Source organism: Meles meles, chromosome 4 (assembly GCF_922984935.1).
Source record: "Meles meles chromosome 4, mMelMel3.1 paternal haplotype, whole genome shotgun sequence".
Lineage (NCBI taxonomy): Eukaryota > Metazoa > Chordata > Mammalia > Carnivora > Mustelidae > Meles > Meles meles.
The window spans coordinates 37739818-37883996 of NC_060069.1; the positions used below are offsets into that span (position 1 = coordinate 37739818).

General features: G+C 41.7%; 1 pseudogene; it reads left to right on the forward strand.

Moving 5' to 3' along the window:
- Positions 1 to 23538: 23538 nt before the first annotated feature.
- LOC123940669 lies at positions 23539 to 84380 on the forward strand (annotated as a pseudogene).
- Positions 84381 to 144179: the final 59799 nt, after the last annotated feature.

Sequence of the window (144179 nt, forward strand, 5' to 3'; positions counted from 1 at the left end):
ATTAACTATAAAGCTAGCCCCTAGCAAATTTTTATAAGGATTAATAGGCTGCTCCCCAGAACAGTTTGCTTTAAGACCCACTGCCTCAGTTTACCCCATCTACAAAATGGGGACAACACTGATCCTTTTTGGCACCTCTTGAGGACAAGGGGAATGAAAGTCAGGTGTATTCTCAAATGAGAAGAGAGGGTCTTCTCTTTCCAGCCCTTTCTTCTCAGGTTCCTTTGAAAGCCCCCTGGCTTCCCACACTTCTCCTGAGCCCCCAGGTCTGTAGCTGTTGCATCTGAGAGTGAGAGGACACAGGAATAACATCAGCAAAGTTGTGGGCTTGGTGCTTTGTCTAAAGAGTATTGTATTGCCATCCTACCTGGGCAATTTTATTTTCTTTCTAAGAATGAGGAATGGGGTGAGGGGAGGTTGGAAGGAACAGAGCACCTGGACCCTGAAACAGGAAACTCTTCATCCTCTTGCCATGGTGTTTAAAAGACCCATGAAAGCATATGTCTAGAAGCATTGCATGAAGCAAGAGTTAAGAGGCACTTAAAGGTTCTGTGATAATGTTAGCTGTGCCCGTCAGTACATCTTAAAAAATACACAAGTGCAGGAGAGACTTCCCCACTGATCATGCCCACCACCCTTCCCAAATCTTTTCAGCCCAGACTTAAAACAGCAGGTTAGTGATGAGGTAGGCCTTCTTTGGTGTAAAGAAAGCAAGCCCCCCATGAAATTCAGCTGAGTCCTAATACTGCTTTTGCTGAGTCTGATGTTGAGTGGCTATGAGGGTGACCAGTTTCTGGAATTTTTTGTAGAATGAAGGAGGCTGGACATCCTATGTTGTGTCCAGAACAAGGATGGAGATGCTCAGCGGTATCTACAGGTGGGTAGGGTTTTGTTTTGTGCCTTGGGACAAGGTGTTTGTGCCTTATGACAAGTTGGCTGCAACCTGGCCATGGGCAAGACACATGATGTCTGATTTTGAGTCTCAAGAGCATTGTTATTCCCATGTTAGCAGGAAGGAAACTGAGGCACGTGGTGACCCGAAGCATGTGGACATATTATAAGGCTACTGAATGCAGCAAAGGCAGATGGGGCCACAGCTATGAGGATGTGGCTTCCCAGCCATGCTGATGTCCACTTTCCACTGTGTCAACATCCAGAGGGAAGGGGTCCTCAATCTTTCCATGTCCTGGATGGACCTCTTCTCATGGTGCTGTCTTTAAATCCTTATATTAAGATACCTAGGGTTTTAAAGGAGCTTAATTTGAAGTCTCATGGATATTCTATTTCATCCATAAATAATTACATAAAGAATTTTTTTAAAATAGTGTTACTGGGGCGCCTGGGTGGCTCAGTGGGTTAAAGCCTCTGCCTTTGGCTCAGGTCATGATCCCAGGGTCCTGGGATTGAGCCCCGCATCGGGGTCTCTGCTCCATGGGGAGCCTGCTTCCTCCTCTCTCTCTGCCTAGTTGTGATTTCTCTCTGTCAAATAAATAAAATATTAAAATAAAATAGTGTTACTAAGATAGTAATCAGGACCCCCCTGATTTCTATCCTCTGCCTTGGTCCATCCCACCTTCCTGTTCCACTGTAAAACCCCTACCCCCAGCAGGTGAGCCCATTCATTTGCCACCGAGACTCATAGGCATTTTTGAGGTGTAGTGCAAAGGGCCAGGGTCCCAGAGGAATTCACTAGCTCCAGCTGATCTCGGGCTCCTTTAGGAGCTAACAGAAGTGGGTCCTTGAGCTACTCCAATAATGATATTCTGCAAAAGTCATGTCAGTGATGGGCTCGGTCTAGAGTCTAGGGAGTGGACCTTCCAGGAGGCAACTGCTCCCAGCCCCCAGAAACTGTCAGAAAGATTCAGACTTGTAATGTGTCCTTCTGTTTTGCTAGTGATCTCTAAATAATGGCCGGAGATCTCCTAACAGACTGTGAATGTGACATTGCAGCAAGCCATCACAGGTGGGCGAGCCCAGGTGTGAGTGTGTGCACCAATATTTCCCCCAGCTCAGGGCTGCGAGTGCAGAGGAGTGGTGACTCATCATTCTCAGAAGCCTATTCTTGTTATCTTTTCTAGAGTGTTTTCTGTTGTTGTGGAGGAAGCTCATTCTGTTCTACAGAACCTCCCCTCGCTCCTGTGTTAAACTACATTTCATTGAAACATTTTCTTCCTGCAAGACTACATTAGTTGCTGCATTTTCTAAGAGATCATTTTGGGAGAAGTCCTGGAAAGAAGAGAATGCAAACCTGATGTGATAGAGGCCAGCTACTGTGGGAAGGAGCAGGACTTCCAAAAAAAAAAAAAAAGAAAAGAAAAGAAAATCAGGTCTGTGCTGAGAACCAGAACTGGCCAGCAAGACCTTTGAAGTCTCAATGCCAGTCAAGATTTTCAAACAACAACTTCTCTTCTTCCCTGAGAAAAGCTGCTCGGTCAAGCTTCTCCAATATATATTTTATCTGACAAGAGAAATTTTGTCCTCTGCAGTGGACATGACAGGAGTCAAGACGGGAGGGGCACACAAAGCAGAGAACAGACCGCCTGACCTGGGCGGCGGGGCTGGCCCTCAGCCACTGCTGTCTGGGCGGCAGATGTGCAGGCCTGGTGGGAGGGCTTCTCCCCAGTCCTGGGCTGGCAGCAGGGGGCAGAGGAGAGGTCAGCAACCCTGTAGATGCCTCAGCTCCGGTCATTGGGCGATGGGGCTTTGTGTTCGAGAAAAAATGGAGACAGGACTAGCTTGTTCATTTATTAATAGGCGTTTGTCACTCCCGCATTGTCATTATGTCTTAATCCTCCTCTTGTCAATATGTCTTTGGAGGCTTGCAGGGGAGGGAGGCGCTTTTCAGAGAGAAATGCAGATGGGCTTCTCTTTATACAATGGGGCATGGCCCTAAAACAGAATGTGTTTCAAACATGGTATTTAAGGTATGGAGGAAACTTCCCTTTTTAGTGGAGTTCTAGATCAATTCATGTGGGACTTCACCCCCCTGGACCATTCCCTCCCACACCCCTCTGAGACAAGACTAGTCACTAAGATGACCCCAGTTTTTAAAAAATGCAGCAGCCTTCAAGCATGGTCAAACTCAATGAAGAATTACAAAAGCAGAGTCCCGAGAGCAAAGTCAGAAACAGGCCTCTTTCAGTTGTCTGACTGTCAGTTAAATCTTCTAGAGTAGAAAAACCTAAGCACTTTCTATCCCTCTGCCGAGACCTGAATGCTGAGTACTTTTCTAGAACTACTGAAGGACTGGAGGTAGTCAACTTTAATTTAGCTAAAAAGAAACCGGGGCGGGGGGGGGGGGGGACCAAACCCACAACTAAGACACCAAGGTCGGCATAGAAAAGAAGAAATCCATGATGCTAGCTAGGTAGCATGAATGAATCTTCTGGTAGTGAATCAACCACTAAAAAGAGCTTCCTGCAACACAGGGCACAGAGCAGCCTTCTCAAAGGCAGTCGTGTGCTTATTATTCTGCTCCCAGCTTTTATTCCCCCTTCCCCCCACCCCATCCCAAGGCTGCACTCCAATACAGCAATTGAGTGCAAGGAGGAGCTTTGCCTCTATGAGATTAACCACCAACAGGGGCCACACGTGTCTGGCTGGGATGTGTGATTGATCCTGCTGGAGGAAATGCAATGGGAAGCTAATGTTGCCTGGTACTCAGTAAGCAAAGTTCAGAGATGTTTGCATTCTGCTAGGTAAGCATGACTCTCTCAAGACCCAAGCAACATGGACTGCCCACTCAGCAGGAATTCTTGCCAAGGCAACACACAGTTGTGCCTCGGTGGACTTGCCTTAGCCATGGAAGCCAGAGAGCCAGAGCTGCTCGTTTTGCAAATAGCATGATTCCATCATGTGTTAATTACACGAAGTATCACAACCCCTTCTATTCAAGAGATTGGCAAATGAAAACTGGATTAAGATCTGTGCAGTAGACTTGAGGTGTATCGGATTTTTCTACTCACTGGAGGGTGCCAGATGCTAGAATTCCCTAGTTTTTGCAGAAAAAGAATCTTCGGGTTTTATAGGGATTTTTGTCACATTCTCCCTTCCCCACCCCACTCCCCTTCTACCTCAAGTATAGGATTTACAAATGACTAAAATGAAAAGGAAAATATTGCGTTTGGCATAGCTGTAACTTGGAAAGATACATGCTAAAGAGAGTTGGTAATTCAAGAGGTCTACCTTGACTCTGATGCCAGCAGAACGAAACATATCATGCCTACATATCATGCCAGTGTATATTGTAGCTAGGGACCTGGAGAGCCAGGAACTCTGGGCTCAAACCATGGCTATGTGGCCACTTCCCAGCTACAGCTTTGGGTAAGTTAGTTGCCATTTCCAAGCCTCCATCTTATTTATTTTTTTAAATAATTTAGTACTTTTATTTCTCCACTTTCTTAAAGTGGGACATTGGGAAAATGGTACATCTCACGTCAATCAGAATTCAACCAGAGAATGAACGAGAACCATCAAGCCTGGCAATGAGTACATGGTTAAGTCCTCCACTAATGATTGGACTTAATTTATTAGAAGACCCAGCGGGATCTAGGAGAAATGAAGTGGTGGTTGGTGCCTGGGATGCCAAGGGAGGCATATGGCTCTTCCCAGTAGCAAAATACTCTTCTTGCATCAAGAGCAAAATCCTATCTTGAGACTTTCAGTACCAAACATATCTAATCCTCTGACCTCAAGGTTATCATCAAAGGGTCCTAAGTGCTCACCTCAGAATCACACTCAGCTCTGTCCAAACACAGGGGCAGTTTGAAAGCTGCACCATTGCTCAAAAACCATTCATTCCCATACATGGGATGGTCCGCACACATAACTGCACATTCCCCACTCACTACAACATATACATCCTTCCATCACTTTAAATTGCAGCGTAGTTATCTAACCAGTAACTTCTGGATGTTAAGACTATTTCTCCTTTTTTTTTCTTCTATCAGTATCTCTGCAGTTAACATTCTTTTTTTTTAAAGATTTTATTTATTTATTTGACAGAGAGAGACCACAAGTAGGCAAAGAGGCAGGCAGAGAGAGAGAGAGAGAGGGAAGCAGGCTCCCCGCTGAGCAGAGAGCCCGATGCGGGACTCGATCCCAGGACCCTGAGATCATGACCTGAGCTGAAGGCAGCGGCTTAACCCACTGAGCCACCCAGGTGCCCCTGCAGTTAACATTCTTAAACAAACATCTTTGCATACTTTTTCTTAGAATAAAGTCCTACAAGGGGTATTGTCAAGTCAATTATACTTGTTTTAAGGACTTTTGGTTCATTTTGCTAAATTATTTTCAAGAAAGGGCAATTAACACTCTACAAACAATAAGTGAAAATGCCAGTCTCCTCATATGCGTGTCAACTGGACTTAATAAATTTTTAATCTTTCAGTAGCATTTTGAACACCCTAGAGCAGTTGAATTTGGATCATTAGATAAAGCAAAACACCTGAGGCATTTCTGTATTTTTCTATAATGGCCTTGAACTATTTAGGGGAATTCTTTTTTTGCTTTCTCTCCCCTCCTCCCTTCTTGCTTTCCTGCCTGTCTGCCTGCCTTTCCTTTTGAATCATAGCTGCACTGACATATTTTTCATAAAGTTGAGTAAGAAATTCAAACAAGACTACTGAGAATAACCAGTGCTGTCTTCGAAAGTCAAACATTCGTGAATCTCTGAACCAGGCATCCACACTGGAAATGCCTGCACAAGAGCAGGAGACTAACCAAGAGTGCACACAGCAGCCTTAGTCGCCAAGCTATGGAACTGATCTTATTGTACACCTTCAGGAAAATGTATGCGCAAACAGTGCCATATTCCCACAGTGGACTGTCGTGTGGCAGGGAGATGCATGGGAAATGGCTGAACCACCACTAAATGCAACCACGTGGATGAATCTTGGAAACAACTTTGAATGAAAATAGCAAGTTGCAGAACATTAAGTCCAGTATGATACAATTTGTGTAAAGCTCAGAAGCAAACAAACTTAAATAACATATTGCTTAGGGGGACATACATATGGGATAAAAGCATTTTTTCATCAGATAAATTAAAAACTAAAGAAAGGCGCGCCTGGGTGGCTCAGTCGGTTTAGTGGCTGCCTTAGGCTCAGGTCATGATCCCAGGGTCCTGGGATAGAGCCCTGCATCAGACTCTCAGCGGGGAGTCTGCTTCTCCCTCTCCTCCCTCTGCCTCTGCCTGCTGCTCTGCCTGCTTGTGCTCTCTTTCTGTCAAATAAATAAATAAAATAAAACACACACACACGCTAAAGAAACCCACTCATAAGTCTCAGCAGGGCTTGGACTAGAGGTTGAAGCTCTCACACTGATGCAGCAGAGAGTTGGTGGGGCCGAGGGCGTTCAGGGGAAGAAATGATTCAGGCTGGTGTATGATTTAACAGCAGTGAGTAGGGCTTTGTGCCCTGTGCTCATGTTGAGCAGCATGCCAGCTGCCTTTCCCCTGCATTTGCATATATCCTTCACAATTACCCTGCAATGTAGAACCAAGTCCCCTGTTTCTAATGTCAGGACTGTGAGAGTCTTAAAGCCTGAGTACCTTGTCCACGGTCGGGTGGAAGCAGAGCCAGGACTCAGTCCCCAGGAATCTCACCAGAGACCACTGTTTACCCTGGAATGCCTCTTCACACCCACCGGAGCTGCCAGGGTTAACACAGAGACCAGTGGTAGGGACGCTAGAAAGTTCTCCAGATTTCTGTAATTAGCAGGCGAGAGAGTAGAATTTACATCTGAAGACCCTAAGACATCCCCAGGTGAATTCTACCATGTACTTTGCATATGTGCTCTAGTAAACTGTAAATGACAGTGAGTTTTGACAAATTCCACAATCTATGCTATGATTAATTTGTATCTACCCAGTGCCTGCTCTGTGTGTGTGTGCCAGCTTCATGCAGAGTAATTAACAAGTATTAACTCACTGAATCTTCACAGCAATTCTATTCATTGGGTACTGTGGTCATGCCCATTTTACAGATGAGGAAAGTGAGCCCAGATAGGTAAAGCAATTTGCCTTAGCTATTGCAGAGGTAGAAAATGGACCAGCTGGGATTTGAGCAGGACCCTGTGGGGCCTGAAGGCACTTTCCCCTTGTCGGGTGCATGCTGGACAAAGGTGCTTGCAGGAAGGGGTATACCTCTTCTAATAACTCGTGTTAATGATCCCAGTAAGCTGTAAAGAAGTTGGCATCAAAAATAATGGGTGATATGTATTTTCTCCATTCAGCCATCTTCAGGTCTTGGAGAGCCTAGGAAAAAGACATGCTTAGCAGATTTTTCTTAACCCTTCCCATTATCCTGTTCAGCTGGCAGCTGGGTGAGGCCACTGGAAAGAGCCCGGAGGCCCGCTGAGAGCCTTGACATTCTTGTCTGAATGACATTGGCAGTGGCAGCTGTCCAAACACTGTGGTTGACTTTCAAACCATTTAATTGAAACCATATTTAAAATTTTTTAAAAAGGAAGAAGAAGAAGAGGAGGAAGAGGAAGGGGTGGATGCCAGACAGGAGAAAGATCTTGGCAAAAATTCTCATCTGCACTTTTCCACCATCAGATTGACCAGACAGGGCCACAAAGCTGATACAACAGGATTAGCAAAATTGCATTGTTGGACACAGGCACAGCGTGACATGTGCTACAGCAAAGGCATTTGGCAGGATTAACCTGCCAAGGATAAAGATGTAGCAGACAAGGGGCTGAATTAATGGACTGGCATGACGGAAGCGGGGAAATCTATTTGCATGCAGTATTAACTGTGCTAATAAACTCTGGGCTGTGCGCAGCAGGCCCGGCAGTCCCCAAACCAGGGGTTTTATTTTGAAGCCCACCTGGAAGGCATCAGCCAAGATAGGCTAAAGAAAGCCGAATTCACAGCTTGCGTTTGGGTTTATTTTTGCCATCATCATAGAGTAGACACGCTGTCTTAACTGCCAGTAACGGTATTTGTGACTACTGACCGTGCCAGGTGATCCTCATTCCTCGGAGCTTTGGTGCCAAGGATCCTCCATTTAGAGGGTTATTGTCTATGAAAAAGCAAGGGAGAGTTGTAAGTGCAGCATACTCTAGAAAGTAGCCCCCTGGAGTGGGTTGTTTTGCCTGATTCGTGTGTTCTGATTCCCTGAACATCAGGATGGGAACAAGGTGAGCAAATGAAACCGCCCCGGATGCAAAATTTGAGGAGGTGCTCACAGCCCGCATCTGAGAGCAGGTAACTCCTTGCTCCCCTCAGGCTGGCCCTTGCCGGCTGAAAGTGACCGCGGGAACAACGTAAGATATACCTGCTCAAATCATGGGTGCACTTAAGTACACTTAACACGGACACCAATGCACAGCTGGGTTATGGAGGTGAGAGGCGGAGGGGGCCAGTAATGCTTGTGTTGTCCACCAGGTTACTGCTGTGAGCAAGTGGGGACCTCTGCTCCTTGGGGGGCAAGAAAGCAAGGTATTGCCCACCAACTCCACTGTGTCGCCAGTGGGGGCTGCTTGAGGATGCTAACTCCCTGACATCCGCTGACACACTCCTGCTCCGGATCCAAGGAAGCCCCCCAGGCCTACCACCTCCTATATATGGGAATGCTGGTGCTGGATGCTAATAGCACCTGCCACGTGGGTGAGATTTAATTTGCCTCTGAAGATGCTGAAGCTGTATCAGATTCCCAAACAGAGCCCTGGATTTAAAAGTCATCCCCAAATCTGGTTTATGGGAGTCCCTGGGGTGGGGGGGTGGATACCTGAGCTTCAGTCCCAAACCGGCAGAAACAGGATCTGGAGTGGGGGTGGGACCCCGTGCCGGCCAGGCAGGGGCTGATGTCCAAGGCTGAATTCGTCTGTTGACCCTTGTTCAATGAGGGGAGGTGGTTGATGAGGAACTGCCTGCATTTCTGTTGCTGTCATCTTTTTCCAGAAGTCACAGGGAGAAAAACAGTTCATTGATTTGAGACCTCTGATGTTAGAAAGCTAGATAAATGCCATGTGCTTGGGATTGCCAACACAAGTGGTCATTATGTGACTAAAACCAAAACAAAACAGAATTAGCTGCTTGACCCTACCAAGTGTGTGTAGTGAAGGACTAAGAGCAGCAGGCCAGAGTAGAAGATAATGAGATAAAAGGCTTTGATTACAACTGGTGCAGAATTTCGGAACACCAGAAATCTTATATTCTCTTAACATGCCCCCGGAGTCTTCGGGAAGGTAGAAGCAAGTAAGAAGGCCCTGCAGTGGGAGAGAACTGGGTGCCCTCCAGCAGGGCTATTCCACGGGGCTGAATGACACTCAGAGCCCCCAGCCCTGGGGCAGGTGGGGGTTGCCCAAGGCCACTCACCAGTTCACATGCCCTGTTAGACATCTCAGTCAGCCCAGGGAAAGGGGTACCTTCTCGAGCTCACAAAAGCCTCCATCCACAGGAAAGGCCCCACTGTTTACATTTCAGAAGGCACCATATGGTCTAGCCCTGTGTTCCAAGATCTGAAAGAAAGGGAGTGCGGCTGAGCCCTCAGGGAGAAGAGGTGATGGTGGACTAGTACGGGGACTGAGACACCAGGACCTGTGGGATTTCACAAGGAATTTGAATTTTATTCTGGGTGTGATGGGAATGAAAGAAGGGTTTGAAGTTAGCAGAGTGAATGCTGTGATTCATGTTTTAAAAGGATCTCTCAGGCTGTGGAGTGAAGAGTGACTCACAGAAAGACGAGTTGGATGCATATTGTGTGTCCTGGTGAGAGGGTGGGGGTCTGCTGGGGGTGCAGGGTGGGCATGGAGATGAAGAAATGTAATTCAGTGGCAAAATATTGGGATTTCTGGACACCTGTGATTCACAGGGAACAGAAAGGACAAATCGTTACTCACTGGTGTCCACAGCTGCCCAGCTTTGCAGGACTTCCTCTCTGAGTGAGAGCTCGTTGAAGCTGAGAGCCCTTGTATTCCAGGTGTGCGGTACCCAGCTACCAGGTGACTCCACGGTGGCCTCTGCCCTTGGGATTGCTGTCTCCTAAGACTGAAGCCCGGATCAGAAATGGAAACAAAAGGTACAAAAGTCATAAATGCCAGCCCAAGAGCTCAGGCTGAAAATGGGGCCAGGAGGACCTTCTTGAGGACTGAACCTTAAGCCCACATGCAGGAAGAGGAGTGTGCTGGGTAGAAAGAGTCAGGGGCATTCACTTGTGGTGTATATCGTGGGCATTCCTGCTCCATAATGGGTGGGGGCGGGCAGGTAGGGCAGGGGGGGAAGTGAGGAGCCCAAGGACCCGAGCCTCTATCCTGGGCACAAAACGAGCCCCAGAGAAGTTAAGTTACATTAGACGGACCTTCTGGAAGAATCCCTCTGATTCCCCATGTATCAGCATGGGGTCAGCCTGGAGGCAGGGAGCTGAATTAGGAGTGCCAGCAGTCAGTCTCCTAACATAAAAATCATTCATTACCAAATAGTGCCCTGTATGCCCCTAAGATTCTTAGTGCCATTTCGATCTGTCTGAGGGATTCATCTAACTGCTTGGAAAAGAGTCACTGGAACACAAGAGTCTCAGTTTAAACCATACGTTCACCCAACCAGTATTTGTCAGGTATCCCTCATGTAGCCAATGCTGGGGACCCAGTGGCAAGCTTCGAACTGCATGGAAGAGACGTCTTGTATGCTTTATAATAAGTGGCTTGAAGGAAGAGTACCAGATGCCTGGGGAGCATGTCTTGGAGGGGTCTAGTCTGGTCTGGAAGATGGAAGTCAGTGCAGGAAGTGACTTTGGAGTTGAAGTCTGAAGGAGGACTTGGTATTAAACTGTGGGAAATGGGGAGACAGGATTCCAGATGAAGGAAGAGGCTTGTGCAAAGGCCCTGTGGTGGGAAAGAATATGGCATATTTGAGAAATTAGAAGAGCACAGAGAGGGAGGAAGAGGGCAGTGAAGGATAAGGGGAAAGGAAGAGGGCCAGGCTGCTCTTGCACGGGGCCAGCTTCTTGCAAGCATGTGAAGTTAAAACATGAAGGTCACTTGTGGCTGCTTTTTTTTAATATATTTTTTAAAGATTTCATTTATTTATTAGTGAGAGAGAGAGTGACAGTGAGAGAGAGCATGAGAGGGGAGAAGGTCAGAGGGAGAAGCAGACTCCCCATGGAGCTGGGAGTCCAGTGTGGGACTTGATCCTGGGACTCCAGGATCACGACCCCAAGCTGAAGGCAGTTGCTTAACCAACAGAGCCACCCAGGCATCCCACTTGTGGCTTTTGACACAACCATTTCTTTGTCTCTCTTTGACACCCTGAGCACTGGTGGGTTCTGGATAGAACCAGGAAGAGGTGGCTGCAGATAGCTGTGTTCACGGTCCCAGTTTTCACTTAGTTCCAAGTCACTTTTGCCCCATGGATGCAGAATGGGAGAGTGCCTCCCTAGATTCCTGGTGTTTTGACTTCATGGGAGTATGTGCCAGTTTCAGCTGGCACCAATACAACCTTCCCACGCACACAATCTTAGCCAAAAAAGCACATTAACTTTGCCAAAGGCTCTGGCCACTGAGCAGTAGCAATTAATAGTCCTCCTGCTTTATTTTACGAGGAACAAATCTCACTTTCTAGAACTTGCTCGTTGTCAGAGTAGGTGATTGTTAGTCCTCAAGATAATCTACTAGACAGTCCAGCACCACTGGAAAGAAAAATTTTAAAATCTTCCTCTACCCAAAGCTCAGAAAGGCAGCCATATAACTCAGCAGTTATGATTGAATACACATGTATATCAAGCATTTGCTGTATGCAAGGTTTTCTAACCTTATTACATTGTTTTGCAGATACTAAAACTGAGGCCAGAAAGTTCTGCCACTGGCCCTATGAACACGGGAGGGGACAGAGTCTGAAAGCACACCCTGGGGTCTGGTACAGGGAACCCACATGTGGTAGACACCTCAGCTTAGCAGTGCTGTGGACCACAGAGGCCCCAGTGTAGACATTATGGCCTCATATCCCAGCAGGGATTCTTTGGGTATAGACGTAAGAATCTAAGGCCGTGGCAATTTACATGGCTCAGTTATGGTTGATCAGTTACTCAAACTTTCTGCCTTCCCCAGTTCTGGCAAGAAGTTTGGTGGAACTTCTGTGCCACATCCAGTGGTAGGAACTCGCCAACTTTGTGTCCCTAAAATAAAGCAGGTTCCAAGATAGATGGAAGAAAGTAGAAAATGTGTTTCTTGTTTGGGTAGCTAAGAACCATGCAGCAGGCAGGAGCCATTTCTGGCCAAAGAAGCTGCTCATTTAAAAGTGTTTATCGACACCTGGAAATAGGGATTCAACTTCAAATGCTATTTGCATGTCAGCTTATGTTACAGAATTTCATAATGGTGATAAAACCCAGGCAAATACCAAAATGAGAGTTCCAAAGTCATTTTAGTGCTCAGACACTCCATATCTGCCCACTGAGCCTGAGGGACGGAGGGAGGGCTGGCGGGTCACCTGCTGACGGGAAGGCAGAGCACAGTGATGGCTAATGGTTTTCACGTTGACCACCAGTTGCTTCTCAGTCAGCCTTGGCTTTTGTTTGTTTGCACGACAGCTCCAGATCCTCAGTGCTCACCCTTTGTGCTTGGAATGTGTTTCCACCCTGTGGAGGATGAGTCGAGAAATATTCTCTATCCTTGGAGGATTCCATTCGGACTCTGGTTATCCTCAGTGGATGTGGGAACTATTCTGTGCAGCCTTCAGGGTCTACAGACAGATCGAAAGGGAGGAGGTAGGGGGTCTTGGCAGAGTTACTACTCAGAACACGAAGTGAGAATGGTCCCTGGTTTCTGTGTTTGGTAGTGCAGTAGTGGGAGTCCCCGCATTCCTGCCATGTACATTTCATGGAGGAAAACTCTTTACAGCAAACTTTAACCTTACAAATGTTTGTAATTTGTAACAAATGTTTGGTTATGGTTCCACCTTCCCCATTGGAGATAGGCGAGCTGCGGGGGTGGGGGTGTTTCCCTTTGAGGATCTGTGCAGGGCAGTGGACCTCCTTCCCAGAAGTGCACCAGTGCTTGGGTCCAGGGACCGGGACTCCTTGCAGCCACTGGTACCACCATGACTGGGGGACGGGAAGGCTGGCAACGGACACGACAAAAGTCTGTGGCAGAAGGACAGAAGGGGAAGGACCTGTCAATTCTGCGAGCATTCAGTTCTAACCCACGGCTGCCTCTGTCCCCTCTCTGCATGCCAGCAACAGCACTGAGGAGGGGACCCGCACGACCGCCAGCCACCCCAGAGACCTCCAGGCATGGTGTGGTGGGGCAGCTGGTGTTGTGAATCAGGCCGTTGCCAATGAGAGAACGGCTACTTCACAACACCAGGGTCACACCTCACCACGGGCACCGGCTGCCACCCAGACTCCAGCGGCTTGTCTCGGGACGTGTCCACGCCCTCCAGAACCCCAGCGTGCCTGCAGCTGTGGCTCCTCCTGCGGGCGCTGTGGACTCCGCCACACGGGTGCCTGGGGCTGTGTGTCCCCTGGCGCAGACCACTCCGTTCAGGAAGGAAAACTACTCCCAGCAGCGCTGGCAGCCGCAGAGGAAGTGGTGCTGTGGGCTTCCCACTGTGAAATGGGGGCTTAGCCCCTCAGAAGGATTAAGCGCCGCTGAACTGAACATTTCCTTCTAGGTGCTAGGAAGACATGGGGTAAACTTGGGTCTTGGTTTGGAGATGTGGTGGTGGGAGCTTTGAAAGGGGCAAGGCAATGGGAAGGGAAGTCCTTGTCATGGAGGGTGGCCTCAGGGGACACTGTTGGAGAAACAAAGGCCTTTGGTAGCCACACAGACGGGGAGCACGTCTATTTCCCAGATGGTCCCAGGTTCCCTGGAGAGTAAATGCCTTTCCTTGAGTAGGAGCGTGCTGCCCACAGCTCTGGGTCAGGCGTGCGTTCCCAGCTTGGCTGGATTTGTCTGATACTCTGGTCTTGGGAAGGTGGCCTGTCACCTGTGCTGACGGGTGGGCTTTCTTTACATGGGGACTTACGGCCAGGGACCTGGAAGAGTTGGAAGTGAACAGAGGTCTCTGGAGCTCATGTCTTCTTGTGCCTGACTTAAATCTTACACATGACACCGTATTTCAGATCCAAGCGGGGAGTTTAGAGATGGAGTGGCTGTGTTGGTCAGTGTCCTTTCTGAAGCACTAAGGGAAAGGAAGAGGTCTACCTCTGGCTCGCTGTCACAGACAGAGGTAGACCAGAGCCCCTCTGGTTAATCCAGGCTCTGGGTCCCCTCAGAGCTGTACCACCGTCCTGTAGGAAGCAGAAGGATGGACAAAAACAAGCCTGGTGGAAACACTGCACAGAACAAGGTTACCTGGAGCCTGAGTTAAGCAGAACAGCCCTGGGTCTCTGTTCCCTTGGAGTTCTGGGACGTGAGGCTACTGTTTCCATGATGTCTGCCCCTCACCCATCCCTAAATCTCTGTGGCATCTCTGAAATGTGTACTAAGTTATGCTTAGGACAAGTATCTTAAGGTTAAGAGTTCCAGTTTTTTAGAAAGGTCTTCCTGCTTTCTCCTTAAAGCAGATAAACTGCATGTCTCTGAGAATCCATCCACTTACCACTTCCCCTACCATCCGTGGAGTCCAAGCTGGGACACCTGGGTGGCCCAGTCGGCTAAGGGTCTGTCTGCCTTTGGCTCACTCGGGTCATGATCCCGGGGTGTTGGAATCGAGTCCCACATAGGGCTCCCTGCTCAACAGGGAGTCAGTTTTTCCCCTCATTCTCTCAATCTCTCTCAAATAATTAAAATCTTTAAAAAAAAAATAAAAACAATAGAGTCCAAGCTAGTGACACGCACGGCCTGTCCACAGTGGCAGCTTCAGCATGTCGCAGAGGTGGGATCCTGGACCCACCGTACACCCCACTGCATCACAAGTTTGGGCGGCGGGGAGGGGCAGGCAGTGCATTAACAGGCCCCCCAGTTTCAACCCCGTGCCTTTCGCAGGTCACGCCCAGAAGGATCTTTTAAAGATGCACATGAATCCCTCCACCCCTGCCTTAAAACTCCTTAAAGAGTCGGCCTCACTCTAACTGTAGTTAGACCCCACCAGCGGCTCCGACACCCCAGCCACTTCTCACACCACCCCTTCCTTCCTCTGCCACACCTGACACAAGACCCCTTCCTAGTCCTCATACTCCCTCTGGCCCTAGGGAGTGGGATAGAAGGGGAAGGGCGTGTCGACTCTGTGCATTCAGTTCTAACCCACAGCTAGAAGCCCCTTCCGGCCCCAAGGCGATGGTGTGGCTCTGCCCCGTCTGGAATGCTCCAAGCTCTCCCCATCCTCCCCAGGACTGGCGTCTAACTGTCCTCCAGTTTTCAGACAGAGCCCAGCTTCCCGCGTGCTGACTCTCCAGCCAGGGAGGCCAGGAAAGGTAACGTTCGGTGCACTCAGCGAGCTGAATTCTGCTTTTTCAGAGCACTCCTTTCATTTGACCATGGTGCATCCATTTCTGGGCTTTGCTGGCGGAGTGTACATCTTCTCCCTGCGGTTTGCTCCTTGAGGGCAGCGACATTCAGCTTCGCTCACTGCTGCCCCTCCAGCACATCAAGCGGCAGCTCAATAATCTATCCTTCAGTAACACGAATGAGCGTGGCTTGAGCTGTGAGGGTCCTTTAAGGTAACGCTCTAGCTCTCTTGTCCATCGGAGCTCCGGGTCTTTTTTCCTTTCAGGGACACAATAACAGCAGCAGGCATTTATAGCACAGAGACAACAGCATGGGCAGTGCTCTGAGCATTTTGTGTCCATTTAGTCACTTCCTGCCTCAGTTTCCCCATAACGGGCAGGTCCCTATCAGCCAGGTACGGAGACCACACCATCCATACTGCCAGTAATGAGTAGCACTGCTATTCAAACCCAGGTAGTCTGGCTCCACAATCCACACCCTAAGCCATGGCTTCACGCTGCCAAGGAACCGGAATGCAGGGGACAAAGCTGAACGTGGGCATCCCTGGGGCTTGCTCCCAGGACGGAGCAAAGCCTTCTCCATTCTCGGAGGCTTCCACTCTGTTTCCTTAGCCAGACAGACCAGGCCGTATTCTCCCTGCTAGTGCCTTTCTAAAAGGTCAGATTCTAACCTTGTTAAAAGCACTTCATAGCAGAACGTGATTAAAAACCTAATAAAATAAAAAAAAATGGGGTCAAGTCCAGAGAGAGAGAGAACTGTTTAAGAAGCAGAGGAAGAGCTACTTAATTTTGTTGTTAAGCCGGTGAAGTCATGTGAGGTTTGCACAGTTCCCTTCAGAGGTCGAAAGCTGCAGAGGCAAATGTGTGTACTCGGAGAACCAGGTGCGTCTGAGGCCAGCTGAGGCCCAAACCTGGCCTGTCTACCCAGTTCTTAGCCGCAGGCATTGCCCTAAGCCTCCTCTACCCTCCTCCCCCCACAGTATGGCTTCTTCTCCAGAATTCATCCTGCCTCACTGAGGATGGCCTGCCCCCATTCAGCACATCCCAGACCCTCCACTTAGGGAGACTTGATGCCACCTGGGCAGAAAGAAACTAGATCGTGCATCCCCCCATCCGCTCCTGAAACCTTGGTTTAGCGATCTGTACCATCTAAAACTGTACCTTAAGAATCTTTGTAACTCCCTGGAGGTTCTGTCGGGGGCCCCACTGCAGACAGCCAAACGCCTTGGTGCTGCGGATCACTGGTGAGAGGCACACTTCTTTCTCCCTCCGCCAGCTTGTGCTTTCAAGCTGGTCGCCACCTGTTGACCCTGGCCAGTGCTTTCGGGGAAAGCTAGGTTTAGAAAGGACATTTTCTGAGTCAATACTTCACTATCAAGAAGAACAGTGGCTCTCAAAGTGTGGGTACCACCGGCTTCTTCACCTAGTAACTTGACATACAAATCCTCCATATCACCACCCAGCCTTGCTAAATCAGAAACTCCGGGGGCGCCTGGGTGGCTCAGTGGGTTAAAACCTCTGCCTTCGGCTCAGGTCATGATCCCAGGGTCCTGGAATCGAGCCCCTCATCAGGCCCTTTGCTCCACAGGGAGCCTGCTTCCTCCTCTCTCTCTGCCTGCCTCTCTGCCTAGTTGTGATTTCTTTCTGTCAAATAAAGTAAATAAATAAATAAATAAATAATTTATTAAAAAAAAAAAATCAGAAACCCCGGGCAATCTGTATGTGAACCAACCCTCCAGGAGATTCTGAAATGCCCATTTCAGTGCCAGATGATAAAAGGGCACAGTAATGGAGTGCCCTTGCCTGCCGTCCACAGTGGTGTGGAAAATAGGGCATTTACTATATGCTGAATAATGTTTTTTAGACCCACTTTTCTGATTTTTTAAATTTTATTTTATTTTTAAAGATTTTATCCACGTATTTGACAGACAGACATCACAAGTAGGCAGAGAGAGAGGAAGGGAAGCAGGCTCCCCATGGAGCAGAGAGCCCGATGCGGGGGCTCCATCCCAGGACCCTGGGATCATGACCTGAGCCAAAGGCAGAGGCTTTAACCCACTGAGCCACCCAGGCGCCCCTTATTTTATTTTTTTAAGACTTTATTTGTCAGAGACAGTGAGTGAGCCAAGCAGGGGGAGCAGAAGGCAGAGGGAGGAGCAGGCTCTCCGCTGAGCTGGGAGCCTGATGTGTGACTGGATGCCAGGACCCTGGGATCATGACCTGAGCCAAAGCAGACACTTAACGAACTGAGCCACCCCATCATCCCTACTTTTCTAATTTTTTAAAAAGATTTTATTTATTTATTTGACAGACAGAGATCACAAGTAGGCGGAGGGTGCGGGGGGAGGCTCCCTGCTGAGCAGAGAGCCCCGATGCCGATGCTGGGGCTCAATCCCAGGACTCTCGGATCATGACCTGAGGCGAAGGCAGAGGCTTTAACCCACTGAGCCACCCAGACACCCCTAGTTTTCTAATTTTTAAAAGCAAGTCCTCAGATGTTCTGGAAGGGAACCTGACCCTTCCCTTCTTCACCTGAATAAACATTCCCAGAATACCCTTTTCTTTCTCACAACAGGGACATTGGAAGGTGAGTTATTTTCCACCAATTTAAAGGCTTATTTTTTTTCCCCACAGTTACTGAGAATGTATTGAATTCTTAACACAGTATATGGCATATTTTAAAGGCTTTACATTTCTTTAATCTGCTCACACAACCACCCCATTTTAAGAAGAGGAGAGGTTAAGCAACCTGTTCCCACCCCAGGAGAGTCATATACATGCTAGAACAGAGCCAAAGCAGGGATGGGAGCCCCATGGTGTCCCCAGACCCACACTCAGACCAGCTTTTGATTTTCTACCTCCACAAGGAACAGTTGGGGGCCAGGAAAGTTAGCCGTGCCTGCTCAGAGCACCTGTGTCTGTCTGAGCAATGACAAGCCATTTATGATTGGCAGCTAACCTGGGGAAACCCTGACTCCAAAATGTAATGCCATAGAGACAAAACATGTCAGGCAATTGATGAAAATGAATTTGTTATTCTTTTACCTTGAGGTCAGTTTTTGTTGTTTGTTTGTTTGTCTTTTGATGAGCAGATTTTCTTGTTTTGTTTTTCTTGTAGTCATCACTAGATGTTTGCCTTAGGCCCCATGGATGGTCTTTTATGTATTCCTTGTGCAAACCACAGCCAAGGACACCTTCAGCTCCATGCATCTGTCTCTTGGTAGGTACTGGCCCCAGGGAAGTGGCTTTCAAAAAAAAAAAAAGATAGTAACTGGAGAGTTTCTGTTCATCATGCAACCAAAGTTCCCACACACTGCAGTAGGATGGTCTGCGGGAAAGCTACGCACATACACCCTTTGCTGGAATTTCAGGAAGAGTCCAAGTGGAACGTTATCACCATCATAGCTGTTTTTTATAATTGGAAAAGTGGGTTTCAGGAAGGTTAAGTAACCTTCATTAGGCCACACAGCCTAGCCCTGTTTCCAGAGCCATGGGGCTTTCTGCTCCAGAACGGAGACAGTGACCCAGCTCCCCCGCTGGTGCTTACTGCCTGCAGGCATTGGCTGTGTGGGCTCCTTGAGACTCGGGGAACTCTGGGAAGGGAAGCAGGTTGTCATTCCTGTTCTTCGGGTAAGGAGTAGGCTCAGAAAGGTCAAGAAACTTGCTCAGGATCTCCCAGCTGGTGAGTGGACTGTCAGGCTCCAGAGGTGTCTTTTTCCGACCCTGCTGATGGGCTTCGTCCTCCTCCTCTGTGGGCAGCTCTCCCCCTACCCGGCCAACAGGCCACACCGTGGGACTGCCTGCCTTCAAAGTGTTCCAGCTGTCTTTGGCTTGAAACACTGGAGTTTGGGGAGAGAAAGCACTGGAAGGGGGATGGGAGGAGCCATGGCCTCCTGTAGTGAACCTCTAAACTTGTTCCCTGGGGCCTGACTCAAATGGAAGAGGGTGTGTGGGGGGGTGTAAATGACTTTTTGACTGTGAAACTCACTTAATGCTCTTCTGTCTTTGCCTGTACAATTTCTTCTTGTACATTGCCTGGAGGAATACCCTTCAATGTTCAGAGGCACAAAACAAGTAAGAGAAAAAACACTGACCAGCACCAAACCATTCAAAATAAGAAGTGCTAACGGATAGGATAGAATGTGAAAGTCCCTTAGGGTTAATCCCCAGAGATTACCACTTATTTTTTAATACCTTTTCTTTATGATTACAAAAGTCATACACATTGAACACTACATCAGAATGAATTAAAACCAAATGCATGCTTCATTGCTCAGACTTCCTTGGTAGGCACAGGGTCTGAGACCACATCCATGCATACAGCTTGCCACATGGTTTACCAGGTCTCCCCACCATCAAGCCCCTTGATTTTTGACTCAGAGTATATAGGATAGGCAAGCACTGACTTGCAGTCCTTTTGAAACAAATCAATCATGAGGCTCTGACCTTCACAGCACATGGCCGCTGGGATCCACCTGCCCTCCCCCGCCACCTTCCTGCTTCCTGCTGGTCCTCTGACTGTCTGCCCTTAAGGCCTTTTCACACACCTTTCCCTGCAGAGGCTTCTGCCCCAGCGCCCCCCCCCCCCCCCACAGGTATCAGCTTGACTCTCTCCCTCCCCTGAGAGCCACCCTGAACTTACCCCCTGAATGTGTGTGTGCCACTGGCCACAGCACACCCCTTCCCTCCCATCTCCTTTTCACCTTTAGATTCTGACATAATTGCCCTGTGATCTGGTCTCCTCCCACTAGACTGTAACCCCCTGAGGGCAGGGATTATTTGTTCATTGATAGAGTCCCAGCACTGTGCCTGGCACACAGTGGTCAATACACGTTTATTGGATGAGCAAATGCTGGACCCATCTTTGTCAAGGCCAAGGAGTAAACAGCCCTTCCTGCTCTGGCCCCCAGCTTCTCCAGCCCAGCCCCTCTGCACTTCTCCCATCAGTGGCTTCCTCTCAGCTGCCTTCATGTGGCATTTAAGCTCTGGGAAGCTCAAGGTTCGTGAAGTCCACAGCCCTCATTTTATTCGTAAGAACCCTAATGCCCACAGGTGAGGGCTCTTGGCAAAGGGAAGAATGACTTCTGTGGGGCATTGTGACCAGAGATTGTCATAGACAAGCCCAGGAATTTTAGATGTATCTTGCCAACCTTAAGGACATACAAAATAGCTTCCAAGTCTGCCTTCTCTGAGCTCCAGACCAGGTCAAATCCCCCATTACTCACATGGCACCCTGTACTTTAAAACACTTTACTCTCATAACTAAGGAAAGAAATAACTGTGATTTTGCAATATCCTTTTTCTCCACCAAGCAGTAAGCTTCAGAAGCCCAGGGTCAGTGTCTATTTCCCTCTTTGGTCTCCCTGGGACCTGGCACAATGCCCGGCATATAGTAGGTGTTTTGAGGACAGCTGACTCACTGTCTCCTGTAGTGCTTTGCTCTGTTCTGGCACACCGGGATGCTTGACACTTTCCCCATTCTGCAAAAGACATCCAGTGCCCCTGTCCTCCCAGATCCATGAAACAAATTCAGAGACTACTGCCAAATGGATGGCATTACCAGCTTGGGAATAGAGTGTCTCGGTGAAGATGTCCCTATTTCTCTCCGTGGAGTGGTAGGAGTGACCTAGGAACTAGAAGGGAGACCTACACTCTCACTTGCAGCCAAAAGCACTCACAACTTGTCTAACCAGAACTGTTGTATCAGAATTATCACCATAACAATAAGTCTGGAGGTAGGGAGTCCAGGGTTGATTTGGTGACTCAAGGATGCCATCAAAAACCCAGGCTTATACCATTCTATTCCATCACTTCATGGTCACAAGAGGGCTGTTACCGTTCAAGGCATCGCCCCCACATTCCAGGAGGAAGAAAGAGGAGGCAGAAGGGCCAGAAATATCTCTCCATTCAACAGGACACATCCCTTTCCCAGAAACCTCCACATAGCCGACTTCCACCTACATCTCAGTGGCAGAACTCTATCCTCTGGCCACACAGAGCAACTGGAAAGGTCCTGCTGAGAGTGGACAAGCTGAAGCAGTGAGTGAGGAGTGCATATAGTAGCTGTAGAAGTAGCCAGCAGCATCTGCCAAGACGAGGAAAGTTATTTTTTATACAACTGTTTTTGTGGGCTTTATTAAAAAAGCAATGAATACACATTGTTACTTTAGAAAATAAAGACTTAAAAATCTCTACAATCCCATCACACAGAAGTAACCACTGTTTATTCCTGGTTCATTATCCTTCCAGTGGGTTGTATTTTTTTTAACATGGATAAAACCACACTATGGGGTGTCTTGTAATTAGCCTTTTCACTTGATATGGTGAAAAATCTTTCCAAATCATTAAATATTCTTTACAGAATCACATTTTCTGTCTCTGTGTCCCATTAAATTAGGTACCATTGTTTGTTTACTCAGCCCCTTCATGTTGGCCCTTGTGATGTTTATAAGGGCACAGGGTGACTCTCCTTGGAGCTAAGTCTTTGTTCAGCACTTCCCCTTCCCAGACGGTATCATAAGGGAATAATCTTGGACGTGCACCATCTTGAGAGCTTTGAGATAACCTACCAAAGAGCCTTGGCCTGGACAGATGGTTCCAATGTATCTCCCCACACACCCCAGCAGATTCCAATGCCCCTTTCTCCACCAGTTTTTCACCAACACTGACAAAAAGACTGAGGCAACAGGGACAGTAACCTGACCCAGTCCCCTCTTTTCTCAGCTGACAGGACAAAGGAATGACTTGCACTACGGTCCCACAGCTCAGCCAGCCCTGGAACCCAGGCCTGGACACTGCATCAAGCCACCTCCTGGAGCACCTGTGGGGTAGAGGGAAGCACTGGGATACAGGAGAGTCTGAAGGGCCTTGGGAGGCAGGAAGAGGGGCCAAGCGTTCTCAAGAGAGGCCTTGGGGGCACAACGCCCAGTAGGTTGTGGGTATGAGCAGTTCAAGGTCAGAGAGTCACCCTGGCAAGACAGATTTGCTTCTGTCACAGCATCACAGTGCCATTCAAACTGTGGGACCCTAAGCTGCTCACGTCCTTGTCTCTGGGGCCCGTAAAATGGGGGAAAGAGGGCTCAGGTCCAGATCCTCTTGCCAGCCATCATGCCTGTTAGGAACTGAATTGTCTCCCTTAAAGTTCGCATGTTGAAACCCTAACCTCCAGTGCCTTAGAATGTGACTATACTTGGAGATAGGTCCTTTAAGGAGCTAACTGCAGTTAGATGAGGTCCTAAGGGTGGGGCCTTGACCTGAAAGGACTGGTGTCCTTATTGGAAGAGGAAGAGGAGATACCAGATCTCTCTCTCCCTGAGTATGCACAGGAGAAGGATGATGTGAGGACACAGCAAGAAGTTGGCCATCCATAAGCCAATTTAAAAGGCCCCAGAAGAAACCAAACCTGTCATCCCCTTGATCTTGGGGGCTTCCAGGCTCCAGAACTGTAAGAAGTAACACTCTGTGGTTCAAGGTCCCCAGTGCTCGGCACTTTGCTATGGCAGCCTGAGCGGACTAGTCTGATGCCCCACAGGTGGGGGGATTTTTGCTGCCTCTTTGGCATTCTGAACCACAGGTATCAGATACCGAGAAAGTGGAGGCAGATTCTTTCCAAGCCATGAGTACTTGGTGTGGCAGATGCTGTGGACACCCACACAATAGCCAGGTGGACTCTGGCTCCCGTGGTCATAACGAGCAGTTCCCTGCATGCTGACTGCATTCCCACTTCAGTTCTGTACCTGAGGCTCTTCCTGGGGTCCCCCGAGCTCGCTCAGCCTCTGCACAGACCACATCGGCCAGGATCAGCAGGGAGACAGTGCCCCGTGGCTGTGTTCCACCAGTGAGGAAGAGAAGTCAGAATGGTCCCAACATTCTGCACAGTTTCTTCAGACTGTCCCCAGCAGGTTCGAGGACATGTTGACCGACTCACTGATGCCCCTTTATTGGCTCATACTCCTCCTCTCCCTTACTCCTCCCATCAGCTCCTGCTCCCTGAGATCTCCTCTCAAATAAACCCCTTGTCTTAGCAGCTGCCTTCAAGGGGACTCAAACTAGGCACAAGGATATCAACAGCTGTGTTTTGAACTCAAGATATACTTGGGTGCCTAAACATACATGCTACCCAGATAGAATGTATTCTTCGGGGACAATGCGCAGCCACTGCAGCTGCAGAGCCCACGTCCTTGTCGCGGGGATGGTAACAGCTAGAGTAATGACCACCCCCACAGAAATGGAACCGGGAATGTTCAAGCTGCACAGACCTGGGTTCAAATCGCAGCTCTGCCTGCCTCTCACAAGCAGGGCCATCTCAGGGTAAATAACGGGCTAGGTCATCAACTGTGGGAGTGGACGTAACACCAGTCTCACAGGATTGGTGAAAGGCCCAAGGCAGATAACATGGGAGAAGTGCCTGGCCCACAGTGTGTCAGCAGAAGGTAGCCAGCTTCTGTTTCTGAGGCAGCTGTGGAGAGGTACTGCTCAGCTCGGCTTCCAGAAAGAACTTGCTGCTCCGTGGTAAGGAGCACAGCGAGCTGCAGTTTCAGCTGTGCCTCAGTCTCCAAGCCAGCCTCTGCTCAGGCAGCCCCCAGCCTGTGACTGAGCACAGCAGAGTCCCGAGGCCAGCCCTTTCCTTGCAACCTGGAATTTCTCTGAGGGGAATCTTTGTTCAGGAGCTCCCCACTAGACCAGCTGAGACTACATCAGACCTATATGGCAGTTGGAAGTTCTCCTGCCCAATTCTGCTTCCTCCCCTTTTTACCCTTCCCTGGCATTGCCCCTCCACTATCCCCACCCACACCCCCCAAACCTCTCTCATTCCTACTTCCCTCTCAGGTGGGTCCTCTCAAAAAATGATGCTAAGGCATCTTTCCCTTCCTCCCTTATTTCTGAATAGACCTATTACACAAAATAGCAGCGACACAGAGAGGTTTTCATAGGTTTCCATCTGAGGGTCTCTAGTCTTTTAATCCCCAGGGGAATCCCTCCAAAAAATTAAGGATCACTCACGGCCCTTCCACTGCAAACAGCAGAAATAGACCTTAGTTAATTCAATAGGAAAAGGAACAAGAACTTATTGGAATGCCATGGAATACTCAGTTATTTAAGGAAAAGCCATTAAGAACCAGGCTTCAAAAGGATTGGGACCCAATAGCTCACAATTTCCTAGAATTATGAGCTCTTTTTTTTTTTCTTTCAGGACACCACTGTTGACATCAATAAGCTCCAGTCAAATTTTAGTCCTCGTAACACCCTACTTAGGGTTCAAATTCCAGGGAAAATGTGTCTAATTGACACAGGAGGTGGGGGAGCACCTTGCAAATCAACGTTTTTTTTAAAAGATATTTTCCAATGCGTCATTTTATTTTTCTTTTCTTTTTAAAGATTTTATTTATTTATTTATTTATTTGACAGAGACAGAGATCACAAGCAGGCAGAGAGGCAGGCGGGGGGTGGGGGTTGAGAGGGGGAAGCAGAGAGCCGGATGTGGGACTCTATCCTAGGACCCTGAGATCATGACCTGAGCTGAAGGCAAAGGATTAACCCACTGAGCCACCCAGGCGCCCCTCAACTCTTTTTTTTTTAACCGATGAACAGAACCACTGACATTCATCCAAAGCAAGACCAAGGTGTCATCAGGAGGTGAATGGGTCTACCAGATGGCTGTTAGTTTTGATAGAACCAAACAGAAGAAGCAATGCCCACACTGCCCCAAATCATACCAAAAGCTCAAAAGCAACACATTGCTAATATATCTCCACCTCCTCACTCCTGCCCAACCACCTAAGTGTTTTGAGTTTCTTGGGCTCAATATCATTGTACCTGATCTTAACATTTTCATCTTTCTAAAAGTATCAGATGTGCAGTCAAGAGGAACCTACTCAAACTATTTCAAAAACACCTGCTTGGGCGTTAAACTGCCTCCCTTGCCTCCAAAAGAAAAGCAGCCCTTCCCTAATCCCTCCCTCCACTCCTCACCCTGATGCAATACATTCCTGACAGCACCAATTGCATCCTTAGGCTTTCGGGAATTTTGGCAACCTTTCAAAGGTTTCAGAATTTATTAAGATCTTTAAAAGCTATTTCACCGTGCTCCAACTTTTCAGATTAAGCTCCTTATCCCAACCCTAAAGTACTTTTGAGAGTTAGGGATATTCATTAACATGCAAGAAGGCTTACAGTTGGGCCAGGAGGCCCCCAGCAGATGAGGATGTGCCTGTCCATTTTCTTTTTTTTTTATTTCTTTTTTATTTTTTTTAAGATTTTTTTTAATTTATTTATTTGACAGAGAGAGATCACAAGTAGGCAGAGAGGCAGGCAGAGAGAGTGAGAGAGAAGCAGGCTCCCTGCCGAGCAGAGAGCCCGATGTGGGACTGGATCCCAGGACCCTGAGACCACGACCCGAGGTAGGGATTCACCTTCAAATGTGGAAGGCTGCTGCCTGCCAACACCTGTCATTCTCAGCCCAAGGACTTGTGGGGCTTTGTTTTTGTTTTGACTGCTCACAGGTCAAGCTGCAAGTGTAGAGATAAAGCCTCTGGAAGGAGCACTCACCCAAAGACAGAGGAAGATTTGCAGCACAAATCCACCACCGTCTTTGCCCCTTGGGAGGGTAACAAGGTCTCCCAAAGTTCCTCAGGGAACAACCCCTTGTCCTGAACTCCCCTTGTCTGCAGAGGTCATTTCTGAAACCTCACCAGCTGCTTCCTCTTCCCTACCTCACTTCCCCATTCTACCACTGATTCCTTAGATCACCTCCCCCCAAATTACTTGCACATAAAACCTTGTCTTAGTTTATATTCCCCTAGAAGCAGACCTCAAGAGAAAGCCCATCTTTGAATCTGTTCATTTCTCTCCAGAAAGACTTCGAGAACAGCAGCACCCCTCCGCTGCTGGTGGAGGCGAGGGAAGGAAGCATCAGGCAGAGCCCCCCACCAGCAGGGGAAATCCAAGTGCAAAAGCTACCGCCTTGTCCCCTAAACCACCCAGGAGACCCGCCTCTGTGTACAGAGCTGCAGGTTCTGCCCTCTGGGCCTGGGGGAACCCAGGAGGCTGCTTCTGGGAATAGAAGGGATGCAGATGCCAACAGCCTTTCACTGCCTATAGGCGTATTTCACACTGACAGACTACCGGGGGTGTAGAACTATTTTTATTTAAAACACCGGTTGCCATGGTAACATCCACATGACCCAATACTTATTCTAAGTCACACAGAAAATACCCTTGGGAAGGGAGAGAGAGAAGCCCCGTGAGAATGCAGTGCAGCTCTGGGACTCAAGCAGCCAGCGGCAGCTCCTGGGAAAGAGAAGGCCACCCCAGCTCCTGTGTCTGAGCTCATGCTCCGACCCCTGCCTGAGTCCTCCAGGACTTTCACTTTGCAATCAGTGAAGAGGTTTAAAGGCCTGTGACGAGTGCGATGATCTGCCGACGGGCTATAACTCCTCCTAGAAGGTCAGAAGTTCCCCTGGAGTGACCTACTTCACCAGTCAAGACGGGTGCTAAGAACGGGCCACGGGCACGGGTGGGGGGGGGGGCGGGGGACACAGGCAGGGGAACCAGCGCCCAGCCCTGCTCATTTTCCAGAGTCTGCTTGGGCTGCAGGGAGTCCACAGGGCCCGCACACAGCCTCTGGGGCAGAAGAATGGGGGCTGGGAAGGCAGGGCGTGCTGTGCCACCTGGAGAGCACCCCCAGGGAGAAAAGGAAACCCTGGGAACGGAGTTGGCTTTTAAGAACCAGAGGGAGAGCCCATTCTGCAGCAGCCTCTACCTGCATGCCTCCCTGACCCCGGTGCATTTCAGCTTCCGCACACCTTTATTGGTTTCTTTACCTCCCGTGAGCCTCAATCCCAGCTGGCAATGGTAACAACTGAGGCCCTCAGAGACACGGAGGACCCAGGTGTCCTGACCAGACCTGCCGGGCACTGGTCAGAGGCCATGCAGCTGTGCTGGTTCAGTGCAGTAATTAGTGTACTTCATAATTGTTAACTTTAATATGGGGGGGTGGGGGCCACCCTTGAGAAGCACCAACAAAGGCAAATGATACTATGCTTTTCCCTCCCCCACGCAATTCAGTAGTGATTACAATTAAAACAACAGCTCACACTGATTGAACACTTAATATATATGAGCGTGCCTGGCTCATTCGACCTTCACAGTGACCTGACAAACTCCAGTTTCCCATCAGTGAGCGTAGAGTAACTAAATAACCGCTGAAGTCGCTGCCACGCCATGGAGCCTCATCCTGAACCCAGATCTGTCTGACTTCTCAGTAAGCGTTTTTCTATCCCCATCATGCTGCGAAAGTAACCACCGTGGACTGCCTGGCCCAGGAAGATGGCGGCCGATGAGCAGATGTTGGAAGTGCATTTGGAAGCAGGGAGGGACGGATTCTGGCTTTGTGAGTGATGATCGAGCTGGAGGGTGTTAAGGGCTGTGGCCACTCATCTGTTGGTCTCAGCTCTTTGTCCACTCTCATTATGGTCTCTTCACTGCCCAGGCCTGGTTTGGCAGCCATCATGACCCCTCCACATGGTCCACATCTACCATTCTATTCTGAGACCCCGAGGAGGGAGGAATGGCCCAGGAGGTACCGTTGAAAAGGTGCTACTGTATTTTGAGGCAGGTGAGACATTTGTCCTGGATGAGAAGTGTGGGATGCTGAAGTCAATGCCCTTCTAGGCTCCAGCTCTATGGGGCAGATAGGGGCTCTTGTGGGATGGCTCCTGCTGGTGGGTGTAGCCACCAGGAATGCCACAGAAGTATGAGAAGGTTTAGGACTACAGCAGGACCATGACTTTCTTAAAGTCTCTGTTTTTCCAACTTTTAAATGGATGTGATGTGTACCTGTAGCCAATGCTCAGTGTCCCACTCATAGCTGCTTGGCTTCCTCAGGAGGCTGCCTAGGGATGATTTCACAAAGTCCATGGCTTTCCTCCTGACAGCATCCCCCAGCCACAGCAACGAGCTCAGCTCAACACTTGGTGCAGGCCACCACTGTCCAAGAGTTAAGGCTCCAAAAGCAGCCTCAACCCGTGAGGATGCGGCTGGCAGAGATTCTTTCAAAGAGTCCTCACAGGGCTAGAGCCCTAGGTGCCCACTATGTAAGCTGCACATTCATGCCCACCACATCCATTTTTCTTCTCATTCCCCCACACTACCACCATGCTTCCCGAGACCACCTCCCAAATAAAGCACCTGAGTCTTTGTCTTGGGGTCTGCTTTGGAGAGAACCCAAAGTAAGGCACCACCTCATATGGTTCAGGGAATCGTGACTGAGGATGCACGCCTACTCTGAGTACAGGGAACACTGTAATGACATCTCACATCTCTTGTTATGTATCATACATATTGGGGGGCTGCCGTGGCGTGTTTGGCTGCAGGTTTACTTTGTACATTTTGGGGCTGTACATTCCCTGAACTAGAAAGCCCCCAATCTGGGATCCGGTTTGGCTGTAGTGATCATCCACCAAGTTCTTGATCCTCACATGGATCCCCGAGAAAGACTTTGCCTTCTATATTGGTTTTTCTAATAGAATCCCCCTATAGCCCAAAGGAGAAGTTGGGTGGAGTAGATCAGGCGTCAGACAAAACTGGCAGTTGGTGATCTCTTCTGTTACCCTGCAGGCTCATGGCACCTATTGCTGCCCAAAGAGAAACCTGCCCCCATACAGGAGAGCCTCTGGGCTTCCTCAGTCTAACTTAACCTCCGCTACCTGAAATAGAGCTGTATGGGGAACACACATGTCCTGCTGCTCTCCCTCGCAGCAGGCACCTGAGCCCGAGGAGCAGGGCAGGCATGGACCTGGCTGTCCAGGGGAGAGCTGGAAGCCAGCCATTCCTTCCCCACACACTTCCCCCAGCCTTCAGGTTACTTTTTTTTTTTTTTTTTTAAAGATTTTATTTATTTGACAGACAGAAATCACAAGTAGGCAGAGAGGCAGGCAGAGAGAGAGAGGGAAGCAGGCTCCCTGCTGAGCAGAGACCCTGATGCGGGGCTCGATCCCAGGACCCTGGGATCATGACCTGAGCGGAAGGCAGAGGCTTTAACCCACTGAGCCACCCAGGCGCCCCCTTCAGGTTACTTTTGAATCCTGCTTTCAGCTGCAACTTTCATACGCTTTTTAAATTCTACTCCATAATGTTTCCATATCTTAGAAAAATAGAACCGAGGCCACACCCCTGCCAACATGTTAAATAGGAGTCACATTTCCTGACCTCTAATATAAAACCCCTCGATTTTATTTAAGCTGTTGGCTTTTGTGTCCTCTAATTCCACAGGCTGCTTTGTGTTTTTGGAAAAGAAAAAAGGGAGAGAGAGAGAGAAATCAGAACACATGTGACAGGATATTTGAATCAGAAAATTAAAAAGAGGTTTTCTCGTCCACCCACAGCACCCTCTCCTATTTAGAGCAGAGAGCCTCAAACTTTCATTTAGATGAGAGCCACTGGGAAGGGAGGAGCTTTTTAAATGCAGCTCCTTAGTCCCACTCCAGGAGGCTGATTTTAGGCTTTGAGATTCTTTTTTTAAGCTGGGACGCTGGTCATTCCAATAAAGGTCATATTTGGACTGTCACTTTGTTCCTTTAAATCATAGTTTCTCAAAGAGAGGTGTCCCCAGAACACCCCCATGTCTACCTCTGCCCTAAGCTCTCAGAGACGTTCAGAGGATCAGAGAATGCTGCCTCTTTGCCCGTCAAAGGCAAACAAACAGCTTGAAAATCTGATGCTTCACAAAGAATGATGTCCTTCAAGGATTGAAAGCCCACAAATGAACCAGTTTGTTCATTTCTATTCTATTCTACTGCATGAATATGACTTTTTAAAATCCATGATTATTTATAGATATCCTAGGACTATGAGGTTCCTATCATGCCCATTTCCTAAAGATGAAATTTATTATATCAAACAGTAACAGAAAAAACACTCAGGCTCCCCCTTGGAAGTGTTTGGTATAGACATGGCAGGTACATATCCCGCAGAGAGAAGTCCTTGGGGGCTTCCTGGCATCAGAAGGGCAGCATCTCCACCTCCATCCAAGATTCTTGTTAATTCTGCTCGGAAATATTCCACCTGCACACTTCCCAGGCTTCTTGTTTGACACTCAATTATCTCCATTTGGATCAAGACTTAGAAAAAAAAAAAATATATATATATATATCAGCATCAAAATAGCTACTAATAGAAGAAATTTTTCAAAAATTTCAGACAGGCACATAGTGATACAGTGATCACCTTTCAGAAGACCCAGCCTAGCCTACCACCACCCAGAGAGGCTAATCTATTTGTTACCTACAGGCACCTAAGCAAAACTTGCTCCTTCACACTGGATCTTGAGAGAGATTCTAGGGGACAAAAGTTTATGCCTGTTTTAGACTATGTTGCAGATTTAACTAAAAGGCAGGGAAGGAAGTTAGGAAGTCCTGAAATTCTAGTTAGAAGGAGTTAGACAGAAATACATTTCTGTCCTCATCATCCAACTCTGTCACAGATATGGAGGGAGTCATAGAGTCACACAGACATGGAGGATAACCTCTCATTAGGCCTGCTCAGTCCCAAAGGAGGCATAGGTCCAGCCCCTTTCCAGGAAGGAGTCATTCTTATAATTAGAAGATTTGAGCACATTACTTTAACTTTTCTACCATGTTTCCATCAGTTCTCATGAGATGGGTGTCCGGGAACACTGCATCACTGTTTCACTGGCTAAGGGAATGAAGAAGTAGGACATGGAAGGGTTCTTTACTGAGCTAGTTTACTCCTGGAGGCCACCAGAGCTTAATGCCACCCCCAGAGACACTATGGGTGCTGGTGTAGAAAAAACATTTGAAAGAAACGGAGTATCTGTTACTTGAGTCCTACTCCTAGGGGCTGTTAATTTCCTGGAGCCTCGGGCCTGCCCATGGTTAGGAAAAATGTCTTCTGCCACCAGACTAAGTTAAGTCCTCAGGTGACAAAATGTAGATGCAGGCAGCTGGAAATCTGATGGGAGGGTGGTTAAGAGCAAGGGGACCTGGGCACCAGCAGAGGGCGCTACAGAGTCTCAGGCTAATAGAATTATTTACTTCTTTGCTGTATTGCCAGTAAGACCAAGGGAAAGAAGGAAGGGGATAAAGGGGAGAAAATTCATTCTTGTCACCATATTTCTGATGTAGCAATTCTCAAGATGAACTCTCAAGTGGAAGAATGATCTCCAGGAGGAAGACAACTAGTATGAAAACATTGTGATATAATTTCACATGAAGCCAGAGCATTACTGCTTTTTTAGAATATAAGTATAGAAAGAAAAGTTCAGTAAAATATGTCATATGTAGGAAACAAAGTAGTGACCCCCAAATTGATAAGTCTTAAGTAAACTGACTCCTGGGACAGGTGGCAGATCCTGAGAAGTTTGGTGGTTAATAAATAGCTGCATGGGTTTTAAAGGTTTGGAAAACACTGCCAGTGTGAGTAAAAGCTGCACAATTATTCCTAAGTCCCCGTCCCCTAGAAGCATGAGCTCCCTTGCACTTCTGAGAAAGTAAAAGTTCCATGGACCTCACCAGGTTTGGAGAAACCTCAAGGGCAAAAAAGCAGAAAGCAGCTGTGGGGACCATTCATGGCATACACAGGTTCACTGCTCAGATATCCTTTAATGAACCTGATGCAAGTCATCTGCTATTGCATCCTCATATCTACCACAACACTTACCCCAAAGCCATGCTGTCCCTGGTTGCTTCCATCCAACAAAAGTACGACAGGGCCACTGGAACCAGGTCATTCTTACCCAGAGCAGGAGTCCTCTAAAAGGCAATCTCTGTACATGAACTTCTCATTGCCCTGGCCAAGATTGCCCAGAACTATACTCTAGTCTGAGGAACTCCCTGCCTACTTTTGCTTCTTCCCCTTTATGCTTCACAGAATTTTCCCCTTATAAACCTTTTGTTCATCTAACCCTGCTTTGGCATCAGCCTCTAGGAGGACCTAAAGTGACACAAAGCTTTCAGAACATTATTAGTTGGCATGGAGCTGTCCAGAGCCATGGTGCTGAAATCAGAAGTAGGCGAAGGAGATGTAATACAGGAAAAAAATATATCTGTATTCTCCCTTCCTGGCTGTGAAATCATTAAATGGTGTAAATATTCCCCTGGTTCTTCTTAGCCGGGGGAAGTAGCTGATACTTTCAAAAGCCTTCTTTAAATGCCATGAGGGGGGCGCCTGGGTGGCTCAGTGGGTTAAAGCCTCTGCCTTCGGCTCGGGTCATGATCTCAGGGTCCTGGGATCGAGCCCCACATCGGGCTCTCTGCTCAGCAGGGAGCCTGCTTCCCTTCCTTTCTCTCTGCCTGCCTCTCTGCCTACTTGTGATCTCTCTCTGTCAAATAAATAAATAAAAAACTTAAAAAAAAAGAATGATTTAAATGCCATGAGGTATAAAATGAGATTACCACAAGACCACATAGAATAGTTTCCATGAGTGTTGCTCCCAGGAACACAAATGCTGCTAAAATCTTCAAAGTCATTCTCAGTTGTTCACAGCTCCAAAACCAGAAGTAGGGTGGCTTCTACCCCTTCTGATTTCCAGCTTCTTATAACTGTCTTACAGCAGCGAAGCCTGACAGGAACCCAGTTGGAAGATTAACTGGAAATGAAGCTCCATATTTTCAGCCTTCAAAGTGCAAACTGCAAAAGAGAGCACTAGGGAATGTGAATAAGGCTAAAGTCCCACATATGATTCCTGGGATGGAGGGCAACCTTTTAATGTCACTAGATGGCACAGTCTCATGTGGGGTCAGGTGTCCTTGCCCCACAGAGGTGGTGAAGTAGAAAAGGGAGAGCACTAAGCGTGGATTCTGTCAACAAGACTTAAGTCTCACCTCTGCTGGAGACCAGCTATATGACCTTAGGCAAGTAATATGATCTCTCTGAATCCCAGCAACCTAATTGTAAAGGAGAGGTGGGGCTGGACCAGAGATTCCCAAACAGTGTTCCAAGGAACCCTAGGAGGTTACCAAAAAATGTTTAGAGGTTACTGTGAGTCTAAAAGGGGAGAAGAGGCCAGGACCACCTCAACTAGAGTAAACTCACCTTTATCTGATTCTCATTCTAGGGTTTTCCAGGATTTTCACTGAAACTTAAAATAAAAATTTGAAAAACTTACACCCAGGTGGTCTTAAAGGCCTTTTCTACCCTTATCTTGCAAAAGTCTATGTATGGGACTTGAACAAAATCTGATTCCTGCCTCGCAGAAGTATATGAACTTTGGAAGCCACCTAACATCTCTGACTTGCTCTTCTCATCTGTAGAATAATTATATTATCACTAAATAAATAGCTGTGATGATATTTCAGGTGATTTTCACACCCACCAAGGCCACACCCATCCCTCTAGGAGAGTTGCCATCACTATCCCCATTTTATAGTTGAGAAAGCTGAGGTTCAGAGAGTGTGAGTAACAAATCCCATTATTCAGCAAGCAAATAGCTCAATATCCGTCAGGCTCTAACATCTATGTTTTCTCAACTCTATTGCCTGTATGTTTTGGAATGATGTGAGGATGAAATAAAATTATAAATGCCATTATGTTTTAAAAATCATGATATAAGCATAAAGAACTACTATTCTATGGATTAAAAAAAATCAGACCCATCTAAATATTGCTTAGAAGAGACTTATTTCAGATGTAAAGACACACACACAGACTGCACGTGAAGGTATGGGAAAAAATATTCCATGAAAATGGAAACAAAAAGAAGGTTGGGGTGGCTATACTTATTTCAGACAAAATAGAATGTGAAACAAAGACTGTAATAAGAGACAAAGAGGGGTATTACAAAATGATAAAGAGGTCAACCCAACAAGAGGATATAAAATTTGTAGATATTTATGCATCCAACATAGGAGCATCTATATATACAAAGCAAATTAACAGAGCTAAAGGGAGAAATAGCATTACAGTATAGGGGACAATACAAAAGGGGACTTTACTACACCACTTAAATCAGAAAGACCATCCAGAGAGAAAATCAATAAGAAAATATTAGCCTTAAATGACACTTTAGACAAGATGGACTTAACAGATATATACAGAACATCCCATTCAAAAAGCAATAGAACACACATTCTTCTCAAGTTCGCATAAAACATTCTCTAAGATAGACCATATGTTAAGCCACAAAACAACTCAATAATTTAAGAAGACTGAAATCCTATCATTTCAACTATGTGGTATGAAACTAGAAACCAATTACAAGAAGAAAACTGAAAAATTCACAAATATGTGGAGATTAAACAACATCTTTGTGAACAACAAATAAGTCAGAGAAATCAAAAGAGAAATTTAAAAAAATCTCAAGAAAAATGAAAATGGAAACACAATATAGCAAAACTCACATAGCAAAAGAAGTTTTAAGAAATTCATAGTTATAGGGCACCTGGGTGGCTCAGTGGGTTAAAGCCTCTGCCTTTGGCTCAGGTCGTGATCCCAGGGTCCTGGGATCAAGCCTCACATCAGGCTCTCTGCTCAATGAGGAACCTGCTTCCTCCTCTCTCTGCCTGCTTCTCTGCCTACTTGTGATCTCTGTCAAATGAATAAATTTAAAAATCTTAAAAAAAATAAAAAAGAAATTCATAGTAATAAATACCTCCCTCAAGACACAAGTAAAATCTCAAGTAAACAACCTAACTTTACACCTTAAGGAACTAAAAAAAGAAGAAAAAACAATGCTCAAACTTAGTAGAAGGAGGGAATAAAACACTGGAGTAGAAATAAATGAAATAGAGATTAAAAAGAAAATAGGAAAAGTCAATGAAACTAAGAGTTGATCCTTTGAAAAGATAAATAAAACAGAAAAGCTTTAGCTAGATTGACCAAGAAAAAGACACGAGTCAAATAAACAAAATCAATAATGAAAGAGGAAACATTATAACTGATACCACAAGAATACAAAGGATCAGAAGAGACTACTATGAAAAATTGTATTTCAAAATTTAACAATCTAGAAGAAGTAGATAAAATCCTAAAAACAATCTTCCCAGACTGCATCATGAAGAAATAGCAAATATGAACAGATGGATTACTAGTAAGGAAATTGAATCAATAATCAAAAACTTCCAAACAAACAAAAATTTAGGACCAGACAGTTCCACTGAAGAATTCTACCAAACATTTAAAGAATTAACACCAAACATTTTCAAACTCTCCCCCAAAAAATAGAAGGGGGGGAACACTTTTTAACTCATTTTATGAGGCCAGAGTTACCTTGATACCAAAATAGACAAGGACACCACAAGAAAACTACAAGTCAATATTCCTAATGAACATAAATGCAAAAATCTTCAACAAAATATTAGCAAAATGAATTCAACGATACATTAAAAGGATCATAAACCATGATCATTTGATATTATTCCATGCAAGGATGCAAGGATGATTCAACATCTGTAAATTAGTCAATGTGATACACAGTAACAAAATGAAGGATAAAAATCATGTGATCATCTTAATAAATGCAAAAAAGCAATTGACAAAATTCAACATCCATTTATGGTAAAAACTAGAGTGCTTATAAAGAGAATGTAACGGGGCACCTGGGTGTCTCAGTGGGTTGAGCCTTTACCTTCAGCTCAGGTCATGGTCCCAGGGTCCTCAGATCGAGCCCCGTATCAGGCTCTGCTCAGCAGGGAGCCTGCTTCCCCCTCTCTCTCTGCCTGTCTCTCTGCCTACTTGTGATCTCTCTGTCAAATAAATAAATAAAATCCTAAAAAAAAAAAAAGAGAGAGAGAGAGAATGTACCTGAGCATAGTAACTAAGCCATTATGACAAGGCCACAGCTAACAACACATTCAATGGTGAAAAACTAAAAGCTTTATCTCTAAGATCAGGAACAAGACAAAGATGCCCACCCTTGCCACTTTTATTCAACATACAATTGGAAGTTTTAGCCAGAGCAATTAGGCAAGAAAAAGAAATAAAAGGCATCCTTATCAGAAAGGACAAAGTAAAATTGTCACTATTCAAAGGAGACATTACGAACCCTAAACCCTAAAGACTCCACCAACAAACTGTTAGAACTAAACAACCAATTCAGTAAAGTTGCAGGATACAAAATCAATAGACAAAAATTTATTGTATTGGGATGGCTGTGTGGCTCAGTTGGTTAAGCAGCTGCCTTTGCAGTTGGTTAAGCAGCGTCCTGGGATCGAGTCCCACATCGGGCTCCTTGATGGGCAGGGAGCCTGCTTCTCCCTCTGCCTCTGCCTGTCAGTCTGTCTGCCTTTGCTCGCTCGCTCGCTCTCTCTTCCTCTCTCTGACAAATAAATAAATAAAATCTTAAAAAGAATTTATTGTGTTTCTATATACTAATAACGAGCCATCAGAAAGATATATTAAGAAAACAATCCCACTTACAAATGCATCAAAAAGAATATAATACCTAAATGAGGTAAAAGACCTTCACACCAAAAACTATAAGACACTGATGAAAGAAATCGAAGAAGATATATATCAATAGAAAGATACTCCATGCTCATTGATTGGAAGAATCAATATTGTGAAAATATCTGCACTACTCAAAACAATCTATAGATTCAATACAACCTTTATCAAAATTCCAATAGCATTTTTCTCAGAAATAGAACAAATAATCCTAAAATTTGTATGGAAGCTCAAGAGACCCTGAACAGATAAGCAATCTTAAGAAAGAGTAATAAAACTGGAAATATCAAACTCACTGATTTCAAACTATACTACAAAGCTATAGTAATCAAAATAGTATGCTATTGGCATAAAAACAGACACATAAATCAATGAAAAAAAATAGAAAGCCCAGAAATAAAATCATACATATAAGGTCAGTTAATTTACAATAAAGAGGCCATGAATATATAATGGAGAAAGGATAGTCTCTTCAACAAATGGTGTTTGGACAGCTGGACAGTCACATGCAAAAGAATGAAACTGAATTACTATCAGGGCACCTTGGTGGCTCAGTGGCTAAGCATCTGCCTTCAGCTCAGGTCATGATCCCAGGCTCCTGGGATAGAGCCCCACATCAGAAGCCTGCTCAACAAGCCTGCTCATCCCTCTCCCTCTGCCTGCTACTGCCCCTTCCTGTAGTCTCTCTCTCTGTGTCAAATAAATAAATGAAATCATAAAAAAAATGGAAAGAAAAGAAAACAAACTACTATCTTACACCATACACAAAAATTAACTGAAAATGGATTATAGATTTAAATGTAAAATCTGAAACCAGTAAGCTCCTTGACAAGGTCTTGTCAATGATTTTTTGGATTTGACACTAAAAGCAAAGGCAACACAAGCAAAAATAAACAAGTGAGACTACATTAAGCTAAAAAGCTTTTTACACAAAGCTTTTTTTTTACGCAAAGGAAACCATCAACAAAATGAAAAGCAACCAACCAGGGTGCCTGGGTGGCTCAGTCAGTTAAGTGTTTTCCTTCAGTTCAGGTCATGATCCCAGAGCCCTGCAATGGAGTCTTGGGATCAAGTCCTAGGATTGAGCCTCCCACTGAGCCCTGCACTGAGCCCACACTGGGCTCCCTGCTCAGCAGGGAGTCTGCTTCTCTCTCTCTCTCCTCCCCACTCCTGCTCTCTCGCTCTTTCTCTCTTTTTTAAAAGATTTTATTTATTTATTTGACAGGCAGAGATCACAAGTAGGCGGAGAGGCAGGCAGGGAGAGAGAGGAGGAAGCAGGCTCCCCACAGAGCAGAGAGCCCAATGTGGGGCTCGATCCCAGGACCCCAGGATCATGACCTGAGCTGAAGGCAGAGGCTTTAACCCACTGAGCCACCCAGGCGCCCCTCTCTCGCTATCTCTATTGCTATCTCTGTCTCTCTCTTTCTCAGATAAATAAAAAATCTTTTAAAGAATCTATCGAAAATGGGATAAAATATTTGCAAATCATATATCTGATAAGAGATTAATACCTGCAATATAATGAGAACTCATACAATACAATAGCAAAAACCACAAATAATCCAATTAAATAATGGGCAGTAGATCTAAATAGACATTTTTCCAAAGAAACTATAGAGATGGTCAACAGACACATGAAAAGATGCTCAACATCACTAATCATCAGGAAGTTGCAAATAAAAATGAGATATCACCTCACACCTATTAAAATGCCCAATGTCAAAAAAAGAAGAAATAGTAAATATTGATGAGAACATGGAGAAAAGGAAACCCCTGTGCTCTGTTTGTAGGAATGTAAATTGGTACAGCCATAATGGAAAACAGTATGGAAGCTCCTATAAAAATTCAAAATAGAACTACCATATGATCCAGTGATTCCACTTCTGGGTATTTATCTGAAGGAAACAAACACATTAACTCAAAATAAATATGTATCCCCATGTTCATGACAGCATTATTTACAATAGTCAAGATATGAAAGCAACCTAAGCGTCCACTGATTAATGAATGGATAAAGAAAATGTGATATATATACATATATATACACATATATATATATATACACACACATATATACAACAAATGCGACAATATAATACAACAAATACAACAATACAACGAATACAACAATACACATATATACAACTGATGGGGGTCTGTGATCAAAGGAGTGAGACTGATACAAAGCAAAGGTCAAGCAAAGCTTTATTTCGTGCGAGCACTGAGAATCAAACTGACCAGCCGGGGCCGTCTCTTATGGAGAGAGAGAGAGAGAGACCACCCCCAGCTTCACAGACTAGCTTTTTTTTTAGGCTAATTTCCTTTTTTCCCCCCCCCCTTAAAGATTTTATTTATTTGAGAAGACAGAGAGCACAAGCAGGCAGAGAGGCAGGCAGAGAGGCAGGCAGAGAGGAGGAAGCAGGCTCCCTGAGGTGCAGAGAGCCCGATGCAGGGCTCGATCCCAGGACACTGGGATCATGACCTGAGCCAAAGGCAGAGGCTTTAACCCACTGAGCCACCCAGGCGCCCCACAGACTAGCTTTTACAGAGCAAAGGCCATGTGGTTGAGCCTGGCCAATGAGATTGTCTCCACCTGGCCTGACTTGTCCTTGCATTCTGGGCTCTATTATCTCCACCTGACCTGACTCATCCTTGTATTTGGGCTCTGTTATCAGGGACTGGTTGACCATATTTTACTGGTTTCCCAGACTTACTTTTAAGTAAGTTCCTCTCGGGGGGTGGGGGCAGGATCAGTTTAAGTTTTACTGCACAAAGAACAAAATGGCTGTTTAACCGAGATGGAGTCACTCTGGCTAAGTAGGCCCCTACACAATGAAATATTATTCAGCCATAAAAAAAGAAGAAAGTCTTGCTATATGCAATAACATGGATGGAACTTCAGGGTATTATGATAAGTAAGTCAGACAGATAAAGACAAATACTGTATGATCCCACTTAGATGGGCAATCTAAACAAACAAACAAATGAGCTATAGATACAGAGAACAGATTCATTGTTGCCAGAGATGGGGGATGGGTGAAATGGATGATGGAGGTCAAATATACCAAAAAAAAAAGAGAAAGAAAGGAAGGAAGGAAGGAAGAAAGAAAGAATTGTTATTCTGTTTTAGAGTCAGAATTACTTTTGTTCAAGTGAACCTAATTCCCTTCCATGATACAGTATCATGTTAAAAATCTCTCTGGTTTATAACTCACTTTTAACAGAATTTACACTTGCCCATCATTAATTCTGGATTCAGTTCATGCACCACACCTGACAAGCTGGGCCCTGCCTCCCCCTTCTACCATGGACCTCTGCCACCTTTGTACAAGTGTCAAATGGTGGTTAAGGACAAGTTTGGTTCTGGAGCCAGATGGCCTAGGTGTGAAGTGGCTCTTGCATTTACAAACATTGTGGCCTAGTTTAAGTTACTTATTTCCTTTGCCTCAGTTTCCTCAACTGGCAAATGGGGATGCAATGAGTTTAACCAGCTGTTCAGTTTGAGGGTACAATCCTCCACAGAAGACTTCCCTTGCTTCTGACTCCAACTGAAAGCTGGAAAAGTTCCCCAAACTATCCCCAGGTTCAATAATTTGCTGGTAAGATTCACAGAACTCACTGAAAGCTTTTATACTCACAGTTTATTACAGTGAAAAGATACAAGTTAAAATTAGCCTAAGGAAGAGATTCACAGGACTGAGTCTGGGAAGGGATCCAAATGCAGCTCTTCCAGTTGTCCTCTTTCCTTGGAGTCCTGAATGGCCTTACCTTCCTTTAGCCATGATGTGTAAAAATGCACCAGTCAGGGAAGGTCCCCCAAAACTCTGATGTCTGAGTACCTACTGGGGCTCGACAAAATACTGATTATGTGGTTAACCTTTAGTCCTCAGTCCCTTCTAGAGGTTGGCTAATGCCTTTAGTCCCCAGTTCCTCCAGAAGTCAGAATGGATAAAGCATGACCCAAAGTCCCTATCATAAATCACATTGCTGGACTGCCTGGTGGCCAATGCCCCCAGGCAAACAAAGGCACTCCCATCAGGGAAGACATTCCGGGGACCTAAAGATCAGCCAGACCTTTCAGGGGTTCATCCTGAGGATTAAATGAGTTAACACGAGTCTACCCAATGCAATTCCAAAATCCCAAGTACTCTGAAAACTGGGGTTTTCTCATAAATCATTTAGTGGCAAAAACCTTCATCCCAATTAGTGGGAATTTTCATTTTCCCACAGAACTATCCCACATTTTCCTACAGACAGATTACTTGCGTGTGATTTAGGAGATAGTGCCACAAACCCCACTGGGATGTAACAGTATAATCAGCATCTATCACACATTACTTTTCTAAAACCCAAAAAGCACACCTGGCCCTAGGGACTTGGATCAGGAGTTGTGGGCTATAAATGTTGGTACTAATAAATTTCTAGCATAGAGTAACCATTCAGTAAATGCAAACTATTATTTTCTACTATGATATATAAAAATGTAGTAAAAGAAGAAAACAGCCCCAGAAGTGGTCAAGACCACTGATTGAACATCCCTCTGGCAAAATTTTACCCTAACAAATTTACACAAGGAAATTCCAGGAGGATATGTGGCAAAAATAAATTTTGTAGAAGGTTAATCTTGCTGGGTTTAGTGCCATAACTATTTTTTATTTATTTTGACAGAACAAGTAAAAATTAAACATTACCATAGCCAAGTTAAGCAGGGATTGATTGAGGACTGGGGAAGCAGAGATGGTACCATAGTTTTGAGGGTAGTTTGAGATGGTAGTTTTGAGGGTTTGCCACAGGCTTTCAGCCCTTTGTGTTTATTGACAAACTTGTTGTATATTTAGTTCTGAACTTCCTGAAACTTGCCATCTGGAGGATTTCTTAGCACTTCCTACCAATTTCTGGACAATTCCATTTGTTGCTTCATGAGGCTACTAATTAAGTGCTTACATTATTGTTTTTTCCTCTCTAGAAAAAAAAGTTTTTAAACCATCTCCTCGTCTGTTTATATCAGAAGAGTAGAGTCATGCCTGAAATTAGACCACTGGAAAAGGCAAATTAGGATGAAAAAATGTCAAAGAAGAATGGAAAATTCAAAAGAGCCCACTCACATCACAAGCAGGGAGGAAAACAGAACCATCTAGGAACCAGCCTTTCCACATGCATCAGTTAATGCTTTCAGTCCTTTCTGGAACCAGTAGGAAATGGATGGAGGGATGGATGGATGGACACAGAGATCCTCTGATCAGAAGACAACAACTTCTGGTTCCCAATCCCCAAATCCTAAGAGCTCTGAAAACAGAAAGATTTATTTGTAACTTAGTTACAAACTTTCCCTGGACTGACGAGAGGCTATTTTTAGTCTTTAGGCTACTCGGTGTGAATATTCATAGTTTTGGCTGCAGAAATATTAATGTCTTTGATTACAGGGTGCTTCCCCAGACTCCACTGGGGGGATTAAATAATATATGTGCTGAGTTACCTTTCTAAAAATCCCCAAAATTCTGAATTGGAAATGCATCAGAATTTTTGGATAAGGGTTTACAGACAAAACTGCATGAAACCCCAAGGAGTAGATACTATCTTTTATCTTAAGGATAAAAAAACAGATTTAGAGATGTTAAGTAACTTGCCCAAGGTTCACACCATAAGCAGTAAAATATATTATACTTTGATAGAACAACCATGTCAGTAGTGCCTTCCAATGAACAAGACTTTACATGACATAGTAAGGAAGCGGAGGGCACCTGAAGGTACACCGAAGATTGTGAAGAGAGCTTATGCTGCTAACAAAGTTACGCTGTTGAGATTTCAGACCAGGTCCCGCAGAGGACTTCCAACTCCAATTTCAAGGAAACCATGCCCTCTAACTTTAAGAAAAGACATCTTCTTATCCCTTAAAAGCAGAGGAATTTGATAAAGAAGTTGCCTGGCAAAGGAAAAAAAAAATACCAGACTGAAATCAAAACAAATCATTTTTTGCATATTAATCAGGCTCCTGATTGAAACTGTGCTGGCTGCTTCGAGAGAGGAATATTAACAGTAACGCACTGCTAATTTAAGCACAACCAATTTAAAAAGATGTACCTAGAAACGGCCACATGGGAGAATCACTTAAGCTGCATCAACCACCCGCTTTGTTTGGTGCCATATGCCTGGGTTGGGAGCTCCAATGTCATGACATTTTCTTTGTCCCCAAGGAAGAGAATGAAGTGATCTTCATTCTGTAACCTTCAGATCTCTGGTTTTCAAGAACCCATCCCAAATTACACCTTCCAAGTAAACAAGAAGGGTCCAGAGGAAAGAGCCTGATCTGGGGCTAAAAAGACTCTAGGAACAGCCACAAAGCTTGAGCCCCACCCCCATGATGCTGGAAGGCCACTCCTTCCAAGAAGGCAGTACCATTAAGAGCAGCTACAGGGCTCAATGACAAGCTTCACCTGTAGCAGACACTGTTAGAGCTCTTCTCAGATCCCCTCAGACCCCTTTCACTTGTTCTGTTTGCCCCTCCATGAGCATCTAGATGCTTGTGCGTAGAACTCTCTTGGGAAGACTTCTGGAGCTACAGGTGCAGCTTTGCCTGCAGGCACCAGGCTTTCATCCCTCAGGCAACTGTAGCCAAAACCTGACCTAATGCAGGAGTATGGAAGCTCAGGTCCTTGTGTCCAGTCCAAGCATAACTTGATCCCCAGAGCTCCTCTGTGGGATCAAGTCAAGGCTATGACTTTGCCTGAAATTGACTCTTTCTGGAACTGCTTCTCTTTACCACCTCTTTCCCGCACACTTCCTTACTTCTTTCTCCTAAGAGCACATCCTTTTAAAAAATCACCACTTTTGAGGGTGCCTGGGTGATTCAGTTGGTTAAGCGTCTGCCTTTGGCTCAGATCATGATCCCAGGGTCCTGGGATGGAACCCTGCATCAGGCTCCCTGCTTAGTGTGGAGCCCACTTCTCCCTCTCCCTCTGGTGTCACTCTGCTTACCTGTGCTCTCTTACTCTGTCAAATAAATAAATAAAATCTTAAAAAAAAAAAACAACAACCACAAAAAACCACTTATGTGTTATCCCATCCAAGACTGTGGTATTCAAGGTTTTGAGCTCTTCACAAAGAAATGTGGAGATCTCCACATGTTATACTTGGAGGTGAAATGTGAACCGCAAGTAAATTCTCTAGACTTCTGGAAAGGACCTGCTTAAAGATTATTCCCCAGGTGAGCTCATCATTTGCCACCTGCGTCTGAATGGGGATGAGACAAAAGAGAATAAGCTAGAACCAGAGCAGAAAACATGACCCTGTCAGGTGGCCATCTTTCCTCTCTCTAGAACTATGGATAACACAAAAATATATCTGTGGCAGAGGCTAGGAGCTATCCCAAGGACTGCCTTCCCTTCTCCCTCACAACTGTGGAACCACAGTTATAAACTGGACACATACCTACCCAGACAGCTACCATTTTACTTAAATGTCACCATGTAGCTAGCTTCTGGCCAATGGGGTACGAACTTCAGCAATATGCTCCTCTGAGACATGGTTATCACCTTATGTGGACATGGTGGGAGCCTTCATAGATGGTAGAAGGATACACTGATGAATGTCAATTATTTCTCAATAACACCAGAACCCCCCCAAACACACACACACACACACACTCATAGGCCCCGGATAATCTCTTCCTTTTTCTACCGGGCTCACTAGCCGCCAGAACAAGTGGGTTCCATTTTAAAAACTCTAATCATTTTGTTGATAAATATAATTTTTTTTGTTCCCAGAAAAAAGTTCCCTGGCACTAGCAGCTATCCATGTGCAGAGAGGCCCCAGCAGCCTGTGGGCAGGTGCTAGCCACTGGGAGTGCGAGCACCCTGGGGGATCACATGCATACAAATGGTATTCGAGTCCAAGGGAACATGGTAGAGGGCTGACAAGGCCTACTTACAAAGGTCATTTTTAAAATTTTGTCTGGGGGTCCCAACTGATTACTCGTGGCCCTTATTCATGTGATCATTTGCATAGGAAACAGGTCTTACTTTCACCTGGACATTTCTATTAGTTATATCTTACATTTTCAAGGGCCTAACATGGCAATTTTGAGGCAGCCACAATGAGAGAGAAAGTTGTATTTCACAGGTCTCTGCAAATCCTGAGAGAAAGAATAACAAATTTAAGGAGTTCCTGATAGGGCCCTTTATTCCCCACTCACAGTTGGAAATATCCAGCTGCAGAAATCATCTACCGAATTCCTGAATATAGAATGACACTGACCAGATTTATTCCATACCTATTTAGGAACAAGCACAGGAATTTCATAATATAAAAAGGAACTTAACAATATAGCCTGAAATGGATACACTCAACTCAAAACAAACTAAGCCTGAATGATTGATTGCTAACACACACACACACACACACACACACACACACACACACACACACTCACACAACCTCTCGCTCCCTCTCCCCATCCCTCTCTGTTTCTCTCTTTTAAAAAACTCACCTAGGGACACCTGGGTGGATCAGTGGGTTAAAGCCTCTGTCTTCGGCTCAGGTCATGATCTCAGGGTCCTGGGATCAAGCCCCACATCGGGCTCTCTGCTCAGCGGGGAGCTTGCTTCCCCCTCTCTCTCTGCCTGCCTCTCTGCCTACTTGTGATCTCTCTCTCTCTGTCAAATAAATAAAATCTTTAAATAAATAAAATAAAAAGCTAACCTAACATCATTTATACCTGTTAACTTGGAAAAGATGATAGTAGGTCCTGGTGACGGCGAGTGAGGGAGCAGGTGCACAGGCACTCTTAACGTGCTGCTGATTGGGATGCAAATTATTGCAACACTTCTGAAAGCCAATATGGGAATGTTTCAAGAGACTAAATATAGGCGGCGCCTGGGTGGCTCAGTGGGTGAAGCCTCTGCCTTCAGCTCAGGTCACGATCTCATCCGCTCTCTGCTCAGCAGGGAGCCTGCTTCCGCCTCTCTCTCCGCTAGTCTCTCTGCCTACTTGTGATCTCTGTTAAATAAATAAATAAATAATCTTTAAAAAAAAAAAAAAGAGTGTGGCTTCAGCAAAGGTCATGATCCCAGAGTCCTGAGATCAAGTCCCAAATCGGGCTCCCTGCTTAGCTCTGCCCCTCACCCATCTCTTGTTTCCTCTCAATCTCTCAAATAAATAAAATCTTAAAAAAACAAACAAACAAACTAAATATATGTATGTACTTTGACCCTCAAAAGATTCATGTTTAGGAAATTTGGGGGGTGTAGAGTTCAATCAGTTTCATACATATGTAGATTCAGGTAACCACCAATAGGATAAGTAACATTAAAAACCTCTGGTGCTGTTCCTTGGTCACCTCTTCCCACCATAATTCCTGGTAACCATTGATTTTATTTTTCAATCCCTGTAGTTTATCTTTTCAAGAATGTCCTTACTGGGATCAGTGATGAGGGAACAGAAGGCTGGCTGAGGACAAAGGAGAAGCTGACACCCTCCAACCTTCCCTCACCCCCACTCCTGGGTGAGGCATCTGTGACCTTCTTTAGGAATCTCCCACCCATCTTAATGTCAATACCTTGCTAGAGGGCAAAACTACCTAGGCAATGGCAAGGCCTCTGGTATCTGGTATCTTATAGGTCCTCTTTAGCAAATGAAAGTTCTGTTGAAACCTCCCCTTTCCTTAGGACCTCCCCCTAACTCCACCGTACAGAACATGCCACCCCTCACAACCCAGGAACAGTAGCTCTTCCTGCCCACAGATCCTGTCCCTGTGCCTTAATACACCACCATTTTGCACCAAAGATGTCGCAAGAATTCTTTCTTGGTCATCGGCTCCAGACCTCACCCCACCAAACCTCACCTAGATTCTAAAACTTCACCAACAGTATGCAATCTTCTTTCACTCAACATAATCCATTTCTGGCTCATTTAAGTTGTTGTGTTTATCAATAATTTCTTTTTATTGCTGGCAGTGTATTCCATTGTATACATATACTGTAGTTTATTCATTCACTAATTAAATGATACTTGGGCTGTTTAGTTTTTGGCAATTATGAACAGAGCTGCTACAAACATTTGTGTACAGGTATTTTGTGAACATAGGTCTTCGGTTCTCTGGATGACCTCTGGTGCATTGCTGAGTTATACAGTGGGTATGTGGTTGACTACTTAATAAACTGTACTTTGCAAATGGCCAAACTATTTTCAAGATTTACATTCCCACCAGAGTTTACATTCCCCAATGAGTTTCAATTGCTCCACATTCTGGAAAGCTCAGAATTGCATTACCTGTTTTCATTTTCTGATAGATGTGTAGTGTTATCTTGATGTAGGAAAGAACGTCAGGGCTCCAAGGCAACAGCCATTAAAGTATTGCAAAAAAGTGGTTTTATTGAAGCACAGGGACAGAACCTGTGGGCAGGAAGGGCAGCTGCACCAGGATTGTGAGGGGTGACTGATCTTATACTTTGGAGTTGGGGGAGGTAAGGAGGAGGGAGATTTCAAAACAACTTTCATATGCTAAGGAGGACCTACTGAGAGGCCTTGCCATTGTCAAGTTAAGGTTATTTTTCCCTCTAGCAAAGCATTAACTTTAAGATAGTTGGGAGCTTCCTAGAAGAACGTTACACAGATCCCATCTGTGGGGGAGGGGGAGCTGTTTGCTGGGTGTCGCCTGTGCTTTGTCTTTAGCTAGACTTCTCCTCCCTCATCAGTCTCGTCATAGTTTTAAAATATGTTTAATGGCACCTGTGTGGCTCAGTGAGTTAATCCTCTCTGCCTTTGGCTCAAGTCCTGGTCTCAGAGTCCTGGGATCAAACCCTGCATCTGGTTCTATGCTCAGCAGGGAGCCTGCTTCCCCCCACCCCCTGCCTGTCTCTCTGCCTACTTGTGATCTGTCAAGTAAAATCTTAAAAAAAAGACAAAATGGTTAGTGATCAATTGTGTTGAATATCTTTTGTTGTGCTCATTTACCACCTGCACATTATCACCAATGAAATATCTGTCCATGTCTTTTGCTCATTAATTTTTTTTTTTTTTTTTAGTGTTTGTTAGGTTTCTCCATAACTAAATGGAAATGAGACCGCCAAGACAAGCGAGGGTCCGAGAACAGATCTTTATTGTGGGCATCCTCGGGGGAGGTTCCACGACTCAAAAGAGGGCAGTGAGTCCGGGAAGTCGCACGCAAGACAAGGTGGCAGGGGTTTACATAAAGTTGAAAAGCAGAACTATTTCCTATTGGTCGGCTCATATGCAAAGGAAGGATTGTAATCCGACCAGTCAGAGTTACTTCCTCTATGCAAAGGAAGGATTGTAATCCGACCAGTCAGAGTTACTTCCTCTATGCAAAGGAAGGATTGTAATCCGACCAGTCAGAGTTACTTCCTTTTCTGGGGTTTGAGGGGTATTGGGTTCAGTTGGGGAAGTCCACAAGGAGAGGTGTAGGGGCCTGCCTCGAGCTGTCAGCAGGTCATTGATCCATTGGCATCCCAAGAGGAGGTGATGATGGGAACCTCGGCCATTTTGGGGTATTCGCCATCTTGAAGAGTTTCCCTTCCTGTCTGGCCCCAACAGTGTTGAGTTTGAGAGTTCTTTATATCTTTTGGATATAATTCTTTTGTCAAATATATGATTTGTAAATATTTTCTACCAGTCTGTAGCTTCAATTTCATTCTTTTAATAGTGTTATTTGCAGACCAAAATTTTAAATCTTAGTGAAGTCCAATTTATCAATATTTTCCTTTATGGATCATGCTTTGGTTTCATGTCTAAGAACTCTTTACCTAAGTTGAAGTTATGAAGACTGTGTCCTATGTTTTATTCTAAAAGTTTTATAGTTTAATGTTTTACATTTGAATCTTTATTATTTCAGTTAACTTTTGTATAAAGTATAAGGTGTAGGTCAAGGTTTATTTTTTTTAACCTGAGGATGTTCAATTCTTCCAAAACTATTTGTTTAAAAAAAAAGAAAAAAAACGTAAAAAACAAAAAACCAATCCTTTCCCCCACAATTACTTTGGGTCCTTGTAAAAAATTAGTTGGGCATATTTGTGGGAATCTCTTTCTGTACTCCCTAATCCATGTTTCTTTGATCAATGTGTCTATCTCTTCATCAGGATCATACTCTCATTACTAAGTCTTAAAATCAAGTAGTCTAGTTTTTCCAACTATAGTCTTCTTTATCAAAATTGTTTTAGCTATTCCAATTTATTTATTTTCCATAATATTTAGGATAGTTTTGTCTATACTTATCAAAAAACCCTGCTGGGAATTTAACTGATATTAGATTTCCATTATACATTGTTTGTGTATAGAAATATGACTAGTTTTTGTATCTTGACCTAGTACCCTACGAACTTACTTACTTCACTTATTAGTTCTAGGAGATTATTTTGATGATTCTTGAAATTTACTACACAGAAAATCCCGTTGTCTATGAAAGAGGATCATTTTATTTCTTCCTTTGTAATCTGTATGGTTTTTTAAGGGTTTTTTTTTGGGGGGGGGGTTGTTGTTTCTTTTTTCCCAATTCCATTAGCTAAGGCTTACATTTTGAGTAGCGGTGGTGAGTAGACATCCTTGCCTTGTTCCCAATGTTAGAAAAAAATTATTCTGCCTTTTACTAATGAGTATGTTAGCTGTAGATTTTTTTTTAATAGGCACTCTATATCAGGTTGAGGAGATTCTCTTCTGATTCTGCACCTAATTCTGATGTGTTTTTTACACCACTGAGAAATTCTCTGACACCAGCTGGGCATCTTAAATTTCAACTCAGTCCTCACACTGTCTATGTGGCCATAGCATCAGATCCCTTGGGCTCAGTCCCACTTCAGACACAAATCACAAAACCAAGTTATCACCTGCGCTTCTGACCAGCTGGCTAAAGATTGGAAATTGCAAAAAACTCCTGCTCAGGTTTGACTAATTTGCTAGAGCAGCTCAGAACTCAAAGAAACATTTTACTAGATTATCAGTTTATTGTAAAAGTATCTAACTCCAGAACAGCCAGATGGAAGAGATGTGCAGGGCAGAGTATGTGGGAAGGGATGCGAAGCTTCCATGTCCTCTCCAGGCATGCCACTCTCTCAGAACCCACCTCATATTCACCAACTCAGAAGTCCTCTAAACCCAAACCTTTTGGGGTGTTATGAAACTTCATTATGATGAGGAAGCAGAAGGCTAGTTGAGGACAAAGCACAAGCTGACTCCCCCCTCCCCATCACAGATTCTGTGTGACATTCCTCCAGGAAACTTCCAACTCTTTTCATGTTAATGATTTGCCAAAGGGAAAAACAGTCTTAGCTTGATAATAGTAAGGCTCCAGTATCCTGAAGGTCTTTAGCGTATGAAAGTCCTTTTGGACACCTTTTTTCCTTACCTCCCCCAGCTCCCAAATATATAACCTGTCACCCCTCACAATCCTGGTGCAGCCCTTCTGCTGAAGTTTTATAATATAAGTGAGGTTCAATGGGTTGAGGTCTGGAGCCAATGGCCAAAAAAGAATTCTTGAGACATCTTTGGTGCAGAATGATGGTTTATTAAAACATGGGACAGGACCCATGAGCAGAAATGAGCTGCTGTCCCAGGGTTGTGAGGGGTGGCAGGTTATTCATATAGGGGTAAGGAAAAGGGAGGTTTCAATAGAACTTTCATATGCCAGACCTATAAAATACCTGATGCCTTAAGACCTTGTCATTGTCAAAATTTTTCCCTCTAGCAAGGTATTTTTTTTAAGTTTCTTTATTTATTTGACAGACAGAGATTACCATAGGCAGAGAGGTAGGCTGAGAGAGAGGGAGAAGCAGGCTCCCTGATGAGCAGAGAGTCCAATGTGGGGCTCGATCCCAGGACCATGACCTGAGCAGAAGGCAGAGGCTTTAACCCGCTGAACCACCCAGGCGCCCCTTCCCTCTAGCAAGGTATTGACATTAAGATGAGTGGGAGATTCCTAAAGATTGTCACATATGTCCCACCCAGGAGTGGGGGTGAGGGAAGGTTGCAGGATGTCAGTTTTTTCTTCGTCCTCAGCCAGCCTTCAGTTCTCTAATCACTTCTTTCTACCCATGGGTCCTGTCCCCATGCTTTAATAAAACCACCAGACATCTCAAGAATTTTTTCTTGGTCTTTGGCTCAGGACCTCACCCCACCAAACCTGACCTACATTCCAAAACTACATCAATTATATAGGCATGTTGACTAAATCATTGGTGATTGATGCTTGAACTGAATTTCTGGCCTTTATCCCTTCCCAGAAGGTATGTGGGGGGCGGGGAGAGTAGGGGCTGAAAGTTCAATCCTTTTTTTATTCTTTAAGATTTTTATTTATTTGAGAGAAAGTGAGAGTGAGGGAGAGCAAGTGCGCACCCATACAATCTGGGGGAGGGGCAGAGGAATGGGAGAAGCAGACTCTGTGCTGAGCTCAGAGGTCCCTGTGGGGCCTGCCCTGGTGATAGCACCAGGGATCAAGGTGGGGATAGACACAGGTTTTGATCCCAGGAACCTGAAGATCAAAATCTGAGCCAACGCCAGAAATTGATAGATGCTCCCAGGTACTCCTTCCAGCAACCTCCCCTATCCTTAGGTGCTATGTAGAAATCATCTCATTAACATATTAAGAGACCCTTTTATTCTCTTATCACAGGAAATTCCAAGGGTTTTAGGGGTTCTGCTTGGAACTAGGACCTAATATATATTTTGTTATAAATCCCAATATCATACCTTCTATTCTTTTTTGAGAATTCTTATGAGAAATGTGATGTGGGACCACAGAGTGAATGGTCAAGAAAGAATTCTTTGAGAAGTTTTTGGTGCAAAAAAGATGCCTTTTATTATGGCACAGAGATAGGACCAAGGGCAGAAAGAGCCACACTGTAATTGTGCAGAGCAATTGATTATACACTTTTTAAGTTGGGTAGGGGTAGAGATAACAGAATTCTCTAAAGGGATTTTCATTTGCTAAAGAAGACTTACAGAATCCTGGAGGTCTGGCTGTTACCAAGCTAAGGTTTCCTTTGTCTCTAGCAAAACATCAACATTAAGGCTACATTGAGTTCCTTGAGGAATGTCACACTCTGCATGTCTCAGATATTTATCACTGGGCTGCAAATTGCAAGGAAATTTTAATTTTTTCTACATTTCTCTTGCTTTTGTTCTCATCAGAATGGCTGTTGGAATTCGTCAAATGTCTTTTCTGCATCTATTGATTTGATCATATGGAGTGTGCTTTCTTTAGACTGCTGATAGTGAATCACAGGGATCAATTTCTGAATATCGAGTCAGCTTGCATTATCAAACCAAACCCCACTTTATCACGGTGTATTATCCTTTTTATATATTGTTTTTCATAATTTACGAATATTTTCTTGAACATTTTTATATCTACTTTCATGAACAACGTTAGTATGTACTTTCATTTTTGTACTGTCTTTGTCCGTTGTATCAGGGTAATGCTGGACTCATAAAATGCTGGGAAATATTTCCTTCTCTTGTTCAGAATTGGTATTTGGTTGAATTTGCCCATGAAACCATCTGAATCTGTTGATTTATTTTTTGGAAGGATTTTAGCTATAAGTTCAATTTCTTTAATAGCTATAGGACAATACAAGTTCTCTATTTTATCTTAGGTGAGGTGATTGTGGATTTTGAGGAATTGGTACATTTCATCTAAATTTTTCATTGTAAGGACCTATTTAGAAACTGTCCCTGCTCCCCTTCCCCCAGGGGATTTACTTGGAGACAAGTCCCGGAAACCAGCTCCAGGTAACAAAGCCCAGATATAAGGGTGGGTCAGGCCAGGTGGAGACATCCAATCAGTGGGGGTTTGCATACTGTCTCCCTGGTTACCAAGGAGTAGGGACCCCCGCCCTCTGGGAGCCTTTTGGGCGCCAATCCTAATCAAGGTGTAATAGGCTGGTTCTAATGTCTACTAGGGTAAATTGTAATTCAGTTGGTCACCTAACATCACTGTGGAGTTTCCTATGTGTGTTACAGTTTCATTGATCACCTCTGCGTGGCCAGGCCCGACCGCATGGCCTTTGCCCTTAAAAGCTAGTCTGTGAAACAGAGAAGGGTGGCCCTCTCTTGTAAGAGGTGCGGCCCCGAACTTTCGGTTAGATTCTTGATGCTTGGTGTGAAATAAAGCTTTGCTTGACCTTTGCTTTGTATCAGTCTCGCTCCTTTAATCACGGACCCATTATTGGGGAATACCATCAATACGTGTTTAGGGCAGCTTCTAGTAGTCCTTTTAAAGCTTGTGAAGTCTACAGTGACCTTTTTATTTTTTATTTTTTTATTTTTTTAAAGATTTTATTTATTTATTTATTTGACAGAGATCACAAGTAGGCAGAGAGGCAGGCAGAGAGAGAGAGAGGAGGAAGCAGGCTCCCTGCCAAGCAGAGAGCCCGATGCGGGACTCGATCCCAGGACCCTGAGATCATGACCTGAGCTGAAGGCAACAGCTTAAACCACTGAGCCACCCAGGCGCCCCTACAGTGACCTTTTTAAATTCATTCCTAGTGATGTGGTTTTGGAATATAGGTGAGGTTCGGTGGGGTGAGGTCTGGCCCCGATGACCAAGAAAGAATTCTTGAGACATCTTTGGTACAAAAAGGTGGTTTTATTAAAGCATGAGGACAGGACCCATGGGTAGAAAGAAGGGCTGCACCAGGATTGTGAGGGGTTACTGATTATATACTTGGAGGTGGGGGCGATAGGAAAAAGGAAGGTTTTCAAAAGAACTTTCATTCTTTTGTCCTTAGGACCTAAGGTCCTAAGGACCTAAGAGATCCCAGAGGCCTTGCCATTGTCAGCATAAGGTGGTTTTTCCTTCTAGCAAGGTATTAACATGAAGACAGTTGGAAGCTTTTGGGAAGAATGTCACAGGGTTTGCAGGGTGTCCACTTTTGCTTTGTCCTCAGCTTGCCTTCTGCTCCCTGATCACTAATATTGGTAATTTGTGTATTTCCATTTTGCTTTTCAGTCCTGCTAAATGCTTGTTAATTGTACCAATCTTTTAAAAATACTAGCCTTTAGTTTCATTGATTATCTATTCTTTTTCTTTTCCAATTAATTTCTGATCTTTCTGTTAGACTCTTAAAAAAATATTCACAGTTCCTGTGGTTTGTTCATCTTTTTCCCCAATCTTTTTTCTGTTTTTCATATTAACATAGATCAGTAGAATTTAGCCAAAACTCATTGACCCTCTCCTCCCTCTATTTGCTATTGAGTACATCCAGACAGTTTTTTACTGTGGTTGTTGTAATTTTGTGTTACAAAATTTACACCTAATCTTTCCTATGTACTCTATTTCTTTGCTAAGACTTTCTATTTTTAGCATGTTTCAAAGTGCTCACAATTGCTTGAGTAATTTTATAATGGCTGACTTAAATTCTTTGTCAGATAATTCTGTCATTTTTTTCCTATGCATCAGCATCTGTTGATTGTCCTCCATGCAAGTTGAAATTTTTGTGGTTCTTCATATGCTGAGTAACTTTAGACTGTATCCTTGATGAAGTTTTAGAATATAAAGTGAGGTTCAGTGGGGGTGGAATCTGGAGCTGACGACCAAGCTTAAAAGAATTCTTGAGACATCTTGGTGCAAAATGGTGGTTTATTAAAGCATGAGGACAGGACCCATGGGCAGAAAGAGCTGCTGCTGTGGGATTGTGAGGAGTGGTCCATTATATACTTGCAAGTTAGGAGGGGGTCAGGAATAGCATAAGTCTCTAAGGAATTTTGAAAGCAAGGTTTCCAGGATGTTGAGAAGCTAGTTTTGTTGGGAAAAGTCATTTATTACTGTTTAATAAAACCTTAGTCATGAGACCCTTCAGATATATATCGGTGGGCCATATGCTTGGGGATGATTGCCAGCATGTATCTTGGAGGGTTCAGAGATGAAGGAAGTTTCTCAAGGAATTTTTATATGTTAAAGTAGACTTACAGGATCTTGGTAGGGGGCAGCGGTGGGGGGGGGGGTGGATGTTCAGGCTAGGATTGCCTTTTATGCTTAGCAAAGTGTTAAGGTGGAGGCAGTTGAGTCCCTTGAGGAATGTCACTCTGCCTGTTTCAAGGACTTGTCAGTGGGCTCTCCAGAGTAAGGAAATTTAGTAACTTTTCTTCTGCCTCTGTTTCCCACATTATCCAGACATTTTAAGTATTATATTTTGATACTCTGAATCTTGTTCAAATCCTTTGGAGAGTGCTAATGTTTTTGCTTTTGTTGGGTTTTTTGTTTTTCCCTAGATCTAATGTTTTTGTTTTAGCAGGCAATAGATCTGATTGGGTTTTGGCTAATAGTTTTGATGAGGGAGCAGGAGGCTGCTAAGGACAAAGCAAAAGCTGGCACCTTGCACCCCCTCTCCACCCACTCCCCTCAGTAATATGTGTGACACTCCTCATGCACCTCTAACTGCCCTAAAAGAAAAACAAATAGTTAACTTGCAGAGATCACAATCCTACAAGACAGGAGTCTCCCTTGGTTTACCAATGTCCTAGAGATTTACAACAAAGAAGCTATTTTAACAATAGCACAATTTCCAGAGGCAAATAACTCAGTTCCTCAAGCCCTAAATAAAGTTAAATTTCTTCTAAACCCAAATTTCACTACCAAGGACACTTGATAGGAGAAATGTGAAACTTTATCTCTAGATCTCCAAGATAGTGTTGAGAATCATTCCCAAGCATATGGCCCACTAATATACATCTAAAGGGTCTCACAAGAAGATTTTTACTACTAGTAATCAATAATCTTTCTCCCCAAAATAGCTAGCCCCTCAAGGCCCTGGAGACCTTGCTTCCAAAGTTCTTTAGAGACTAACATCACCCCCTTTGTTCTCACCTACCCAACTCCTGTGTATATAATCAGCCACTCCTCAGGATAACGGGGGGTAGCAGTTCTTTCTGCCCATGGGTCCTGTCCCCGTGCTTTAATAAACCACCATTTTGCACCAAAGATGTCTCAAGAATTCTTTCTTGGTCATCGGCTCTGGACCTCAGCCCACCGAACCTCACCTAGGTTCTAGAACTTCATCAGTTTCAACCTAGAAGCTATGTTTTCAGTATCAGTTCAGTTGTCGAAATCTTTGCAGTGCTCTTCTTGTCTGTCATGGATGTGTTTCACTGAGTCTGGAACCCAGCATTGTCAGTGTACTCTATCCCGGTAATCTATCCATTACTTTAGCTGTCAAAATCTTCAATATGTTATTTGTGATATCATGCACAAGTCAGGGCTCAGAAGAGAGCCCTGGAGCTCATAAGCAACTGTTTAAAACAGCTCTCCTCATTAACACTTGCTTTTCTGAGCTGTTCCATCTCTATAGTCTCCCTGGTACTTTCTGATTTCTTAGAGCTCTCCTTGTCAGTCTTCTGGCCAGAAAAGTGGGAATGTAGTTCTAATACTCAGCCACACACTTCTATGACTGTGTCTGCATGCAGGCCAAATGCCGGGAAAATAGAGATAAAAAATCAGCAAGGGTTGGCCACATCATCTTGGTATCAAAGTCAAATACTGCAGCACTTGACAGGATTACCTGGGGGCTGGGGTGTGAGAGAAAAAGGGAAGATTATCCAGGAGGATTTCTGGATTTCTTTCTTTCTCCCTACCCACCCTCCCCCCCTCCCCCCGCCCCCAGCCTCTGTGTGTGTGTGTTTAGCTTTCCAATTCCTCAAGCAAAAAAAAAAAAAAAAAAAAAAAGGATTCTTCTGGAGCTTTTCTGTGCCAAAGGGCTCACTTCTGAGTTTCTGGCTACATTGAGTTTGACTGGGAGATATTGCGGGAGAAAAGAAACCAACTCCTTACCAAATTGATGTTACATTTGTTTGAGTTCTGCCCCAGTCAGCCTGCTGTTACTTACTTTTTGAAGTCCTCAAATAGTTATCTTATGCACTGTGTTCAACTTTCATAGTCCTATAGAGTAGGAGTGATGGGTGGATGCTTATTCTATCTTATTCAGAAACTGAAAGCCAGGTTTGGGAATTTATCCTAAGGAAATAATCAAAATGTTGTGCTGAAAATTTTGACAGTAGTCCCCCTTATCCACAGTTTCACGTTCTATGATTGTACTTACTCACAGTCAACCATAGTCAAGAAGCTGATGATGATCATCCTTGGGACATATTGTCAGAAGACCAGTAGTAGCCTAACACTACATCACAATGCCTACATCATTCACCTCACATCTCGTCATGTAAGCATTTTATCATCTCACATCATCACAAGAAGTACAATGGTGAGGTACAATAAGATATTTTGAGAGAGAGAGAAACCACATTACATAACTTTAGAGTATATTGTTATAATCTTTCTTTTATTATTGTTAACCTCCTACTGTGCCTAATTTATAAAGTAAACTTTATAATAGCTTTGTATGTATAGGAAAAAACACAGTAAAGTTTAGGTACTAATTGCAATTTCCGGCATCCATGAGGAGTTTTGGGATGTATCACCTGTAGATAAGGGGGTCAACTGTATTCAAAGATTTTCATCACAATAGTGATGAAATATAAATATATATATATTTTATATATTATATATAAATACATACTATATATATTTGTATAATTTATATAATTCATATTTTTATTTTACATAATATCTTGTATTTTATATTTATACTGAAAAGGAGAATTACAGACTAATATTCCTGATGAACATGGATGCAAAAGTTCTCAACCAGATACTAGCTAATTGGTTCCAATGATAGGTAAAAACTGTACTCTAAGATGGCTGACCAAACCAGCAAGGGAATTCCAGTCCCTGTCTCAAAGCCCTTCTGGGTTCTTCTTTCCTACCCCGCTTCCCACATGCACCAAAAGTACTAAGTATGTGGAAGTAGAAGGGTATAAATCCCCCTCCCTGCTTAGGCTTGGGGCTCAGACCTTTGGAGAACAACCTTGTCTGAGCCTGCCCATGTTAAATAAACCTCCCATCCTCCAAAGTTTCCGAGTGCCTCTTGGTTCTTCTGCCAGGATCCAGTCTAGGTTCTGCAACACCAACAGTACATTAAAAGGATTTTTCACCATGACCAAGTGGGATTTATTCCTGGGTGGCAGGCATAGTTTGACATCCATAAATCAGTCAACGTGATACACCACATTAATAAAAGAAAGGATAAGAACCATATGGTCTCTCAGTAGATGCAGAAAAAGCACTTGACAGAATATAGCATCCTTTCTTTTTTTTTCTTCTATATTTTATTTATTTGACAGAGAGAAATCACAACTAGGCAGAGAGGCAGGCAGAGAGAGGAGGAAGCAGGCTCCCTGCGGAGCAGAGAGCCTGATGCGGGGCTCAATCCCAGGACACTGGGATCATGACCTGAGCCGAAGGCAGAGGCTTTAACCCACTGAGCCACCCAGGTGCCCCCTATAGCATCCTTTCTTAATAAATACCCTCCACCATGTAGGGATAGAAGGAACATACTTCAATATCATAAAAACCATATACAAAAACAAAAACCCCCCCAAAACAAAAACAAATAAACAAAAACCTATAGCAAAAATCATACCCTCAGGGAAAAACATCTTTTCCCCTAAGATCAGGAAGGAACATGACAGGGATGTCTGCTCATACCACCATTGTTCAACATACTACTGGAAGTTCTAGCCTCAGTAGTCAGAGAACAAAATCAAACTTTCACTCTTTGTAGGTGACATGATACTCTATGTAGGAAATCCAAAAGACTACTCCAAAAAATTGCTAGAACTGATACAGGAATTTAGCAAAGTCACAGGGTATAAAACCAATGCGTAAAAGTCTGTTGCATTTCTATACACTAACAATGAAGCAGCAGAAAGAGAAATCAAGGAATCCATCCCACTTACAATTGCACCAAAGCCTTAAGACTCCTAGGAATAAGCCTAATCAAAGACATAAAAGATCTGTATTCTGAAAACTATAGAACACTTATGAAAGAAATTGAGCAAGACACAAAGAAATGGAAAATCCATGCTCATGGATTGGAAGAACAAATACTGTTAAAATGTCTGTGCTACACAAAACACTCTACACATTCAGTGCAATCCCTATCAAAATACCGTCAACATTCTTTATAGAGCTGGAACAATCCTAAAATTTGTATGGAACCAGAAAAGATCCTCAATAGCCAAAGGAATGTTGAAAAAGAACACCAAAGTTGGAGGCATCATAGTTCTGGACTTTGAGCTGTATTACAAAGTTGTAGTCATCAAGACAGTATAGTAATGGCACAGAAACAGATACATAGATCACTGGAACAAAATAGAGAGCCCAGAAATAGACCCACAACTCTTTGGTCAACTAATATTTGACAAAGTAGGAAAGAATATCCAATGGAAAAAAGACAGCCTCTTTAACAAATGGTGTTGGACAGCCACATGCAGAAGGAAAATGGACCACTTTTTTTCTTTCTTTCTTTCTTTTTTTTTTTTTAATTTTATGTATTTGTCAGAGAGGGAGCAAGCCCTAGCAGGGGGAGTGACAAGCAGAGGGGGAATCAGTCTCCCCAGTGAGCAAGGAGCCTGACTGGGGACTCTATCCCAGGATCTTGATCATGACTGGAGCTGAAGACAGATATTTAACTGACTGAACCACCCAGGTGTCCCAGGAAATGAACCACTTTCTTACACCATACAAAACAAAACAAAACAAAACAAAAAACAAAAAAACCAACCAAACAAACAAAAACTCAAAATGGATGAAAGACCTAAATGTGAGACAGGAAACCATCAGAATCCTAAAGGAGAACACAGGCAGCAACCTCTTTGACCTCAGCCTCAGCAACTTCTTCCTAGACACATCTCCAGAGGCAAGGGAAACAGAAGCAAAATTGAACTATTAGGACTTCATTAGGATAAAAAGCTTTTGCACACCAAAGGAAACAGTCAGTAAAACTCAAAGGCAACCTATGGAATGAGAGAAGATATCTGCAAATGACGTATTAAATAAAGCACTAGTATTCAAAACAGATGAGGAACTTATCAAACTCAAAACCCCCAAAAACAAAAAAATCCAGTCAAGAAGTGGGCAGAAGACATAAACAGACATTTCTCCAAAGACATACAAATGACTAACAGACACATGAAAAAATGCTCAACATCGTTCAGCATCAAGGAAATGCAAATCAAAACCACAATGAGATACCACCTCACACATATCAGAATGGTTAAAATTAACCACTCAGGAAACAAAAGATGTTGTTGAGGATGCAGAGAAAGGGAACCCTCTTACACTGTTGGTGGGAATGCAAACTGGTGCAGCCACTCTGGAAAACAGCATGGAGGTTCCTCAAAGAGTTAAAAATAGAGTGATCCTACACCCCAGCAACTGCACTTCTGGGTTTTCATCAAAACGATACAAAAATAATGATTCAAAGGGGCACATTTCACCCCAATTTTATAGCACCAATGTCCACAGTAAGCAAAATATGGAAAGAACTCAAATTCATTTGAGTTCATTTACAGATGAATGGATAAAGATGTGGTATGTATGTATGTGTGTGTGTATACACGCATATTTTATATATATATATATATATACATATAAAATGGATTATTACTCAGCCATCAAAAAGAATGAAATGTTGCCATCTGCAATGATGTGGATGGAACGAGAGGGTGTTACGCTAAGTGAAATAAGTCAGTCAGAGAAAGACAAATACTGTATGGTTTCACTCATGTGGAATTAAGAAATAAGACAGATGAATATAGGGGAAAGGAAGAAAAAATAAAACAAGAAGAAAATAGAGAGGCAAACCATGAGATTCTTTTTTTTTTAAATTTTATATATTTATTTGACAGAGGCAGCGAGAGAGGGGGAGTGGGAGAGGGACAAGCAGACTTCCCACTGAGAAGGCAAACCGATGTGGAGCTCAATCCCAGGCCCCTGGATCATGACTTGAGCTGAAGGTGGATGGTTAATGACTGAGCCACCCAGATGCCCCAAACCATGACACTCTTAACTCTAGAGAAGAAACTGAGGGTTGCTGGAGGGGAGGTGGGTGGGAGGATGGGGTAATTGGATGATGGGCATTAAGGAGGGCAATTGATGTAATGAGCACTGGGTGTTATATGCAACTGATGCATCACTAAATTCTAACCCTGTATCTAATAATACACTGTAAGTTAACTAAATTGAATATAATAAAAAATTTAAAAACAAAAAGAATGCCAAGGAGGATGAGAAACTAGCCTAAGTTGTGTAGTCACGAAAAATGTCCAAATTCAAGCCCCTAGAGACTACCTCAAAACACCAGTATCCAGTTTTGGATACTGTGAATTACACTGGACTCTAATCACCACTAATTATAGTGTAGCCATTGCTGTCCCCAAATGCCACTATCAGCAAGGACAGTTATCTGTTGTTCTCACTCTTTTGGGTCCCTCTGACCCATTCATAATGTCTCTTCTCTATAACACTTCCAAAAGGTCACTGAAGGCTTTGTGTTTTTTAATAACTTTGTAATAATACAAGATACTAACTTTAAGCACTAAACTGTGTACCAGAGTTGATAAGTGTAGAATTTTAGAGGACAGGGACACCACTGAGAACATCAGTTGTAGGAGAGAAGGCTTTTGGTGAGTTGGGGCAGAGCTGGGTCTTGAAGTATGATATCAGAAGGAGGGTTGTAAAAGTCAGCTATTGCTACAAACTGAAGTGTAACTGTTTTTAGCCAATATTTCTCACTTATGGACTTAGAGCCAACCAGGGAAGTTCTAATTCTGGTTTTAATTTTGCCTGTTGTGCCCGAGTTTTTGTGTCCGAGAGACCACCAAGGAGCCAAGCACCGATGCAATCGCACGAGGGTTTATTTGACAAGCTTAAGCTTGGGCCCAAGTATACCCGACACCGCGGAGTAGGGACTTGGACCCCGAGGTGACATGCTTAAGCTTGGGTCCAAGTGTACCCAATGCAGCAGAGTAGGGACTTGGACCCCAAACCAGATTACAATCAGAGTTTTTAAAGGCAGAGTGGGGGTGGACTTGGCGGTGGGTGAGGACAAAGGGGCTTATGGATGATGTACGTTTCTAAGAAATTTTGGAAGCAGGTCTCCAGGACCTTGAGGGGCTAGCTGTTGTCTGGGGAAAAGGTTATTCATAACTAATAATAAAAATCTTCTTGTGAGGCCCTTTAGATGTATATCAGTGGGTCATATGCTTGGGAATGATCGCTGACACTATCTTGGAGGTTTAGAGATAAAGTTTCACATTTCTCCTATCAAGTGTCCTTGTTAGTGAGATTTAGGTTAGGAGAAATTTAACTTTATTTAGGTCTTGAGGAACTGAGTTATTTGCCTCTGGAAATTGTGCTATTGTTAAGATAGCTTCTTTGTTGTAAATCTCTAGGATATTTGTAAACCAAGGGAGACTCCTGCCTTGCAGGATTGTGATCTTTGCAAGTTAAATATTTGCTTTTCCCCCAGGGCAGCCAGGGGTGGCCCAGGAATGTCACACATACCACCAAGGGGAGGGGAGCAGGTGGAGAGGGGGTGCAAGGTGCCAGCTTTTGCTTTGCCAAGATGGCTGTACTTATGCTAAAGCTAAACCTGAGGTGGGATGGCCTGAATTTTCCCGGCCTCCACATTGCCCTTTCTACAGTTTCTATGAATTCCTGAATATATCTTCACATATCTCATACTTTTCAACCTGACAGCATTAGGTTGTTCCAAGTTTGCATCACACCAACCTGGCCTCACCAGTTCATATAAGAATTTACTCAGGTGAGATATTTTGTGGTTTTGCTATATTTCATCAAGGATTTGAGGGATCATGTGAAAGGGTCCCATCTTAAAATACATGGCCTTCAGCCACCTCACTGGCTATTTTCTCTTCCTCTGCCTCTCCCTGCCCTTCTCCCTTTTTCATTAATTTCCACTTCCCCCTTCTCTCAACCCACAAATCTCTTCTCTTTCACTAACCATTTTATGCTCATCCTGTCCCCTCAGGGTCTCACCTGCTTACCAATGGCTTAACAAAGTATTTCTTTCAAACACACCCAGTACTCTACTCAAGAGAACACTTGGTAAAGAATATTCTCTCTCAAAGCAATCACAGTTATGTGCTTTTCTTCTATTTCCAATCAGTTATTCTTACTCAAGTTGTTATTATCCAAGAATAGCTAGGCATTCAATAAGCAAATTATTTGTAGGAGATTTAACCTACTTAAAGGGGGGAAGAAATGAGATGTGGCTACCTGTGTACTATCCCTTGAAGAAGCTTATAAAAGTACAGCCCCAGTAGCTGGGATGCTCTGAGGAGAACCCCAGTGGGGAGAACAATGGCTAAAAATAGGACTTGACCTTGGGTATCTGAAAGGAAAATGATGAAAAATGTTGACCAAAGAGTTTAAAGTATCTTTGAAGAAAAAAGAAAAATAAAAGCACATCCACTTTTTAAAAGTGCACGGAAGTCACCTTCTGCACTTTCTGGAAAGGAAAAGCTATTCAGCCAAGATGTAGGCTTTCAGACATGACCTTCAACAGGCAAGGGGCAGCAATCCATGTACCAAGAAGATGGTGGAGGCAATAGAGCAGCAAAAGAGAGTGATAGATGCCCCAAAACACTTGAGAGATCACAAAGTAAGTGGCCAGATCGGGAGGCAGAGCTATCATGTAATCAAAACTTTCAAAAAGGCTACTTTCACTCTCAGCAAAGAGATACACGTCAGATGGGCTGCAGGTTCTGGGATTGATGGCATTTATGGGAATTGACTTCCCACAGAGGAATGAGGGAGGAAGCATCTGATTCTAATATCTTCTTACAAATGTGTTCACCAATGCCAGCACCCAACCCTAGCCACTTTGCAATGGAGATTCTTGTTAATGTGAGGAAATGAAAGACTGAAAGAAGTTTCTTTTTGATTCTCACACTCCCCAATTACTGTCTTGCTCTGATCTTTCCCTATGCTCTTCCCCTTTAGTCTTAACTACATAAAAGCTTACCACATGCTAGCAACGATGGAGAACTCAAAAATGAATGAGGCAGTCACTATCCAGGTTGTCTATAACCTAGTAAAGTTAACAGGTTAATGAAACATATGTTGAAAAAACCCATTACTGTGCCCATAGAAATAAGGAGGAAGACTTCGGTTTATGTAAGAAGTAACTTTAAGCAAAGCCTCAAAGAACATTCTGACTATTTTGGGTGGAGCTGGGCTGGGAATAAAGACCTTTAGTGGGTAAAGGTAAGTGTATCTGTCATGAGCTAGACACTGATACTTTCCATGGGTTATGTTATTTAAGTTTGTTTCAACAATTTATTGAGTAAACTAGATCTGGATCCAGCTATGAACAGAGGATTCACTTTCTTTATGGAAGCTGGAGTCTAATGGTATGACAGGCAGAACAGTGGCCTTACAATGTGTCTATATCCTAATCCAGAGAACCTGTGAATATGCTGTTGTTATGTCATGTAATGTCATGTCATGCCATGTTTTATGTTATGTGACAATGAAGAATTAAGGTAGCAGGTGAAATTAGGCTAACCTAAAAATAGATTGATGATCCTGAACCAGTGTAATGACAAGGATCCCTAACATGGAAGAGGGTGGCAGAAGACAAAGTGTCAGTGATTGCAGTGAAAGACTTGACCAGCCATTGCTGACTTTGAAGATAGGAAAGGCCATAGCAAGGAATGCAGACTGCCTTTAGAATCTGGAAAAGGCAATAAAATGAATTCTTCCCTAGAGCCTTGAGAAAGGAACAGAGGCCTGCCGGCACATAAATTTCAGCTCAGTAGCATTCATTTTGGACTGCTGACCTCCACGGCTATAAGACAATAAGTTTGTGCTGTTACAAGTCACTAATTTTGGGGGAACTGCAGGTTGCTGCCAAAGCTTTTATCTGGTAAGGAGTAAGGCAGAAAGGGCTGTAGAAGGTGTGTTGCAGTGAGAGACAGCAAACCACTGTGTTCATTCCAACTTTCTATTAATTCATAGATTTACTCATTTAGCTGGAACCATGTGCTGGGCAGAATGCCAGATGCCAGAATACAACACAAAACAAGACAAGAAAGTTTCCAGCTCTTAAGGAACTTGCAGTCTACCTATAGAGAAGATACAAAGTCAATGAAAAGATAAATAATCCAAATTGTAATAAACTCAATGAATGAAATTAATATCATAGTGCTATAAGAAATATAATGGTCAGGGAAGGCCTTTCCTAGGAGATGATATTTAAGTCAAATCTCTTAAAAAGAGAGAAAATAAGGTATATATGCAAACAGGAAGAACAAGTTCTTGTGGCTGGAAAGAGCTGTTACCATGATCTAAGATTTGAGAGGTGACTTACGTGACAGGAAAATAGCAAGCAAGGGGGAGAAGTGGATAGGCGCGAGCTCATACAGACTTTGTAAGCCATATGAGAAATTACTCTTGAGAGCAGTGGAAAAGTACTGAAGGGGTTATAAACAGAAGAGTGTTATAACCCTCTAAATATTGCATCTTATTGTTTGTTAACTTTTTTTTAAACCATTTTATTTATTTTTTCAGCGTAACAGTATTCATTGTTTTTGCACAACACCCAGTGCTCCATGCAAAACGTGCCCTCCCTATTACCCACCACCTGTTCCCCCAACGTCCCACCCCTGACCCTTCAAAACCCTCAGGTTGTTTTTCAGAGTCCATAGTCTCTTATGGTTCACCTCCCCTTCCAAATTTTTTTTTTTATAAACATATAATGTATTTTTATCCACAGGGGTACAGGTCTGTGAATCGCCAGGTTTACACACTTCACAGCACTCACGATAGCACATACCCTCCCCAATGTCCATAACCCCCTCCCCCTTTCCCAACCCCACCTCCCCCAGCAACCCCCAGATTGTTTTGTGAGATTAAGAGTCATTTATGGTTTGTCTCCCTCCCAATCCCATCTTGTTTCATTTATTCTATTCCTATCCCCCTAACCCCCCATGTTGCATCTCCACGTCCTCATATCAGGGAGATCATATGATAGTTGTCTTTCTCCGATTGACTTATTTCACTAAGCGTGATATCCTCTAGTTCCATCCATGTCGTTGCAAATGGCAAGATTTCATTTCTTTTGATGGCTGCATAGTATTCCATTGTGTATATATACCACCTCTTCCTTATCCATTCATCTGTTGATGGACATCTAGGTTCTTTCCATAGTTTGGCTATTGTAGACATTGCTGCTATAAACATTCGGGTACACGTGCCCCTTCGGATCACTGCGTTTGTATCTTTAGGGTAAATACCCAGTAGTGCAATTGCTGGGTCATAGGGTAGTTCTATTTTCAACATTTTGAGGAAAATTCCATGCTGTTTTCCAGAGTGGTAGCACCAGCTTGCATTCCCACCAACAGTGGAGGAGGGTTCCCCTTTCTCCGCATCCTCGCCAACATCTGTCCTTTCCTGACTTGTTAATTTTAGCCATTCTGACTGGTGTGAGGTGATATCTCATTGTGGTTTTGATTTGTATTTCCCTGATGCCAAGTGACGTGGAGCACTTTTTCATGTGTCTGTTGGCCATCTGGATGTCTTCTTTGCAGAAATGTCTGTTCATGTCCTCTGCCCATTTCTTGATTGGATTGTTTGTTCTTTGGGTGTTGAGTTTGCTAAGTTCTTTTTAGATTTTGGATACAAGCCCTTTATCTGATATGTCGTTTGCAAATATCTTCTCCGATTCTGTCAGTTGTCTTTTGGTTCTGTTAACTGCTTCCTTTGCTGTGCAAAAGCTTTTGATCTTGATGAAATCCCAATAGTTCATTTTTGCCCTTGCTTCCCTTGCCTTTGCCGTTGTTCCTAGGAAGATGTTGCTGCGGCTGAGGTCGAAGAGGTTGCTGCCTGCATTCTTCTCAAGGATTTTGATGGATTCCTTTCTCACATTGAGGTCCTTCATCCATTTGGAGTCTATTTTCGTTTGTGGTGTAAGGAAGTGGTCCAATTTCATTTTTCTGCATGTGGCTGTCCAGTTTTCCCAGCACGATTTATTGAAGAGGCTGTCTTTTTTCCATTGGACATTCTTTCCTGCTTTGTCGAAGATGAGTTGACCATAGAGTTGAGGGTCGATTTCTGGGCTCTCTATTCTGTTCCACTGATCTATGTGTCTGTTTTTGTGCCAGTATCATACTGTCTTGATTATGACAGCTTTGTAATAGAGCTTGAAGTCCGGAATTGTGATGCCACCCACTTTGGCTTTCTTTTTCAATATGCCTTTGGCTATTCGAGGTCTTTTCTGGTTCCATATAAATTTTAGGATTATTTGTTCCATTTCTTTGAAAAAAATGGATGGTATTTTGATAGGGATTGCATTAAATGTGTAGATTGCTTTAGGTAGCATAGACATTTTCACAATATTTATTCTTCCAATCCAGGAGCATGGAACATTTTTCCATTTCTTTGTGTCTTCCTCAATTTCTTTCATGAGTATTTTATAGTTTTCTGCGTGTAGATTCTTAACCTCTTTGGTTAGGTTTATTCCTAGGTATCTTATAGTTTTGGGTGCAATTGTAAATGGGATTGACTCCTTAATTTCTCTTTATTCTGTCTTGTTGTTGGTGTACAGAAATGCAACTGATTTCTGTGCATTGATTTTATATCCTGACACTTTACTGAATTCCTGTACAAGTTCTAGCAGTTTTGGAGTGGAGTCTTTTGGGTTTTCCACATATAGTATCATATCATCTGCGAAGAGTGATAGTTTGACTTCTTCTTTGCCAATTTGGATGCCTTTAATTTCTTTTTGTTGTCTGATTGCTGAGGCTAGGACTTCTAGTACTATGTTGAATAGCAGTGGTGATAATGGACATCCCTGCCGTGTTCCTGACCTTAGCGGAAAAGCTTTCAGTTTTTCTCCATTGAGAATGATATTTGCAGTGGGTTTTTCATAGATGGCTTTGACAATATTGAGGTATGTGCCCTCTATCCCTACACTTTGAAGAGTTTTGATCAGGAAGGGATGCTGTACTTTGTCAAATGCTTTTTCAGCATCTATTGAGAGTATCATATGGTTCTTGTTCTTTCTTTTATTAATGTGTTGTATCACATTGATTGATTTGCGGATGTTGAACCAACCCTGCAGCCCTGGAATAAATCCCACTTGATCGTGGTGAATAATCCTTTTAATGTACTGTTGAATCCTATTGGCTAGTATTTTGGCGAGAATTTTTGCGTCTGTGTTCATCAAGGATATTGGTCTGTAGTTCTCTTTTTTGGTGGGATCCTTGTCTGGTTTTGGGATCAAGGTGATGCTGGCCTCATAAAATGAGTTTGGAAGTTTTCCTTCCATTTCTATTTTTTGGAACAGTTTCAGGAGAATAGGAATTAGTTCTTTAAATGTTTGGTAGAATTCCCCTGGGAAGCCGTGTGGCCCTGGGCTTTTGTTTGTTTGGAGATTTTTGATGACTGTTTCAATCTCCTTACTGGTTATGGGCCTGTTCAGGTTTTCTATTTCTTCCTGGTTCAGTTGTGGTAGTTTATATGTCTCTAGGAATGCATCCATTTCTTCCAGATTGTCAAATTTGTTGGCGTAGAGTTGCTCATAGTATGTTCTTATAATTGTCTGTATTTCTTTGGTGTTAGTTGTGATCTCTCCTCTTTCATTCATGATTTTTTTGATTTGGGTCCTTTCTCTTTTCTTTTCGATGAGTCTGGCCAGGAGTTTATCAATCTTATTGATTTTTTCAAAGAACCAGCTCCTAGTTTCATTGATTTTTTTCTATTGTTTTTTTTTTTGGCTTCTATTTCATTGATTTCTGCTCTGATCTTTATGATTTCTCTTCTCCTGCTGGGTTTAGGGTTTCTTTCTTGTTCTTTCTCCAGCTCCTTTAGGTGTAGGGTTAGGTTGTGTACTTGAGACCTTTCTTGTTTCTTGAGAAAGCCTTGTACCACTATATATTTTCCTCTCAGGACTGCCTTTGCTGTGTCCCACAGATTTTGAACCGTTGTGTTTTCATTATCATTTGTTTCCATAAATTTTTTCAATTCTTCTTTAATTTCCTGGTTGACCCATTCATTCTTTAGAAGGATGATGTTTAGTCTCCATGTATTTGGGTTCTTTCCAGCTTTCCTCTTGTGATTGAGTTCTAGCTTCAGAGCATTGTGGTCTGAAAATATGCAGGGAATGATCCTAATCTTTTGATACCGGTTGAGACCTGATTTGTGACCCAGGATGTGATCTATTCTGGAGAAGGTTCCATGTGCACTAGAGAAGAATGTGTATTCTGTTGCTTTGGGATGAAATGTTCTGAATATATCTGTGATGTCCATCTGGTCCAGTGTGTCATTTAAGGCCTTTATTTCCTTGTTGATCTTTTGCTTGGATGATCTGTCCATTTCAGTGAGGGGAGTGTTAAAGTCCCCTACTATTATTGTATTATTATTGATGTGTTTCTTTGATTTTGTTATTAATTGGTTGATATAGTTGGCTGCTCCCACGTTAGGGGCATAGATATTGAAAATTGTAAGATCTTCTTGTTGGACAGACCCTTTGAGTAGGATATAGTGTCCTTCCTCATCTCTTATTACAGTCTTTGGCTTAAAATCTAATTGATCTGATATAAGGATTGCCACCCCAGCTTTCTTCTGATGCTCATTACCATGGTAAGTTGTTTTCCACCCCCTCACTTTAAATCTGGGGTTGTCTTCGCATCTAAAATGAGTTTCTTGTAGGCAACATACTGATGGGTTTTCTTTTTTTATCCATTCTGATACCCTGTGTCTTTTGATTGGGGCATTTAGCCCATTAACATTCAGGGTAACTATTGAGAGATATGAATTTAGTGCCATTATTAGTCTGTAAGGTGACTGTTACTGTATATTGTCTCTGTACCTTTCTGATCTACTACTTTTAGGCTCTCTCTTTGCTTAGAGGACCCCTTTCAATATTTCCTGGAGAGCTGGTTTGGTGTTTGCAAATTCTTTCAGTTTTTGTTTGTCCTGGAAGCTTTTTATCTCTCCATCTATTTTCAATGATAGCCTAGCTGGATAGAGTATTCTTGGCTGCATGTTTTTCTCGTTTAATGCTCTGAATATATCATGCCAGCTCTTCCTGGCCTGCCAGGTCTCTGTGGATAAGTCTGCTGCCAATCTAATATTTTTACCATTGTATGTCACAGATTTCTTTTCTCGGGCTGCTTTCAGGATTTTCTCTTTGTCACTAAGACTTGTAAATTTTACTATTAGGTGACGGGGTGTGGACCTATTCTTGTTGACTTTGAGTGGGGTTCTCTGCATCTCCTGGATTTTGATGCTTGTTCCCTTTGCCATATTAGGGAAATTCTCTCCAATGATTCTCTCCAATAGACCTTCTGCTCCCCTCTCTGTTTCTTCTTCTTCTGGAATCCCAATTATTCTAATGTTGTTTCGTCTTATGGTGTCACTTATCTCTCGAATTCTCCCCTCATGGTCCAGTAGCTGTTTGTCCCTCTTTTGTTCAGCTTCTTTATTCTCTGTCATTTGGTCTTCTATATCACTAATTCTTTCTTCTGCCTCATTGATCCTAGCAGTGAGAGCCTCCATTTTTGATTGCACCTCATTAATAGCTTTTTTGATTTCAACTTGGTTAGATTTTAGTTCTTTAATTTCTCCAGAAAGGGCTTTAATATCTCCAGAGAGGGTTTCTCTAATATCTTCCATGCCTTTTTCGAGCCTGGCTAGAATGTTCAGAATCGTCATTCTGAACTCTTGATCTGACATATTACCCATGTCTGTGTTGATTAGGTCCCTAACCTTCGGTACTGGCTCTTGTTCTTTTGTTTGTGGTGATTTTTTCCGCCTTTTCATTTTGTCCAGATAAGAGGATATGAAGGAGCAAATAAAATACTAAAAGGGTGGCAAAGACCCCAGAAAAATGCGCTGTAACCATATCAGAAGAGACCCCAAATTGTGGGGGGGAGAAAGGGGATAAAAAGAGGTTCAGAAAAAAAAAGAAAAAAATTTAAAAAATAAAACAAATAAAGAAAAAATATAAAAAAGAAAGAAAAAATATATATATTTAGATAAACTAGTCAAAAAAACGTTAAAAAAGAAAAGGGTAAAAGTTTTAAAAAATTTAGCAGAAGAAGAAAAAAGAAAAAAGAAAAAAAAAAAATTGAAGTAGCCGCAAGACTAAAGAATCATGGGGAGAAAGCCATGAGTTCCGTGCTTTGCTTTCTCCTCCTCTGGAATTGCGCTGCTGTCTTAGGAATTGAACCTGCTTTCCTTGATAGATGAACTTCGTCCTGGCTGGATATTTTGTTGATCTTCTGTGGGAGGGGCCTGTTGTAGTGACTCTCAAGTGTCTTTGCCCGAGGCGGGATTGCACCGCCCTTACCGGCGGCTGGACTAAGTAATCGGCTCGGGTTCGCTTTTGGGAGCTTCTGTTCCCTGATCACTTTCCGTAGAGTTCCGGAGGACGGGAATGAAAATGGCGGCCTCCAAGTCTCCGGCCCGGAGGAGCCGAGAGCCTGGGGCCCCACTCCTCAGTGCGCCCCCAGAGGACAGCACCCAATCACTCCCGTATCCCCAGCCTCTAGCCGCGCTCCGAGCTCACCCAGCCCGCGACCAGTTCAAGGTAACCCCGAGCTGAGAGTTCAGTCCTCGGCTCTGTCTCTGTAGCCGGCTTCTCCATTCTAATACTTGCAAGCTCTGTTACACTCTGACACCCCCGATCCTTCTGTGACCCTGCGGGACCTGGGGCCACGCTGACCCCACGTGGGCTTCACCCCGGTTTAGCCTCTGGAGCAATGTCCCTCAGTGGAACAGACTTTTAAAAGTCCTGATTTTGTGCTCCGTTCCTCTGCTGTTTGCCGGGAGCTGCCCCCTCCCCCCGCGGTCTATCTTCCTGTCGTTTTAGATTCACTTCTCCGCCAGTCCTACCTTTCAGAAAGTGGTTGATTTTCTGTTTCTAGAGTTGCTGTTCTTCTTCTCTTCAATCTCCCGTTGGATTTGTAGGTGTTTGCAATGTTTAGATAAGCTATCGAGCTGATCCCCTGCTACCTGATGTAGTCTCAGCCTGCTACTTCTCCGCCATCTTGACTCCTCCCCCTGTTAACTTTTTATTTTAAGATTTTATTTATTTATTTGACAGGCGGAGATCACAAGCAGGTAGAGAGAGAGGAGAAAGCAGGCTTCCTGTGGAGCAGAGAGCCCGATGTGGGGCTCAATTCCAGGACCCTGGGATCATGACCTGAGCAGAAGGCAGAGGCTTTAACCCACTGAGCTACCCAGGCGCCCCTGTTTGTTAACTTTTTATTTGAAAAATTATATACTCCCAGAATGTTGTCAAGAAATACAAGAAGTTCCATGTATCCTTCACTCAGTTTTTCCCAGTGGAAAAATCTGGCACAACTACAGCACAATTTCAAAGCCAGGATGTGGGCATTGGTAGAATAAGCAGAACTTACTCAGATTTTACCAGTTTTACACGTGTATGTGCATATATAATTTTATGCAGTCTTGCCACACGTGTCAATTTATGTTACCACCATCATAGTCCATCTACAAAACTGCTCATCAGCACAGAGCGCTCTTATATGACCCCGTTATAGCCACAAGTATCCCTCTTCCTCACCCAAACCCTTGGCAACCTATAATTTCTCTATCATATCTATAACATGATTATTTCAAGAATGTTATATGAATGGAAACATAGAGTATGTAATTTTTTTTTTGAGACTGGCTGCTTTCATTCAGCACAATGCCCTCAAGATTTATCCAAGTTGGTGTTTGTACCAATACATGTTCCTTTTTATTGCCAAATAGTATTCCATGGTATAAATGTAGCACAATTTGAAATCCATTTACCTATTGAATGAAATTTGGGTCATTTCTAGTTTCAGCCTTTACAAATAAATTTGCTGTTGAACAGGTTCTGCTATGTGCAGGATTCTGTGTGATATAAGTCTTCATTTCTCTGAGATAAATGCCCAAGTGTGTAATTACTAGGCTCTAATGTAGTTGCATGATTAGTTTTATATGAAACTTCTAAGCTTTTTCCCAGAGTGGCTATACCATTTAAATTTTTCACCAGCACATATGAATACTCCAGTTTTTCTACATCTTCACCAACATTTGGCGTATTCACTATTTTTAGCTATTCTGATAGGTGTATGGTGTTAGCTATTCTGATAGGTGTTGTGGATTTAATTTGCATTTTCCAAGGGGCTGATGATATTGGGCATTTTTCATGGGCTTATTTGCCATCTGCTTATCCTCTTCAGTGAAATGTCTGTTCATGTCTTTTGCCCAATGTTTATTTGGATTGTTTTCTGTTAACTTTTGAAAGTGATTTGTCTTATGTATTCTATATACAAACCTTTTGTCATATATGTGCTTTGAAAATATTTTCTTCTAGTCTATGGTTTGTATTTTCTTCATTTCATTTTATTTTATTTTTTAAAGCTTTTATTTATTTATTTGACAGACAGAGATCACAAGTAGGCAGAGAGGGAGGCAGAGAGAGGGAGGCGAGAAGCAGGCTCCCTTGCCGATCAGAGACCCTGATGCGGGACTCGATTCCAAGACTCTGGGATTACGACCTGAGCCAAAGGCAGAATCTTTAACCCACTGAGCCATGCAGGTGCCTCTAATTTCTTCATTTTAATAAGCCTTTCACAAAGCAGAAGTTTTTAATTTTAATGAGGTTGATTTATCAGTTTTTCTAAGTTGGGGTTTTGAGTTAAAAATAGAACTCCCTACAACTCAGCAATTGCACTACTAGGTGTTTATATAAAAATACCAAAATAATGATTTGAAGGGGCACATGTACCCAAATGTTTATAGCAGCAATGTCTACAATAGCCAAGATATGAGAAGAACCTGGATGTCCATCAACAGAAGAATGGATAAAGAAGGTGTGGGGGATATATAGATATTATATATTTATATATTCCATTATACATATATATCTATATATAGAGATATAGTTATATGTTCCATCATACATATATGATGGAATATTACTCAGCCATCAAAGACTATGAAATCTTGCCATTTACAATGATGCTGAAGGAACTAGAGGGTGTTATACTAAGCAAATAAGTCAGTCAGAGAAAGACAAATACCATATAATTTCATGAGTATGTGGAATTTAAGAAACAAAACAGGTGGACATAGGGAAAGGGAAGGAAAAACAAGATAAGACAAAAACAGAGAGGGAGGCAGTTCCCTATAGTTAAGAGGTTCTTAACTATAGGGAACAAACTGAGGGTTGCTGGAGGGGAGGTGGGTGGGAGGATGGGGTAATTGGGTGATGGGCATTAAGGAGGGCAATTAATGTAATGAGAACTGGGTGTCATATGCAACTGATGAATCACTAAATTCTATCTCTGAACCTAATAATACACTATATGTTAACTAAGTTGAATTTAAATAAAAAACAAAAAATAAGTTGGGCTTTTGATGCCAATTCTTTAGCTCTAAGTCCCAAAGATTTTCTACTTTTTTCTAAAAAGTTTTGAATTTTTTTAGACTTAACTTTATAATCCATTTTGAGAGTTTTTTGTTTTGTTCTGTTTTTTGTTTTTTTGTAAGATGAGAGATTTAGGTTGGTTTGGGATCTCTTGGTTTTTGCCTATGGAGGTGCATTTATTCCAGCTCCATCTGTTGGTGCTCTCTCTATCCCTCCAATAAGTTGCTTTTGTACCCTTGTCAAAAACTGTGGGTTGACTTTGTATGCTCAGTATTGTGCCCATTGATCTAAGTTTCTTTTCCTCCACAATACCACACTGTCTTGATTACTGTAGCTATATAATAAATTTTGAAGTCAAGATTGATTCTTTCACTTTATTCTTCTTTGGTATGGTGTTTTTATCTGTGTTAGCTCCTTTGTCTCTTCTTGGAAATTTTTAGAATAAGTTTGTGTATGACTACAAAAAAAAGTAATAAAACCTTTCTGGAGTCTTGATAGGAATTTCAACAAATGTATAGAGCAATTTGGGCAGAACTGATACCTTTATTATGTTGGGTCTTCTACTCCGTGAACACAATGTATCTCTCCATTTATTTAGATCTTGGATTTTGTGCTTCAGCATTTTGTGATTTTCAGCATACAGATTCTGTACTGTTTTGTCAGAATAATAGCTATTTATTTCACTTTCCTTGGTATTATTTTTGAGTTTCCACATGTTTGTTGTTAGTATATAGGAATGCAATTGATTTATGTATGTTTCTCTTCTACCACGTGGCCTTGCTAAAATCACTTATTAGTTCTGGGAGTTTTACAGATACTTTGGGATTTTTAACACAGAGAAACATCATCTGCAAATAGGGACCATTTTATTTCTTCGTTTCTAATCTGCATGCCTTTTACACTTGATCTTAGCCAAAAGGCCAAGAAGCGATTAATCTGCATGCTTTTTAAATCATCAAAAGATTTCTCTGCTTCTTAATAAATGGAGTATAGAAGGACAACTGATTTTTGGATATATGAAGTGAATGGAGAGTAGAGGTGTTTGTTAAGATTGGAAAGACCAAGGGAGAAGAAGGTTGAAGGGAGAAAAGTGAAGAGTTCTGCCTACTGACAACTAAGTGGAAATGTTGCATAGGAGAAGGCCTCAGAAGAAAAGCCAAAAGCAGAGATAAAATTTGGGAGTAGTCAGCAATTAGATAATATTGAAATCCAGGGAAGAGAGAGGATGGAGGCCAGAAGAAGACTGAGAACCCAGCCCTGAGGACTGCAGATAATTAGAGGTTGAGTATAGGAGAAGGAGCCTGCAAAGGGAATAAAGAAGGACATTTAATGACTTCAGAAAAATCACTCTCTTCCTTTACACTTTAGTTTATTCACCAGAAAAAAATGGGGTTTGGGTGAGAATAAAATTACACCACTTAAGTACTTGAGGAGTAATGTTCTTTAATTTGGGGAGTTTCTTATCATGCTGCATGGGAAAGGACTGGATAATGAGCCATTCCCTCGTTTGCTAATTTTGTGAGACTTGGTGCTTTGACAGTGGTAAGGATATGACTTCCATGGACAGACAGCATATCCTGACTAAGGAGACATCTATGTGATGTGGTTTGAAGTGGTGGGGTTCAGAGTCAATGGCCAAGAAAGAATTTGAGATGTCTTTGATGCAAAAAGTGGTTTTATTAAAGTATGGGAACAGGATCCGTGGGCAGAAAGAGCTGCACTGGGGTTGTGAGGAATGACTGATTATATAACATTTTCTGTCTTATGGAGGGGAGGGTGAGGTTAGGGCTCCAGGAAATTGAGACAAAGGTTTCTGGAGATTGCTTTTTTCTTATACATCATTAAGACAGTGAAAACTGATGAAGAATCATATCCAGCATGACTACGATCTCTATCAGTTAACCATTTGTTTTTCCCTTTCCTTTGTTCTGGGGCAGCCAGGAGTGCCAGAGGAATGTCACAAAAATCCCACCTTGGGGTGGGGGGATGGGGGAGTTCCAGGATGTTATCTTGTGGTTTGCCCTCAGCTTGCCTTCTGCTCCCTCATCATATTAGAGCACTTCTCTTACCAGGCTCTTTGGTCAGCCATTAATAATACATCCCCACAAGTCAATGGATTCCTATTAGTCATAAAGCAAAGCATTTTGCTTGATTGGAAAAGCCAATCAGGTCTCTCAATGCTCTGTGAGCCCAGCTACTCCTGGTTCCACACCATAGCTCAAAGGCTGGCACTTCCAATCTCCACTGCCCTGCCTCCGTTTTCTTTTTCCCTGTATCTCTTATCCACTTCAAATACAATAAACATGATAAATAGGTAAATATGATCACGTTTATTTGTCTCCAACCAGAATGTTAACTCCTAGTCATAGTTCCCAAAAGCCTAGACATGTGGCCAGCACATAATAGGAGTTCTAACATTTGTTAACAAATTTTGAAATAATGTGAATTACCTCCAAATTTTAAGTCCAAGGATTACAGTCCAAAGCTGGTGGGCTCAGTGTCAGTGGTGTTTGTTATTAATATTTAGAGAAACCACTTGAGTATAACTATTTATGAAAAAAAGAGTCTGGAATTATGCAAAGCTTAAATTATGCAAGATTGTCATAAATGCATCCTCATGTAAAATATAACCAGTTTGTAATTTATTACATATTTGTGCTATAAATTGGTGCACAATCATTAAATAAGATTTAAAATACATTTAATGATATATGGAAAATAACCTTAAGTTACAATCTTGAGTTCAGATGATGGGACATAAAACTACATTATAGAGGGGTTCCTGGGTGTCTCAGTTGGTTAAATGTCCGACAATTGATTTTGGCTCATGTCATGATCTTGGGGTCATGAGATTGAGCCACACATTGGGTTCTGTGCTCAGTGGGAAGCTGCTTCTCTCCTTCTCCTTCTCCCTCTACCCCTCCCCCATTCCCACGTGTGCTTGCTCTCAAATATATGAGTAAATCTTAAAACTATCTATAGAATATGAGGAGCACATTTTTGAAATGGGAATAAAATGAATCAGAAACACACATAATACCCAGTGTATACACCAAGACAGTTGAATGCTAAGGGTTTTTTTTTTTTTTTTTTTTTTTTTGCATGCTTTGGGCTTTCTGCTACTAACATGTAAAACTTGTATAATTAGAAAACACAAACCATCAAAAGTCAAGAGTGCTTGGAAGAGTTTTATCTCAGAAATGAAGGCACTTTTAGGACCATCAAAGACAGCACCACAGACCTGATCTGAAAGGTCCTAAGGCCTCCTAGAAATCAGACATGGAACGAAGGAGGGGCCAGCAGCCATGGGAAAGCACTAGTTCTGCCAGAGAGTAAATCTCAGCTGGATTGTGCCCTCCACATTTAAAACTTCAAGGTTGCCCCAGGGCCTTTCCAAAATGCCAGAAATTCACCCTCACCTACCTTCTAAATAATACCTAAACCTGTAGGTAACAGAAAATAAATTTAGCTGGTTTCAACTACAAGAACATTTTTTTTCACATAAAAGAATCCAAAATGAGCAGGGCAGCTCCTGGACTAGGATTATAAATGCGGGGTTATGGTCTCCCCTTTCAGTCACTCCAGTGCATTCAGTCTATCTCTAATTCTTTTTTTTTTTTAAAGATTTTTTTTATTTATTTACCTGACAGACAGAGATCACAAGTAGGCAGAGAGGCAGTCAGAGAGAGAGAGGAAAGCAGACTCCCCGCCGAGCAGAGAGCCCGATGCAGGACTCGATCCCAGGACCCTGAGATCATGACCTGAGCTGAAGGCAGCGGCTTAACCCACTGAGCCACCCAGGTGCCCCAGTCTACCTCTAATTCTGATGCTGCAATAGCTGTGGTCATTTCTGGCCTCACTTGCAGGCCAATGACCAGAGGCAGAAGAGGTTCTGCCTCTTTCTTACACATAAATAATGAGGCTATCTTTCAAGAAAGACAACAGTTGGTGAGAGCCAGGGAGAATGGTAGAGTAGGAGGATTCTGAGCTTACCTCCTAACATGGACACATTGAGGCAACAACTACATATAATGCAATTCACTCTGAAAACAACCTGAAGACTGGCTAAAGACATAAAGAAAAAGGTATATCCAGAAGGGTAGTAGAGGCAGAGACATGATCAGAAAACAAACCCCCAGGGTAGTGACCAACAAGGAGGAGAGATATCAGTGGTCAAGTCCTCCTTGAGTAGTGAGGGGATCAAGAACCATATCAGATACCCCAGCCCTAGAGGCCTAAACCAGAAAGGTAAGCACCAGTAATTTCTGCTTTTGAAAATTGGTAGACATTAACTCAGGGAGAACCAGAGGGCTACAGGAACCAAGTCTTTCATTCTTTTTTTTTTCCAATTTAAAGTCTTTTTTAAAAATTTTTATTTTTTTATAAATATATAGTGTATTATTAGTCCCAGGGGTACAGGCCTGTGAATCTCCAGGTTTACACACTTCACAGCACTCACCATAGCACATACCCTCCCCAATGTCCATAACCCCGCCACCCTCTCCCTACCCCCCCACCCCAGCCACCCTCAGTTTGTTTTGTGACATTAAGAGTCTCTTATGGTTTGTCTCCCTCCCGAGCCCATCTCATTTCATTTATTCTTTTCCCACTCCTCAAATCCTCCACGTTGCATCTCTACTTCCTCATATCAGGGAGATCATGTGATAGTTGTCTTTCTCCGATTGACTTATTTCGCTCCAAGTCTTCATCCTTAAAGGAGAAGCATTCTGTATCATTCTAGCACAGAGGCAGCAGTTTGGAAGGAGCCTGGGTGGGGTACCTGGGTGGCTTAGTTGGTTAGGCATCTGTCTCTGCCTCAGATCATGATCCCAGGGTCCTGGGATAGAGCCCCACATCGGGTTCTCTGCTGTACAGGGAGCCTGCTCCTCCCTCTGCCAGCTGTTCCCCCTGCTTGTGCTCTCTCTCTCTTTCATTCTGAGAAAAAAGGAAGAAGAGGAAGAAGAAAAAAGAGCCTGACTTACACCTAAATATTTACTGACTAATTTTAGGACATGTGCAGAGGGGTAGGGATCTGAAGAAGCTTTCTCTGGAAGTAGGAGTGCCAGTCACAATTTTTTCTTCTTTCCTTCAACCGAGCTATCTGGACTCTTGTGGGAGGCAGTTCAGATGCTTTCCATTTACTTTACTAGTACTGTCCAACCTGCATTAGTGTTCCCTTGTAGACCCACCTCACCCAACATACCTGTCCCAGAAGGTACCCCTCCAGTGTGGCTTCTTCCCTGCCACAATCAGCAGACAGTCTCAGTTAGGACCAGTATTCTCCCAAAGTGACTACTGTCTTACCAAACCCAGCAGACAGCCTAAGCCACATCTCATGCCCTTTCAGGGGATTCTTAAACCAGTGAGTGGGCCAGCCCCATACTTGAGCATTTATAGCTAGGTCTCTAAGCCAGTCACACCCATCACAACAGGAGGGCATGTAGAACCCATATGGTAGACACTCCTGAAATACCTTGTTCTTGTGGCAAGAGGAATTGCGCTACAGGGCCCCAGAGGATGCCTTCTACATGAGGCCACTACTTTCAAGACCAGGAGACATAACTGAACTACAAAATACATAAAAACAAAGAGATAAAATGGAGACAAGTATATTTCAGATTAAAGAAGAAGACAAAACCTCAGAAAGAGCCAAACAGAATGTAGATAAGCAATGTACCTGATAGAGTTCAAAGTAATGGTCCTAAAGATGCTTGTCAGACTTGAGAAAGTTGTGGCTGAATTCAGTGAGAACTTCAATAAGGAGAGAGAAAAATATAAAAAGGAACCAATGAGAGCTGAAGAATACAGTAACTAAAATGAACTAGAAGGATTCAACAGCAGATTAGAGGATACAGAAGAATGGATTAACAATCTAAAAGACAGGGCAGTGGGGACATCTGGCTGGCCTAGCTGGAGGACTCTTGACTTGGGGTCATGAGTTCAAGCCCCACATTGGGTATAGAGATTACTTAAATAAATAAAATGCTAAAAAAATCAATAAATAAAATTATAAAAGAAAGAAAGGAAGGAAGGAAGAAAAGGCAGTGGAAAGCAACCAAGCTGAAAAGCAAAAAGAAAAAAAAGATTTTTAAAAAATAGGTGCACACTAGCATGGAGCCCAATGGGTGGCTTGAACTCACAACCCTGAGATTAAGAACAAGAGACAAACACTTAACTGACTGACCCACCAAAATGAGTCCCCCAATTTTTTTTTTATTGAGGATAGTTTAAGGGACTTCTGGGACAATCCTGAGTACACTAACATTCACATTTTAAGGGTCCCAGAAGGAGAAGAGAAAGAGGAAGAGAGCATTTATTTGAAGAGATAATAGTGGGAACGTTTCCTAAATGGGTAAGGAAACATAGCCAGACCCAGAAATCAATGGAAGCTCCAAATAAGATGAGCCCAAGGAGGTCCACACCAAGAAACAAAATAATTAAAATATCAAGTTCCCTCCAGCCAGTGGTGCTTGGTAGGTGTCTGTGGTTGTGGGCAGCCACCTGGGACATGGGGGTTGCTGGCTGGTGGTTCCAGCAGCAGCAGCAGCAGCAGCAGCAGCAGCAGCAGCAGCAGCAGCAGCAGCAGCAGCAGCAAGGATGGCAGTAGTGTCAGGACACAAAGGATGGTGCCAAAAAAGGAAACAAAAGTGAAAATGAACTTTTGGGACTTCATCAAGATCAAAAGCTTCTGCACAGCAAAGGAAACAGTCAACAAAACAAAGAGGCAACACATGAAATGGGAGAAGATATTTGCAAATGACAGTACAGACAAAAGGTTGATAGCCAGGATCTATAAAGAACTCCTCAAACTCAACACACACAAAACAGATAATCATATCAAAAAATGGGCAGAAGATATGAACAGACACTTCTCCAATGAGGACATACAAATGGCTATCAGACACATGAAAAAATGTTCATCATCACTAGTCATCACGGAGATTCAAATTAAAACCACATTGAGATACCACTTTACACCAGTTAGAATGGCCAAAATTAGCAAGACAACATGTGTTGGAGAGGATGTGGAGAAAGGGGAACCCTCTTACACTGTTGGTGGGAATGCAAGTTGGTGCAGCCACTTTGGAGAACAGTGTGGAGATTCCTCAAGAAATTAAAAATAGAGCTTCCCTACGACCCTGCAATTGCAGTACTGGGCATTTACCCCAAAGATACAGATGTAGCGAAAAGAAGAGCCATCTGTACCCCAATGTTTATTGCAGCAATGGCTACGGTCACCAAACTGTGGAAAGAACCAAGATGCCCTTCAACAGATGAATGGATAAGGAAGATGTGGTCCATATACATGATGGAGTATTATGCCTCCATCAGAAAGGACGAATACCCAACTTTTGTAGCAACATGGACGGGACTGGAAGAGATTATGCTGAGTGAAATAAGTCAAGCAGAGAGAGTCAAGTCTCATATGGTTTCACTTATTTGTGGAGCATAACATGGGGAGGTGGAGAGGAGAAGGGAGTTGAGGGAAATTGGAAGGGAAGATGAACCATGAGAGACTATGGACTCTGAAAAACAATCTGAGGGTTTTGAAGGGGCCGGGGGTGGGAGGTTGGGGGAACCAGATGGTGGGTATTAGGGAGGGCACGTATTGCATGGAGCACTGGGTGTGGTGCAAAAATGCAAATGAATACTGTTACGCTGAAAAGAAATAAAATAAAAAAAAAAAAAGGATGGTGCCAAGGATGGCAGGAAATGCAATGAAATGGGCTAGGAATGCAAGTATCCCTAAATTGTCAAGGAGAACAAGCCCTTCCAGCAGTACTACCAGCTCAAAAATACCCAAGGGCAAATGGGACCAGGTCATGGAAGCACTCAGGGGCCCCCTCTTGGCCACTTTAGAATTACTGATTACAAAAGTCACACACACAAAAACTCTCTATTGCTTAAAGAACAAGTATTTCAAGAAATTGGAGGACCTGAAGCAGAAGGTCAGGAAGTTAAAGTTCCACAGCCCATGAGTTGGTACTGTAAAGAACATGTCAGGCACACAAATTTAGGTGGAAAAATCTGAAAAGGTCTCCACATTTGGAAAAGTTTCACCGGTTTCTGGTTAGTGAAACTGAATCTGGAAATATCAGTTGTCAAGAAGCCGTTAGCATGATTCCACTACTGTTACTTAATACTCACCCTCTCCATAAGATCTTAGATATGTGTGCAGCATCTGGATCAAAGACCACACAATTAATTAAAATGTTATATGCTGACATGATTGTCCCTTTTCCTGAGGGGTTTGTCATCATAGAGATGAGGTCAATAAGCATTACTAACTGCTCCTTCATCAGGCCAAAATTCTGAGCAGCCTCTGCATCTATGGTGATCAACCATGATGTATCCAGCACATCCAGACTCAAAATAGACATTAATTGGAGGAAAGAAATTCTCTTCTATAATTGCATTATATGTAATGTCCCTTACAGTGGAGATAGCACTAGGAGAAAAAAAGCCACTGATGTTTGGAAAAAGTGGAAGACATCTTATAACTTGCAGCTGCATGAGTTATAGCTGTGGATTTTAAGGCAAGGCACTGAGAAGCTAGTGGAAGGTGGTAGGTTGGTGTCTTCTATATGTTCCCTAAACCCCTATTAAAGATGAAGTAGTATTAGTATCTTTACTGGAAAACAAGTGAAAGTGCTTTGGAGCTGGCTAATATGTTTTCTGAGCTGCCAGGACGTAAATGGTTGGCTGGAATTACATAGTAGAAGGTAATGATGAAAGATGGACAGTGGTTTAGAGAGTGAGATGGTAGTCCTCACAGCAGACATACCCAGATCTGGCCTACCAAGTTCCACTGAAGGGCCAGAATAGTTACAGGGGATGCACCTAGAGTGGTATCCTAGATATTACCACATCATCAAAATACTGAAGGGCCAGAATAGTTACAGGGGATGCACCTAGAGTGGTATCCTAGATATTACCACATCATCAAAATACTGGAGGGTTCTTTGTAACAGTGTTAGTGAAAAAGTCTTCAATCACATGGCATAAAGGGTGAATCTGTGGTGCCCAGAGAAACTGGTCCAACTCTGTAAATCCCACAGAAGGAAAAACTACAAACTCTTTCTGAGCTGGAAAGTAAACCAGGTAGTGGAACTGACAACACAGAGATAATGGAAAGAACTGAGAACATAGAGAACAATGGAAATAAGAAAGATGGAGTGTGTGGTCCTTCTCCATCTAAGAAAATGAAGTTATTTGGAAGAATTTAAAGATGACCCATTTGTATTTGTTCTTGAAAATGGACCATTATTTCCACCTATCCCAAAATTCTTTTTTTTTTTTAAGATTTTACCTATTTGACAGAGAGACAGCGAGAGACAGAACATAAGCAGGAGGAGTAGGAGAGGAGAAGCAGGCTTCCTGCCAAGCAGGGAGCCTGAAGCAGGGCTCAGTCCCAGGACCTTGGGATTATGACCTGAGCCAAAGGCAGATGCTTAACTACTGAGCTACCCAGACACCCCTATCCAGAAATTCTATGCATGGGGGTCCTTCATTCCCTAAGATGAATTTGTTAACTCAAACTATGGACGGGAAGAAAAGGCAACTCATCTCTACATAGTCTCCAAGGAGCTGAACAATGTGCTGCTGAATAATAGTGACAGGATGAAGGTTATAAACACTGGGATAAAAGTCTGGTATTGGAATAACAGTGATGAAGAGTTTGATTGTGCTTTTCAGTTAGAACAGGAGGGAGTATACACGTTATATCCATTTATTAATTCAAGAATGATCACTGTATCAATGGGAGATGTTAAAGTTCTCTTGACCCAGGAAAATCCATTTTTTAAGAAAACTTAGCAGTAAGACATAAAGCCAATCCAGGGACTTGGCTAAGGGGAACATCATCCTGAAGTATGAGCCAGACCCTTCTAAACCAGATACCCCTCAGTGTCCCATTGTGTTATGTGGATAGCAGGGAAAGTCCTCCATTTGGACTTTTATGTTCAGGAATGAATGGCTTCACTATCTCAGAATGATGGGGTGAGGGGTGTTGGCAGAAAAGAAGAAAGGGACTGTTCTGGGACATAAGAATACAAGCAGCTCTGGGCTGCCTGAGGAGAAAGTGAGTGCCAAACATGGAGTGGAGCAGGCCACCAGCACAGATGCCACTGTGAGACCGTATCTGATCCATGAGGGGCTGCCCTGCCTCAGTGAGGACACCCAGGGAGAGCCTGCCTGGACACTGGCAGGGCCTTCACCTTGGTATTCAAAGCCAAACCCAGAACTTCTGACCTATAAACTACATATTTTTAAAGACTGGAAACTGATGGAATGATAAAACAGTCTGTGAATCATCTCAGTACTGCTTTCATATATTTTTTTAGATTGTAAGAAGTTGTTCATTTTACCTTGTTTCTTTGAAAAAGCTGGGTCCAATGTACCTATTGTAGGCAGTAGACTTTGACCATTAAAGTCTTACTTCTATCAAGAAACAAAACTGTTCTTGCAGGAATTTTCAGTCCCCTTTGTTATGTCTATATTGGTCTTAAGTTCCAATAATTATTTTAATTATTACTTATAGAAAGAACCTATAACCATTATGATTGTTGGAAAACCACACCGTAAGTTTTAATAATCATATTAAATTGCACATTAGCAGTGTGATATTAGTATGCAACAGGTTAATATCTGAAGTCTCAGATGACTTCTTTTTTTTTTAAGGTTTTATTTATTTATTTATTTATTTGACAGACAGAGATCACAAGTAGGCAGAGAGGCACAAGTAGGAGAGAGAGGGGGAAGCAGGATCCCTGCTGAGAAGAGAACCCGATGCAGGGCTTGATCCCAGGACCCTGAGATCATGACCTGAGCTGAAGGCAGAGGCTTTAACCCATTGAGTTACCCAGGTGGCCTCAGATGACCTCTGTGCCTTTGTAATAAAAGGCATTTATTACTTTCTCAGAGTTCAAAAAATTAAAACCTCAAAAGCTAAAAATAAAGAATCTTAAAAGCAGCAAGAGAAAAGCAGATAGTTACATACAAGGTAAATCCCCCTAAGACTATCAGCTAATTTTTCAGCAGAAATTTTGCAGGTCAGAAGAAAGTGGCATGACACATTCAAAGTGCTAAAAAGAAGAAAAAAAACCCTACAACCTAAAATACTCTACCTAGCAAGGTTAAGATCAGAATTGAAGGAGAGTTAAAGTGCTTCCCAGACAAGGATGTTACAGGAGTTCATCACCACTTAACTAGCCTTACAAGAAATATTAGAGGAATTACTTTTTTAAAAAAAGATTTTATTTATTTATTTGACAGAGATCACAAGTAGGCAGAGAGGCAGGCAGAGAGAGAGAGATGGGGGTGGGGGCGAAGCAAGCTCCCCGCCGAACAGAGACCTGATATGGGACTCAATCCCAGGACCCCAAGATCATGACCTGAGCCGAAGACAGAGGTTTAACCCATTGAGCCATCCAGACACCTCTAGAGGAATTACTTTAAGCAGAAAAGAGAAAGCCATAAATAGAAGTAACACAATTATAAAAGGAAAAAATTTCACTGGCCAAAGCAAATATATTCTAAAGGTAGTAGATAACTTATAAAGCTAGTATGCAGAGTAAAAGACAAAACTAGTAAAATCAATCATATCTACAAAAGCTAGTTAAGGGATATGCAAAGTAAAAGGTAAAGTATGATATCATATACATAAAATGTATAAAGAAGTAAAAATGTAGTACTTTTAGAATCTGTTTTAACTTAAGCAACCATCAACTTAATATAGACTGCTAAATATGTAGGATTTATATATAAGCTTCATGGTAACCACAAACCAAAAACCTATAACAGATACACAGGAAATTAAAAAAAAAAAAAAAAAGGAATCTAAGCATAATACTAAAAAAAGTTATCAAATCACAAGGAAAATATAGGAAGAGAAGAAAGAAACAGAATAATACAATAATACAAAAACAACCAGAAAATAATGAACAGAATGGCACTAAACACATATTCATCAATATTTACTTTGTAAATAGACTCAGTGCTCTAATCAAGAGACACAGGGTGACAGAATGGAGAAAAACACAAGATCTATCTACATGCTGCCTACAAGCAATTTACTTCAGATCTACAGATATGTACAGACTGAACATGAAGGGATGGAAAAAGATATTCAATGTAAATAGAAACAATAAAAGGCTGGAATAGTGGTATTTTTAAAAAACATGTTTTTTAAAAACATTTTAAAACACCCGAGTGGCTCAGTGGATTGGGCCCCTGCCTTCAGCTCAAGTCATGATCTCAGGGTCCTGGGATCGAGTCCTGCATTGGGCTCTCTGCTCAGCGGGGAGCCTGCTTCTCCCTCTCTCTCTCTGTCTGCCTCTCTGCCTACGTGCGATGTATCTCTGTCAAATAAATAAAATAAAAAAAAAGAAAAAATGTTTTATTTATTCATTTGAGAGAGAGAGAGAAAGAGCACAAGCAGGGGGAGAGGCAGAGGGAGAGGGAGAAGCAGACTCCCTGCTGAGCTGGGAGCCTAATGTGAGGCTTGATCTCAGGACCTGGAGAGCATGACCAAAGCTGAAAGCAGATGCTTACCCATCTAAGCCACCCAGACACCCTGGGATAACAATACTTATATCAGACAAAATAGGCTACAAAACAAAGACTGCAACAAGAGACAAATAAGGGCATTATATAATGATCAAAGAATCAATCTGATGACAGGATACAACAATTATAAATATCTATGCACACAACACTGAAGTATCTAACTTTATAAAGCAAATATTAACAGAACTAAAGTGAGAAATTGACAGTAATATAATAGTAGGGGACTTTAATGCCCCACTTACTTCAATGGATAAATCAGCCAGACAGAAAATCAATAAGGAAAGTGTGGTTTTGAGCAACACATTAGAGCAGATGGGCTTAACAGCTATATACAGAACATTCCATCCAAAAACAACAGAATACACATTCTTTTCAAGTGCACAGAGAACATTCTCCAGAATAGATCACATGTTGGGGCACAAAATAACTCTCAGTAAATTTAAGAAAACTGAAATCATATCCAGCACCCCCCCAACATGGTATGAAACTAACAATTAATTACAAGGGAAAAAAAAGTGGAAAAGAAAAGAAAAAAAGAAACATGTGGAGGTTAAACAACATGCTACTGAACTACTAGAAGGTCAATGAAGAAATCAAAGAGGAAATTAAAAGGGACCTGAAGACAAATAAAAATGGAAACACAGCAGTTCAAAATCGTTGGGATGCAACAAAAGAAGTTTTTAAGAGGGAAATTGGAGGAGTTTGGGAAGATGGCAGAGTAGCAGAGTAGGAGGACCCTGAGCTCACCCCACCTCACTTTTTCAATGGATATTGTCCATTTTTAAGTCAACAAAATGGAGAGCAATTTGAAGACTGGCAGAATAAACTCCACAACTAAACATAGAGCAGAAGCTGCATTTGAAAGTTTAGGATGTCAGAAATGCAGACAGAGGCTGCCCACAGCAGGGAGGTAGCTGTGCATCTAGAGGGGGCAGAGAAATGGGCCCCTGCACTGGAGAACTCATGCAGGGAAGATTAATCCCAATAACACTTGGCTTTAAAAACTGGAGGGTCTGAATTCCATGAGTTTATACAACCACTGGTACTTAGAGCCTGGAGCTTTAAAAGTCTGCTGACTCAGCACTGGGTGAGGAGGGAGGGTGAGTGATAACTCTGCCCACCACCTTTAGAGAGAAAGAAGCCTTCATGGAGAAGCAACATAAAAATGGCAGTTTACACAAAGCCATGGGCAAATGGGAGACAGATCTGTTTATACTGATATTGCAGCATGTTGGGTGTTGTGCAAAAACAATGAATACTGTTACGCTGAAAAAAATAAATAAAATGGAAAAAAAAATGAGGGAAGTGGCAGGTGCCGTCTTCCTCCTTTGCTTCCCAGCATAAACAGAGCCACCTGTAAGAGGTCAGACTGCATAGACACTTGCTACCTAACCCACTAATAGTGCACCATACCCACAAGTTCTCCTGAGGACTAGTTCATTCCAAGCCTGCTGGCCTCAGCCCTGGGTTGAGGGCAAATTGGTTTAAAGCCACAGATTGCCCTTACAAGCCACTGGATGCACAGCTACTATTCACCATGCAGAACCACCATGCTAGGACCACTTGTGGCTCAGTGCTTAGTCACCATACCACATCCAGCAGCACACCCCAGCTACCATCATACACCAGGTCCAGCCTGGCGCAGCCTTGTGCCCCTGACAGCCCCGGCACACAGCCTCCAACCAGCAAAGTGCTTGGAGGAATATCACATTTGTGTAGCCCAGCACAAATTTTACTAACACCATGGCTTCACTTCCAAGTTCTCTGGTGGGCACACCCCTTCAGAGCTGGCCTGCCTGGGTCCTACTAACAACACAGAGAGCAAACAGAGCCCACAACAGGCAGAGTACAGATGACTGCACTAAAAGGAAAAGTGACTCAGACCCAACAGTAGGGTGTAAGCAGCACACACAGGACACTCTCCTGAAGTTCTGGTGAACAGGGAACAGGGCAGTCTAGGAACTCTTCTTCATAAAATCACTACTTTCAAGAGCAGAAGATACAGGTGACTTTCTTAACACAGAGAAACAGACACAGAGAGACAGAAAAAATGAGGAGACAGAAATTTATCCCAAATTAAAGAACAGGACAAAATCACAGCCAGACATCTAAATAACATGCCTAATAGAGAACTTAGAGCAATCCTCACTGGACTTGAAAAAAGAGTGGAAGACATGAGTGAGACGCTTAACACAGAGATAAAAAATAACATTGCAGAGATAAATAAGCTTAATGAAATGAATAGCAGAATGGAAGAAGCAGGGGAATGAATTATTGACCTAGAAAACTGAGCAATGGAAAGTATTCAAGCTGAACAAAAGAAGAGAAAATAATTTGCAAAATTATTAATTAATTAAGGTTCCTATAAATTATTAATTAATAACCCATATTATAGGAGATACTAAAGAAGAGAAAGAAAAGGGGGCAGAAAATTTATTTGAAGAAATAATAGCAAAAATTTCTCTAACCTGGGGAAAGAAACAGATATCCAGATCCAGAAGACACAGAAAAACCCCAAAAAATCAACAAAAGCAGGCCTACACCAAGATATATTGTAATTAACTTGAAAAATATAGTGATAAAGAAAAAAAATCTTAAAAGCAGCAAGATAAAAGAAGTTATTAACTTACAAGGGGAACACATAAGGTCAGCAGATTTTTCAACAGAAACTTTGCAAGGCAGAAAAGAGTGGCATGATATATTCAAGGTGAAGGGGACAAATCTGTAGCCAAGAATACTTTATGTAGCAAGGCTACCATTTGGAATAGAAGGAGAGAAAAAGAGTTTCCTAGACAAACAAAAACTAAAGGAATTCACGACCCCTAAGCCAGTCCTGCAAGAAATATTAAAAGGGACTCTAAGTGGAAAGGAGAGACCGAAGGTGACAGTATAGAGGTAGGAGACACAAAAGCAATAAAAATAAATATAAAAATAAATATTTGTAAAAAAAATTAATCATGGAACCCACAAGGATATAAAATATAATAACATATACCTAACACATGGGGAGGAGAGAAAAGAATGGGTTCAAATATAAATGACCATAAACTTAATATAGACCGTTATATGCAGAAAATGTTATATACAAACCAAATGGTAACCATATATCAAAAACCACTAATAAATATGTAAAGAATAAAGAGAAAGAAATCCAAATATATCACTAAATAAAATCAACAAAACTTGAAATAGAGAAACACAAGAAAGACTCAGAGAAAGTCTTTCTAAACAACCACAAAATAAGTAATAAAATGGCAATATATACATATCTATCAATAATTACTTTGAATAGAAGGACTAAACACTTCAATCAAAACACATAAGTTGAGAGAATGCATGAAAAAACAAGACCCATCTATCTGAAACCTACCTGAGACCAATTTTAGACTAAAGACATCTGCAGATTGAAAGCCAAAATACAATAGCAGAGTGCATACTCTGAAACACTTCCTGAAATGTTAGGCCCTGGACAGTATAGGACCTCTTCTTCAATATAGCCATTACTCTCAAGAGCAAGAAATTTAATAGGCTTTCCTAACACACCAAGAAAAACAAAACAGTGACCCAGACAAAATGCCAAGGCAGAGAAATTTACCCCAAAGAAAGAAGATGAAGAGGCCACAGCCAGGGATCTAATCAAAACAGAAATAAGTAATATGCTTGAATGAGAATTTAAAGCAACTATCATAAGGATACTAGCCAGACTTGAGAAAAGCATAGCAGACGAATAGCAGAGAATCCCTTACTGCAGAGATAAGAACTAAAAACTAGTCAGGCTGGGGCACCTCAGTGGCTCAGTGGGCTAAATCCTCTGCCTTCAGCTCAGGTCATGATCCCAAGGTCCTGGGATCAAGCGCTGCATCAGGCTGCATCTGCACTCGCCTGCTTCCTCCTCACTCTCTGCCTCCTTCTCTGCCTACTTGTGATCTCTGTCAAATAAATAAATGAAATCTTAAAAAAAAAATACTAGTCAGGCTGAAATACACAATGCTATAACCAATATGCAAAACTGAACGGTTGTTATGACAGTGAGGATGCACAAAGTAGAGAAATAAGTGATACAGAATATAAAATCATGGAAAATAAAGAAGCTGAAGAAAAGAGGGAAAGAAAAGTATTAGGGAACTCAGCAACTCCTTAAAGCATAATAACACTCATATCACAGGAGTCCCAAAAGAAGAAGAGAGGGAAAAGGGGCAGAAGGTTTATTTGAAAAAAATTATAGTTGAAAACTTCCTTAATCTGGGGAAGGAAACAGACATTGAAATCCAGGAGGCATAGAAAACTCCCATCAAATTCAACAAAAGCTGGGCAACATCGAGACATATTTTACTAAAATTTTAAACTATGGAGATAAGGAAAGAATCCTTAAGATTCTAAGAAAAGAAAAGAAATCCATAACCTACAAAGGAAGACAAATCAGGTTCTCAACAGATCTTTTCACAGAATCCTCACAGGCCAGAAGTGAGTGGCATGATACATTCAAGGTGCTGAAGAGGAAAAATATGTAGCCAAGAATATCTTATCTAGCAAGTCTCTAAATACAAGGAGAGATAAAGAGTTTCCCAGACAAACAAAAACTAAAGGAGTTCATGACCCCTAAGCCAGCACTGCAAGAAATATTAGAGGGTACTCTTTGAATGGGAAGGAAAAACAAAAAGCAACAAAGATTAGAAAGGAACGGAGAAAATCTTCAGAATCAATGTAATTTTACAATGGCATTAAATTCTTATATATCAATAATTACTCTGAATGTAAATGGACTGCTTGCTCCAATCAAAAGACACAGTGTATCAGAAAAGATTAAAAAAAAAAGACCCATCTATTTGTGCTTATAAGAGACTCATTTTAGATCTAAAAACACCTGCAAATTGAAAGTAAAGAGATGGAGATACCGATCATGCTAATGGACTTCAAAAGAAAACTGGAGTAGCCATACTTATGGCTAGATTTTAAAATGAAGATAGTAATGAGAGAGGAAAAAGGGTACTATATCATAATTAAGGGATCTGTCCAACAAGAAGATCTAACAGATACATATTTATATATGCCCTCAACTTGGGAGCTCCCACATATGTAAATAAATTAATAACAAACATAAAGAAACTCATTGATAATAATACAATAATAGAAGGGGATTTTAACACCCCACTTACAGCAATGGACAGATCATCTAAAATCAACAAGGAAACAATGGCTTTGAATGATACATTGGACCAGTTGGATTTAACAGATATATTCAGAACATTTCACCCTAAAGCAGCAGAACACATATTCTTTTCAAGTGCACATGGAACACTCTCTAGAATAGATCACATATAAATCAGGTCTCAACAAGTACAAAAGGATGGAGATCATACCATGCATATTTTCAAACCACAATGCTATGAAACTTGAAGTCAACCACAAAAAATTTGGAAAGACCACAAATATGTTGAGGTTAAAGAATAGCCTACTAAAAAATTAATAGGTAGACCAGGAAATTAAAGAAGAAATTTAAAAATACATGAAAGCAAATAAAAATGAAAACACGGCAGTCCAGAGCCATAGGGATGCAGCAAAGATGGTCCTAAGAAGGAAGTATATGGCAGTACAGGCCTTTCTCAAGAAACAGAAGAAGTCTTAATTACAGTCTAACCTTACACCTAAAGGACCTAGAAAAGGAACAGCAAATAAAGCCTAAAGCCAGCAAAAGAAGGGAAATAATAAAGATGAGAGCAGAGATAAACTATATAGAAAGAGAACAAAACCCCAAACCCAGGAGAACAGATCAGTGAAACTAAGAACTCGTTCTTTGAAATAATAAAATTGATATATCCCTAGCCAAACTTCGAAAAGAAAATAGAAACGGCCCAAATAAATAAAAACACAAATGAAAGAAGAGAAATCATAATCAACACCATAGAAATATAAACAATTATAAAAGAAAATGAAAAATGAAAAACTAGGCAATCTGGAAGAAATAGACAAATTCCTAGAAATATATAACTATATATAACTATATAACTACCAAATCTGAAACAGTAAGAAATAGAAATAGAAAATTTGAACAAACCCATAGCCAGCAAAGAAGTTGAATCAGTAATCAAAAATCTCCCAACAAACAAAAGTTCAGGGCCAGATGGTATCCCAGGGGAATTCTGCCAGACTACTATGTATTTATCCAAAGGATACAAACAGTGATTTGAAGGGGCACATGCACCCCAATGTTTATAGCAGCAATGTCCACAGTAACCAAATTATGGAAAAAGCCCAAACATCCATTGACTGATGAATGAATAAAGAGGTGGTATATATAGGCATGGAATAGTACTCAGCCATCAAAAAGAATGAAATCTTGCCATTCGCAAAGATATGGATGGAGCTAGAATGTATTGTGCGAAACAAAATAAGTCAGAGAAAGAAAAATACCAAAGGATTTTACTTATATGTGGAATTTAAGATACAAAACAGATGGACATAAGGGAAGGGGAGAGAAAAGACAGAGGGAAGCAAACCATAAGAGACTTTAAAAAAAAAAAAAAGATTTTATTTATTTATTTCACAATGAGAGAGAGAGCACACAAGCAAGGAGAGTAGCAGGCAGAGGGAGAAGCAAGGAGCCTGATGTGGAGCTTGATCCCAGGACCCTGGGATCATGACCTGAGCTGAAGGCAGATGCTTAACTGACTGAATCACCTAGGCACCCCAAACCATAAGAGACTCTTTTTTTTTTTTTTTTAATTTACTGTTAGGTGTATATACCAGACAAAGGAGTACAGAACTTACAGGATGTGGCTTTTTTTTTTTTTTGAGATTTTATTTATTTATTTGACAGACAAAGAGAGATCACAAGTAGGCAGAGAGTCAGGCGAGAGAGAGAGGAGGAAACAGGCTCCCTGCTGAGCAGAGAGCCTGATGAGGGGCTTTATCTCAGGACCCAGAGATCATGACCTGAGCTGAAGGCAGTGGCTTAATCCACTGAGCCACCCAGGCACCCCCCCATAAGAGACTCTTAATGATAGAGAACAAATTGAGGTTTGATGGAGGGAGGGATGTGGGGGATGGGCTAAATGGGTGATGGATATTAAGGAGGGTGCTTGTTATGATGAACACTGGTGTTATATGTAAGTGATAATCACTAAGTTCTACTTTTGAAACCAATATTACACTATATGTTAACTAGAATTTATATAAAAATTTAGGGGAAAAAAAAAGGAAAGGGAACACTCCTACACTATTTTTTTTAAATTTATTTTTATTTGTTTATTTACAGCATAACAGTGTTCATTGTTTTGGCATCACACCCAGTGCTCCATGCAGTACGTGCCCTCCCTATTACCCACCACCTAGTTCCTCAACCTCCCACCCCACCCCACCCCCCCGCCGCCCCTTCATAACCCTCTGGTTGTTTATCAGAGTCCATAGTATCTCATGGTTCATCTCCCCTTCCAGTTTCCCTCAACTCCCTCTCCTCTCCATCTCCCCATGTCCTCCATGTTATTTGTTATGCTCCACAAATAAGTGAGACCATATGATACTTGACTCTCTCTGCTTGACTTATTTTGCTCAGCATAATTTCTTCCAGTCCCGTCCATGTTGCTACAAAAGTTGGGTATTCGTCCTTTCTGATGGAGGCATAATACTCCATCGTGTATATGGACCACATCTTCCTTATCCATTCGTCCGCTAAAAGGCATCTTGGTTCTTTCCACATTTTGGCGACCGTAGCCATTGCTGCAATAAACATTGGGGTACAGATGGCCCTTCTTTTCACTACATCTGTATCTTTGGGGTAAATACCCAGCAGTGCAATTGCAGGGTCATAGGGAAGCTCTATTCTTAATTTCTTCAGGAATCTCCACACTCTTCTCCAAAGTGGCTGCACTAACTTGCATTCCCACCAAGAGTGTAAGAGGGTTCCCCTTTCTCCACATCCTCTCCAACACACGTTGTTTCCTGTCTTGCTAATTTTGGCCATTCTAACTGGTGTCAGGTGGTATCTCAATGTGGTTTTAATTTGAATCTCCCTGATGGCTAGTGATGATGAACATTTTTTCATGTGTCTGATAGCACACTCCTACACTATTGATGGGAATGTAAATTGGTGCGGCTAGTATGGAAAAACAGCATGAAGGTTCCTTGGAAAATTGAAAATAGAAATTCCATTTACCCAAAGAAAATGAAAACACTAATTCAAAAAGATATATGCAGCACTATGTGTATTGCAACATTATTTTCAATAGCCAAGATAAAGAAACAACCTAAGTGTATATTTATAGAAGAATAGATAAAGAAGATTATGGAATATAACTCAGCCATAAAAAAGAATGAGATCTTGTCATTTGTGACAAAATTGATGGACCTAGAGAGTATTATGGTAAGTGAAGTAAGTCAGATGGAGAAAGACAAATACCATATGAGTTCACTTATATGTGCAATGTAAAAAACAAAAAGAAAAGTGGAAATAGAGTCACAAGTACAGAGAACAAACTAGGGGTTGTCAGTGGGAACTATGGGTAGCATAGTTGGTAGGTATTAAGAAGTACAAACTTCCAGTATTAAAATAAATAAGTCACAAGGATGAAATAGGGATTATTTCATTGGGAACATCATCCATAATATTGTAATAACTTTATATGTGACAGATGGTAAGCATTTTATAAAGTATATAATTGTCAATTCATTATGTTGTGCAACTGAAACTAATACCGAGTTGTTTATCAACTGTATTTCAATAAAAAAAAAAACCTTAACACCTACTTCTCATATTCTTTGTGTCATCCAACTTTGCCAAATGCAATTAATTACAAGAGAATAATTTTCTGATGACACAAATCAAACCCACCCGTGGGGGTCGGTGTCCTCTGAAATCCAGTCTGTATGCACATGAAGGGTTTTTAGGAACAAAAGTGTGTGTGTGGATGCCAAACCAGCAGTGACCGCATCTACTGTGACTACTGCATCCTCCCTGCAGGTCAATAGGCTTTTTTATTCCTAACTAGAGGAAGCCACATGTAGGTTCTCTTTGGATACATCTGGCCTCAAAACATGAAGCCTTCCCAGAGATCCACAGAAATTACTTCAAAAGACACTTGGAAACAAGATTTACAACATAGAGGACTTTCATCTCTGTTTCATAATGTCTACTTAACCTGCGTTTCCTTCTTCTGACAGTACTTTTCATTAACCAAGCTAAGCTATGGATTGCAAGATTTGCTCAGAGTTAGACCACAGTAACATCTCCCAAGGAGTCACAACCTACATCTTTGCTTCAAAGAGCAGAAGCACTCATATAGTTGGATGTGGACTACAGAGAGCATAGCACAGGTACGGAGTGAAAAAATCGAGGGTCTTTGTAAAATAAATAAATAAGAATTTTTTAAAAATCTGGGTTTGAATCCTGCCTTTGTTAGTTAATTGCTGATTGATTTTAGGCAAGATATTTAGCCTCTCTGAAACTACTTTCTCGTCACAAAATAGAAATACTACTGGGGCACCTGGGTGGCTCAGTGGGTTAAGCCTCTGCCTTCAGCTCAGTCATGATCTCAGGACCTGGGATCCAGCCACGTTGGGCTCTCTACTCTGTGGGGAGCCTGCTTCCCCCTCTCTTTCCTTTTTTAAATTTTTTAAATTTTTTATTTTTTTAATTTTTAAAGATTTTATGTATTTATTTATTTGACAGGCAGAGATTACAAGTAGGCAGAGAGGCAGACACAGAGAGAGGAGGAGGCAGGCTCCCCGCTGAGCAGAGAGCCTGATGCGGGGCTCCATCCCATGACCCCGGGATCATGACCTGAGCTGAAGGTAGAGGCTTTAACCCACTGAGCCACCCAGGCGCCCCTCCCCCTCTCTTTCTGCCTGCCTCCCTGCCTACTTGTGATCTCTGTCTGTCAAATAAATAAAATCTTAAAAAAAAATACTACTACCCACCCAGAGGGTCGTTGGTGTGATTAAATGACTACCAATCTTTTCCCTCCTCATTTTCTTAGAGAAGTCTGTATAAGGAATTATCAGATCATGTAAGTGCAACCAATACACAGTTTCAAAACTATTGAAAGCAGTTTTCAACATTTGGCTTAAATTCTCTAACACAAAACAAGTTAACTGGCTTTTAGTAATTATACTGTAGAGAGTGGGGGACTTCATTGCACACATGGCTGAGATCAGAAGGCAATCTGTAATTCAGAGAATTCATGAAGTGCTTGCCTGGCATTTTGATTTTTCTATAGATGAAAAGTCATGATGTTTTCCAATATATTTGGAGGCATTTATGAAATTCAAAATGGTTTGAGCAGCAACTCTGAGCACTGTCAAAACAGAGCATTCTCAGTATAGTGGATAATTTATGTGGTTACTACTTAAATTATCGCCTGCTAAACACAAAGTGTGCTACAAACCCAGTTATCTAGAATATGTAAGGTAAGAATAAATGTTTCCATCAGGAGCATTAATTTTCAACCAAATTCTCTTTATCTGCATTGAAGTCCCAAGTGAAAATTTCTAAAAGTCCATAATATCTTGAAATTTATTTCCCCTTCAAAATTAAAAAAAAACAAAACAAACACAAACTTTAGTTGTAGGAGTTTTCCAAGTAAGTTTGTGTACTTGAGTTTTAATTTTTTTGCAGTTCTCATTTGATAACCAGCTATGACAAGTTGCCTTTGGGTCTAATGATGTATGCTGTTAGTAATACTGAGAGCTTTATCTGCCCTCCATTTGAACAAACCCTATGTTGTCTCAGGAAAAGAAAGTGGAATTCCCTCGAGTTAGCCTCCTTTATACCTGTCTGCAAATATCCAACCAGAGCCAAGGGTATTAGTGCTCAGTTAGCCTCACTGTGTAGATCCTGACATGCTTGCAGCTGAGGACAAACCAGGTTAGTTCTAAAAGGGACACATAGTACAGCTATGAAGTAACCCACAGATGAAAACTGATCGGTGGGTGTGTGTGGGGGCATAGGGAGTTATGAATGAAATGATGGCTCCCAATTTCCTGGAACAATAAGTGAAGTTTTCTCTTTTTCAAAAGGCAGCTTTTTTTTTATATTGCCCAATACTGTTTATTGATTATACAATATTAACTCCTGAGTATAAAAGAAAAATACTATTTTATTAAAGCCTTTATTATTTTTTAATTATTTTATGTTAGTCATCAAATAGTACATCATTAGTTTTTGATGTAGTGTTCCATGATTCATTGTTTGTGTATAACGCCCAGTGCTCCATGCGATATGTGCCCTCCTTGATACCCATCCCTGGGCTAACCCATCCCCCCACTCCTTTCCCCTCTAAAATCCTGTTTGTTTCCCAGAGTCCATAGCCTCTCATGGTTCATCTCCCACTCTGATTTCTCCCCCTTCATTTTTCCCTTCCTTCTTCCAATGTTCTCCATGCTATTCCTTATGTTCCACAAATAAGTGAAACCATATGTAAATTGACTTTCTCTGCTTCACTTATTTCACTTAGCATAATCTCCTCCAGTCCCATCCATGTTGATGAAAAAGTTGGGTATTCATCCTTTCTGATGGCTGAGTAATATTCCATTGTATATATGAACAACATCTTCTTTATCCATTCATCTGTTGAAGGGTAACTCAGCTCTTCCCACAGTTTGGCTATTGTAGACATTGCCGCTATGATCATTGGGGTGCATATGGCCCTTCTTTTCACTATACCTGTAACCAAAAGGCAGCTTTAAAACATCTTCAGGGTCCTGCAATTCACCTTCTGAAATGCTAGTGCTATACTCCAATCATTTACTATATTGTGGGTGCAGAGATTTTTACACTATCCATGTAAACATGGATACCTCCTCCTGTGCCTGGGGAGGAAACTGAATGCTCTCCTGTGTGGCAGCCTCACATAGATGCAGGCACAGAAGCTTTCAGGCTTGCAGCTCATATAACCCTGATGCAGATGCTGGGCACATCACTGCCTGAGTCTGTTTCTTTTTCCTTTTACTTAGTCATCTATTTTTAACAAAGAGTATATGACCTGTTTATTGGTCATAGAAACCACAAGGCTGAGGGCAGTTGGAAAGGACTGAATTTGATGGGAATCCTTTTAACTGACAGAAGAGCTGCCGAAATGTAAGGGCAGGGCTCCTCGGTGGTTGTGTTTGTGCTATGTCCAATCTTGCCTTGTGTCTTGTTTCCACGTCACTGGGAGGAATGAGGAAAAATGGAGAGCAATGAGTACTCAGTCTTCCAACATCTGCTTTGGGGACCACACTCTGCAAGAAGAGTTAAAAGTTCTAATAGCTGATAATAGCTATTTGCTATTATCTATATTATCTATATAGCTATTTGCTATTATCAACTGTGCTGCGTGTACTCAATACTGTGCATTAGTTTTGCATGTATTATATCATTGCTTTCTCTGTGAGCTGCTGTTCTCTCTACTTTAGAAGTGGGATGGGAAAGCTGCGAAGAAGAGAGGCTGGGTGTCTTGCTCAATGTTCAAGAGTCATGCCATCGAATTGTATCATGCCTTCCTAGGAGGCAATGAAGCAGTGTCTTGTGAGAAGATCTCCACTCCAGGCATAAGCTTGTAGTGGAGCTGTCCATGCCCCACCCAGACCCTGTAGGCAGCTTTCCAAGCTCATAGGCCAGATTTCTTTCTTGTAGAACCTGAAAATCTTTGCCGAAGGTCATTCTTTGGCCACACTGTCCATTTGTTCAGCAGGCTGTAAGTGCTAGGAAATTAATGTCCAATGACTGACCAAGACAGTTCTGAGGTGTGTGTTTGTAATACGATTCTCCAGAGAAGCAGAACTAATGAGATGTGTGTGTGTGTATGTGTGTGTGTGTGTGCATGTGTGCTGACACACATAAAGACAGAGAGACAGAGACAGAGACAGGTTTTAAGGAATTGGGTCACATGACTGTGTCGACTGGCAAGTCCAAAATTTGTAGGGTTGGCTAGCTGGCTGGAGACCCAGAGAAAAGTTGATGTTACAGCCCAGATCCAAAGGCAGACTGCTGGCAGGATTCTTTTTTGCTGGGGGGAGTTTAGTCTCTTTCTATTCAGGCCCTCAACATTATGGAGAGTATATCTTCTTTACTCAAAGTCTGCTGATATAAATGTTAATCTCATCCAAAAAAAAAAAAAATACTTTGGCAGAAACATCCTAAATAATGCTTGATTAAATATCTGGATATGGTGGCCTAGTCAAATTAACACATAAAGTCAGCCATCACAATGTTCTGCCCTATTCCCCAGGTTTCCCAGCAGAACTATGCTCCAGGTACTCACAGTGATCACTAACTTGATGACAGATGGCATTGACTCCCTCCGCACCTCTCTAATTTCTCCAGGTCCATGTCTAGTGCCTCCTGGGTGCACTTCCCAGATAAAATGTAAAATGTGGCTAACTCCACATTTTCTAAAGAGGAATGTGATTGGCTGTACTGATGCTATCAAATCAGGCCACTTGTTCGTTGACTGGTGCATAGCTGGACTTCCCTTGAGTCAGACACTTCACTCAATGTCCAGATAGCCAGGGACAGAGAGGTGAGGTCAGATGGAACACACTTGCCCCTCAACAGATTATGCTGGGAGTCTTCCCATCAATAGGAGGAGGGGCAGAAAGACCCCAAACCCAACATGGACATAAATCATTGTATAAATACTTGGCAGACTCCCTAAAGAAAGACTTGATTGGCGAGGATTCATTTTCATGGTCACATTTAGACATTGGACTAGGCTTAATAAAAATTAATTAACTTGTTTTCATCTAAAACACTTTCTTCCATTTTCTGTTTTTGAAGGGATGCCAACTTGATATGAAAGGTATTTGAAGTTAATATAGCCTTCAGCATCCAGAAGTGATTAAATCACTTTTGCAAAGTCACAGATACTAAATCAGAGACAGAGTCAGGACTAAGCCCATAGACAACTGAATTCACATTTCAAAGCAGAAATCAAAATATACCAAACTTACAGTCATTTCACAATAGGTATGTGTATCAGGTCATTACATTGTACATTTTATTTTTTGGCATGTCTATAAAAATTATTTTTAGTTTATTTTTGTTGAGGTATAATTGAAATACATCATTATATTCATTGCAGGTGTACAACGTGATGATTCAGTATTTGTATACACTGTGAAATGATCGCCACAGGAAGTCTACATGATTCATTTACATGAACTATAAGAACAGAAAAAGCTAAGGTGATGGAAGTCAGAAGGGCTGAAGAGACATAGGGGAGGGCCTGAGATGTTCTGAAGTGGTGGAAAAATCTATACCTTGTTTTGGTTGCTGGTTATCTGGGTCTGTATCATTTTTAAAACTCAGTAAACTGAACACTTAAGATGTTATACTTTAAAAGAAAGGAGGATCCAATATAATAATTTAATCAGTCAAGAAACATCAATGGACACTGAAAGAATTAGGAAAAAATTGTTGGGGAATAGGATATCTACTTGATGCCAAAGTAGCATGCCTCAAGGGAAAACCCTACCTATTTCATGGCAGTCACCACCTCACCCAAAGGACAAGGCATAGAAGAATTCCCAGCAGAACAACAGTTTCATGCCTTCTGGTACAATGCAATAGGAATTAGTACCACCTATGAAATATCTTTGCCAAAATGTAGGACTTGAATCCAATCAAGCCTCTAGACCAAACCTCCAGGATACAGAATATATAGGAAATAGAATAGTTAAGTGACATGAAGAAACAATCAGACAAATCCAGAATGTAGGATATTCTTCAAGTGGCTTGGATCCAAAATCAGTATCGCCAGGGGGAAGAAAGAGGTAGGAGGACTATTCTAGATTAGAAGAAACTAAGCACACATAAAAACCAAATGTGGGGACCTAGCTGGCTCAGGCGATAGAGCATGTGACTATTAATTTTGGGCTTGTGAGTTCAAGCACCATTTTGGGTGTAGAGCCTACTTAAAAAAAATAGGGAGATTACTTTTTTTTTAATGCAATGCACAAACTTTAATTAAATCCTGGTTTTAAAAGTTATAAAAGGTTTTTTGGGGGACAGATGGGAAAATTCAAATCAGGGAACCAAATATTAGATATTACATAATTATTAATTTTTAAGTTGTGATAACAGATCATAATTATATAGGAGAATGTTCCTATTCTTAGAAGATTCATGGTAAAGCTAAAGTATTTAAAGGTGGGCTGTCATGAGCTCTGTAAGTTACTTTCATGGTTGAGAAAAAAATTTTATTTACACAAATATATGATACAATTTAAGAAATGGCAGAATGTTAACAATTGCTAATGCAGAAAATATGGGTGTTCATTGTACTCATCATTCCAATTTTCTATATATTTAAGCAGTTTTATAATAAAAACACTGGAATATAACACAGTTAAAAGGAGTCTAAATGCAATACGGTACACAGAATAGTTCCTTAAACAGAAAAATGACATTAGCAGAAAATCTGGTAAAATACAAATTAAGTCTATAAATTATAGTTAATATTATTGCACTAATTTTCTAATAAAAGTACTATGGTTTTTTAAGATCTTAACATTAAGGGAAGCTGCACAAAGGGAACTTCTTTTTCTATCTCTGGGAATTTTCTGTAAATCTAAAGTTATTTCAAAATAAAAGTCTTAAAAAGTGGCAACCAGTAATGTAAAAGCTAGAAATTTTTATTGTATTTTTATATGGATATAATGAAACAACTTCAATATCCAGTATCTACAACAATGACCTTCCACAAATCTCTAGTTCGGCGCAGAGAGACTCCAGACATAAAAAACATTTCTACAGGACCATGTATCAGACAGAAGGGAAGCAGTTGGTACCCACTGCCTGGACATTAGTGCGGCCAGGCAGACAGTAGCCTTGATCCTTGTGGGTGAAACCGCCATCTGGGCAGCAGCCAATCACCTTGTTTTCCAGGCTCAGTGGAGCTTTCCTTACTTCAGCAAAGACATGGGGTGAGCTGTCTGCCTGTGCAGCATTGACTGAAGAACTAACAGTGGTGCTAACAGGCTCAGTTTCTCCCTTGGCCTTGGGATGGGGGCATTCCAAAGGAAGAGGTCTCTTGGAGGGGGCTGCTGGAAGCAGGAGAGGTAGAATCAGACTTTGGGGTTGATCAGTCCTGTTGTGGAAGGAGAGCCCTTCCTGGTCTGTCCCCTAACAATGGGGATTTGGCAGGAAGTGGTTGGGGATGAAGGCCTGAGAAGAACCATTTTCCAGGGGTTGGAAGAAGTGGAGGTGGCTTGCCCACAGTGGGGGTATTCCTGCATTGAAATGAGGCATGATCACTGCTAGACAAAGACACCAGTGTCTCCAAGTCTTCTAGTTGCCCTTTCCTGGTCTTCAGGTAGTCAAGGAGCAGGTTCAATTCATTCCTGTACAAATGCTTTCTCTCAGTCAACAGAAAGAGAAGGTCCTGGATGCTGGAAGGGATGGAATAACTGTTAAGGCACTCCCAAGCCTAGATGTTGTCCACCAGATCTCCAGGCCACAGAGCAATTCAGCATATTCCTGCTGCTCCCATTTAGAGAGAAATCTGTATTCTTTAGCCACTAGCACCAAGGCTTCTTCCAAGGGTATATAAGATGTATTTTGATAGACCCAAGAAGCATAGGTCTATCATTAGACTGTTCAATAAGAATGCAGTCCATCCAGGAATCCATCAGAATCCTAGAGGAGAATATAGGCAGTTACCTCTTCGATATCAGCCACAGCAACTTCTTTCAAGATATGTCTCCAAAGGCCAAGGAAACAAAAGCAAAAATGAACTTTTGGGACTTCATCAAGATCAAAAGCTTCTGCACAGCAAAGGAAACAGTCAACAAAACAAAAAGGCAACCCACAGAATGGGAGAAGATATTTGCAAATGACAGTACAGACAAAAGGTTGATATCCAGGATCTATAAAGAACTCCTCAAACTCAACACACACAAAACAGATAGTCATATCAAAAAATGGGCAGAAGATATGAACAGACACTTCTCCAATGAAGACATACAAATGGCTATCAGACACATGAAAAAATGCTCATCATCACTAGCCATCAGGGAGATTCAAATTAAAACCACATTGAGATATCACCTTACACCAGTTAGAATGGCCAAAATTAGCAAGACAGGAAACAACGTGTGTTGGAGAGGTTGTGGAGAAAGGGGAACCCTCTTGCACTGTTGGTGGGAATGCAAGTTGGTGCAGCCACTTTGGAGAACAGTGTGGAGATTCCTGAAGAAATTAAGAATAGAGCTTCCCTATGACCCTGCAATTGCAGTACTAGGCATTTACCCCAAAGATACAGATGTAGTGAAAAGAAGAGCCATCTGTACCCCAATGTTTATTGCAGCAATAGCCACGGTCGCCAAAATGTGGAAAGAACCAAGATGCCTTTTAGCGGACGAATGGATAAGGAAGATGTGGTCCATATACACGATGGAGTATTATGCCTCCATCAGAAAGGATGAATACCCAACTTTTGTATCCACATGGACGGGACTGGAAGAGATTATGCTGAGTGAAATAAGTCAAGCAGAGAGAGTCAAGTATCATATGGTTTCACTTATTTGTGGAGCATAACATGGGGAGGTGGAGAGGAGAAGGGAGTTAAGGGAAATTGGAAGGGAAGATGAACCATGAGAGACTATGGACTCTGAAAAACAACCTGAGGGTTTTGAAGGGGCGGGGGGTGGGAGGTTGGGGAACCAGGTAGTGGGTAATAGAGAGGGTACGTATTGCATGGAGCACTGGGTGTGGTGCAAAAACAATGAATACTGTTACGCTGAAAATAAATAAATAAATAAATAAATAGGAAAAAAAGAATGCAGTCCATCAAAAACTAATGGTGTACTCTATTTTGACTAATTGAACTTGATTAAAAAAATAAACTTTTAAAAAATATTTAAAAAGGGACAATACACCAAAATCTGAAGAAAATTATTACATGTGGAGATCAAAAAGGCATCAGGTATGGGATAATAATTGGGAATTTTACTTATTTTGTTGTTTGTCATTCAGTGTGTTTCTACATATATGGGCATACCTCAGAGACATTGTGGGATGGTTCCAGATCACCTTGACAAAGCAAATACCACAATAAAGAAAGTTAAATAAAAAAAAAAAAGGATGCAAATGGGGGACCCATCATCTTTAACTTCCAGGAGTGCTCATGTAAGACTCAACTTGGCAGAGAGGTGAGTCATATCCATCACAAGGCTGAGATCCTGCCACTGATGACCTATGACTGCTGTGTGTTCCCTGCATTCTTTCTTGATAGAAATAATAACACTATCTGAGGCCTCTCTTGATCACCTTCTTTCTAAATCACTTGACAAAAATGCTGGAAAAGCCCTTCTTTCTGAGCGTCCCTGCTGCTGGCATCACCTAACTGAGTGGACTGGTATCACTCATCGTTCTCTTCATTCATTGAATAATCAGCAACATTCTGCCATAATTCTTTAATGCTTAGCATGTTTTCAGTCTCTTTTAAGCAGCTCTCTTTGGGAGAATAAGAAGTTGGAAGAAAAGTTTTATATGGCTTACTGCTAAAACCTTGAAGACAAAGCATAGTGTTCTCTCCTGAGCATGAAGCTGGCTCTGCGGGATGCTCCTGCAGCTGCCTTTTGCCATTGATGATCATTCTCTTCCTTTTAGCTACTGAAGATCTTCCATATTGTCTTCTGAGAATCCTGGCCAACGAAGACATCTTAAGTCCTGAACGTCAATGTTTCAAACACCTGGAGGGAGATTCCAGAGTCTTATAGGAGTTTACGGTTTCCTGGTTGAGAATCTAAAACTGCCTGTGAAGGCATCTCAGTTGGATTTTGGTGAACCTCCAGAATTATTGAATGTCAGCACCTGAGATCACACAGCTGGTAAGTGGCACAGTACTGATCAGCTGCGGAAACTGTCCACAGAAATGTAATGAAATCCGTCTGTAAATCTCAGCCTGCTGAGGATTCCCAGAAGTACTACCCACATTGTAAGCTTTAAACTCATATATGTTGTATATCAATAATGTCACAATAAAGCTGGAAAAATAAATGAAAATCAATGCAGTAAAAAAAAAGAAAAAAATATATATACCATATATACCAGACACACACATACGCACGCACACACACACACACACACACACACACACACACTCATAAGTACATAAATCTTGGCCAAGTACAGCTCTAATCAAACTTGGAAAGTCTTCACTGGCTTTGTTCCTGTACTGATTACATTGCAGCTCTTGTTTTTAAACATTTTTCAAGTAATTGTGAATATGTCTATATTTCAAGTAATGTGAAAACAGAAGATAGGAAGTATACTGCAGCATTTCTAAAGATAATAAAGATAATTCATTGTATTTTGCCAACATTACATACATACTTAAAATGGTTTTCCTTCTGCTAAATGCACCTGTGCATTGGAGATCTATTCTGACTTAACACGTTTTCACAGGGTTCTCAGTCCAAGAACTTCCCAAGTGACTGCAGCCATCTGGTGCTCTGTGAGGGCAGTCCTGGGTCCATCTCATTCACTGTTGAGTCACCAATGCCCATCAACATTTGATGAATGAATTAGCAAAATGCCCACTTATGTGCCAGGCTCTATGAAGCATGGAACCCACCACACCCAACAATAAAGAAACTCAGAGAGAAATTAATCATTCTGTCATTATTATGGATTTCCCAGTTTCTCTCTGTAGTTCTACGGTTTAGCTATCACTTTCCTACCATCCCTATATTCCCCACTACAAGCAACTTCCAGTGTGCTTTATGTATTTATGGATTTACCTGTTCTGAACATTTCATATAAATGGAATCATGTAATATGTGGTCTTTTGTGATTGCCTTCTTTCACTTATCATGTTTTTATGTTCAGCCATACAAAGCACATATAACCACTTTATTCCTTGCTATGGATCAATAATATTCCAATAAATAAATATACCATATTTTGTTTATACATTCATCTGTCAATGGACACTAGGATTATTTCTACTTTTTGCTACTATGAATAATGCTGCCATAAATATTTGTGTACAGTTTTGAATAGATAATGTGTTTTCAGTTCTCTCAGATGGATACCCAGGAGTGGATTATTGGATCAAATGCTAACTCTTTGTTTACCATATTCTTGCTATCTTGATTTTGCTTTTTCTTTTCCAAGTTATCAGTTTCTTAAACCAGTACTATGACCCACATACCTTTTCCTTCCATTTTCTTGAATTAAGTCTCCTAAATTCCAGTTTTTTTCTTCTACTAGTTAGAAAGTTATATATTTCATATTACTTTAGCTATTTACCCCCTTAACTTTTACTCTTTAATTTTAAGCTTAAAATGTTTAAGTCACATATATATATTTTTTCTAATAAGGTCCTTTTCTATATTTCCCCCTTCCAAGACTGGGCAAGAAGCATAATGTACTTTTTTATACCTTCTACTCCCCCCCGTCCACCTACTGCCTCATCTCCATATTGACATCATCTGGAATTCTAATGTCAGATAATTCTTTGTTTTTTTTTTAAAGATTTTATTTATTTGTTTGATAGTGAGAAAGAGAGAGAGCGCACATGCACAAGGAGGGGGAGCAGCAGGCAGAGGGAGAAGCAGGCCTCCCGTTGAGCAGGGAGCCCGATACGGGGCTCGATTCCAAGACCCTGGAATCATGACCTGAGCCAAAGGTAGACACTTAATGACTGAGCCACCCAGGCACCCCTGTCAGATAATTCTTTTAAAACATTTTCTTAATTAGTACTGATTTGGTTCTAGATTTTACTCACAATAGCATCTCTCCCCTTCCTCCTGAACTAATGCTTCTTGACAAGTTATAGCCTCCAGTATTTTTTCAGAGTCCAAGAGTGGTACACTTTAAATTCACACTTTAGAAAAAAATGCATGTAAATCACAAATTCAAATTTCCCTTCTGTGATTAAACTATGCAATCACCTCTGATTTTACTCACAGCAGAAGTCACACTTTTCAAATCCTAGCATGACCTGGTGCCCATTCTTCTCAGTCCATATTAGTGACTGCTCAAATTCAGTCATTGCTGCAGTAGCCTTCCTCACTATTCTTCTAATACGAGCAGGCAAACAGGTGCCATCTCACCTTGTGCATTTGTTTTAGCTCTTTTCTCTTTGGAATATAATATTCTTCCCCCAAACAATTATTTAGCCAACTTCCTCACCTCAATTCTTTGCTCACATGTCACCTTCTCAGTGTGGTTTCTTCTATACTTATTGCTTCCTTCTAACCTGGAATACCCTATTCCTTTCATTTTATTCTACTTTTTTTCCATAAGAAAACAAAAAGTTTATCTCCAACAAATGAAGTCTAGGACCAGATGGCTTCACTATTGAATTCTACCAAACATTCATGAAGAATTAATACCAATCTTCAAATTCTTCCAAAAAATAGAAGAGGAAGAAACACTTAAAATTCATTTGATAAGGGCAGCATTACCCTGATAGCAAAATCAGATAAGGACACCACAAAAAAAAAAAAAAAAAAAAAGAGAGAGAGAGAGAAAATTACAGGCCAATATCCCTGATGAACATAGATGCAATAATTCTCAACAGAATATTAGCAAACTGAATTCAACAAAATACTAAAGGGACCATATACCATGATTTGGTGGGATTTATTATACGGATGAAAGGTGGCTCAATATCTACAAATCAATCAGTGTGAGACACATTAACAAAATCAAAGAGAAATATCATATGATCATCTCAAGAGATGCAGAAAAAGCATTTGACAAAATTCAACATCCATTTATGATAAAAACTCTCAACAAAGTGGGTATAGAGAGAGCATACCTCAACATAATAAAGGCCAAATATGACAAGCCCATAGCTGTCATCATACTCAATAGTGAAAAGTTAAAAGTTTTTCCTCTAAGATGAGAAATAAGACAAGGATTCCCACTTTCACCACTTTTATTCAATACAGTACTGGAAGTCCAAGCCACAACAATAAAACAAGAAAAGAAATTAAAAATCATCCAAATGTAAAGGAAGAGTAAAACAGTCACTATTTGCAAATGACATTATTTGCAAATGATATTATAAATCAAAAACCCATAAGACTCCACCAAAAAACTATTAGAACTAATCAAGTTCAGTAAAGTTGCAGGATATAAAATCCATTGACCAAACATGTTACATTTTTTTTTTAAGATTTTATTTATTTATTTGACAGAGATCACACGTAGGCAGAGAGGCAGGCAGAGAGAGAGGGAGAGGAGGAAGCAGGCTCCCCGCTGAGCAGAGAGCCCGACGCAGGGCTCTATCCCAGGACCTTGGGATCATGACCTGAGCCAAAGGCAGAGACCTTAACACACTGAGCCACCCAGGCACCCCAAACATGTTACCTTTCTATATGCTAATAACAAAATATCAGAAAGAGAAATGAAGGAAAAAATTCCATTTATAATTGCACCCCAAAGAACAAAATACCCAGGAATAAATTTAACCAAGAAAGTGAAAACCTGTACAATGAAAACTAGAAGACACCAATGAAAGATGATGAGGATACAAAGAAATAGAAATATAATTCTGTGCCCATGAATTGGAAGAATTAATGCTTCAAAAATTTCCATGCTACCCAAAGCGTTCTACAGTTTCAATCCAACCCCTGTCAAAATTTCAATGCCATTTTTTTCACAGAAATAGACCAACTATCCCAAAATTTATATGGAACCACAAAAGACCCATGAATGGGCAAAATGCAGAATGAATGCCTGGTTTTGTCTTTCTGGCCCTAGAAGTGGCAACAATTTTCTGCTGTTATTAACTGTGGGTAACCTACATCCTGTTTGGCTTTCCTACTATCTCAACAACTTGTTATAATCTTTTACAAAACCCCTTCCATATTAAGATTCTAACATGGTTTATTTATTCATTTTTTATTGAAGTATAGTTGACACACAATGTTACATTAGTTTCAGGTTTACAACACTGTGATTCAACAACTTTATACATTATGCTATGCTCACCACAAGTATAGCTACTACCTGTCACTATATAACACTGTTGCAATCCCGTTTACTACATTCCTTGACTTTCATCCCCATAACTTATTCATTCCACAACTAAAAACCTGTTCCTCCCCTTTCCCTTTACCCATTTTGCCCATCTCCCACCCCTTTCACTCTGGCAACCACCAGTTTGTTCTATGTATTTATGGGTCTGTTTCTGTGGTTTTTTTTGTTGTTGTTGTTTGCCTATTTATTCATTTGTTTTGTTTTTTAGCTTCCATATGTAAGTGAAATCACTTTTTGTGTTTCTATGTTTGATTTATTTCATTTAGCATAATACCCTCTAGATTCAGTCATGTCATCACGAAAAGTAAGAGATCATTCTTTGTTATGGCTGAATAATATTCCATTGTGTACATATACTACATCTTCTTTATCCATTCATTGGTCGATGGATACTTAGGTTGTTCCCCTATCTTGGCTACTGTAAATAATGCTGTGATGAGTATAGGGTGCATATATCTTTTTGAATTAGTGTCTTCATTTTCTTTGGGTAAATACCTAGTAGTAGAATACTGAATTACATGGTATTTCTATTTTTAATTTTTTGAGAGATTTCCATACATTTTCCACAGTGGTTGCACCAATCTACATTCTCATCAACAACGCAGGAGGGTGTCCTTTTCTCCATATCCTTGCCAACCCTTGTTATTTCTTATCTTTTTCATATTAACAATTCCAACAAGTGTAAGGTGATATCTCTTTATGGTTTTGATTCACATTTTTCTGATGATTAAGGATATTGAACATCTTTTCATGTATCTGTTGGCCATCTGTAGGTCTTCTTTGGAAAAATGCCTATTGAAGTTCTCTGCCCATTTTTAATTGGATTTTTTTGATGTTCAGTTATGTAAGTTCTTTATATATTTTGATATTAACCCTTTATTGGATATACTGTTTGCAGATATGTTCTCTTATTCAGTGAATTGTCTTTTCATTTTATAAATGGTTTCCTTCACTGTACAAAAGCTTCTACTTTGATATAATCCCAGTGAAACCACAAAAGACCCCAAACTGCCAAAACAATCTTCAGAAAGAAGAACAAAGCTGGAGTTATCATAATCCCAGACTTCAAAATATACTGCAAAGATATAAAATCAAAACACTATAGTACTGACACAAAGATGGGCATACAGATCAACAGAACAGGATAGAGAGTCCAGATAAAAATTCATGCTTATATGATCAATTAATCTACAGCAGTGGAGGGAAGAATATATACAATGAGAAAACATCTCTTCAATAGGTAATGCTAGGAAAACTGGGCAGCTACATGCAAAAGAATGAAACTGGATCACTTTCTTATACTACTCACAAATATAAACTAAAAAAAAAAAAAAAAAAAAAAAAAAAAAAAAGGATTAAAGACCTAGAGCCTCCCAGGCTAGTCAACTTTCAAGACAAATGGAAGTACTTAAAATGTTCCATGTAAGAAACATATCCTGTGTGGGACTTGATATGAAAAAGGATGGGAGGCAATGGCTAAGAGTAATTCATCTGTGCCCCTGGGGCTAGTTGAGAAGACCATCTCAGACACCTGGATTCTCTGATTCTCTCTCTGGGTGTTATATGCAACTAATTGTTGCACACTACATAAAAAACTAATGATGTTAGCTAACTGAACAAAATAATTTAAAAAAAAAGAGGAAAGCAACTGAATATCTGCCACAACTATAAAATATCTAGATTCAGATGGAATTAAAATACGTATCAGTATCACTAGAAACAAGACAACAGAACTATTACTTTAAAGCAAAGAAGGAAAAGAACTTTACCTAGAGTTTTATAGCCCCCAAAAAACTGCTTCAGGTTGGACTCACTAGGAAGCAGACACTGAGATGATTTGTATTCAGTTTTATGAGGGATAAGCACCTCTGGGGGAAGGGAAGGAAATAAGATTAGGCAAAGAGAAAAGTTGGGCTGCAATGAAGCCCTGGAAATTGCTTCTGCTGAACCCAAGGGGAGCTCTGAGGTGGGATGGACTTGAGAGTTGTCCCACATTATAGTGAGGGACTGGATCTTTCTACTCTAATATGCATCAATTATTGGATGCAGGATGCTCCCAGGAAAAGAGTGCTGCATTGGATGAAGCAGCTTTTTCTAGCTGAGGGCCATTTCTGAAGGAGCCTGAAAACTAAGGTATGTCTTCCCACAGCACTGGCAGTAAGTTCTTCAGTCTTAACAAAGGGATCTGGGGAGACACATGCCAGCATCCAGCACAGAAATTAACATTTATTCAATAAATAAATACATGTTTAGCACCTACTATGTGCCAGGCACTATTCTAGGCATTTGCCACATATCAGTAAATAAAATAAACCCAAATATCCCTGCCTTTGTGGAGCTTATAAGAAGACAAACTGTAAGTGTAGTAAATAAGTAAATTATATAGTTGGGTATCAATTAGTATCTTACCAAGAAAATCAAAACCCTTTTAGACCCAAAAGTTTATTTTTGCTTTTGTTTCCCTCACCTGAAGAGATGTACCTAGAAAGATGTACTAAAGCTATGTCCAACAGAATATTGTCTATGTTTTCTTTTACATGTTTTACGGTTTCAGGTCTTAGAAATGTAAGTAAATGATAAATTTAAATTTACTCTTTTTTTCTTTTTTTTTATTATTATGTTCAGTTAGCCAGCATCATTAGTTTTTGATGTAGTGTGCAACATTTAGTTGCATATAACACCCAGTGAGAGAACCAGAGTATTCAGGTGTCTGAGATGGTCTTCTCAACTAGCCCCAGGGGCACAGATGAATTACTCTTAGCCATTGCCTCCCATCCTTTTTCATATCAAGTCCCACACAGGATATGTTTCTTACATGGAACCTTTTAAGTACTTCCATTTGTCTTGAAAGTTGACTGGCCTGGGAGGCTCTAGACACCATAGGTTCCACCTAGGCTGCCCTAAGCACCAATGGAATAAAAATCTCAGAATTGTCACCCACTTTCAGCACTGGCCTACCAGCTGAGACTCTGATCCAAGTCAGTCATTCTGTCATAATAATACCATTCTCCCTGGCCATACTTTTGTTAAGAAAGACAGATTGCCTTTTCTAGCCTTCGGTCATTGTTGGGTAGACAGGTGATGTGTGCAGATGTACCATCTTGTAACCATGGGGTACCAGACTAGAAACAAAAGGCAAATACTCTATGGGATGCAAAGCCAAAAAACAACAACAATAACAACAAAACAAAAACAACAACAAAAAAAGGAAATATTCTGGATATCTGATGACATTGAGCCACAGAATTAATACTGGAACCTTCTTACCCCAGGACTTGAGTGTAAAGAATTTTCCTCATTGGATGTCTGTGCGGCTCAGATGGCTAAGTGTCTGCTTTCAGCTCAGGTCATGATCCCAGGGTCCTGGGATCAAGTCCTGCATTGGGCTCCCTGCTCCTTGGGAAGTCTGCTTCTCCCTCTGCCTCTGCCCCCTCTCTCTGTCTATCATGAATGAATAAATAAAATCTTTTTTAAAAAAAGAATTTTCCTCATTTTAAAAATCTTCTTTTGTTTCTTCTATTGTTTGGACTGAAAAGCATCCTATCTGATGCATTAGGTATCCTTGTTTTTTTCTAGTCATTTTGGGGGTAGCATCTAAAATAGCAAAACCTTTTTTGTCCTTTTCCTTCTGTCTCCTTCCTGAGGTCAGAATGTGTGCATCTTGTCAGAAGCTCTAGCAGCCATTTCAAACTTTAAAAGAAAAGCCAAGCAAATGAAGAAGACACCTCTGTCCTGGGCCAGTGGCAGCAACATCCTCCCTCTGAGCATATTACAAAAGAAAACAAATCCTCAAGTCTTTAAGCTACTACAGGTGGGTCCCTGTCAATAGCAGTCAAACATAACTCCTTATTAATCAAATATCCTTTGCATATTCATGTAGTAGGTTATCCACTTCTTGTCAGGTTTTAGGAGCTTTTTATGTATTATAAAGATTTGGGGCACCTGGTGGCTCAGGTGGTTAAGCTTCTGCCTTCCACTCAGGTCCTGATCCCAGGGTGGGGTGATCCTCTGCTCAGTGGGGTGCCTGCTTCTCCATCCTCATCCTCCCCTTTCCCCCCATCAAATTCTCTATCTCTGTCTCTCTCCCAAATACATAAATAAAATCTTTAAAAGAAGAAAAGATTCACCCTTACTGTATTAGAAACTCTTTCTTTCTTTCTTTCTTTCTTTCTTTCTTTCTTTCTTTCTTTCAGGAGCCTGATGCAAGGCTTGATCCCAGCACCCTGGGATCATGACCTGAGCCAAAGGCAGACACTTAACCAACTGAGCCACCCAGATACCCCTACAAACACTTATTCAAGCAGTCTCTTTTCTATTAACTTTTACAGTATTTTGCCATGCAATTATTTATATTTTCATATAACCAGATTTTTTTAAGCTTCTGAGATTCTCCTCTTGGTTAGTGTGGTAGTGCTAAAAATGAGCCAAGAATTCTTTGATACTCCTCCCAGCAAGAAGTGGAGCTCAATTCCCCTCCCCTTGAGTATGGGCTGAACTTAGTGATTTATTTCTAATGAATAGAATATGGTAGAAGTAATGAGATGCCAGTTCTAAGATTAGGTTATAAAAAGACAGAGTCTTCTATCTTGGATGTTTATTCTCTCTCTCTCTCTCTCTCTTTATTATCTCTTACTCTGGGGAAAGCAAACTTCCATGATGTGAGCAGCCCTGTAGAGCTATCATGGTGAGAAGTGAAGGCTTTCTGCCAATTGCCAGCGAGGAACTGAAACCTTGTGGCCAAGAACCACACGAGTGAGCTCAGAAGTAGATCCTCTAGCCCCACTTGAGCCTTCATATAACTACCGTCCTGGCCAATAACTTGGCTGCAATCTCATGAAAGACCCTGAACCAGAACCATCCAGTTAAGTGATTCCAAGATTCCTAGGAAGTCTGTGAGATGATAAATGTTTGGTGGAGTGTTGGAGTGATCTGTTACACAACAATAGATAAGGAATTCAGTTACAAACCATGTCTGTTTTCCCAGATTATATCTGTACCATCCTGCATTTTCTTGCAAGATTTTAACTTTTGAAAAAGTATATGTTAGGTCTTAATTGAAAAGCAGATTTTATTTCTTGAATCTACTTGACTTTATTTTTTATATGGCATAAAATAAATTCACATACTTTTTCTAGTATGCGTATCATGTATTATATAATCTATTATAAATCTCTTAGTTCCTCAAAGTATTATATTTTTATAGAAGTCAGGATTTCGGGGTACCTGGGTGGCTCAGTGGGTTAAGCCTCTGCCTTGGGCTCAGGTCATTATCCCAGGCTCCTGGGATCGAGCCCCCACATCAGGCTCTCTCTCTGCTCAGTGGGGAGCCTGCTTACCCCCTCTCTCTGCCTGCCTCTCTGCCTACTTGTGATCTCTCTCTGTCAAATAAATAAATAAAGTCTTAAAAAAAGAGAAATCACGATTTCTTTCTAAATTCTCTCCTGGAACAGAGACATTACTTATGTATTTGCTAATCTCTAAGCTAATAGAAATTATTTGATTACAGATCAGAGGCCACCAGATGAGTCTACAGGCTCAATGGTGGCAGTATGGAGGGGACTGGACGGTAGAGGGAAGGGGTATGTTATATCAAGGGAGATACAGACATGGAAGAAACTTAGGGAGACATTGCTGGAGGTGCCATAGGAAGCAGAGAAAGGAGGAGAAGGACCCCATCTTTTCTTTTCCTCCCATTCCTGAATCTTCTGTCAATGACTCACTTTCGCTGGACCTTCCAGAAAGAAAGAGGGAGGAGATCAAGATAGGGTTGGAAAAGTCTAAGATTGCAGTATAGCTCCAAAAAAGTTTCAATCCAGCCAATCAGGAGTCCTCAAGTAAAAACTGTTAGGGGATCCAGCATTCCACTAGAATGCCCACTGTATGTGGTCAATGTTGGGAGTAACCCCAGTAAGCATGATTTCAATGCAAACATGGGGAATCCAGAAGAGTAACAGCTAGAATTGTCAGTCAACTACACTTCCCTTGGTAGGATATCTGATCACTGTATTTCCATAGTCACCACTTATGGTTTTAAAATTCAATATGTATTTAAATCACTGAAACGGAACCACCAGTGGTCTCTAACTGCGAAGCTAGAGTTATATACTCTCTGACTATATAAATACTTAGCATTGTGCATCTTGTCAAAATACCATGTTATTAAAAAAAAATGCACACCACACTATTTTCATCAATTGTCCAACATACCTATATTTTATACCTGAGGGAAAATCAAAAATGTATTTGGTATGCTCAGATTGAATGGCTGTCATGTTCCAAGCAATGTTCTTAGGCTTTGGGTGAAGGTGGGAGAGATACAGGGATTTAAAAAAAAAAAAAAAAAGACAAACAGATTCTTCCCATGTGGAGCTTACATTCTAGGGAACATGGCAGGATGCAAAATAAAAGAAGGTAATATAATTAAAACCCCTGCTTTGTAGGGTAGATGGTACCCAAAGGGAAGGAGGCAGAGCAGGACATTAGATAGAGTAGTTCAGGCCCTGAAGAGATGACAACTGAGGTGGTCCTTGAATGAAATCACTTTTGCTGTCTCAGATGTTTCACAAGTTATGTTCATGCTTTAACTACTTTTGGATAGCCTTAATAAGTGATAAATAGCAGTCAATGTATTAGCTATTTAGAATTCTTGATTTTGAGATAAAATCAAATGGCTTCTTTTTATAATCTTTATGATTTTCTGTTAAATGACAAATTTAGAAAGTTTTAGGCTACTTGCAAGCATTTCTCTACAAAGAACACATTATAGATAGATATATATAGAGAGATTATATATATATAATATTAATTCACAATAAATAGAAAGCCAAATAGAAGTAATTATCACATTTTCTCTTAGCATTGGTTGCCTACATCAGAGAGACATGTTGATCTGCTGTATAAAGATCTTGATCAGAAAAATGCAATTTATAGATCTAAGAAGACTATCTTGAGGCCAATTTGAGGAATTATCATTTATCTTCTGGAACATACATTTCAACACCGATGTTCCTCCTGTCTCCTACCTTCTTCCATCAAGTGTTCATTAGAGCTGTGAATTAAATACTATGATTAAGAATAAAACAATTTAAAATATATCATGGTTAAGGTAATTGCAATGTCCACCCTGCTCTAATTTCTACAGTAAACTTGGCTTAGACAGACAATCAAACTCTTGAGACACAGTAGGCTCCACCGAGCACCAAATGTATTTAGCTTTACTAATGGATGAGGGCCCATGACTCTTAGGCACAAGCATTCTGAGTGTGAGACATGTGTCCTCACAAGACACAAGACTTAGTGCAAATGACCCCAGCTCAAGAAAGCCATCAGCTCTAAGCCCTCCTCAGCTTTATGCCAGCTGGCCGTGTAACCCCCTTATATTCCTTCATTCTTCAGGGCAGCTGCATCCCATCAGTGTCAATTACTCATTGCTAAAGAACCAACTTTGACAGTATGCATGTATAGACGAATCACTTGTACATAATCCTCAACCAGATTTTATTTATTCAGCAGCATATTATCCCAGAAATTCTTTGAGTTTAATATTGCAAAAAGAAAAGATCAGGATTCAAATCCTCAGATTCCCCTAAGCCTAGAGGAAAAACTACAGAACCAGCTGTTAACACTTTCTTTCAGTTCACCTCATGATTCCCACTAAAACCCCCTTGATACATATTTCAGGCATTTTCTTATTCTTAGTACAGCAACTTCTATAATAGTTGTACAAAAAATATACATATATATAATACAATATAGATAATCACCAAGATTTGCATCCTCCAATGAGGAGTTCCAATTCTTGGGATTCTCTTTGCAAAACAAGTTAACAAGACTCTGCTCCATTCACAAGTTTTCTTATATATATTCCTTTACCAATTGCTCAATTCCTCCCTCCTCCATTTCCTTTCCTTGCCTGCATTGTTTGTCCCTTCTTTATAGGTATTGATAGAAACATTCAACTCTATAGTGTCCTCTGGCAAGTTTCTATGGAAAGTACATCAATTGAGGTTCATAAGTCAACTCCCCAAAACATCTATTCATCCTGGAGATCATCTTCTACATTGCCTTGGTTTTCATTTAGCTCTATACGTGAAGTTAAAAATCATTTATTAGGGCGCCTGGGTGGCTCAGTGGGTTAAAGCCTCTGCCTTCGGCTCAGGTCATGATCCCAGGGTCCTGGGATCGAGCCCCACATGGGGCTCTCTGCTCTGCGGGGAGTCTGCTTCCTCCTCTCTCTCTGCCTGCCTCTCTGCCTAGTTGTGATTTCTCTCTGTCAAATAAATAAAATATTAAAAAAAATCATTTATTATACTCTATAACTATAACAGGTTAAAATAATGCTTAATACATCATACATCAGTTAATATCATGGTGTCACTTTTTCAACTTTCCAAGCAAAAACACCCTTTTCTCAGATACTGCTTATTTCCCTTAACTAAGGTGGTCACTATACGCCATGGCTCAATAAACTCTAGGTTCCATCTGGTCTGGGGATGACCATATTCCAGCCACCATGAAACAAGTTTTCATTATACCAGGATTCCAGTTTCCACTCTTCCTTACCACCCTTTGCCTTTCCAAATTCCAGAAGAATCAATGGAACATGGCTACCATATCTCACAGATAGTTACCCTCTTGGACATCAGTCTGATTCCATGATGCTTGACTATATAGTTTGCAGTCACATCCACATCTGACATAGTCAAAAGCAAAGCAGATTCTGAAATGGTACTGTGTAAGCAGCAAGAGTCAGCTCTTTATGCCCTTAGAGAGAAGCCATCCTGGCTCATAACAATACAATGTATCAGCTTCCAGAAAAAACTAGACCACGTGTCCACCTCAGTTCAAAGATAGGATTTCTCTCAAGTCTAAAAGAGAACCAATATTACAGTATAACCGTAACGAACAAAATTAGATAAAAACCATGGAAATCAAGCCTGCTATTATTTAGGTTGGTCATCAGGTGATACTGAGTGATGTCACTTCTTTAAACCAACCAAGTAGAATTCTAAAGTGTAGCCAATATTCTAGCTTCATTCATTCAAATCTCATTCTCAAGAGAAAGCAAATCCAGAGGTTTCTCCCACATCTGCCATGGTTTGGCACAAGTGACATCTAAGAGCATTATTCTCCTGCTCCAAGATACAGTCTTAGGAAAATACAACATTATACCTTATCAGCATCAGTAACAATCTGTGTGCTTCGTTTCCATCTACCACAATTTACCCCTTGTCCATTTGTTATCTGTCCCAAACAGTGAACCTGGATCCCTGGATTCAGCCATAATGTCCACTCATAGGACAGACAGCAGGATTAGTCTTGCCATAACTTCCCCTTTTGTCCAATTTCAGGAAGGAGAAGAAATCCAATTAGAAAAGCAAAGGTTGAAAATAAAATTAAAAAAAAAAAAAAGTAAAAAGAAAAGAATGAGGGAACTATACCAGCAGGCAGCTGGGAGGATAACATTTAGAGGCAGTCCTGACGCCCTTGTCACCTTTGGAAAAAAATCACAATTAAATTCCAAGATAATGAAATAGTATCTTGAGTGGCAGTCTCTTGTCACTGTAGTCTTGGCCAAGTTTTTCCTAAGAACTGAACTGATCGAGCCCTGCATTTTAGCCAGTCAGTTGACCATCTTTAGCTGTGGTGTATCTGCTATTGGAGTTCCCCAATTTTGCGTTGTTGCTTCTTCTGAAAAGGAGACCATCCTAACATCAGTGTGAAACAAACCAACCAACCCTTAGTTTTGTTGGTTGTAAGCATATACTGGAAACTTCATTTACCCTTGTGGGAAGATGCATTCCTTCCCTAAAAAAGAGCAACAATAATAATAAATTGTGCTGGCCTCCTTACAAAATTCATATAGAAAAGTTGGCATTAATCAAATCTGTCAATGTTTAACCTGTTCCTAAACACCTTTCATTGTGTATATAGCTTACAGAAAAGCTACAATACCCAACATGTACTCTCCAGGAGCCACCCCTTTACTCCTAGACCAAACAAGATGACTAATGTGAAAGTGAAGAGATTATCAGTCCTGCTTCTGTTTAATCTTCCCATGACTCAGTATTGCTTAATATTCAGCTGAAAATGTGGCTGGTGGAGAAAAGGAGGAACATCATATATGGGAACTGAATTGCCACATCTACCCAAAAGTATTCAATAAGCAGCCAAGCACATTTGATCTTGAGGTGGGTTTTCTTCCCAGTCACACTGGAAGGATGTCAATAACTGTGAAGTGTCTGAGATCTCACCCCACTTGCTGAAAAATTTAGCCTGCTGCAGTGTCATGGTAGAAGCTATGAGATCCCTGGATCAAAAGACTTTATTACTCATGGAACATGAACCATAAAGGGCATGTTTGCATGGTTCCCCTGGCACCAGGTAGATGCTGCACTGCAGGTATCAATTTACTGAAGCTGGGAAAAGCATCAGCATGATTAAGAACAGAAAGAATACTGGGTGTCTGTATGTTTCAGTCAGTTGCGCATCCACTCTTGATTTCGTTTCAGGTCATGATCTTGGGGTGATGAGATTGAGCCCTGCATCAGCCCAATCCTCAGCAGGGAATCTGCCTGAGATTCTCTCTCCCCCCCTCCCCCTTCTGCCTGTCACCCAGCTCATGCTCTCTATCACTCCCTCTCTAAAATCAACCAACCAATTAATCAATCAAACTTTAAAAACAAAATAAATTTAAAAAAAAATAGGAAGAGTACAGTGTGCCTGAAGCCTGATCATCAAGGGGAGAAAGAGAATGAGGAGATTAGCAAGGTAAGCAGAAGCCATATTTCCAGGACCTATGAGTCATAGTAAGAAGTCCTGAATTTTATGTTTTTTCTTTAAGATTTAATTTATTCATTTGACAGACAGAGATCACAAGTAGGCAGAGAGGCAGGCAGAGACAGAGGAGGAAGTCGGCTCCCCACTGAGCAGAGAGCTGGATGGGGGGCTGGATCCTGGGACCCCGGGATCATGACCTGAGCCAAGGTCAGAGGCTTTAACCCACTAAGCCACCCAAGTGCCCCCTGAAATTTATTCTTATAGAGAGGGACCCATGCAACTCTTCAAAGTAGGAAATACCATAATGTGATTTATGCCTGAAAAAGATCATTTTAGCTGCTATGCGACAAAAAGACAGGAAAAGGTCAAGAGTGAGAAGTTTAGTCCAAGTGAGAGGTTAAAGATGGCTTAATTAGGAGGTGGTAGGAAAATGGAAAGACATAGATAGATTTAAAACCATAAGTAGCTCAAACCAACATGTCCTGCCAATGAATTGGTGGGAGGAGGCTCTGGGCTAGAGGTGAAGGAAGAATTGAGGCTGGGGTCCCTGTTTGTCACCTTGAAGAAAAACCAAACATATTAAGAGGTGGGAAGCTAGGAAACAAGATTTGGGCAAACAGAGGGACATTGTAAGAGCTCCTTTTGAACAAAAGTGTACTGAAATGCATATAAACTTCCGGGGTGTTAGTACTTTGGGTTGAAGTAAAGACTTGGAACTAGACAATATGACCCAGTGAATTAGTACAGAGAAAAGACTAGAACACCACCACAGATGTGGGTAAAGATTTAGCTGTAAGAGTGGACATCATGGTGTTCATCATAACAGAAAAAAACCGGTAGCCCCAAATCCATTAATAGGTGAGTGATTAAACAATACTGTGCCCCAAAGACTCCACCCCCAAATTATTGGAACTCATACAGCAATTCAGCAATGTGGCAAGATACAAAATCAATGCGCAGAAATCAATTGCTTTTCTATACACTAACAATGAAACTGTGGAAAGAGAATTTAAGGAAACTATCCCATTTACAATAGCACCCAAAAAACCCAGAAGATACCTAGGAATAAACCTAACCAAAGAGGAAAATGATCTATACTCTAAAAGCTACAGAATACTTATGAAAGAAATTGAGGAAGATATAAAAAGATGGAGAAATTAAAAAAAAAAAGATGGAAAAATATTCCATGCCCATGGATTAGAAGAATAAACATCATTAAAATGTCTATCCTGACCAGGGTAATCTACACTTTCAGTACCATCCCTATTAAAATACCATTGGCATTTTTCAAGGAGATAGAACAAACAAACCTAAAATTTGTATGGAACCAGAAAAGACCCTAAATCACTGAGGGAATGTTAAGAGAAAAACAAAGCTGAAGGCATCACGTTGCCTGACCTCAAGCTATATTACAAAGCTGTGATCACTAAGACATGATAGTTTTGGCACAAAACAGACACATAGATCAATGGAACAGAATGGAGACCCCAGAAAGGAAATAGTCAACAAAACTAAGAAGCAACCCATGGAATGGGAGAAGATCTTTGCAAATGACATTACAGATAAAGGGCTGGTAATCCAAGATCTCTAAAGACCTTCTTAAACTCAACACTCAAAACCAAACAAATCCAGTCAAAAAGTAGGCAGAAGACACGAACTTCTCGAAAGAAAACATACAAATGGTGAATAGACACATGAAAATATGCTCAACATCACTAAACATCAAGGAAATACATATCAAAACCACAATGAGATACCACCTTACACCAGTTAGAATGGCAAAAATTAACAAGAAGAAAACAAATGTTGGCAAGGATGTGGAGAAAGGGGAACACTTTTACATTGTTGGTGGGAATGAAAGCTGGTACAGTCACTCTAGAAAACAGATGGAGTTTCCTTAAAACATTAAAAATAAAGCTGCCTTATGACCCAGCAATTGCACTACTAGGTATTTACCCCAAAGATACAGATGTAGTGGAAAGAAGGGACACATGCGCCCCAATATTCATAGCAACAACGTCCACAATAGCCAAACTGTGGAAGGAGCCAAGCTGCCCTTCAACAGATGAATGGATAAAGAAGAGGTGGTCCATATACACAATGGAATATGACTCAGCCATCAGAAAGGATGAATACTCATCATTTGCATCAACATGGGTGGAACTGGAGGGGATTATGCTGAGTGAAATAAGTCAAGCAGAGAAAGACAATGATCACTCATATGTGGAACCTTATGCATGTGGAATCTTGGCATTGAGGAGCATGGGGGAAGAGAAGGAAAACTGAATGGGAAGAAATCAGAGAGGGAGATGAACCATGAGAGGCTATGGACTCTGGAAAACAAACTGAGGGTTTCAGAGGGGAGGGAGGTGAGGAGGTGGGGTAACTGGGTGATGGGTATTAAGGAGGGCATGTGTTGTGATGAGCACTGGGTGTTATATGCAACTAATGAATCATTGAACACTACCTCAAAAACTAATGATGTACTATACAATGGCTAACTGAACATAATAAAAAAAACAAATCTGCAAACAAAACAAAACAATACAATGCCATCACTTAAAATTGTGTTCTATAATGTATTTGCTTATAGAGAAGAGGTTTATGACGTTAAAAGAGTTATGCAGCTACATATCCATTTTTATTGAAGAACTCTGCGCATGTACATAAAAATAAGAGTAAAAGAAATAAGTATACATAAAAATATTAATGGTGGTCTGAATGGCTAGATTATAATTTTTTAAAAATATTTTATTTATTTATTTGACAGAGATCACAAGTAGGCACAGAGGCATGCAGAGAGAGAGGAGGAAGCAGGCTCCCCACTGAGCAGAGAGCCCGATGCGGGGCTCGATCCCAGGACCCTGGAATCATAACCTGAGCCGAAGGCAGAGGCTTCAATCCACTGATCCACCCAGGCGCCCTGGCTAGATTATAATTTTTTTCACTTCTACATCTTCCTCAGTGAACATGTGTCACTTGTATAATAGGAGAATAGCTATGAAAAAATGAATTGACTCCTCAAAACTCATCTTTCTAGGGACTTGTGTATAAGCATTAAGCTAACCCCAGGAAACCAGAACAGTCCAATCTGTCTTATTTCTTAGCATCATTGGTGTAGTCAGTAGTTCTGACCCCTTGCTGCACACTAGAATCCATGGGGGAAACTTGGATTTCTATGCCAGGGCCCTCACCCTAGAGATTCTGATTTAAATGGTCTGGGCTGGGGCCCAGGCATAACTCTTTGGAGGTCCAGGTGATTCTGATGGGCAGGTAGGGCTGGGAACCCCTGGCAAGCCCTGGCTTGGTCTCCAAAGCACGGTCTGTGAAAACTGGGAGAGGAGAGGAGGGTAGAAAAGAAGCTAGAGAAGGAGGAATTGTGAAAGAAAGAAGACTTGGAAATAAAACATTAGAGAAAAATTAATCAGGACACAAAATGCAAAGAGGAAAAGGTTGAGAACTCCTCCCACCTCAAAATAGCTTTTATTTCACACCAGGCACTAGTTGCAAAAATCTGATCCTTGCACAGAAGTTGATAATAAGAGGCCGTTCCCAAAGCTGCTGGAGCAGGTGTTTCCTCCCAAAAGGGGGCGGGCCAGAACTGTAAATCTCATTTTGGAAGTTTTGAGCCCTGGGGATACTATTCTGTGTTGCTGCCACTCTTGCAGCCATCTGTACTGAATCTCGGCTCCCGTTTCTGGGGCAGCCCTCGATCCAACTGGCAGCCCCACGGGTTTGCATTCTTGCTCAGTGTGTGAATGGAGGGGGAGAGCCTTTGGCAAGGCAGCCCTGGGGTCTCCTTCCCTCAAAAGATTCGCCAGTGATCCTTGCCCTGCTGGCGTCCTCTTTAATTGCTCCACTGTGGGGAGCAATTGAGATTAAATGGATGCTTGCTGTGTGGCTGTGCAATGCTAGGCCTGCAAGGCCCTATTTGGAGCATTTGTTGTATCCCGGGATTGAATGAAGCAACTGCTGCTGTTGCTAAAGCTCCTGGGGTGTTCCTTGAAGCCGTGTCAAAGCAGGCTCTTAATTTTGCACAACAGCCTCCAAAGTCAAACTGGCTCTGTACTGGAGCCATTCTAGGTAGAGGGATGTCTTGAGCAGAGAAGCCAGAAGGCACAGAAAGAACTGGGCAGAAGGAAATTTAGGGCTACGAGTCAAGAAGATGGGTTATCTTAGAAGTCCAAGTTGCTCTTGGAAGTCCAAGCCAGAAACCCAGAAACTCCTAGCCCACAAAGGAGAGAGATACACCCCCCTCACGACTGGCAGAGGTCCCACACTTCTCTAACAAAGCTGGGGAGCGGGAAGGGGGTGGGGAGAGAGTGGTGGGGTTATGGACATTGGGGAGGGTATGTGCTATGGTGAGTGCCATGAAGTGTGTAAACCTGGCTATTCACAGACCTGTACCCCTGGGGCTAATAATATATTATATGTTTATTAAAAAAAAAAAAGCTGGGGAGGGGTAAAGGTCATCCCAAGAGAGCCCAGCAGTTCTGTGTTTGGGATGCTAAGGCCCAGAGTAAGGATCATTAACTATGACCTTGGGCAAATTGCCAAGCTTCCTGAGACCTCAGGTCAGTAAACCTGCAAAAGGATGACAAGAAAGCACAGGAAATCAAGGTGTATTTACATCTTTTCCTGGGAGTGTTCTCAAAGATGAGCTTTGAGCTATGTTCAACCCCATAATACAGAATGGATTGGGGACCTCATTTAGATTGAAGCAATGCAAATGCCAAACCTCTTGGCAACTGCAGAAGCTGACCACTTCCTATCACTTGCAGTCATACTCGGCCTCCTCTGAACTCTCTGGCCTCATTGATTATTACCTTCCCCCTCACTTAGTTTATCCCCACTCACCTCACATACACACACCTGCCCAAGACCTTAGCACTCAATTACCTAAGCCAGACTCATACTGGAGAGTAAATTAAACTTCTAGTAGAAAGAACAAGCATTTCCATTTAGTATGGATGTCTTCAGGCCCTACTGCAAATGAATTACCAAATGTATATATCAAGGCAGACCAACCAGGGAATGATGCTTGATTATTATCAATTATTAGCTATAAACCAATCGTAAATTTGGAGTTGTTTACTACACAGAAAGCTTTGCTTACTCAGACCTTGGATTCTGGGCAAAAACAGTTGACAGGACCTATTATTTACTGACTTCTAACATTTAGATGGTATAGTTCTAACTTTCTCCTGCTTATAGCCAGTTCAGCCCAGTGTGCTAGGTAATCATTAAATGGAAAAGGAAAATACCTCAAACAATCAGCCTATGAGATGGGAGGTAACCACACAAGAAACCAGAGAGAGAGTCAAACAGGCTTAGGTGTTAAGAAGGGTGAAAAGGACAGGTACAGACTAGAGAGAGCAGATCTCATCTAAAGGAGGCACTAGCCAATTATTATTCCATGGAAAGGTGGGTTTGGTGCTACCAGGTACGATTTTTCTGTGCAAGCCAGAAACCCAAATTTATGAGAAATTCCTGTTTTTAAATATTGACAATAATTCAAGTTGAAGACAAAAAGTGGCATGGGTTAAACTGTATCTTTGGGACAGATTCAGCAAACAGACTGCCAGTTTGTGAGTTCTGAATTGACAACAGAGAAGGTTGAAGTAAATAAGGAATGAGACCAACGGAGCTCTATAAAATGCAGAGTGAAGGGTGATGGCCCCTGAACTTGATGTCAGGAAAGGTGTCAGAAAGAAAACAAGTCTTAAGACACTGCCTGAAGAACATGATTTGGAGTTGCAGGCAAGTGTGTATACGCCTGCCAAACTTCAGAACAGCCAGCAAAGGAATGGAGACAAGATGGACATGCAGAGCCCAGCGAACTGAGGTATAGCAAGCATGCTAGTGCAGCAGGATATTTAACCTTTCCTTTTACTCCCCATGTTTCCACCTTCTAAGAATATAAACAGCCCTGGGCTCATTGCCTCAGGGCAGAAGTCACACAGCAGCTGGGACTACAGAGCTTGTTTCCAGAACGCCCCGGGGTCTAGGGTATAATTCCCAAGAAAGGTGGTCATAAAATAAAATACGTAGCCTAGAAAGGGCTTCCCCTTGGCTATAGAAGTGAGAGCAAGCAGAGAAGCTGAGAAGTCTAGTGGCAGAGGTAGCCTGCTCCCCATTTGCCAGGAAGAACCATCTGGGAAGGCACCAGACCCCAGAAAGAAAAGGGATATAGTACACCCAGGCAGATAAGTTTCTGCATGGCTGCCCAGATAGATTCCTGGCTACTGTCTGGAAGTAGCAGAGAGTCCCCAGGAAAATGCATATTCTGTTTTACCACGTATGAGTGTGTGTTGACAAAGGCTTCAAAACCGGGGAGATCCTTCCCCATATCCTGGCTCCCCTGAGAAAGAGTAAAATTAAAGTTTCTGAGGACCCAGGAAAATGGAGGCTTAAAATAAAATTTGCTTTGTTTTTCACACACCTGAATTTGTAGACTGAGATTCAAACTGGCTCCCTTACAGAGGAATTGAAGGTGAAGGTGAATAGGTCAGAAGCAGTGTCTGAACTTGAGCCTAAGCTCCTCTGCCAATGATCAGAGGCAATCACTAAGATGACCCCTAGTGAACCCATACCCTGGTATTCATACCCTTGTGTAGTCCCTTTGCATGTTGTACCGGGATTGGTCTGTGCAAGACCAAGAGCATACAGTAGAAATGATAGCACACCATTTCCAGGACTAGTTTATATGAAGGCTGTAGCTTCTGTCTCACTATTGTGTGCTCTCTCTCTCTGATCACTCTCTCTGGGAGAAGCAAGCTCTTGGGAACAGCTTTAGGAGAAGCTCACATGGTAAAGAACGAAAGCCTCAGACAACAGCCAGTGATGTGCTAAGGCCAACCACTGACTACGTGAGTGAATCTGGAAGCAGAGTCTCCATCCTCAATCAAGACTTGAGATGACTGCAACCTCACAAGAGACCCTGAACCAGTACATGCTAGCTAAGCCACTCGCAGATTCCTGACCCTTATAAACTGTGCGATAATAAGTGTTTGCTGTTTCTACCTGTTAAGTTTTGGGGTAATTGATTATATAGCAATAGGTAACTAAAACATTCCCCCCTCAAAATATTCAGTTGAACCTAATAAACAGGAATTAAATGACTGGCCACCAGCAAAGTGCAGAAATGTTGTCCTTTCTCTACTGAGATGGTGCCACTATCTTCTGGCAGTGGACTGAATTCAGGACAGAGAAATGGACAAGGTGGATAGGCAAGGATAGATCATGACCTTGAGCTGATTCAAGAGAGGATTCAGGTAGATAGTCAGGTATGGATTCTAAGCCACGCTAAGCACTAGGCACTTGTGGGTGTTACAGGACAAATCTCTCACAGAAATTATGTCATCAGAGGGAAGTTTGCCATCATGGTTTACAGCACTTGAGAAATGATATGTTAGTTCCCAGGTGTCCTGGAAGCCTCAAGCCAAAGCCCCCCAAGCTGGGCAGCATAGTCACTTGCATTGGGTGATTTAAGGTAAAGACTAATTTTCAAGAGCAGCAAATCTTTGCAAGTCACTTCTTCCCTCCCACTCGTTTTTTTACACAGAAGGAGAACATTTGCTGTTTTTTTAGTGCCTAGAGCCTTAGCATCTGCCCCCCTTGTCATTTGGGAATTGAGTTTTTCAGCACTTGCTGATTTTCAAAGTAGCCATTAATCACCCATGACAAACCAAAAGTGGTTATAAACTGGAGCACTGAAGGGTTAACCCAGGGATTCTTCATCTCTGATGTGCCTGACATTTATTCTGCATGGTCTACGAAGCTGGTGTGTGTAAAGTGGATACCCCAGAATCCAAGAGAGAGCCTGTGCTGGGAAGGCCTGCGATCCAGGCCTCCCTGGACAGGTTTTCTAAAGTCTTTCTTCCAGCACCAAGTCTGCTCACAGGTATCCTTCTGACTTAGGAGACCCCACAGGATGGTGCTTCCAGAATGGTGCCAGTGACTTCCCTCCAGCATGGGCTGGCTCCACTGCTAACTATTCCCACTAGAAACGTTTGCAATCCTAAATTTTGGATCCCGAGACTTAAAGGACTCTCTAAGTTAGCACAGGGCTTTTACTCGAGGAGGGTCATTCATATCACCTCACCCTGGTGATTCTTCCTTTTAACCTTCTGACAAGGTATCCATTCACAAAGGACTGAATGTGATTTCAAACTCTCTTCTCTGGAAGCTGGAAAGCAGGGATGAACTGAGTGAAGGCTTGTGGTGTCAGGGGAAGGGCAACTCATGATAAGCAGCCTCCGTTAAGTGTTAAGAAAATGTCCAAGTGACTGACCAGTAGTCTTTATCATTGGGTGTTTGGATGGGCCAACCTGGGCTGGTAGCCAGGAGCAAAACCTTTCTGCTACCTCCAGTCTCTCTTTGCAAGCAGGGCTTTTGCTTCCTAACTATAGGAAGAAGAGGTTTGGGCAGGCAAAGGAGGAGAGGAAAGAAAGCTGAGTGGGGCAGAAACTAGGGTAGTATGGAAACAGTCTTTTCCTGGACTCTTGGATGGATTTGAACACCTATGGGTAGGGGCGTAAGGAGCAGTCAGAATCATTCACGAGAAGCTTAAGGACACTCTGGACACAGGCAGAGCTGCTTCTGGGCCCAGGGATAGAGTCAGACACAGCTGTTGGAAAAGGTCCATCTCAGTAGAGCTAAACATGCCTCCGGTCCCTCAAAGAAGGGGAATTCCTGAAACCATTCACATTCCTAATTCCATCTGCTTCTCATAGAATCCAATCTGTGATTTGTACACATTGGTCTTGTTAGAACCTTGTCCTACTCATAATTAGAATTGTTGTAAAAGATTTGAGAAAAACTAATACCTGTGCTTAAAGACAAACAGGAAGTTTTCGTATCACTAGATTACACTTAGCATCCTGGGGTTTTGGAAGTTTGACTCTCTAGAACAACTAGTACATTTCCTTCAGTCTCCAGTGTGGTGTCTGAAATATGTTTCTTTAAAGTGACCATAGACACCTGAAAGAGTGGGAGATGGTATTTGGTTAGCATGAGGCTTAGCCATGCTGTCTACAAAGGCCATGGACCATCTCACATCCTACTTTCTCTAATAACCTATCAGGGGTTTTCCAGAAGGGTCTCTATGGCTGGACACCTGGAAAAATGTTTTCAGAAGCCTCTTCTAGCCTCCCATTCCCAGATCTCTTGACACTTAGAGATGTTTATGTCTACAGGGCAGGGTCTAAAGACAAAATTATAAGAACCCCAGCGTATAGATGAAAATGTAACTTTTGATTAAATGAAGGAACATGGAATCCAGAATCTCACTAACCCCAGTTAGAAACATGTGGTAACATTAAAAGGTATCTTTGGATGTGGCCAAATGGACCCCCTTCATTTTGCTGCCCACATGGATGTCTGCTTTGTTTTTGTAAAATAATAGCAAATTAAATGGGGCTCTATGGCACCGCCAGGGTAAGCAATGCCTGTGGGCCCAGCTAAAGCACCACTGGGAAATGCCGCCAGAAACACAGCAGGATCTATTCTAGTGCCGGTGATGACAGCATGGCAGGAGTTTAAGGGGCTACAAAATTTTGGGTCTAGCACAGTGGTTATAAACATTATCACTTGTATGTCCTTCATGGCTATAAAGTCTCCAAGTTTGGATTCTCATCTTTCCTGCAAATTACTTTCTTTTCTGCTTAAGTTAACCAGAGTCAGTATTTGCAACCCAGACCCAACTTTCAATAGCCTCCAAGATGTAGACAAAGGAAGAAAACTTATTTCAATAGGAAGACTCAAATGTTTCCCAAAACAGAACCATACACCTGTCTGATGCACTCTTTCCCCCTGCTGGATATACTCCATTTCTGGTGGCTTGGGGTACACATTTGGTGTCTTGTTCTTTTGATTTGAACCATGACAACTGTCTCAAAGATAGCACACAGGCCTGGATCAGGTGCGCTGGCAGCCACGGAAGGGCCATGGTCTTAAAGGACTTGCTGAAAGGTAGAGGATGGGTCCCTGTGCTAATTAATGAAACTTAAAGAATGATACACAATAGCCACTTTCCTTCCACAAAAACGGACTTCTGCATAAAGTGCCTCAGATGACATCCTGCCTCAGTCTTTCTCCTTGAGGATCAGAGCTGAGACAAAACTTGCTTGGGGTAGTTGTTTTGTCTGGTCTCCCAGGGACCAGCAGTGAAGAGAAAGGGAGCATGGGAAGGGAGGAATGAAAGCCATCAGCAGACGTGCCATCATCATTGAGTAGTCACCACTGTAGACCAGTGGGGGTAGGCCTTCTGAGAAGGCCAGGAAAAGTATACCTCAGAATTGTCTACCTTGGGTGTTGTGAGCGGCTCTCCTAGAGCGAGTTGAGCAGGTGGTAGCAAAGGCTCCCTGGTCCTCGGTCGGAGGGCACTCATGGCTAATCCCCTGGGCTCGTTAAGGCCCTGTTGTTTGCCTTAAGATTATTCTCCCATGTTCTGCTGTCATTCCGAAAGCAGACCTTGTGGTCTACCCTGCAGTTGCATTTTCTATAATTATGACTGACACATCCTGTACATGAGACATGTCTCGTCTTTGCGCAAAAATGCTGTGGTAATCACTTATGAAACAGAAATATGCTATGGTAATCACTTATGAAGCAGATTATAAGAGTATGTGCTTAATAAAGAACTCTGTCACTTGTGTCAATCGGCCTGGTGTCCCTCACGTGTTCTTCGCATTCCCTTTCCCCCGGGATTCTCCCTCTTTTTCCCCTTTCTTTTCCCCTTGCTGTTTGTCGTGCGGGCACGACACTTGGGGGCAAAAGGGAAAGCATTAACAATGGGCTATGTCCACAGGCCAAGGGTTGCTCCATGGGGCCTTAACCCCACACATCCAGATTGCACAGGTAGGCTCTCACAACTCCCACCTCCCTGTCACCCCAGGCCATAACAGTAGCTTTAGGGCAGGTGTGGCCCTGCCACCTGGGAATTGTGCGTTCTAGCTGTGCCTGGAATCAGATGCTAGGCCGCAGGGATGTAAGATGTCATGCAAAGCATCCCATCTCATTCCCGGTGGTGCTCTCTCATAACCCATTATGCTTTTCAGAAGGTTAGTATCATGTTGCCTATTTGCTAAGAAAGATTGTTGCCTAAGTTTGGTCATTTTCAGGGTTTTGTCTTAAAGATTTTATTTTTTTAAATAATCTCTTCACCTAACAGGCTCAAACTCACAACCCCTAGATCAAGTCTCTTGCTCTACTGACTGAGTCAGCAAGGACCCCCAGTTATTTTCAATATTTCTGGGACAAGCCCCACATCATCATGGAGGAAAAGCAAAGATCCTGCCCAGTCTTGGCCTCTTTTTCTTACGTACACTCTTTAGCTTATGCATCATTGCTTTGGATTCATTACCATGGCCTGGGCACAGGGAATAGTGTCCTAAGATTTGGGTTTGGGCGGTTAGGAAAAGAAATCCTAATTAGGTCTAAAGCAGGAGGCTCAGGCTCTAGGCCAGCTTTTTCAGGCTCTCTATGGAGGTCTGGGGGGTATATATCACAGACTCAGCTAAAGTGGCTGCTAGTCTCTCATGACCTATTGTTCCTTGTGTGTGGGGCTCCCTTGAGGATCTCCCAGGAAGTATGTTACTGAACCAAAACAAGACACAGGATTTCTCACCACTTTGAAGGCAATAAAGCACCTGCCTTTACCCATGACAATTACCTGGGCAAGGATGTGAATGATATATTCCACCAATAACCTGAAGCTCTTCTTTATAGCCTTCATTTTTAGGTACCAGAATTGTTTACCTTAAGTTACTTTTCTCCTCATTGTCTTCTGGGGAATGCCCTTTATAAAAATTGTACTGTATTTTGTTACTGTGAAAATTTTGTTACTGTAAAGCAATAACAAAATGAAGCTTAGGGTTGGAATTCTGGCCATAATTATGTAACAATATCTCTGAATACATTATCATTGACAAAGTATCAAAGTAAATCATGAATTAAGTAAAAGAGTTCAGAGTTCATTAGTTTCCTCTAAGCTTAAGTTTATACTAATTTTATTCTTCATTCCTAGTGATACTGTAACACCAGTATTTGTAGTCACTAAATACTCTTTTCAGCAAAGAATTTCTCTGTAAGTCTAAAGCAAACTTTTCTCAACTAACTGATTTCCTTTTCAAGTCCACTAAGTCAAAGTGAGCTGTTAACAACACTTTTTTCTACAAGGACAAGAATAGTGATCCAAACAGCATTAATGGGTATGAAAACATTAAATATGATAGCTATTAAACTATTAAATTGTGATATCTGTGTCCTCTACCATTAAATATGCAAAACTAGAACGTGGTCTCAATATAGGCTGAACTGTCATTGACAAATAAGGGTGCTAACTCAGGGAAGAAGCAGCCTAATCTAGTACTAGAGTCAGAAACTGCCCATCACGCTTACCCTGACTTTTAGCCCAAACAGTCTCTTCCCTTCCAATTGCTCTTTTGCCCAGAGAGAGCTCTTCAAGCAACCATACTACAACACATCTCTTGCATCTGACTTTAGCAAACCTCCATCTTCATATCCTTGCTAGAATTTGTTGGTGTTTAACACTTATAACCTTATTTATTCAGAGATTAAAGTTTAGAGAAAATAAGATTATCCCATGTTGTACTTGAAAAAACACAGGTATATTTTGTATAACAGCCCAACATATGATGTAAAAAAGTAACACGGAAGGCACAGATAGGCCAGTGGGCATGGCAGTTGCAAAGGGAGAAACAGTGAGTGTGTACTGATATCTTGTCACAGGTAGGTGTCTCTCTCCTCCCCCTTTGGAGAAATACTCCCCTACACCCTCCAGCCATATAGCTCTGGTCAGTCTGCCAGTCACAGGCTGAACTGATCAGTGATTTGCCAATGTCCTTGTTCCAGCCAAATTCACACCAATCTAAGTCCATCCTTGGAATTTTTCTTACTGAAGTTGTTGTGGGAATCCTTTTTTTTCTTTGATCTTGTGGCTATTAAAAAAAAAAAAATTGTGTCTGGAGCTGCCTGAAGCTTTTGTTCCAGTTTCCTCTGTACAGGGAGCCTGGGAGAACCAAATCAGCATGCAAAGAGAGGTAGGTACAATTGTACAAATGCTTGGAGGTACCAATGACATCCAAGTCCCTCAGCCTAGTTATCCCTGAGATCAGCTCTACCTGTACCCCTTCTTAGACAAAGGCAGGAACCTCTAACTGCCAGAGCCCAAATACAGAATGCTTCAAAAACAGAGATGCCAACTGGGGCTCAAAGGCATGTTAAGGCCTTGGATGCATGTTATCAAAAAGAAGTGCAGGCTGGTGGCCTTACAATGATCAGACCAAAGAAGCAAATGTGCTGTCCAGGAACGGGAGAGAAGACTGATCAGAAATGGGAATAGGATACTTTTGGGTGCTATCATTGTTGAAATAAATAACTTCTAAATTGGTTCAGATTTCTAAAGTAAATGTTGAAAAGTTTCCCTCACATGCTTGTTTCACAATCCGTTCTTATCCCTAGAGAATACCAATGCGATCAGTCTCTTTTATATCCATGCAGCTGTTTTTTGCATATACCAGAGATATACATAACTATTTTAGATATCTTTGAGTGCCAAAGTAAGACAGTTGGCCTGCATTTAGTAGGCAGTGGAAACACTGTAGTATTTCTTTGTTTTTTTAAAGCTTTTATTTATTTATTTGAGAGAGAGAGCATGAGCAGGGACAGAGGGAGAGGGAGAAGCAGCCTCCATGCTGAGCAGGGAGCCTGACTCAAGGATCAATTCCAGGACCCTGGGTTCATGACCCAAGCCGAAGGCAGACACTTAACCAACTGAGCTACCAGGTGCCTCTGTGGTATTTCTTTCTTGAGGCATAATTTACAAAAAAAAAATAAATGTTGTAGATTTTTGAAAGACTTACATAGAGACAGTAGTGTTTTAGGAGGATTTGGTTATCAAAAGAATTCTGAATTTTGCTAGGTGGGCTTAATAGTATATGTGACATGACTGAGAAAATAAAATAAAATGACCTGTGGAAAAATATCCATGTTCTAATACAGGTGGAACTGGAGTTTCAGAAAGAAGGAAGACATAGAAAGGGTAAAAATATTTGTAGAAATAGGCCAAATTTCCAAATTTGATGAGAAATGTGAATTAAAAAAATGAAGAATCTTAGTGAGCGGGACAAATACAAATAAATCACACCTAGATACATTATAGTTTATTGTTAAAAACCAAAGATAGAAGAAATCTTAAAAGAAGCCTGACGAAAAAGGATACTTTACACACAAGAGAACAAAATTAGGAACTATGGTTGATTTCTCATCAAAATCAATTGAAGGCAAAAAGTCAATGTAATGACATCTTTAAAAATGCTGAGAGAACCACACACTGTTAGAATGGCTATTATCAAAAGGATAGGAAATCACAAATGTTGGTGAGGATGTGGAAAGGGAAGCCTTGTGCACTGTTAATGAGAATGTAAATTTGTGCAACCATTATGGAAGAGTATGAAGTTTGCTCAAAAAATAAAAATAAAACTACCATATGATTGAACAATTCCATTTCTGGGTATTTACCCAAGGAAAATGAAAGCACTAACTCCAAAATACACATGCCTCATGTTTATTGTAACCAGAATGTACAAGGTGTACAATAGTCTCAACATGGAAACAGCCTGTCCATCAGTAAATGAATAGATAAAGAAAATGTGGTATATATATCCACACAGTAGAATATTATTCAACTATTAAAAAAGGGAAATCTTGTCTTTATGCAACGTGGGTGAACCTTGAGGGTTTTATGCTAAGTGAAATAAGTCAAAGAAAGACAAGTACCATATGATCTCACTTATATGTGGAATCTAAGAACAAAAACCAAGCTTATAGGTAAAGAGAACAGATTGGTGGTTACCAGAGGCTGGGGGTGGTGGTGGCTGAAATGGATGAAGGAGGTCAAAAGGGATAAACTTCCACTTACAGGGTACCTGGTTGGCTCAATTAAGTTCTGACAAATATATATGGTAATACGTACAACGCAATAACTATTACACTAAATTGTGAGGCTTATATGTGGATGGTATATATATATGTATATTGTAAGTGTATATTTTATGTGTATGTATATACATACACATATATACAGCTATCATACAAAGGATAATGTAAGTCAGTGAAAGTACATGACTGTAAGGTATAGTTTAGGTGAAATGGTATGATATTAACTCAAAATAGACTGAAGAGGAGGAGTCAAGATGGCGGAGAAGTAGCAGGCTGAGACTACATCAGGTAGCAGGAGATCAGCTCGATAGCTTATCTAAACATTGCAAACACCTACAAATCCAATGGGAGATCGAAGAGAAGAAAAACAGCAACTCTAGAAACAGAAAATCAACCACTTTCTGAAAGGTAGGACTGGCGGAGAAGTGAATCCAAAATGACGGGAAAATAGACCCCGGGGGGGAGGAGCCGGCTCCCGGCAAGCGGCGGAGCAATGGGGAGCACAAAATCAGGACTTTTAAAAGTCTGTTCCACTGAGGGACATTGCTCCAGAGGCTAAACCGGGGTGAAGCCCACGCGGGGTCAGTGTGGGCCCAAGTCCCGCAGGGTCACAGAATGATCTGGGGTGTCGGAGTGTCGCAGAGCTTGCAGGTATTAGAACAGGGAAGCCGGCTACAGAGACAGAGCCGAGGACTGAGCTCGGGGTTACATTGAACTGGTCGCAGGCTGGGTGAGCTGGGAGCACGGCCGGAGGCCAGGAACACAGGAGTGATTGGGCACTGTTTCCTGGGGGAGCACTGAGGAGTGGGGCCCCAGGCTCTTGGCTCCCCCAGGCCAGAGACTGGGAGGCCGCCATTTTCATTCCCATCCTCTGGAACTCTACAGAAAATAGACTGTGAAAAGGTAAGGATATGTATTATAATCCCTAAAGCAACCACTAAAATAAAAGTCAGCCGATAAAAATAGAATTCTAAAAAAAAAAAAAAAAAAAAAAAATTACACAAAAGAAGATAGGAAAGAAAGAACAAAGGAACAAAATATACAATTTAGACAAGCAAAACACACATAGCAAAATGGCAACCCTAAATCTAACCGTGATTATATTAAGTGTAAGTGGACTAAACACTCAAAAAGGAGAGATTGTCAGTTTCATTGAGAAAAAAAGACCTATCTAACATGCTATCTGCAAGATTTTTTTTAAGTTTTTATTTAAATTCTAATCAGTTAACATAACAGTGTCATATTAGGTTCAGTTGTACAATATAGCAATTTATCACTTACATACAACATTGGGTGCTCATCACAAGTACACTCCTTAATCCCCATCACTTACTTCACCCATCCTCTCACTGACCTACCATCTGGCAATCATGTCTGTCTGCTTCTTAGTTTACCCCCTCTCTCTTTTCCTGCTTTGCTCATTTATTGTTTCTTAAATTCCAGATATGATTAGAAATCAGGGGTGCCTGCGTGGCTCAGTGGGTTGGGCCTCTGCCTTCAGCTCGGGTCATGATCTCAGGTCCTGGGATCAAGCCCTGTGTCAGGCTCTCTGCCCAGCTGGGAGCCTGCTTCCTCCTCCCTCTCTGCCTGCCTCTCTGCCTGCTTGTGATCTCTCTCTCTGTCAAATAAATAAATAAATAAAAACTTAAAAAAAAAAAAAGAAATCATACGGTATTTGTCTTTCTCTGACTAATTTATTCAGCCTAACAAATTACTCTCTAGCTCCATCCATGCTGTTGCAAATGGCAAGATCGCATTCTTTTTGATGGTTGAGTAATAGTAATATTCATATATATGGATATATATAGATATATATATGGATATATGTATACATATATGTATATGTATATATACATATATATCTCACAGAGTTTTCATCCATTAATTTATCGATGGACACTTGGGCTGTTTCCATACTTTGACTCTTGTAGACAATGCTGCTATAAACATCAGGGTGCATGTATCACTCTGAATTAGGATTTTTGTATATAAGAGATATTTTAAATACAAAGATACAGACAAGTTTAAAGTAAACCTATAGAAGAGAATACACCATGCAAAAAAGGAAGCTTAAGAAAATTAAATTTGCCACCTTAGGATTGTATATGGTACTCTGTAAGACAAAAAGTTGCTGTCAATAAAGAGACATTTCAAATTATAGAAGAATAAATTCTTCAGGAAGACCAAAAATCAAAATTTAAAAGTATAGGTCATCTATACATGAGGCAAAAATGGGTAGAACTAAGAAGAGAAAAAAAATCCATAGTTATAGTTGGAAATTTAACCTTTCTCTCTCAGTTACTGATAGAAAAACTAGGCCAAAAAAAAAAAAAAAATCAGAGAGGACAGAGATTTGAAATACTGTTGACCAACTTGACCTAAATGACATCTGTAGAACACTTTACCACCAACTTCAGAGTATATACGGTACATTCATCAAGGTAGATCATGTACTGAACCAGAAACTAAGTGCCAATAAATTTAAAAGATAAAATTCATACAACATATGTTCTCTGTCCACAGTGGATTTAGAAATCAGTAACAGTAAGTTATCTAGGAAAAAATAAACTGCAAATATTTGGAAATTAAACATACTTTCAACAAATCAAAGAAGAAATTAAGGGAAATTATAAAATATTTTGAACTGATTAATAATTAAAATGAGGGCGCCTGGGTGGCTCAGTGGGTTAAGCCGCTGCCTTCGGCTCAGGTCATGATCTCGGGGTCCTGGGATCGAGCCCCGCATCGGGCTTTCTGCTCAGCAGGGAGCCTGCTTCCCCCCCTCTCTCTCTCTGCCTGCCTCTCTATCTACTTGTGATCTCTCTCTGTCAAATAAATAAATAAAATTTTTTTTTAAATGAAGTATGTTAAAATGTATGGGATACAGCTGAAATATGCTTAGAATCTCAGAGGAAAATTGTCCTTACAATTGCTTATTTTAGAATGGAAGAATTTTCTTAAATCAATAATCTAAGGTTCCATGTTGAATAGCTATAAAAAAGAGCAAAGTAAACTCAAAGGAAGCACAATATAAATAAAATAATTGATGCAATTGAGAAAATTAATAGACTGTAAAAGAGAAAAATGGAGAAAATACAAAAATGGAGCATGTTAAGAATATGAGAAGTTGGTTCTAAATTTAACAAAATTGATAAGCCACTAGTTACACTAATCAAGAAAATAAAAAGAACACAAATTACCATTATGAGGGATGAAAAGACATTAAAAGGATAAGCAAACATTATGAATGATTTTATGGCATTAAATAATTTAGACAAAATAAATAAATTCCATGAAAAATACAAGCTTATTAAAGCTGCTACAAGGAGAAATAAGTAATCTAATGCCTATACCTATTAAAGATATTGACTATTATCAAAGTCCTTCTCATAAATAAGACTCTAGGCCCAGATGGTTTCATTAGCATATTCTATCAATCATTTAAGGGAAAAACACCATCTTATACAAACTCTTCCAGAAACAGGAGTAGGAAACACTTCCTAACTTATTTTATGAAGCCAAAATTTTCTTAATACCAACACCAGACAAAGGCAATACAAGGATACTTAGATTAATATCTCTCATGTATATATAAATGAGTACTTAGCAAAAATATTAATAAATCAATGCATTATGAACAAATTAGTTTTATACTGAGAATGCAAAATTAGTTCAAGGTTTGAGAACTAATAAGTAAAATTCCCCATGTTAATGTGATAAAGAGAAAAAAATCACAAGATTTAAATAGATGCAGAAAAAGCATTTAACAAAATTCCACACCAATTTAGGATAAAAATCACTTAGTATACTAGGACTAGAAGGAACAGGCATCAACAAAAGACCTAAAGCTAACATCATACTCAATGATGAAATGATCAATGCTTTCCTCCTCTAATGACAAAGCAAGGATACGCTTGCTCACCATTTCTATTCAACATTGTCCTAGAAACTGTAGCCACTGCAACAAGGTAAGAAGAAGGAAAGCCATAAAGACAGAGGAAGAAGTCAAACTTTCTCTATTCACAGATGACATGATTGTTTATGTAGAAAATTTTAAAGAATCTATGTATCGATTACGAGAACTAACAAGTAAATGTGTAAGGTCATAATATACACAAGGTCAACATTGGGAAAAAATTTTATCCATACCAATTTAAAAACTGCAATTTAAAAAATCAATACCTTCTACAATAGCTTTCCAGCCTTCCTGGCATTTGGTATGACCTGTTACCAAGCTCTAGTCAATGGAACATGACGAGAGGTGTTGTGCATCCTTCTGGGTATGGCCCAGAAAATCCTCAATCTTTAGTCCTCTCTCCCATTTCTTATCATTACCAGAAACCTTGGCAGCCTTCAAAACTTTGAAGATGACAGAGCTGCAAGATAGGTACCTGGGTCCCTGAAGTCCTACTTTAAAAGAGAGATGCTTGCTATCAGGAATAAGTGTTTTGATACTTCTCATAACAAGTTTATCACATTTGATCCATTAGCTGATATTACCTTAACTGATGTACTGACTGACCATCAATAGGGGATCAGATAAGGAATGTGTGGTGGGTGAATATTCTAGAACACCATGCTGCAGTTAAATGCCACGGTAGGATATACCCACACAACTGTGTATACATCTTAAGAATTGAATAGACAAAGGCTATAGCAACATTTTTCTAGATATGTCTCCTGAGGCAAGGAAAATAAAAGCAAAAATAAACTATTGAGACTACACAAAAATAAAAAGCACCGTGAAGGAAATAATCAACAAGGCAACCTACTGAAAGGGAGAAGATATTTGCAAGTGACATATCTAATAAAGAGTTAGTGTCCAAAATTTATAAAGAACTTATACAACTCAACACCCTGAAAACAAATAATCTAATTTAAAAACGGGCAGAAGACATGAACAAAGAAAACATCCAGATGGCCAAAAGACACATGAAAGGATTCTCAACATCACTAATCATGAGGGAAATGAAAATGAGAAAAACTAAAATGATATACCACCTCACACCTGTCAGAATGGCCAAAAATAAAAAAACACAAGAAACAGCACATATTGGCAAGGATGTGGAGAAAATGGAACCCTCTTGCACTGTTGATGGGAATGCAAACTGGTGAAGCCACTGTGGAAAACAGTATGGAGCTTACTCAAAAAGTTAAAAATAAAGGGGATGCTTGGGTAGCTCAGTTGGTTAAGCAGCCAACTCTTGATTTGGGTACAGTTCATTATCTTGGAGTTGTAAGATCAGGCACCCATTGGGCTCTGTGCTCTTTGAGGAATCTGCTTGAGATTCTCTCCCCCTCTGCCCCTCCCCCAGTTGTGCTTGCTTGGTCTCTCTCTCTAAAATGATAAATGGATAAAATCTTTAAAAAAACAATTTTTTTAAAAAGTTGTATTCATTTATTTGACAGAGACACAGTGAGAGAGGGAACACAAGCAGGGGAAGTGGGAGAGGGAGAAGCAGGCTTCCTGCCAAGCAGGTTGCCCGATACAGGGCTCAATCCCAGGACCCTGGGATCGTGACCTGAACCAAAGGTAGATGGGGCACCTGGGTGGCTCAGTGGGTTAAAGTCTCTGCCTTTGGCTCAGGTCATGATCTCAGGGTCCTGAGATCAAGCCCTGCATCGGGCTCTCTTCTCAGTAGGGAGCCTGCTTCCTCCTCTCTCTCTGCCTGCCTCTCTGCCTGCTTGTGATCTCTCTCTGTGTCAAATAAATAAAAATTAAAAAAAAAAAAAAGAACCAAAGGGAGATGCTTAATGACTGAGCCTCCCAGGTGCCCCTAAAATATTTGTTTAAGTTAAAAGTAGAACTACCCCACAATCCAGTAATTGCACTATGGGTATTCACCAAAAAATATAAAAACACTAATTCAAAAGGATACATGCACCTCAAAGTTTACAATACCAATATCTACAATAGCTAAAGTATGGAAGCAGCCCAAGTGTCTATCGAGAGATGAATGTATAAAGAAGATGTGGTGCATGCATGGGTGTGTATATTCCATTAATATATAAAAAATATTATGCATATATATAAAATGGAATGTTACTCAGCCATAAAAAAGAGTGGAATCTTGCCATTTGGAATAAAGTAGATGGAGCTAGATGAAATAAATCAAGTCAGAGAAAGAAAAATACCACATGATTTTACCCATACATGGAATTTAAGAAACAAAACAAACAAGCAAAGGGGAAAAATTAAGAGAGAGGTAAATCATGAGACAGGCTCAATTATTGAGAACAAATTGATGTTATCAGAGGGAAGGGGTCTTGGGGGATGGGTGAAATAGATGACAGGGATGACAAGTGCACTTGGGATGATGAGCGATCAGTGATGTACAGATTGTTGAATCACTATATTGCATACCCAAAACTAATCACTATATTGTACACCCAATACTAACACTGTATGTTCAACTAGGCTGGAATTAAAAAAAAATAAGAACTATAAGAAAAATTAGAACAAAAAAGGATTGAGTAGACAGAAAGACTTAGATCCATAATGTGGAACCACTTATGTAAATTGGAATACGTTCTACATTGAAGGGATCATACACATACAAAGACATTATTAAGTACATTAGAAAGGCTGGAGTGGAATGTGAGTGGACAAAGAGAAAAAAAATGTGACCGTAAAATGATACTCAACTCAACCTGCAAGAAGACTGCACAAAGAGACAATGGGGTGGAAGATGGGGAGTCTAAAAGCAGATGCTTCTAGGAGTCTATGTGAGATCAGTACACAAAGACAATATTAAAGATTGTTTAGGAGGAAGTCCAATGGCACAGTTTGGTTTGCGGAAATAGCAAATAAAAGCATATTTAGTTTTTAAAATTCAGTTTGATATTTATTGTCACATGCTTACAAGTTAGGAGGGTATATATATTTTCTGGTAGATGTAAAAATGTCATTAAGTCATAATAGTGTTTCAAAGGAAAGGTTGTTGGAAATGGTTACCTGATTACCCAGGGGCTATTAATTGGAGCCTAAAAACAGGAATGTTAGAATTGAGACTATCATTTAACCTAAAGCTCTGCAGTGAATCTACAAAGAACTGCAAAGACCCCTGAATGTACCTCACATACAATTATTCATACTTGGCCTTAGTTCTCTTTTAGAAAAAAACAGTTCAAAACTGTTAGATATTTCATCAGGCACATATGAGAAGGAAGAGGATCTGACTGCTTAATAATCCTACTGTTTTAAATTCCTATTTAAAGGAGAAGAGGCAGAGTTCCAGTCTGGCCATTTGGTACATGAATTATATATGATTTTTGATGAGGCTCTTTAGACACTCATCTCAGTGTCTAACTGCTGAAAAAGGTACAATAAAAATATATTTAAGACCCTGTGAAAATAGCAACAGCCATTAAAGTTGTACTATTTAAAGAAAACTCATAATTGAATGAGATTGCTTTGGTCTCACTGTAGTACTTACATACAACTTGGGAAGAAACAGCTCCTAGTGATACAAGACAAATTTTGATTATTTGCTTACGTTTGGGTAAGTTTCTGAAAGCTACCAATAACAGCAAGGAATACCAAAGTAGGATTTTATTTAAGAAGACAAAGTATATAATAGAGGAAAAGGTAAAGAGTCAAATGTTTCATGACTGATTTCAGCAATAAAATATTTCAACACACATTGTGGCCTCTGTAATACTGTGGTTCTCAAAACTTCGCTGCATTAGAATCTGTGCACTGTAAGAACTTTGTAAAGGTGTCAGGATAAAATGCCTTTCCTTCACTATGAAACTGATGACTGGAATGACTGCTGAGGACATAGTCATCACACTCATTTTGCAAATGCTTTGCAGATGAAAACCCAGAATTATATTAGGGGAGAGATGCTGCCAGGATGCATTATTTGAGATGCATTATGTAGCCCAAATGGGAAACGTTCACTTTGAATTGTGTTGGGACAAGGTGCAGTGCAGAAAGGGTAGGAAAGAGGTTAAGAGAGATTCCCAGCTCACTCTTAGAATTCTTCTTTCAGGGTATTTAACAAATCTTTGCACTCTACAGCAAAATTTAAAATGTATCCCTTGGTGGCTAGCGTTCCGGTAGGAAGTAGCCTTTGGCACACCACCATCTAGTGGCATCCAAGAAGAACTCCAAAAGCTCTTTTTTTTTTCTTTAAATGCATTGAAACAGAGGAAGTGGAGGAGGCACTCACGCTGGATTTTGATAATGGCCGTGCAGACTGTCCTTATCTGAATGAATTCTGCCACCTTCCATCATCTTTTTTTTTTTTAGCGGGTGGGGAGGGACAGAGAGAGGGGAGAGAGTCTTAAGCAGGCTCCATGCCCAGTAGGGAGCCTGACACAGGGCTCCATCTCACAACCCTGAGATCATGACCTGAGCCGAAATCAAGAGTCAGATGCATAACCAACAGAGCCATCAGGCACCCCCAGCTTTCATCATCTTGAATAAGGCTAATAATATCTATTCCTAAGTCTATTGTGAGAATAAAAAGGACTCACATATGTAGTGCTCACCACTCTGCGTGGTGGAAAGTAATCACTAAAATATCTTCACTAGCAACCAGTCATGTCAGTGACACTCCATGCTTAAAAACTCAAGTCATCTAGGTTTGTCAGGTTGCCCTACTGCCGTCAACCACAAACATAGGCGGGCAGAGGTAGCCGCACTTCCACAGAGCAAGAGCAAAAAAGAGATGAAGGAAAAACTCCCCTTCCTCCCCCCACCCCGCCCATTTTTAAGGATAGATTTCTTTCCATGACCTCAAAACAGAATTAGAATGAACCATTTTGAATTTCACAAATACCTCTGGGAATCTGGTAGAACATGAATTT